The sequence below is a fragment of the Anastrepha ludens genome, chromosome X (assembly GCF_028408465.1).
Source record: "Anastrepha ludens isolate Willacy chromosome X, idAnaLude1.1, whole genome shotgun sequence".
NCBI lineage: Eukaryota > Metazoa > Arthropoda > Insecta > Diptera > Tephritidae > Anastrepha > Anastrepha ludens.
The window spans coordinates 10,535,018-10,679,196 of NC_071503.1; the positions used below are offsets into that span (position 1 = coordinate 10,535,018).

General features: G+C 40.2%; 7 protein-coding genes across 7 annotated transcripts; 1 reads left to right on the forward strand and 6 right to left on the reverse strand.

Annotated features, from left to right (window-relative positions):
- Positions 1-21,980: 21,980 nt before the first annotated feature.
- On the reverse strand, positions 21,981-22,978 carry LOC128869738 (uncharacterized). The gene is made up of 2 exons (XM_054112340.1): positions 22,824-22,978; positions 21,981-22,767 (listed from the first exon to the last, which is right to left on the reverse strand). The coding sequence occupies exons 1-2, from the start codon at positions 22,976-22,978 to the stop codon at positions 21,981-21,983; spliced, it is 942 nt and encodes a 313-aa protein (XP_053968315.1).
- An 8,481-nt stretch (positions 22,979-31,459) lies between these two features.
- Positions 31,460-32,457, reverse strand: LOC128869740 (uncharacterized). Its single transcript, XM_054112341.1, has 2 exons — positions 32,303-32,457; positions 31,460-32,246 (listed from the first exon to the last, which is right to left on the reverse strand). Exons 1-2 carry the CDS (start codon positions 32,455-32,457, stop codon positions 31,460-31,462), a joined length of 942 nt encoding a protein of 313 aa, XP_053968316.1.
- An 8,482-nt stretch (positions 32,458-40,939) lies between these two features.
- On the reverse strand, positions 40,940-59,611 carry LOC128869741 (uncharacterized). The gene is made up of 2 exons (XM_054112342.1): positions 59,376-59,611; positions 40,940-41,726 (listed from the first exon to the last, which is right to left on the reverse strand). Exons 1-2 carry the CDS (start codon positions 59,609-59,611, stop codon positions 40,940-40,942), a joined length of 1,023 nt encoding a protein of 340 aa, XP_053968317.1.
- A 14,146-nt stretch (positions 59,612-73,757) lies between these two features.
- Positions 73,758-76,955, reverse strand: LOC128869683 (uncharacterized). Its single transcript, XM_054112289.1, has one exon. It carries the CDS (start codon positions 76,792-76,794, stop codon positions 75,529-75,531), a length of 1,266 nt encoding a protein of 421 aa, XP_053968264.1. The 5' UTR covers positions 76,795-76,955; the 3' UTR covers positions 73,758-75,528.
- A 19,687-nt stretch (positions 76,956-96,642) lies between these two features.
- On the forward strand, positions 96,643-99,159 carry LOC128869684 (uncharacterized transmembrane protein DDB_G0289901-like). Its single transcript, XM_054112291.1, has 2 exons — positions 96,643-97,611; positions 97,868-99,159. Exons 1-2 carry the CDS (start codon positions 96,696-96,698, stop codon positions 97,891-97,893), a joined length of 942 nt encoding a protein of 313 aa, XP_053968266.1. The 5' UTR covers positions 96,643-96,695; the 3' UTR covers positions 97,894-99,159.
- Positions 99,160-118,149: 18,990 nt separating this feature from the next.
- Positions 118,150-120,450, reverse strand: LOC128869570 (E3 SUMO-protein ligase ZBED1-like). The gene is made up of 2 exons (XM_054112145.1): positions 118,432-120,450; positions 118,150-118,365 (listed from the first exon to the last, which is right to left on the reverse strand). The coding sequence occupies exons 1-2, from the start codon at positions 119,809-119,811 to the stop codon at positions 118,159-118,161; spliced, it is 1,587 nt and encodes a 528-aa protein (XP_053968120.1). The 5' UTR covers positions 119,812-120,450; the 3' UTR covers positions 118,150-118,158.
- A 666-nt stretch (positions 120,451-121,116) lies between these two features.
- LOC128869571 (uncharacterized) lies at positions 121,117-122,872 on the reverse strand. The gene is made up of 2 exons (XM_054112146.1): positions 121,334-122,872; positions 121,117-121,274 (listed from the first exon to the last, which is right to left on the reverse strand). The coding sequence occupies exons 1-2, from the start codon at positions 122,558-122,560 to the stop codon at positions 121,266-121,268; spliced, it is 1,236 nt and encodes a 411-aa protein (XP_053968121.1). The 5' UTR covers positions 122,561-122,872; the 3' UTR covers positions 121,117-121,265.
- Positions 122,873-144,179: the final 21,307 nt, after the last annotated feature.

Genomic DNA, 144,179 nt, shown 5'->3' on the forward strand with positions numbered 1-144,179 from the left:
AATTTCGTCGATAAAAACCAAGTTTCCGACACCAGCTGTTGACATGCAGCCCCAAACCATTACATGGCTCCCACCGTGTTTTACTGTACCACGCAGATTCTTCGGGTCCAGCTCCGCGTTGGGCTTACGCCAAACGAAAGACTTTCCATCGGAACCAAAGAGGTTGAATTTGCTTTCGTCGGCGAAAATAACGTCATTCCAAAATGTTTGGTCTTTATTAACATGGTTTTCGGCAAACTCCACCCTTAATCTTCTGTTATGCTCATTAACAAACGGTTTGTTTCGAGCTGTACGACCATGGAAATCAGCTTTGCGCAGAATTCTTCTTATTGTTTCAGGATTACATGACTTATCAAGTACTTTTTCAACCTCTTTTGTCAAAGCTGGCGCACTAATTCGTGGGTCTTTTTTAATTTTTCTTAATATCCACCTTTCATCAGCTTCTGTAAAAATTTTGTTTGGAGCTTGGCGGCCTTTGTCAACCACTCTTTTTTCACGAGAAAAGCGTTGAATAATATAATGTACTGTGGAAGTACTTAAACTTACAATTTCAGCAATTTTTTTCTGCGACTTTCCATTTTTGTAATGCGTAATCACTAATTCGCGCCTTTCAATCGACGTACGACGACCCATCACGGTATTTTTAAATTAAGCTGGACAACCGACTACTTTCAATGTGTAAACTAAATAAGGATATAATCTAATATACTATGCAAAACAAATTTCTATAATTGCTAACCGGTTTACTGGCACCGATAACGGTAAAAGTGAACACACGAAATAAGCTGTGACGTCAATTTACCTAGTATTCTGTTTTTGTTGTAAATATTCTACTAAAGCAGAAAAAATTTGAATGCATTTATACATGTTTGTAATTAGAAATAATTTATCTTTGATTGTGCATTTAAATTTTTTTTAAAGTAAATCAAATAAAAATAATTTTACAATTCTTTAGTTTAACATACAGCCACACGAAATAAGCTGTGAGCCACTGTAAAGTAACGATGGTTTCCCTACTCGAGAATATTCTACATACAGTTGCCCATGTCCAAAGCATGGATAAGTTAGGTCAATTCCACATAATTGAAGTGTTTGACCTTGAGACTTATTGATTGTAATAGCACAAGCAAAGCAAATGGGAAATTGAAGTCGCTTAAAATCAAAAGGCAAATCTGTTGAAATCATTGGAAAGCGCGGAATCAAACCATCTTCACCTTTCAATTTGCCTTTCAAAATTGTTGCTTCAATTACATTGTTCATTGTCCGTTTCACTGCTAATCTTGTCCCATTGCATAGTTTCGGCGGATTGATATTTCGCAACATAATGATCACTGCGTCGACTTTCAATTGCAAACGTTGTGGTGGCAAGCCAGGCAAATTAAGTGAATTCAAAAATTCAATTGGATAATTCACTACATCGTCGGGATTAGTGATTGAATCAATTGATTTATAGGTGACAACTTCACCTGGAATTTGAGTCAAAATACTGGCATTGATTTCATTGACATCGACATTTTTGGCAGCTAATATAGCTCTCTCGCTTAGCCAATCTTGATTTCGAAAGTTTTGTGCAATATTTGGGAATACATTTTACACTAATTGTACTCTTGATTCTGTTACGGTACAAAAATTAGTTGGAAGTGAGATCATGCCTGTATTCTTATCAATTGGTTTTCGTCCATTTCCAATTTGCAACAAATGTTCGGAAAATTCAGCAGCTGTTGGATCATTCTGTAACTGCACACGAACATTAGTAGTTAATATGAGTTTTTGAACATATCTCCACAGATTAGAAGATTTAAGGCACGCTCTCAATTCATCAGCTGCCGTTGATTTGGGAATAACAGGCAAAGTTTGTCGAAAATCACCGGCCAATAGAATTAGTGCACCACCAAATATGTTTGTGTTATTTCGAAAATCTTTCAGTGTTCTATTTAAGGCTTCCAGTGATTTTTTATGAGCCATCGTACATTCGTCCCATACAATAATTTTACATGTTTGTAAAACCTTTCTCATTCCAGAATTTTTAGAAATGTTGCAAGTTGGTTCTTCATTTACTTGCATATTTAATGGTAACTTTAATGCAGAATGTGCAGTGCGACCGCCGTCCAATAAAGTTGCCGCTATTCCAGATGATGCCAAAGCCAATGCAATACTATTCTGTGATCGATGTGTCATATGTCTGCCTTTGTTCTGTGTTTAATTTTTGTAGGTTTGTTGTTACAAATGTGTTCAGATCATTTCGATCATATTCTTTTTTACGTCTTAATTCTGCATTGTATGCATCATGCATCGGACGATTTGGTGCGATCATACCTAACGCACTCAGAGTTTTATTTGCAATCATCAGGCAAAAGTCTTCGATTTTAATTAATGCCTCATTATATAATTCATCTGTATAATTCAAATTTGGATTTGCAGTAATGCGACGTACTTCATGTAGGATATCTTCTGTCATGTATTCTTGGTAAGTACTCCACAATTCTTTTTGGTTTGCTGTGAATCATGTAGCAAACATGATGGCAAATAGTGTTCTTAGTTGGTGTGGAGAACTTGTTGCACATGCATCCATAAGAGTTGCATCCCACTGATTATCATTTTCAAGCAAATTCAATTCTTTGCATGCTTGCTGATAAGTACAACAAAGATGACCATTAACTCGTTTCAAACTTTCGAATGATCTTGGGCCGGGAATATCAACTAAGAGTAAACGTAAATAAAAACCATTCCACTTTACTTGGATGCACAGTGTAAAGTCGTCCGATTGCATCACCCAAATGAGCACCTCGATAACCATATTTATTTATTTATTTATTTATTTATTTATTGTCTTTAAATGGATACATTCTTACAGACTATATTAAGCTAATGTACAATAGTTTAGTAGTTACTAAGAAAAGAACGATTTAAGATGATTGACTAAGATCCCATACGGCCACGTAAAATCAGCATCGGAAGAATTGAAAAACATATTTAAATCTGCACATGCCCTAGGAATCGGAGCATTCACCCCATAGTTGGTTCTCGAGAAGCCAATTTTAAAGGTTTCGTACTGTCGGAGCCTCATATTGGGTATATTAAATTGAATTTTACTTAAAAGTGAAGGACAATCAATAGATCCAGAAATGATACGAATAATAAATGAGCACGATAGAATAGATCGTCTGCTATCAAGAGGTTTTAAGTCAATCAATAAACATCGAGAGCGGTACGATGGTACAGGTTCAGAAAAGTTTAAAGATCGGAGCGCAAAACGAAGAAATACTTTCTGAACTCTCTCAATCCGATTAGACAGACCTATTTGGTACGGTCTCCAAATAATAGCGGCATACTCTAATCTTGATCTAACAAAAGCACAATACAATGTTTTGAGAGTGTATGGGTTAGTAAATGCAGAACAATTTCGGCGTACGAATGCTAGTATCGCATATGATCGTCTTATGACGTGGTTAACATGGCTGGTGAAATTCAGCTTAGAGTCGAAAATAACGCCTAAGTCTTTAATTTCCTCAACGGATTGCAAAGGTAAACCGGCAATATTATACGAAGTATGCAAAGTATTGTTTGATTTAGCATATTTTACGTGAAAGCATTTGCTAATATTTAGTGGCAAACGGTTTAAATAGCACCAATTCCGAACATTGTGCAAGTCAGCTTGCAACTTTTCAGAGTCACTAAGACTGTTAATCACCGCAAATATTTTTAGATCATCAGCATACAACAAGTGTTCTGCAAACGAAAAGCAAGAACCAATATCGTTAATAAAAAGTATGAAGAGAAGGGGTCCTAGAATACTTCCCTGTGGGACACCAGAGGACGCAGTGCCTGTTGGACAAATATGATTTGATCCACGACAAAAACGTGGAGTGTATACCCAATGATGCAAGCTTCGACAAGAGTATTCGGTGCGATACTTTGTCAAACGCTTTAGAGAAGTCTGTATAAATTGTATCAACTTGGGATCTGTTCTGGAAGGCTGAAATGCAGTAACCATTGAAAATAGATAAATTAGTGACAGTGGAGCGACTTGCAACGAAGCCATGCTGGTTGGTAGATATTAGGCCTTTGACAGCAAAATATAACTTATCATTTACTGTTATCTCAAAAAGTTTTGAGACAGACGAAAGCTTCGAAATCGGTCTGTAATTGCTAACATCGTTTTTATTTCCACTCTTAAATATAGGAGTAACGGAAGTAAATTTCCAATCGTCAACAAAGATACCGGAGGATAACGATTTATTAAATATAATTGTAAGAGGCTCAGCGAGACACAAGCAGTTTTTCAGCAAAATGCCAGAAAGGCCATCCGAATCAGTTTTCGTTGTAGACTTGAGCTTCATAATACCCTTGACGACATCGGTAACAGATAGGCACAAGGTCCCAAAATTGAGAGGTGAAAAACTGTTAGAGGGCAAACTAGAATCGAAGTCTAAATCGGGTTCAAAGTTAGAGCAAAAAAAGTCGGCAAATAAATTGGCAGATTCTATGGCAGAATTTGCATATTTACCATTATAAAAAACATTGTTTGGCACCATTGAGCAAGACTTTTTTGATTTGATGAATTGCCAAAAGGCCTTCGAATCCGAAATAATATTGTTTTCGAAATTCAAGATGTAATTTCTATATAAGAACTTGTTCAAACAGTTAAACTCTTTTAAATGGCATTGAAATTTTGAGTAGTGCATTGGGTCTCCAGACCTTTTATACAGTTTAGAAAATTTGTTTTTCAGATTCTTTAGATGCTTAAGCCGCTTGGTATGCCAAGGTGTCTTATATACTTTCTTATGATAAATAGGAATGTGCTTCAAACACAGCTCAGAAACCTTAGTCTTAAAAAAATGAAAACAGGAGGTAACATCATTGTCGAGGAAGGCATTATCCCAGTCAATACTTAATAAAATTTCGTTAAAAATTGTGAAGTCGCATGAGTTGTAATTAAATTTGGTGTTAGGTTCATCGGATACCTCAGAAAATTCATAAAATTCCAACTCAAGAGAAAGAGGAACATGATGTTTATCAGTTAAAGATATGGGAGCAATGCCTTCCGACAACGTGTAGTTGATGTTATTTGAAATAAACACTAGATCTAGGATTCTATTAAGGCTATTATAAAAACCATTAATTTGTGACAAATCAATGCTTAAAAAGCTATCAATGACATGCATTTCGGCTGAAGAATTTACGTTAGAAGCCATAAAAGCAGCCGAGTTTCTAAGTGGGGACCAACTCAGGCGACATAAATTAAGATCACCGAGGACACAAAGATGACTGTCACCAGCTATGCTTGATGCTAATGACACAACATTGTCAGCATGTGCAAAGTATAAATAATCCGGACTATTCGGCGGAATGTAGGATGCACACACATAAACTGTTCCAGATGAGCCATAAACACGAACACAAAGCTGATCGATGAGTGTGTCAGAATTGGTAAGTGTAACCAATGATGCCCGAAATTTTCTCCGAACAGCAATGAGAACACCACCTCCTCTGGAACATCCAGATTTGACAGGGTCACGGTCTTTACGGAAAACGTCGTACAAATTGAGGTCAAAAATTTCACAGTCAAAGAAATTTTCATTCAGCCAAGATTCAACGAGTACAAAAATATCAAAGTCTAAGATAGAACTTTTCATATACACCGAGGAACATTTAGTTCGAAGTCCAGATATATTTTGAAAATACAATTTTAATAATTTACTACTAGCGATGGAGTTAGCTGCAGAAGTTACGGATTTAGAGGTGGAGTGACGTCTTTTTGAAAAAAAGTAAATGGCCTAATTTTTACGTTCGTAGGCCATATATCCGCATTTAAAAGCTTATCATAGGAAAATTCAGATACGCCTAGCTTAAAATTGATTTTCTTGAAATCCTTTACGAGGGTATCCTTTTTTATAAGCATATAGCAGGAAAGAAATTTGCGGTCACTTTCTGCATGTTTCGCAACATAGTCCACAATATCGGCAGCTGTCACAGTGTTTGAGAAGGACGATATGTGCAGCCACTTCATGATAGGAACTACACTTAATTCACTATTCTGGTTTGAACCGATAACTAAAGGTTGTTTAACCTTTTTTCTGTTAGCTCTAGTTACGGTTTTCCATTCACGTGTACGATTTGATGTAGGTGCCAGAGAAGTCGGCATTGCCGACGCTTTTTTGCAAGCAGCAGCAATTGGCGTCAGCTTCACTTTAGCTGTATTAGTAACAGCAGCGCTGTAAGAGAGCGGCGCATCGCCAGCAGCAGCATGAGAGTGCGAAGCAGAGGAATACGAATTAGTCTCACCAAGCGGAGCAGCAACAATAGACGCGTTTGCAGGCGACGTAGCAGCAGTCACTGGTAGTAGTGGCTCCTGTCTCTTCAATTTGCTTTTCGCATTTTTTGTGTTCCTTGCATGACACTCACATGCAAGAACACAAGCACTAAGGTCCTTCACCTCAGCGGTTAGCTGTACCAGAGCAGAGGAGACATCAACCGTTTGATGTTTTCGTAACTCCTTTACTTCTGCACACAATTCACTTATTTGCGAAATCAGCAACTGCTTATCCTCTTTGAGAGAGCTAATTGCAGCCATCGCACGAGCATTTTCCGATTTCAGAGCAGCAATCTCTCTGATAATTGTTTTCAGACTGATATCAGATTTGTTTACGTCATCAGCTGATGTTGATTTCGGCAGTTGTTGATGTGGTGATAACTGTGCACTTAGATTAGCTGGATTCACAGGTACATTATCAGCAGAGGCAATTTCGTCATCCAGGTTGATGGGAGTTGATGGTGCTCGAAGGGATTGGCGTCGAACAGCGGCACACTTATCACAGATAAATTGCTTACCCGTTTTAAGTAAAAATTCCAAGTCAACAGGTTGTAATATAGGTTGACACAATTTAAATGATAAAAATCATTGCACTTGGCGCACTGCACTTTCTCTTGTGTACGCTCAACCTTGTTGGCACAGAGACACGGCATTGTTAGTTCGGTATAATGAATAAATGTAATAAAATAGAGTCACTGTCTCATAAATGAAAATTACACAATTTTTAATTTAAGATGGCTTAGGTTCATAATTAAAACTTCGATAGCGGAGCAATCAAAAAACACGACCGTTCACGTTGACATGCACATGCATTATATACAGGTATTCCTCGTTGCTTTCGTACCCAGAACCTTGATGATGCATTCCAAGTATAATATTTAGGAACATTTGAATAAAGCAATGTTCTTGCAAATGAATCTGTTTCACATAAGTTGAAAAATGCAGTTAGTGTTGTTGCTGGTGGTCGTTCGGCCATTTGTTGAGCAGCATTTTTAGTGAAATAAACACTTTGTTCATTTTCTAAATGGACTGACAAATGAATAACAGCTGGATGGCGATCATGAATTGGAAATGATAATATTCTCCAAACTGCTTCGTTGCTACTAATGTATCTTCCCATTTGGTAATTAGTAATTTCATCATTTCGATTTACAACTCCAAATACTGCCATGTCTCTTCTTTCCTTTATTGATATATTTGCATATGTATTTGATGGTTTTTACGGAGTTACAATATTCAACATTTATATGTGCGTTAAATGTTTTGGATAATAATTTGGAATACGGAACTATCCAACGGTTATCGATCTCCACATCTTGATTATTTATTTTCACAGTGACTGTTTTTCCATTATCTTCTGGTGATCTTCTACGGTACAATGGATATCCATCATTTCCAGTCATTGTTTCAGCAATTAATTGCCCTGGGTAGTTTTTTGAACATTTACCATCAACCATACATGGAGAATTTTGATTTAACATACCACACGGTCCATGAATCATGTTTTTGGTTACAGTAGTATGTAATTCTGGATCTTCATTTATATCTGGAATTTCAGCACATATAATATGATCAATTTTATCTGTGGTTAGTTTTTGTTTTAACCAAATCAAAATATGCGCATGAGGCAAGCCGCTTTTTTGCCATTCCACAGAATACATGAAACATTGTACATCTCCGTAAACTTTATGTTTTACAATGAAATCCATTAGAGACTGTAGCTTTCGTCTAAACACTCTTGCAGTAATGTCATGCCTATCAGTAGCTGATTGCCCAGTATATAAATGATTCTTAATATCATCCCATTTCGGATTGCATGTGAAAGTTATGAACAAGTCGGGTCGGCCATAATTTCTGACATAACACATTGCATCTTGGGCGTATTCATGCATATGCCTTGGGCTGCCTGTATACGATGAAGGTAAAATTACCATTTTAATTGCATCTCGTAAATGTATGTTTTCGTCACAGCGTAATTTTCTTTGGTTGAATCTAATGTAATTCAATCGTTCTGTTTCTATTTTCGCATACATGTCAACAATATACTGATGAAATATTGTCATTTACGACATTTTAAAATGTGATTCTCTTGATTTTCTCTTATCATGATTCTGTATGCATAATAATTCATTGCGCTTACAGTTTTATTTGTTTCTTGACCATTTGCTGGATTTATTTGTTTTATATCAATCGAATAACCATCTTCACCACGACAGAACATAAGAGGATATTGTAATGCATCATATTTTCGATGCGTTTCATTAACACGTTGCAGTGTGTCATTTCTTCTTTGCAAAACAAATTGAAATTCATCTCCAGATATAACAATTGCAACCTCGTTGCTTGAAGTTGGTTGATTGTATCTTCCACGATGTTCGTCGGTAGGCGTTTTATTTGCATCAATTTTAATTTTATGATTATCAGATGACAATCTTTCGATTGTTGTTTTAAAACTTTGCACCAAAACATTGTGTGTGTGTAATAAATCTTGTAAATCTCTCATAATGACTCTGTTTATATATCTGGAAAATGCACACCGTGCTTCAAGTTCATCATCGTTGTCATTAATGAATTAAATTTGCAAAAATTTTGACTCTTGATCGGGTAATGGTAGTAATGAACCTATTAAGTGATATGCTTGCCCTTGAATCTGAAAAAAGCCATAATTAGTGTCCATAAAATCTAATGATTCATTCGATGTGTCAGCGAATGTTGTTGAACGTTGAAGTTTATGTATTACCTTGAACGTTGGCATGAAGTTATCGGTTATAATTTTTCCAGCACCAAAAGATGTCATTTGAAAACATGATTTATGTGTGGAAATTTTTTCAAGAAAATGTTTGGAATCGAGTGATGTTCCCGATAATAATGTAGCTAATGGTTCGGGCGGATATTGTATGTCTGGTCAACGAACTTTTTCTGCAGCGCAACACATGCCTGGTGTTTCAGTTTTGAATTTCAATGCTTGACAAAATCCGCAAATTTTATTCATACTTCCAATGACAACGTATTTATGAGATGAATAATCAAGTTGTGGATTATATTGAAATGCTGCACCATTCAAATTTACAGAATTGATATTTATTGGCCGATTTTGAGAACGTGACCTAGTACGATCTCTTTGTTGACTTAATCTATCAGCATGATTTTCCTCACTTTCATTTTGTCTGTGATTTTGCACATTTCTATTGTGACGTGTATTACGTCCGATGTTAGCATGTCTTCTACCTCTTGGCATTTCTTTTACCGAATCCAAGTGGTCTTCTTTATGTCACTCTGAGCTCTTGATTGCTACTTTTCTTGTTTTTAAACTGGAATTCAAATTAACATACTGTTAGCGCCATCTTTTAAAAATATAATTGAACTGTGAGCACGCGTTGAAATGAAAATTACACAGAACAGAAATGGGAAATGATCAGCAAAAATAATATATACAATATTTTTGAAATTTTTCTTGAAAATATCTACGGAAAGTGTGAAAACAATCTCTTTTCTTAAATATCTTAAGTAAAAACTTCTAAAATATTAATTATTTTTGCCGATTTCTGTTGTGTGTATTTTTCACACCATTTATTCACTGTTTCACTTGTTATCAATCATTTGCAAAATTAATATATATATTGTAATATAAATTTTTTGTGAAAATATCGTTGGAAAATGTAAAAACAATCTCTTCTCTTAAATATTTCTGACGCACTTTTTTTACAATATATCTTTGGTTGGTGCCTGGAAACTGCTTCACTTGAACACTTTACCAAATAAAACACTTTCTTGTTAGTTTTAACACTTACTTTCACCATGCACTATTACTGATAACCTTTGGTAATCTTGTAAGAAAACGGCCTTGCCTAAGAAAAAGTACTTAATATTTAGCGACGACCTGTTCAGGTTCGTTGAGCTAATGGTTTTGCTTCGGTTATCCCGAAGTGTGGGTGTAAAGAAGAAGTATTTAAGCAAAGTGTTAAGTTAGTCACAGCAGCATTGTGTTACGATCAATTGTTGCAGGCGGTCAGCTACAGCTGTGTCTGCTAATTTGTATGTTTCTAGTCTATGCGAATGCAGGTGTGCAGCCACTGCTGTATGAATATATGTATATGTATGTATGTTTGCATTCCATTGAAATGTAATGGAATGAAAATTTAGGCATAAATACTGCTGCGTTAACTTGTACATATGTGAGTAAAATGTACGCTCCATGCAACCGTTTACAATAACAACCACACGCGTAAAAAGAACGCTGCCTCGTGTATACTATGTGTTGACGAAGAAGTAAAAGAGATTTTAATCAAACATAGTTACAAACCTTCTCCACATGTGTCTCTTCAATGTGCCAAAGTTTGGTTAAAATCGGTTGAGCCATTCCCCGTAAAGTTCATCACAACGCGAAAAACGGCTGAATTTTTATATATGTATATAGATATGAAAGGAGAGTGCTTGCATAGCAGTTTTCTCTTCGGTTGCTAAGTGTAGCGGTGGTAATTTAAAGGTGCTTCCATCGCCGAGGTTGGAGTAGTTCTCTTAGGCACCCCAGCACAGTTCTGATAAGGCTGTAATTTGTCTACCATACCAATGCCCCATCTAGAAGGATAGGCCTTACCATTTGGGTGGAGATCCAGAAGGTCATTTTAGGGCTCAGGCCGCAGGGTTTAGCCTAAAGTTGTGGTGTTTTTTTATTACTGAGTTTAGGTGGGCCTCCGAGGTAGGTAGGTAGGTAGGTAAGATGACAAGAGTACCCCAGGTACGCTACAAGTAGCACTTACGTGCCGTTTTGATACCATAGAGTGGACCACTACCTGTGAAAGGATTAATGGAGGAGATAAGACCGTCTACAGCCATCCAGTGCTGTTGATGTAGCGGAGGAGAGAAAAGGGATCTAGGCTGGAGAATTTCGTCAAGTCATCCCCAAAGGGAACGCTGAGGAATCTCAAGCGCCTAGCCGCCAAAGCCGGACATCTGCAGAGAAAGTGTACCACAGTCTCTTTCTCTGTAGGGTCCCCACAGCTTCTGCAATGGGGGTTGTACGGAATTCCAAGCTTCTCCGCGTGAGTGCCGATCACCCAGTGGCCAGTGATCACCGCGATGAGTTTGGAAATTGAATGGCGGGGGATTCCCATCACCTAAAGCGTTCTGTTTATGTCGTATTGAGGCCATAGTGCTTTTGAAATGGCACACGATGAGACAGACCTCCATCTGTCTTGCGCTTTTCTTAGAAAGAAGTTATGTCTCCCTCCCAACAGCGATCCCGAAGCATTTTGCATGCCTGCAGGATCGCGAAGACCTCTGCTTGAAAGACGCTGCTTGTCTCCGGCAATTTATAGGAGACCGAGATGTTGGCTGATTTGGAGTAGACCCCCGCTCCCACTCCAGACGCCATTTTGGATCCGTCAGTGAAAACAGAGGCCTCTATATCCGCAACAACTCTCCCCTCTTTCCAATCTTGCCTGCTCGGAAAGATAGCCCTAGCACAACCCTCAAAGCACAGTTTGCGGATGGAGAGGTCGGTGCGAATATCTGAGAAGGAAGGGGAGATCTGCTTCAAGATGCTGCTATGCCCAACAGGGAGTTGTCTCCAGAGGCCAAACTCCCTCAGTCTGATAGCACTCTGAGCAGCAATGGATTTAACCTGCAGATCCACAGGAATTAAGTGGAGTATAACGTTGAGCGCAGCGGTGGGACATGTTCTGCAGGCACCAGTGATGCCCACACATGCAGTTCTCTGCACTCTCTCTAATTTAGTGAAGTTGTAGCCCTTCTGAAGAGCTAACCACCAAACTAGGCAACCGTATGTCAAAATTGGCAGGACCACTAAGTTGTACATCCAGAGTACGACACGTGGCTTGAGGCCCCATTTCTCGCCGAACATAGATTTACAGGCATAGAAGGCTATATTAGCCTTCTTAACTCGATTTTCTATGTGCAGCTTCCAGTGGAGCTTGGGGTCAAGTATTACACCAAGATACTTGACTTCCGATGAAAGTGTAAGACACTGGTTATTAAGTCTAGGAAGCTTAAACGGCGGAGGCTTGTATTTTCTGGTGAATAGCATCAACTCCGTTTTGTCAGAGTTGACTCTGAGACCGCTACTGGCGGCCCACCTGCTGAGTGTAGCCAATGCACCTTCCAAAATTTCAGCCATTACTGATGGGAAGGGACCTGAGACCATCAGGACCAAGTCATCGGCATATGCTACCACCACGACTCGTTGTTAATCAGCAGTAATATGGCTGAGCTATGCTGCTGAGGTTCTTCTACTTTGATGACAGACCAGTCATCCATAGGAACCTCAGGGTTCTGAAGCTTGAGACACGGCACAATTTCCGAACTGTCCAGCTCCATTTTCGGCAGCCAGATTCTGGCTCGTGGTCGCCTGGGAATTTCTGAGGCAGGGATGAGCTTTAGCGAAAGCCCCTCCCAGGCGTTGCTAACCGTAGCAAGGCTCTTCTCCAGAAATTCCCTCGAGTACTGATTGGCACATTTTATCACCCTACAGCCCCGAAAGATTTCACCCGAGTCGAAGAGAGGTGCTGGCCCTTTTTTGACCATGAGGTGTCTGACGACCATCCCCGATAGCCGTCCCTCAATGGCATCCCAAAGGGGTAACACCGCTCTTCCACTTTTGGTTTTTGCGTCCACGAGGGCAACTTGGAGATGGTCTCTGGCCACCTCACTATAAGCCGCCCTCGAGGCCGCGCCTGCCGCACTAGTTGAAGGGCCCCCAGCCCCCTGGGTTGAGGAGTGTTTGCTCCTTTTGGCCACACGTTCACTCACATCCTGTGAGCGGTTACGCTTAGCCGAGCTCCGTGCCGGTTTGGGCTGTTGTTGTGGATGTTGTTGTGGCTGGATTAATTTTGCTGCAGACGCGGCCTCGTACTCTCTGATCGCGGCCTCGTACTTCACCCGGTCCTCAGCGTCCCGCTCGTGCGCTTTACCGGCTTGTTCATTCTTGGCAATCTTTGCCAGAATGAATTTCGCCCTTAGGTAGCGCGAGGTAATTTGGAAAGGTTTATTGATAATCCTTCTTTAATACACCATTCCCAGCTTATATTTAATTCGTCTTGCATTAAGTCCTTTATGGTCCTTTCGTGGTTGCCTTTAATTATTACACAAATCTCATCGTTTAGTTCCTCACAGAATTTTTTTCCATGGTTGGATGAAGTACCTTCGTCCTCTTCCACAGCTTCCATTTGGTTCGCTTATGTATCTGCATTGACGGGTGCAGTCTTAACCTTGAGGGTCACTTGACAGAATTGGTGATTTCTGGTCTCTGCTAGAACCATTGTTATATTTGAGACTGTTTCGACTCCTTTTAGTGTACGTCATTTGTCGATGTAGATGCGATTATTCTGCCCCTGCAGAAAGTGCCCACTGCAATCCACAGTGAAGCACCCTTAGGGTGTCGCGACACGAAAAATGCCGGTTTTATGGTCTGGTATTTCTCCGTCAGTCTTTTTGCAAGAATGAGATTCTGGATGTAATCCATATGCTCAGGTGTTAGGGGCCTATTGGAATAGTCCCTTGATAGCACTGCCATTTTGACTCCTGTTGCCACATCCTTGTAGGAGGCAGAAATTTGTTTTACATGTGTGACTGGAAGCCGCTGGAGCTGTCTGTTCCGATGACCTCTGCCGTTTTGGACCTGACTCGACGACATCTGTCTTATTCTTGGGCATAGGGCCTATTTTTAGGGAGGCAATGAAACCTCTTTTTACCTTCTCCATTCAATTTCTTAGGTTTTCCGGCTGTTTCTGGGGCAATGGGTTGCTGTTTAGGCGTTTCAGCTGATGAGGCCTCATCTAAGCTGTGTACCCGTGGCGGATCTGCCTCTGAGGCCCTGTCTTTAGGGTTTTGAGTAGCAGCCTTGTGGCTCGCGCCATTTTGAAGACTGCTCATCGATCGTTGCTTGCGATATTAAGGCCTCTTCTGGTGAGCTATTATGGCTGATCTCACCATTTTAATTTTTGTTTTCAGTATTAATTGTTTATTTATTCCCACGAGTAAAGGAGAAAGGTTGGTCCGTTGCGCCAGTGCCTCGGTAGTGCAGTAAGGCACTTATTTAAATGGAGCCGTGCCTGACCGCTCCAAGTTCGCATACTAGCGACTAGATACCCCCTAGCCTAGCCACTCATCCATTAGCATTTGCTGTTCCACCTTGGATTTGTGTAGAGTTCACTTCCCTCCCCCGACAATCCCAAAGATACACCGAATGATGCAGTACTATTGATGAGTAGCGAACTCCATATTTTGTATAATTAGCTTAGCTAACGTCAAGAAAAGAGTAGTACCTTGTGACGTTTACTACAGCTGACATGTAAAGGAGCGCAAATTCGGTGTTGGATTTGCTGTGGGAGAGAGACTTCGTCGCCAAGTACTGTCGTTCACTCCGGTGGACGAGCGTCTCGCAACAATCCGCATCAAAGCCCCTTTTTTTTAACATCTCGCTAATTTGCGCTCACGCCCCGACGGAAGAGAAGGACGATGCGACCAAATATTCCTTCTATGAGCGTTTGGAACGATCCTATGAGTGCTGCCCCCGCCACGACATAAAAATCGTGCTTGTCGCCAACGCCAGGGTGGGAAATTTTTGGTCCCACTGTCGGAAAATTCAGCCTGCACAACGAAACATCCGGTAACGGACAGAGGCTGATCGACTTCGCGGGGGCCCGAAACATGGTAGTCTGCAGCACCAGATTCCAGCATAAGAAGATTCACCAAGCCACCTGGCTGTCTCCTGATCGAAAAACACGAAACCAGATCGATCATGTTGTGATAGATGGAAGATACGCTTCTAGTGTATGAGATGTACGTACGATCCGAGGACCCAACATCGACTCGTATCACTACCTTGTTGCAGCCAAACTGCGCACACGCCTCTGTGCAGCAAAAAACGTGCATCTGTCTACAAGGAATGTTCGACATCGAAAAGCTGCAATCACAACAGACGGTCAGAAGATTCGCCACCCGTCTCTGGCTCCTGCTCTCAGAGAGTACTGCCCAACAAACCGTCATGCACGAACAATGGAGCAACATTTCTCGTTCTCTACGTACCGCCGCCGAAGAAGAAACGCGAGCCATGTGGGATCGCTACAGAGAGCTGAAAAAGGAATAAAGACGTATTATCCGACAGAAGAAAGGATGTGGCCAATAGGAACAACGCCCGGAAATTTTACCAGAAAGTTCGGCGGCTTACAGAAGGTTTTAAGACCGGGGCGTTTTCCTGTAAGAGCAAATACGCCGATCTGGTGACTGGTAAGGTGCATGCATCATCTCCTATGCAAAATATGGTCGGATGAAAGCATGTCTGCCGGTTGGAATTTAAGTGTGCTCTGCCCAATCCATAAGAAGGGGGATCCTGCAATTTGTGCCAATTACCGCGGGATGAGTCTTCTCAATATCGCCTATAAGGTTCTAGCGAGCGTATTGTGTGAAAGGCTGAAGCCCACCGTCAACCAACTGATTGGACCTTATCAGTGTGGCTTCAGACCTGGAAAGTCTACCATCGACCAAATATTCACAATACGCCAAATCTTGGAAAAGACCCATGAAAGGAGAATCGACACACACCATCTTTTCGTCGACTTCAAAGCTGCATTCGACAGTACGGAAAGGAGTTCCCTGTATGCCGCTATGTCTGAATTTGGTATCCCCGCAAAACTAATACGGCTATGTAAGATGACGTTGCTCAACACCAGCAGCGTCTCTGAGCCGTTTGATACCAAACGAGGTTTCAGACAAGGTGACTCACTGTCGTGTGACTTCTTTAACCTGATGTTGAAGAGCACCGTACGAGCCGCAGAATTGAATCGCTCAGGCACAATATTTTATAAGAGCGTGCAATTGTTGGCGTATGTCGATGATATTGACATTATCGGCCTTAACAACGCGCTGTTAGTTCTGCCTTCTCCAAACTGGATAAAGAGGCAAAGCGAATGGGTCTGGTGGTGAACGAGGACAAAACGAAGCACCTCTTGTCTTCAAACAAGCATTCGGCGCACTCGCGTATCGGCACCCACGTCACTGTAGACAGTTATAATTTTGAGGTTGTAAAAGACTTCGTGTATTTAGGAACCAGCATTAACACCGATAACAATGTCAGCCTTGAAATCCAACGCAGAATCTCTCTTGCCAACAAGTGTTTCTTTGGACTAAGTAGGCAACTGAGCAGTAAAGTCCTCTCTCGACGAACAAAACTAGCACTCTACAAGGCTCTCATCATGCCCGTGCTAACGTATGGCGCGGAAGCTTGGACGATGACAACATACAATGAAGCGACACTTGGAGTGTTTGAGAGAAAGATTCTGTGCAAGATTTTTGAACCTTTGCACGTTGGCAGCGGCGAATATCGCAGGCGATGGAACGATGATCTGTATGAGCTTTACGACGACATAGACATAGCGCAGCGAAGAAAGATCCAGCGGCTACGCTGGGTGATGTTGTCCGAATGGATTCAAACGATCGGCTCTGAAAGCTCTGAAAGTATTCGATGCGGTACCAGCTGGTGGTAGCAGAGAAAGAGGAAGGGCTCCTCTGCGTTGGAAAGATCAGGTGGAGAAGGACTTGGCTTCACTTGGTGTGTCCAACTTTCGCCGGTTAGCACGAGAAAGAAACGACTGACGCGCTTTGTTAAACTCGGCCAAAATCGCGTAAGCGGTTATATCGCCAGTTAAGAAGAAGAAGAAGCTTAGCTAACGACCTCCTTAAAAAAAAGCGAAAAAACTATTTAAAGCAAATAATAAAATGAGCGTGAAAAACGTTCAAACTCTAAGGCGAGAGCCTGAAGCAAAAACAAAAGTGAATCATGCTTATTTCACATATTCACACACTCCAAACCACATTAAAAGAACTCATATCTTTCTCTTCGGCATCTGATAGAGATATAACTACTCTCTCCCTCCCCTTGAGTGCGCAGTGCCCGTTACCATCAACGCCACTTCCACCACCTTCGGTTCAGCTTCAGCCATCAACAGTACCAAGCCATCCGCCGCTCACAACGACATCAGCAACTAATATGTTCCCTGTTGCATCTGATTTGCTCTTCGGCAGCAATTTCAAAAACTTCCACAATATCGACATTTTCGCAAGTACAAAATATCAACATCATTACCTGCAATGAACCAAATAAGCAAGAAAACTTAAAACGGCACCGTGACAGTCAGTCCCTAAACAACTCAAATTAACGGATTAACAGTAATAAAAAACATTAACAAAACTCAAAATACTGTACAAAAACACCCAAAGAGTACTGGCTGGACAAACCAAATTCAAACAACCGTTTTGAGTTGCTGGCGCTGGCCCAAGAAGCTGAAGAGAGTGATCTACATACTGACAGAGGGAGAGAACCGAAAACAAAACCACAAATCCGAACAGAACAATGCAAACTTAAACCACTCATCTACATATGTGCAAAATGTACATGCATTAACAACAGCTCTTAAATCACTAACTGATACAAAATATGAGCTCAAGGCACTTCCAACAAATGAAGCTAAAATCCAACCGCAAGAAAACATTCACTACACAAACATTTTAAAACTATTAAAAGATAAAGAAACAAAATACTACACTTTTAGAGCTAAAGCCTAACGAGCACTTTAGAGCTATAACAGCAAGACAATAAGAAAGAAATTTACAAAATAGTAAGCCTTCTACACTGCACAGTCACGTTTGAGCTACCTCACCTATAGGGGACAATCCCTCAATGCACAAACTGCCAAAAATATGGCCACATGCAGAACTATTGCACAGAAGATCCAGTATATGGAAAATGTGCTGATAAACATAATACACTTAACTGCAAAATTCATCACTCCTCCAACAAAAATCAAATTAAATGTGCCCTATGCGAAGAAATTAGAAAGGCTACATGGTCTACAAAAATTCCCCTCCCTCCGTAAAAAAGATCTACCAACCACGCAAACGCCATCCGCAGACCAGCATCACAACCCTGGTGTAAATAAACTAATAACCCCAGAAATATTGTACACAGAGTCACCTACGACCTACCCGACACAACAACAATACGACTTAAGGGGTTATACGCAGTTATGAAGCAAATAAAAGACGGGTTGTCAAGGATTTATCCTGAAGAAACTTCAGAATATTTTAATTTGAAAATTTTTGGCGGTTATAAAAGCATGCTTCAAGAACGTGACAAAATTTTTTATTTATGAAAATGTTGATTATAGAGCGCGCTGCAGGCGATTTCTGGAACCTCCTTTAAAAAAAGACGATTTACGGTGTGCATCGTAACTCAGGATTGGATTATCTGAAATCAAAAAACCAAACAAATTTTGTTAATATATTAGATTATCTAGTAATTAATCGGGCGGCTAATCAAAATAGTGAATTTTCACAAAATGGCAGCTTTTAAAAGAAATGATTTCGATTTTTACATAAAAATTTGACCGTAAATTGATTATAAAATGGAAAATAAGTATCAGATTTACAAAAGGAACGATTAATTACTAGAAAATGTATCTTTAAAGATTGAGTTAAAACGGTTGACCGATCAAACAAGCCGTTTTCGAGATATCGTGTCCACCGACTTGAAAAATGCCGTTTTGAAAAAAACACGTTTAAAGTTTCAATACCTACCTTAAAACGTGCCGAGGCATCTCTACATATTTAGGTATAACTCCGAAAGTATTGCTTAGATCTACTTCGAATTTCGTGCGTATACTTTTGAATATATGTACATTACAAAAATGCAATAAAAAAAATCGATTTTTTTGAAAGTCATAACTGCGTATAACCCCTTATGTCACCCTGAGCTCTTGATTGCTACTTTTCTTGTTTTTAAACTGGAATTCAAATTAACATACTGTTAGCGCCATCTTTTAAAAATATAATTGAACTGTGAGCACGCGTTGAAATGAAAATTACACAGAACAGAAATGGGAAATGATCAGCAAAAATAATATATACAATATTTTTGAAATTTTTCTTGAAAATATCTACGGAAAGTGTGAAAACAATCTCTTTTCTTAAATATCTTAAGTAAAAACTTCTAAAATATTAATTATTTTTGCCGATTTCTGTTGTGTGTATTTTTCACACCATTTATTCACTGTTTCACTTGTTATCAATCATTTGCAAAATTAATATATATATTGTAAATTTTTTGTGAAAATATCGTTGGAAAATGTAAAAACAATCTCTTCTCTTAAATATTTCTGACGCACTTTTTTTACAATATATCTTTGGTTGGTGCCTGGAAACTGCTTCACTTGAACACTTTACCAAATAAAACACTTTCTTGTTAGTTTTAACACTTACTTTCACCATGCACTATTACTGATAACCTTTGGTAATCTTGTAAGAAAACGGCCTTGCCTAAGAAAAAGTACTTAATATTTAGCGACGACCTGTTCAGGTTCGTTGAGCTAATGGTTTTGCTTCGGTTATCCCGAAGTGTGGGTGTAAAGAAGAAGTATTTAAGCATAGTGTTAAGTTAGTCACAGCAGCATTGTGTTACGATCAATTGTTGCAGGCGGTCAGCTACAGCTGTGCCTGCTAATTTGTATGTTTCTAGTCTATGCGAATGCAGGTGTGCAGCCACTGCTGTATGAATATATGTATATGTATGTATGTTTGCATTCCATTGAAATGTAATGGAATGAAAATTTAGGCATAAATACTGCTGCGTTAACTTGTACATATGTGAGTAAAATGTACGCTCCATGCAACCGTTTACAATAACAACCACACGCGTAAAAAGAACGCTGCCTCGTGTATACTATGTGTTGACGAAGAAGTAAAAGAGATTTTAATCAAACATAGTTACAAACCTTCTCCACATGTGTCTCTTCAATGTGCCAAAGTTTGGTTAAAATCGGTTGAGCCATTCCCCGTAAAGTTCATCACAACGCGAAAAACGGCTGAATTTTTATATATGTATATAGATATGAAAGGAGAGTGCTTGCATAGCAGTTTTCTCTTCGGTTGCTAAGTGTAGCGGTGGTAATTTAAAGGTGCTTCCATCGCCGAGGTTGGAGTAGTTCTCTTAGGCACCCCAGCACAGTTCTGATAAGGCTGTAATTTGTCTACCATACCAATGCCCCATCTAGAAGGATAGGCCTTACCATTTGGGTGGAGATCCAGAAGGTCATTTTAGGGCTCAGGCCGCAGGGTTTAGCCTAAAGTTGTGGTGTTTTTTTATTACTGAGTTTAGGTGGGCCTCCGAGGTAGGTAGGTAGGTAGGTAAGATGACAAGAGTACCCCAGGTACGCTACAAGTAGCACTTACGTGCCGTTTTGATACCATAGAGTGGACCACTACCTGTGAAAGGATTAATGGAGGAGATAAGACCGTCTACAGCCATCCAGTGCTGTTGATGTAGCGGAGGAGAGAAAAGGGATCTAGGCTGGAGAATTTCGTCAAGTCATCCCCAAAGGGAACGCTGAGGAATCTCAAGCGCCTAGCCGCCAAAGCCGGACATCTGCAGAGAAAGTGTACCACAGTCTCTTTCTCTGTAGGATCCCCACAGCTTCTGCAATGGGGGTTGTACGGAATTCCAAGCTTCTCCGCGTGAGTGCCGATCACCCAGTGGCCAGTGATCACCGCGATGAGTTTGGAAATTGAATGGCGGGGGGTTCCCATCACCTAAAGCGTTCTGTTTATGTCGTATTGAGGCCATGGTGCTTTTGAAATGGCACACGATGAGACAGACCTCCATCTGTCTTGCGCTTTTCTTAGAAAGAAGTTATGTCTCCCTCCCAACAGCGATCCCGAAGCATTTTGCATGCCTGCAGGATCGCGAAGACCTCTGCTTGAAAGACGCTGCTTGTCTCCGGCAATTTATAGGAGACCGAGATGTTGGCTGATTTGGAGTAGACCCCCGCTCCCACTCCAGACGCCATTTTGGATCCGTCAGTGAAAACAGAGGCCTCTATATCCGCAACAACTCTCCCCTCTTTCCAATCTTGCCTGCTCGGAAAGATAGCCCTAGCACAACCCTCAAAGCACAGTTTGCGGATGGAGAGGTCGGTGCGAATATCTGAGAAGGAAGGGGAGATCTGCTTCAAGATGCTGCTATGCCCAACAGGGAGTTGTCTCCAGAGGCCAAACTCCCTCAGTCTGATAGCACTCTGAGCAGCAATGGATTTAACCTGCAGATCCACAGGAATTAAGTGGAGTATAACGTTGAGCGCAGCGGTGGGACATGTTCTGCAGGCACCAGTGATGCCCACACATGCAGTTCTCTGCACTCTCTCTAATTTAGTGAAGTTGTAGCCCTTCTGAAGAGCTAACCACCAAACTAGGCAACCGTATGTCAAAATTGGCAGGACCACTAAGTTGTACATCCAGAGTACGACACGTGGCTTGAGGCCCCATTTCTCGCCGAACATAGATTTACAGGCATAGAAGGCTATATTAGCCTTCTTAACTCGATTTTCTATGTGCAGCTTCCAGTGGAGCTTGGGGTCAAGTATTACACCAAGATACTTGACTTCCGATGAAAGTGTAAGACACTGGTTATTAAGTCTAGGAAGCTTAAACGGCGGAGGCTTGTATTTTCTGGTGAATAGCATCAACTCCGTTTTGTCAGAGTTGACTCTGAGACCGCTACTGGCGGCCCACCTGCTGAGTGTAGCCAATGCACCTTCCAAAATTTCAGCCATTACTGATGGGAAGGGACCTGAGACCATCAGGACCAAGTCATCGGCATATGCTACCACCACGACTCGTTGTTAATCAGCAGTAATATGGCTGAGCTATGCTGCTGAGGTTCTTCTACTTTGATGACAGACCAGTCATCCATAGGAACCTCAGGGTTCTGAAGCTTGAGACACGGCACAATTTCCGAACTGTCCAGCTCCATTTTCGGCAGCCAGATTCTGGCTCGTGGTCGCCTGGGAATTTCTGAGGCAGGGATGAGCTTTAGCGAAAGCCCCTCCCAGGCGTTGCTAACCGTAGCAAGGCTCTTCTCCAGAAATTCCCTCGAGTACTGATTGGCACATTTTATCACCCTACAGCCCCGAAAGATTTCACCCGAGTCGAAGAGAGGTGCTGGCCCTTTTTTGTCCATGAGGTGTCTGACGACCATCCCCGATAGCCGTCCCTCAATGGCATCCCAAAGGGGTAACACCGCTCTTCCACTTTTGGTTTTTGCGTCCACGAGGGCAACTTGGAGATGGTCTCTGGCCACCTCACTATAAGCCGCCCTCGAGGCCGCGCCTGCCGCACTAGTTGAAGGGCCCCCAGCCCCCTGGGTTGAGGAGTGTTTGCTCCTTTTGGCCACACGTTCACTCACATCCTGTGAGCGGTTACGCTTAGCCGAGCTCCGTGCCGGTTTGGGCTGTTGTTGTGGATGTTGTTGTGGCTGGATTAATTTTGCTGCAGACGCGGCCTCGTACTCTCTGATCGCGGCCTCGTACTTCACCCGGTCCTCAGCGTCCCGCTCGTGCGCTTTACCGGCTTGTTCATTCTTGGCAATCTTTGCCAGAATGAATTTCGCCCTTAGGTAGCGCGAGGTAATTTGGAAAGGTTTATTGATAATCCTTCTTTAATACACCATTCCCAGCTTATATTTAATTCGTCTTGCATTAAGTCCTTTATGGTCCTTTCGTGGTTGCCTTTAATTATTACACAAATCTCATCGTTTAGTTCCTCACAGAATTTTTTTCCATGGTTGGATGAAGTACCTTCGTCCTCTTCCACAGCTTCCATTTGGTTCGCTTATGTATCTGCATTGACGGGTGCAGTCTTAACCTTGAGGGTCACTTGACAGAATTGGTGATTTCTGGTCTCTGCTAGAACCATTGTTATATTTGAGACTGTTTCGACTCCTTTTAGTGTACGTCATTTGTCGATGTAGATGCGATTATTCTGCCCCTGCAGAAAGTGCCCACTGCAATCCACAGTGAAGCACCCTTAGGGTGTCGCGACACGAAAAATGCCGGTTTTATGGTCTGGTATTTCTCCGTCAGTCTTTTTGCAAGAATGAGATTCTGGATGTAATCCATATGCTCAGGTGTTAGGGGCCTATTGGAATAGTCCCTTGATAGCACTGCCATTTTGACTCCTGTTGCCACATCCTTGTAGGAGGCAGAAATTTGTTTTACATGTGTGACTGGAAGCCGCTGGAGCTGTCTGTTCCGATGACCTCTGCCGTTTTGGACCTGACTCGACGACATCTGTCTTATTCTTGGGCATAGGGCCTATTTTTAGGGAGGCAATGAAACCTCTTTTTACCTTCTCCATTCAATTTCTTAGGTTTTCCGGCTGTTTCTGGGGCAATGGGTTGCTGTTTAGGCGTTTCAGCTGATGAGGCCTCATCTAAGCTGTGTACCCGTGGCGGATCTGCCTCTGAGGCCCTGTCTTTAGGGTTTTGAGTAGCAGCCTTGTGGCTCGCGCCATTTTGAAGACTGCTCATCGATCGTTGCTTGCGATATTAAGGCCTCTTCTGGTGAGCTATTATGGCTGATCTCACCATTTTAATTTTTGTTTTCAGTATTAATTGTTTATTTATTCCCACGAGTAAAGGAGAAAGGTTGGTCCGTTGCGCCAGTGCCTCGGTAGTGCAGTAAGGCACTTATTTAAATGGAGCCGTGCCTGACCGCTCCAAGTTCGCATACTAGCGACTAGATACCCCCTAGCCTAGCCACTCATCCATTAGCATTTGCTGTTCCACCTTGGATTTGTGTAGAGTTCACTTCCCTCCCCCGACAATCCCAAAGATACACCGAATGATGCAGTACTATTGATGAGTAGCGAACTCCATATTTTGTATAATTAGCTTAGCTAACGTCAAGAAAAGAGTAGTACCTTGTGACGTTTACTACAGCTGACATGTAAAGGAGCGCAAATTCGGTGTTGGATTTGTTGTGGGAGAAGACTTCGTCGCCAAGTACTGTCGTTCACTCCGGTGGACGAGCGTCTCGCAACAATCCGCATCAAAGCCCGTTTTTTTTAACATCTCGCTAATTTGCGCCCACGCCCCGACGGAAGAGAAGGACGATGCGACCAAATATTCCTTCTATGAGCGTTTGGAACGATCCTATGAGTGCTGCCCCCGCCACGACATAAAAATCGTGCTTGTCGCCAACGCCAGGGTGGGAAATTTTTGGTCCCACTGTCGGAAAATTCAGCCTGCACAACGAAAGATCCGGTAACGGACAGAGGCTGATCGACTTCGCGGGGGCCCGAAACATGGTAGTCTGCAGCACCAGATTCCAGCATAAGAAGATTCACCAAGCCACCTGGCTGTCTCCTGATCGAAAAACACGAAACCAGATCGATCATGTTGTGATAGATGGAAGATACGCTTCTAGTGTATGAGATGTACGTACGATCCGAGGACCCAACATCGACTCGTATCACTACCTTGTTGCAGCCAAACTGCGCACACGCCTCTGTGCAGCAAAAAACGTGCATCTATCTACAAGGAATGTTCGACATCGAAAAGCTGCAATCACAACAGACGGTCAGAAGATTCGCCACCCGTCTCTGGCTCCTGCTCTCAGAGAGTACTGCCCAACAAACCGTCATGCACGAACAATGGAGCAACATTTCTCGTTCTCTACGTACCGCCGCCGAAGAAGAAACGCGAGCCATGTGGGATCGCTACAGAGAGCTGAAAAAGGAATAAAGACGTATTATCCGACAGAAGAAAGGATGTGGCCAATAGGAACAACGCCCGGAAATTTTACCAGAAAGTTCGGCGGCTTACAGAAGGTTTTAAGACCGGGGCGTTTTCCTGTAAGAGCAAATACGCCGATCTGGTGACTGGTAAGGTGCATGCATCATCTCCTATGCAAAATATGGTCGGATGAAAGCATGTCTGCCGGTTGGAATTTAAGTGTGCTCTGCCCAATCCATAAGAAGGGGGATCCTGCAATTTGTGCCAATTACCGCGGGATGAGTCTTCTCAATATCGCCTATAAGGTTCTAGCGAGCGTATTGTGTGAAAGGCTGAAGCCCACCGTCAACCAACTGATTGGACCTTATCAGTGTGGCTTCAGACCTGGAAAGTCTACCATCGACCAAATATTCACAATACGCCAAATCTTGGAAAAGACCCATGAAAGGAGAATCGACACACACCATCTTTTCGTCGACTTCAAAGCTGCATTCGACAGTACGGAAAGGAGTTCCCTGTATGCCGCTATGTCTGAATTTGGTATCCCCGCAAAACTAATACGGCTATGTAAGATGACGTTGCTCAACACCAGCAGCGTCTCTGAGCCGTTTGATACCAAACGAGGTTTCAGACAAGGTGACTCACTGTCGTGTGACTTCTTTAACCTGATGTTGAAGAGCACCGTACGAGCCGCAGAATTGAATCGCTCAGGCACAATATTTTATAAGAGCGTGCAATTGTTGGCGTATGTCGATGATATTGACATTATCGGCCTTAACAACGCGCTGTTAGTTCTGCCTTCTCCAAACTGGATAAAGAGGCAAAGCGAATGGGTCTGGTGGTGAACGAGGACAAAACGAAGCACCTCTTGTCTTCAAACAAGCATTCGGCGCACTCGCGTATCGGCACCCACGTCACTGTAGACAGTTATAATTTTGAGGTTGTAAAAGACTTCGTGTATTTAGGAACCAGCATTAACACCGATAACAATGTCAGCCTTGAAATCCAACGCAGAATCTCTCTTGCCAACAAGTGTTTCTTTGGACTAAGTAGGCAACTGAGCAGTAAAGTCCTCTCTCGACGAACAAAACTAGCACTCTACAAGGCTCTCATCATGCCCGTGCTAACGTATGGCGCGGAAGCTTGGACGATGACAACATACAATGAAGCGACACTTGGAGTGTTTGAGAGAAAGATTCTGTGCAAGATTTTTGAACCTTTGCACGTTGGCAGCGGCGAATATCGCAGGCGATGGAACGATGATCTGTATGAGCTTTACGACGACATAGACATAGCGCAGCGAAGAAAGATCCAGCGGCTACGCTGGGTGATGTTGTCCGAATGGATTCAAACGATCGGCTCTGAAAGCTCTGAAAGTATTCGATGCGGTACCAGCTGGTGGTAGCAGAGAAAGAGGAAGGGCTCCTCTGCGTTGGAAAGATCAGGTGGAGAAGGACTTGGCTTCACTTGGTGTGTCCAACTTTCGCCGGTTAGCACGAGAAAGAAACGACTGACGCGCTTTGTTAAACTCGGCCAAAATCGCGTAAGCGGTTATATCGCCAGTTAAAAAGAAGAAGAAGCTTAGCTAACGACCTCCTTAAAAAAAAGCGAAAAAACTATTTAAAGCAAATAATAAAATGAGCGTGAAAAACGTTCAAACTCTAAGGCGAGAGCCTGAAGCAAAAACAAAAGTGAATCATGCTTATTTCACATATTCACACACTCCAAACCACATTAAAAGAACTCATATCTTTCTCTTCGGCATCTGATAGAGATATAACTACTCTCTCCCTCCCCTTGAGTGCGCAGTGCCCGTTACCATCAACGCCACTTCCACCACCTTCGGTTCAGCTTCAGCCATCAACAGTACCAAGCCATCCGCCGCTCACAACGACATCAGCAACTAATATGTTCCCTGTTGCATCTGATTTGCTCTTCGGCAGCAATTTCAAAAACTTCCACAATATCGACATTTTCGCAAGTACAAAATATCAACATCATTACCTGCAATGAACCAAATAAGCAAGAAAACTTAAAACGGCACCGTGACAGTCAGTCCCTAAACAACTCAAATTAACGGATTAACAGTAATAAAAAACATTAACAAAACTCAAAATACTGTACAAAAACACCCAAAGAGTACTGGCTGGACAAACCAAATTCAAACAACCGTTTTGAGTTGCTGGCGCTGGCCCAAGAAGCTGAAGAGAGTGATCTACATACTGACAGAGGGAGAGAACCGAAAACAAAACCACAAATCCGAACAGAACAATGCAAACTTAAACCACTCATCTACATATGTGCAAAATGTACATGCATTAACAACAGCTCTTAAATCACTAACTGATACAAAATATGAGCTCAAGGCACTTCCAACAAATGAAGCTAAAATCCAACCGCAAGAAAACATTCACTACACAAACATTTTAAAACTATTAAAAGATAAAGAAACAAAATACTACACTTTTAGAGCTAAAGCCTAACGAGCACTTTAGAGCTATAACAGCAAGACAATAAGAAAGAAATTTACAAAATAGTAAGCCTTCTACACTGCACAGTCACGTTTGAGCTACCTCACCTATAGGGGACAATCCCTCAATGCACAAACTGCCAAAAATATGGCCACATGCAGAACTATTGCACAGAAGATCCAGTATATGGAAAATGTGCTGATAAACATAATACACTTAACTGCAAAATTCATCACTCCTCCAACAAAAATCAAATTAAATGTGCCCTATGCGAAGAAATTAGAAAGGCTACATGGTCTACAAAAATTCCCCTCCCTCCGTAAAAAAGATCTACCAACCACGCAAACGCCATCCGCAGACCAGCATCACAACCCTGGTGTAAATAAACTAATAACCCCAGAAATATCGTACACAGAGTCACCTACGACCTACCCGACACAACAACAATACGACTTAAGGGGTTATACGCAGTTATGAAGCAAATAAAAGACGGGTTGTCAAGGATTTATCCTGAAGAAACTTCAGAATATTTTAATTTGAAAATTTTTGGCGGTTATAAAAGCATGCTTCAAGAACGTGACAAAATTTTTTATTTATGAAAATGTTGATTATAGAGCGCGCTGCAGGCGATTTCTGGAACCTCCTTTAAAAAAAGACGATTTACGGTGTGCATCGTAACTCAGGATTGGATTATCTGAAATCAAAAAACCAAACAAATTTTGTTAATATATTAGATTATCTAGTAATTAATCGGGCGGCTAATCAAAATAGTGAATTTTCACAAAATGGCAGCTTTTAAAAGAAATGATTTCGATTTTTACATAAAAATTTGACCGTAAATTGATTATAAAATGGAAAATAAGTATCAGATTTACAAAAGGAACGATTAATTACTAGAAAATGTATCTTTAAAGATTGAGTTAAAACGGTTGACCGATCAAACAAGCCGTTTTCGAGATATCGTGTCCACCGACTTGAAAAATGCCGTTTTGAAAAAAACACGTTTAAAGTTTCAATACCTACCTTAAAACGTGCCGAGGCATCTCTACATATTTAGGTATAACTCCGAAAGTATTGCTTAGATCTACTTCGAATTTCGTGCGTATACTTTTGAATATATGTACATTACAAAAATGCAATAAAAAAATCGATTTTTTTGAAAGTCATAACTGCGTATAACCCCTTATGTCACCCTGAGCTCTTGATTGCTACTTTTCTTGTTTTTAAACTGGAATTCAAATTAACATACTGTTAGCGCCATCTTTTAAAAATATAATTGAACTGTGAGCACGCGTTGAAATGAAAATTACACAGAACAGAAATGGGAAATGATCAGCAAAAATAATATATACAATATTTTTGAAATTTTTCTTGAAAATATCTACGGAAAGTGTGAAAACAATCTCTTTTCTTAAATATCTTAAGTAAAAACTTCTAAAATATTAATTATTTTTGCCGATTTCTGTTGTGTGTATTTTTCACACCATTTATTCACTGTTTCACTTGTTATCAATCATTTGCAAAATTAATATATATATTGTAAATTTTTTGTGAAAATATCGTTGGAAAATGTAAAAACAATCTCTTCTCTTAAATATTTCTGACGCACTTTTTTTACAATATATCTTTGGTTGGTGCCTGGAAACTGCTTCACTTGAACACTTTACCAAATAAAACACTTTCTTGTTAGTTTTAACACTTACTTTCACCATGCACTATTACTGATAACCTTTGGTAATCTTGTAAGAAAACGGCCTTGCCTAAGAAAAAGTACTTAATATTTAGCGACGACCTGTTCAGGTTCGTTGAGCTAATGGTTTTGCTTCGGTTATCCCGAAGTGTGGGTGTAAAGAAGAAGTATTTAAGCATAGTGTTAAGTTAGTCACAGCAGCATTGTGTTACGATCAATTGTTGCAGGCGGTCAGCTACAGCTGTGCCTGCTAATTTGTATGTTTCTAGTCTATGCGAATGCAGGTGTGCAGCCACTGCTGTATGAATATATGTATATGTATGTATGTTTGCATTCCATTGAAATGTAATGGAATGAAAATTTAGGCATAAATACTGCTGCGTTAACTTGTACATATGTGAGTAAAATGTACGCTCCATGCAACCGTTTACAATAACAACCACACGCGTAAAAAGAACGCTGCCTCGTGTATACTATGTGTTGACGAAGAAGTAAAAGAGATTTTAATCAAACATAGTTACAAACCTTCTCCACATGTGTCTCTTCAATGTGCCAAAGTTTGGTTAAAATCGGTTGAGCCATTCCCCGTAAAGTTCATCACAACGCGAAAAACGGCTGAATTTTTATATATGTATATAGATATGAAAGGAGAGTGCTTGCATAGCAGTTTTCTCTTCGGTTGCTAAGTGTAGCGGTGGTAATTTAAAGGTGCTTCCATCGCCGAGGTTGGAGTAGTTCTCTTAGGCACCCCAGCACAGTTCTGATAAGGCTGTAATTTGTCTACCATACCAATGCCCCATCTAGAAGGATAGGCCTTACCATTTGGGTGGAGATCCAGAAGGTCATTTTAGGGCTCAGGCCGCAGGGTTTAGCCTAAAGTTGTGGTGTTTTTTTATTACTGAGTTTAGGTGGGCCTCCGAGGTAGGTAGGTAGGTAGGTAAGATGACAAGAGTACCCCAGGTACGCTACAAGTAGCACTTACGTGCCGTTTTGATACCATAGAGTGGACCACTACCTGTGAAAGGATTAATGGAGGAGATAAGACCGTCTACAGCCATCCAGTGCTGTTGATGTAGCGGAGGAGAGAAAAGGGATCTAGGCTGGAGAATTTCGTCAAGTCATCCCCAAAGGGAACGCTGAGGAATCTCAAGCGCCTAGCCGCCAAAGCCGGACATCTGCAGAGAAAGTGTACCACAGTCTCTTTCTCTGTAGGATCCCCACAGCTTCTGCAATGGGGGTTGTACGGAATTCCAAGCTTCTCCGCGTGAGTGCCGATCACCCAGTGGCCAGTGATCACCGCGATGAGTTTGGAAATTGAATGGCGGGGGGTTCCCATCACCTAAAGCGTTCTGTTTATGTCGTATTGAGGCCATAGTGCTTTTGAAATGGCACACGATGAGACAGACCTCCATCTGTCTTGCGCTTTTCTTAGAAAGAAGTTATGTCTCCCTCCCAACAGCGATCCCGAAGCATTTTGCATGCCTGCAGGATCGCGAAGACCTCTGCTTGAAAGACGCTGCTTGTCTCCGGCAATTTATAGGAGACCGAGATGTTGGCTGATTTGGAGTAGACCCCCGCTCCCACTCCAGACGCCATTTTGGATCCGTCAGTGAAAACAGAGGCCTCTATATCTGCAACAACTCTCCCCTCTTTCCAATCTTGCCTGCTCGGAAAGATAGCCCTAGCACAACCCTCAAAGCACAGTTTGCGGATGGAGAGGTCGGTGCGAATATCTGAGAAGGAAGGGGAGATCTGCTTCAAGATGCTGCTATGCCCAACAGGGAGTTGTCTCCAGAGGCCAAACTCCCTCAGTCTGATAGCACTCTGAGCAGCAATGGATTTAACCTGCAGATCCACAGGAATTAAGTGGAGTATAACGTTGAGCGCAGCGGTGGGACATGTTCTGCAGGCACCAGTGATGCCCACACATGCAGTTCTCTGCACTCTCTCTAATTTAGTGAAGTTGTAGCCCTTCTGAAGAGCTAACCACCAAACTAGGCAACCGTATGTCAAAATTGGCAGGACCACTAAGTTGTACATCCAGAGTACGACACGTGGCTTGAGGCCCCATTTCTCGCCGAACATAGATTTACAGGCATAGAAGGCTATATTAGCCTTCTTAACTCGATTTTCTATGTGCAGCTTCCAGTGGAGCTTGGGGTCAAGTATTACACCAAGATACTTGACTTCCGATGAAAGTGTAAGACACTGGTTATTAAGTCTAGGAAGCTTAAACGGCGGAGGCTTGTATTTTCTGGTGAATAGCATCAACTCCGTTTTGTCAGAGTTGACTCTGAGACCGCTACTGGCGGCCCACCTGCTGAGTGTAGCCAATGCACCTTCCAAAATTTCAGCCATTACTGATGGGAAGGGACCTGAGACCATCAGGACCAAGTCATCGGCATATGCTACCACCACGACTCGTTGTTAATCAGCAGTAATATGGCTGAGCTATGCTGCTGAGGTTCTTCTACTTTGATGACAGACCAGTCATCCATAGGAACCTCAGGGTTCTGAAGCTTGAGACACGGCACAATTTCCGAACTGTCCAGCTCCATTTTCGGCAGCCAGATTCTGGCTCGTGGTCGCCTGGGAATTTCTGAGGCAGGGATGAGCTTTAGCGAAAGCCCCTCCCAGGCGTTGCTAACCGTAGCAAGGCTCTTCTCCAGAAATTCCCTCGAGTACTGATTGGCACATTTTATCACCCTACAGCCCCGAAAGATTTCACCCGAGTCGAAGAGAGGTGCTGGCCCTTTTTTGTCCATGAGGTGTCTGACGACCATCCCCGATAGCCGTCCCTCAATGGCATCCCAAAGGGGTAACACCGCTCTTCCACTTTTGGTTTTTGCGTCCACGAGGGCAACTTGGAGATGGTCTCTGGCCACCTCACTATAAGCCGCCCTCGAGGCCGCGCCTGCCGCACTAGTTGAAGGGCCCCCAGCCCCCTGGGTTGAGGAGTGTTTGCTCCTTTTGGCCACACGTTCACTCACATCCTGTGAGCGGTTACGCTTAGCCGAGCTCCGTGCCGGTTTGGGCTGTTGTTGTGGATGTTGTTGTGGCTGGATTAATTTTGCAGCAGACGCGGCCTCGTACTCTCTGATCGCGGCCTCGTACTTCACCCGGTCCTCAGCGTCCCGCTCGTGCGCTTTACCGGCTTGTTCATTCTTGGCAATCTTTGCCAGAATGAATTTCGCCCTTAGGTAGCGCGAGGTAATTTGGAAAGGTTTATTGATAATCCTTCTTTAATACACCATTCCCAGCTTATATTTAATTCGTCTTGCATTAAGTCCTTTATGGTCCTTTCGTGGTTGCCTTTAATTATTACACAAATCTCATCGTTTAGTTCCTCACAGAATTTTTTTCCATGGTTGGATGAAGTACCTTCGTCCTCTTCCACAGCTTCCATTTGGTTCGCTTATGTATCTGCATTGACGGGTGCAGTCTTAACCTTGAGGGTCACTTGACAGAATTGGTGATTTCTGGTCTCTGCTAGAACCATTGTTATATTTGAGACTGTTTCGACTCCTTTTAGTGTACGTCATTTGTCGATGTAGATGCGATTATTCTGCCCCTGCAGAAAGTGCCCACTGCAATCCACAGTGAAGCACCCTTAGGGTGTCGCGACACGAAAAATGCCGGTTTTATGGTCTGGTATTTCTCCGTCAGTCTTTTTGCAAGAATGAGATTCTGGATGTAATCCATATGCTCAGGTGTTAGGGGCCTATTGGAATAGTCCCTTGATAGCACTGCCATTTTGACTCCTGTTGCCACATCCTTGTAGGAGGCAGAAATTTGTTTTACATGTGTGACTGGAAGCCGCTGGAGCTGTCTGTTCCGATGACCTCTGCCGTTTTGGACCTGACTCGACGACATCTGTCTTATTATTGGGCATAGGGCCTATTTTTAGGGAGGCAATGAAACCTCTTTTTACCTTCTCCATTCAATTTCTTAGGTTTTCCGGCTGTTTCTGGGGCAATGGGTTGCTGTTTAGGCGTTTCAGCTGATGAGGCCTCATCTAAGCTGTGTACCCGTGGCGGATCTGCCTCTGAGGCCCTGTCTTTAGGGTTTTGAGTAGCAGCCTTGTGGCTCGCGCCATTTTGAAGACTGCTCATCGATCGTTGCTTGCGATATTAAGGCCTCTTCTGGTGAGCTATTATGGCTGATCTCACCATTTTAATTTTTGTTTTCAGTATTAATTGTTTATTTATTCCCACGAGTAAAGGAGAAAGGTTGGTCCGTTGCGCCAGTGCCTCGGTAGTGCAGTAAGGCACTTATTTAAATGGAGCCGTGCCTGACCGCTCCAAGTTCGCATACTAGCGACTAGATACCCCCTAGCCTAGCCACTCATCCATTAGCATTTGCTGTTCCACCTTGGATTTGTGTAGAGTTCACTTCCCTCCCCCGACAATCCCAAAGATACACCGAATGATGCAGTACTATTGATGAGTAGCGAACTCCATATTTTGTATAATTAGCTTAGCTAACGTCAAGAAAAGAGTAGTACCTTGTGACGTTTACTACAGCTGACATGTAAAGGAGCGCAAATTCGGTGTTGGATTTGCTGTGGGAGAGAGACTTCGTCGCCAAGTACTGTCGTTCACTCCGGTGGACGAGCGTCTCGCAACAATCCGCATCAAAGCCCCTTTTTTTTAACATCTCGCTAATTTGCGCTCACGCCCCGACGGAAGAGAAGGACGATGCGACCAAATATTCCTTCTATGAGCGTTTGGAACGATCCTATGAGTGCTGCCCCCGCCACGACATAAAAATCGTGCTTGTCGCCAACGCCAGGGTGGGAAATTTTTGGTCCCACTGTCGGAAAATTCAGCCTGCACAACGAAACATCCGGTAACGGACAGAGGCTGATCGACTTCGCGGGGGCCCGAAACATGGTAGTCTGCAGCACCAGATTCCAGCATAAGAAGATTCACCAAGCCACCTGGCTGTCTCCTGATCGAAAAACACGAAACCAGATCGATCATGTTGTGATAGATGGAAGATACGCTTCTAGTGTATGAGATGTACGTACGATCCGAGGACCCAACATCGACTCGTATCACTACCTTGTTGCAGCCAAACTGCGCACACGCCTCTGTGCAGCAAAAAACGTGCATCTGTCTACAAGGAATGTTCGACATCGAAAAGCTGCAATCACAACAGACGGTCAGAAGATTCGCCACCCGTCTCTGGCTCCTGCTCTCAGAGAGTACTGCCCAACAAACCGTCATGCACGAACAATGGAGCAACATTTCTCGTTCTCTACGTACCGCCGCCGAAGAAGAAACGCGAGCCATGTGGGATCGCTACAGAGAGCTGAAAAAGGAATAAAGACGTATTATCCGACAGAAGAAAGGATGTGGCCAATAGGAACAACGCCCGGAAATTTTACCAGAAAGTTCGGCGGCTTACAGAAGGTTTTAAGACCGGGGCGTTTTCCTGTAAGAGCAAATACGCCGATCTGGTGACTGGTAAGGTGCATGCATCATCTCCTATGCAAAATATGGTCGGATGAAAGCATGTCTGCCGGTTGGAATTTAAGTGTGCTCTGCCCAATCCATAAGAAGGGGGATCCTGCAATTTGTGCCAATTACCGCGGGATGAGTCTTCTCAATATCGCCTATAAGGTTCTAGCGAGCGTATTGTGTGAAAGGCTGAAGCCCACCGTCAACCAACTGATTGGACCTTATCAGTGTGGCTTCAGACCTGGAAAGTCTACCATCGACCAAATATTCACAATACGCCAAATCTTGGAAAAGACCCATGAAAGGAGAATCGACACACACCATCTTTTCGTCGACTTCAAAGCTGCATTCGACAGTACGGAAAGGAGTTCCCTGTATGCCGCTATGTCTGAATTTGGTATCCCCGCAAAACTAATACGGCTATGTAAGATGACGTTGCTCAACACCAGCAGCGTCTCTGAGCCGTTTGATACCAAACGAGGTTTCAGACAAGGTGACTCACTGTCGTGTGACTTCTTTAACCTGATGTTGAAGAGCACCGTACGAGCCGCAGAATTGAATCGCTCAGGCACAATATTTTATAAGAGCGTGCAATTGTTGGCGTATGTCGATGATATTGACATTATCGGCCTTAACAACGCGCTGTTAGTTCTGCCTTCTCCAAACTGGATAAAGAGGCAAAGCGAATGGGTCTGGTGGTGAACGAGGACAAAACGAAGCACCTCTTGTCTTCAAACAAGCATTCGGCGCACTCGCGTATCGGCACCCACGTCACTGTAGACAGTTATAATTTTGAGGTTGTAAAAGACTTCGTGTATTTAGGAACCAGCATTAACACCGATAACAATGTCAGCCTTGAAATCCAACGCAGAATCTCTCTTGCCAACAAGTGTTTCTTTGGACTAAGTAGGCAACTGAGCAGTAAAGTCCTCTCTCGACGAACAAAACTAGCACTCTACAAGGCTCTCATCATGCCCGTGCTAACGTATGGCGCGGAAGCTTGGACGATGACAACATACAATGAAGCGACACTTGGAGTGTTTGAGAGAAAGATTCTGTGCAAGATTTTTGAACCTTTGCACGTTGGCAGCGGCGAATATCGCAGGCGATGGAACGATGATCTGTATGAGCTTTACGACGACATAGACATAGCGCAGCGAAGAAAGATCCAGCGGCTACGCTGGGTGATGTTGTCCGAATGGATTCAAACGATCGGCTCTGAAAGCTCTGAAAGTATTCGATGCGGTACCAGCTGGTGGTAGCAGAGAAAGAGGAAGGGCTCCTCTGCGTTGGAAAGATCAGGTGGAGAAGGACTTGGCTTCACTTGGTGTGTCCAACTTTCGCCGGTTAGCACGAGAAAGAAACGACTGACGCGCTTTGTTAAACTCGGCCAAAATCGCGTAAGCGGTTATATCGCCAGTTAAGAAGAAGAAGAAGCTTAGCTAACGACCTCCTTAAAAAAAAGCGAAAAAACTATTTAAAGCAAATAATAAAATGAGCGTGAAAAACGTTCAAACTCTAAGGCGAGAGCCTGAAGCAAAAACAAAAGTGAATCATGCTTATTTCACATATTCACACACTCCAAACCACATTAAAAGAACTCATATCTTTCTCTTCGGCATCTGATAGAGATATAACTACTCTCTCCCTCCCCTTGAGTGCACAGTGCCCGTTACCATCAACGCCACTTCCACCACCTTCGGTTCAGCTTCAGCCATCAACAGTACCAAGCCATCCGCCGCTCACAACGACATCAGCAACTAATATGTTCCCTGTTGCATCTGATTTGCTCTTCGGCAGCAATTTCAAAAACTTCCACAATATCGACATTTTCGCAAGTACAAAATATCAACATCATTACCTGCAATGAACCAAATAAGTAAGAAAACTTAAAACGGCACCGTGACAGTCAGTCCCTAAACAACTCAAATTAACGGATTAACAGTAATAAAAAACATTAACAAAACTCAAAATACTGTACAAAAACACCCAAAGAGTACTGGCTGGACAAACCAAATTCAAACAACCGTTTTGAGTTGCTGGCGCTGGCCCAAGAAGCTGAAGAGAGTGATCTACATACTGACAGAGGGAGAGAACCGAAAACAAAACCACAAATCCGAACAGAACAATGCAAACTTAAACCACTCATCTACATATGTGCAAAATGTACATGCATTAACAACAGCTCTTAAATCACTAACTGATACAAAATATGAGCTCAAGGCACTTCCAACAAATGAAGCTAAAATCCAACCGCAAGAAAACATTCACTACACAAACATTTTAAAACTATTAAAAGATAAAGAAACAAAATACTACACTTTTAGAGCTAAAGCCTAACGAGCACTTTAGAGCTATAACAGCAAGACAATAAGAAAGAAATTTACAAAATAGTAAGCCTTCTACACTGCACAGTCACGTTTGAGCTACCTCACCTATAGGGGACAATCCCTCAATGCACAAACTGCCAAAAATATGGCCACATGCAGAACTATTGCACAGAAGATCCAGTATATGGAAAATGTGCTGATAAACATAATACACTTAACTGCAAAATTCATCACTCCTCCAACAAAAATCAAATTAAATGTGCCCTATGCGAAGAAATTAGAAAGGCTACATGGTCTACAAAAATTCCCCTCCCTCCGTAAAAAAGATCTACCAACCACGCAAACGCCATCCGCAGACCAGCATCACAACCCTGGTGTAAATAAACTAATAACCCCAGAAATATCGTACACAGAGTCACCTACGACCTACCCGACACAACAACAATACGACTTAAGGGGTTATACGCAGTTATGAAGCAAATAAAAGACGGGTTGTCAAGGATTTATCCTGAAGAAACTTCAGAATATTTTAATTTGAAAATTTTTGGCGGTTATAAAAGCATGCTTCAAGAACGTGACAAAATTTTTTATTTATGAAAATGTTGATTATAGAGCGCGCTGCAGGCGATTTCTGGAACCTCCTTTAAAAAAAGACGATTTACGGTGTGCATCGTAACTCAGGATTGGATTATCTGAAATCAAAAAACCAAACAAATTTTGTTAATATATTAGATTATCTAGTAATTAATCGGGCGGCTAATCAAAATAGTGAATTTTCACAAAATGGCAGCTTTTAAAAGAAATGATTTCGATTTTTACATAAAAATTTGACCGTAAATTGATTATAAAATGGAAAATAAGTATCAGATTTACAAAAGGAACGATTAATTACTAGAAAATGTATCTTTAAAGATTCAGTTAAAACGGTTGACCGATCAAACAAGCCGTTTTCGAGATATCGTGTCCACCGACTTGAAAAATGCCGTTTTGAAAAAAACACGTTTAAAGTTTCAATACCTACCTTAAAACGTGCCGAGGCATCTCTACATATTTAGGTATAACTCCGAAAGTATTGCTTAGATCTACTTCGAATTTCGTGCGTATACTTTTGAATATATGTACATTACAAAAATGCAATAAAAAAAATCGATTTTTTTGAAAGTCATAACTGCGTATAACCCCTTATGTCACCCTGAGCTCTTGATTGCTACTTTTCTTGTTTTTAAACTGGAATTCAAATTAACATACTGTTAGCGCCATCTTTTAAAAATATAATTGAACTGTGAGCACGCGTTGAAATGAAAATTACACAGAACAGAAATGGGAAATGATCAGCAAAAATAATATATACAATATTTTTGAAATTTTTCTTGAAAATATCTACGGAAAGTGTGAAAACAATCTCTTTTCTTAAATATCTTAAGTAAAAACTTCTAAAATATTAATTATTTTTGCCGATTTCTGTTGTGTGTATTTTTCACACCATTTATTCACTGTTTCACTTGTTATCAATCATTTGCAAAATTAATATATATATTGTAAATTTTTTGTGAAAATATCGTTGGAAAATGTAAAAACAATCTCTTCTCTTAAATATTTCTGACGCACTTTTTTACAATATATCTTTGGTTGGTGCCTGGAAACTGCTTCACTTGAACACTTTACCAAATAAAACACTTTCTTGTTAGTTTTAACACTTACTTTCACCATGCACTATTACTGATAACCTTTGGTAATCTTGTAAGAAAACGGCCTTGCCTAAGAAAAAGTACTTAATATTTAGCGACGACCTGTTCAGGTTCGTTGAGCTAATGGTTTTGCTTCGGTTATCCCGAAGTGTGGGTGTAAAGAAGAAGTATTTAAGCATAGTGTTAAGTTAGTCACAGCAGCATTGTGTTACGATCAATTGTTGCAGGCGGTCAGCTACAGCTGTGCCTGCTAATTTGTATGTTTCTAGTCTATGCGAATGCAGGTGTGCAGCCACTGCTGTATGAATATATGTATATGTATGTATGTTTGCATTCCATTGAAATGTAATGGAATGAAAATTTAGGCATAAATACTGCTGCGTTAACTTGTACATATGTGAGTAAAATGTACGCTCCATGCAACCGTTTACAATAACAACCACACGCGTAAAAAGAACGCTGCCTCGTGTATACTATGTGTTGACGAAGAAGTAAAAGAGATTTTAATCAAACATAGTTACAAACCTTCTCCACATGTGTCTCTTCAATGTGCCAAAGTTTGGTTAAAATCGGTTGAGCCATTCCCCGTAAAGTTCATCACAACGCGAAAAACGGCTGAATTTTTATATATGTATATAGATATGAAAGGAGAGTGCTTGCATAGCAGTTTTCTCTTCGGTTGCTAAGTGTAGCGGTGGTAATTTAAAGGTGCTTCCATCGCCGAGGTTGGAGTAGTTCTCTTAGGCACCCCAGCACAGTTCTGATAAGGCTGTAATTTGTCTACCATACCAATGCCCCATCTAGAAGGATAGGCCTTACCATTTGGGTGGAGATCCAGAAGGTCATTTTAGGGCTCAGGCCGCAGGGTTTAGCCTAAAGTTGTGGTGTTTTTTTATTACTGAGTTTAGGTGGGCCTCCGAGGTAGGTAGGTAGGTAGGTAAGATGACAAGAGTACCCCAGGTACGCTACAAGTAGCACTTACGTGCCGTTTTGATACCATAGAGTGGACCACTACCTGTGAAAGGATTAATGGAGGAGATAAGACCGTCTACAGCCATCCAGTGCTGTTGATGTAGCGGAGGAGAGAAAAGGGATCTAGGCTGGAGAATTTCGTCAAGTCATCCCCAAAGGGAACGCTGAGGAATCTCAAGCGCCTAGCCGCCAAAGCCGGACATCTGCAGAGAAAGTGTACCACAGTCTCTTTCTCTGTAGGATCCCCACAGCTTCTGCAATGGGGGTTGTACGGAATTCCAAGCTTCTCCGCGTGAGTGCCGATCACCCAGTGGCCAGTGATCACCGCGATGAGTTTGGAAATTGAATGGCGGGGGGTTCCCATCACCTAAAGCGTTCTGTTTATGTCGTATTGAGGCCATAGTGCTTTTGAAATGGCACACGATGAGACAGACCTCCATCTGTCTTGCGCTTTTCTTAGAAAGAAGTTATGTCTCCCTCCCAACAGCGATCCCGAAGCATTTTGCATGCCTGCAGGATCGCGAAGACCTCTGCTTGAAAGACGCTGCTTGTCTCCGGCAATTTATAGGAGACCGAGATGTTGGCTGATTTGGAGTAGACCCCCGCTCCCACTCCAGACGCCATTTTGGATCCGTCAGTGAAAACAGAGGCCTCTATATCCGCAACAACTCTCCCCTCTTTCCAATCTTGCCTGCTCGGAAAGATAGCCCTAGCACAACCCTCAAAGCACAGTTTGCGGATGGAGAGGTCGGTGCGAATATCTGAGAAGGAAGGGGAGATCTGCTTCAAGATGCTGCTATGCCCAACAGGGAGTTGTCTCCAGAGGCCAAACTCCCTCAGTCTGATAGCACTCTGAGCAGCAATGGATTTAACCTGCAGATCCACAGGAATTAAGTGGAGTATAACGTTGAGCGCAGCGGTGGGACATGTTCTGCAGGCACCAGTGATGCCCACACATGCAGTTCTCTGCACTCTCTCTAATTTAGTGAAGTTGTAGCCCTTCTGAAGAGCTAACCACCAAACTAGGCAACCGTATGTCAAAATTGGCAGGACCACTAAGTTGTACATCCAGAGTACGACACGTGGCTTGAGGCCCCATTTCTCGCCGAACATAGATTTACAGGCATAGAAGGCTATATTAGCCTTCTTAACTCGATTTTCTATGTGCAGCTTCCAGTGGAGCTTGGGGTCAAGTATTACACCAAGATACTTGACTTCCGATGAAAGTGTAAGACACTGGTTATTAAGTCTAGGAAGCTTAAACGGCGGAGGCTTGTATTTTCTGGTGAATAGCATCAACTCCGTTTTGTCAGAGTTGACTCTGAGACCGCTACTGGCGGCCCACCTGCTGAGTGTAGCCAATGCACCTTCCAAAATTTCAGCCATTACTGATGGGAAGGGACCTGAGACCATCAGGACCAAGTCATCGGCATATGCTACCACCACGACTCGTTGTTAATCAGCAGTAATATGGCTGAGCTATGCTGCTGAGGTTCTTCTACTTTGATGACAGACCAGTCATCCATAGGAACCTCAGGGTTCTGAAGCTTGAGACACGGCACAATTTCCGAACTGTCCAGCTCCATTTTCGGCAGCCAGATTCTGGCTCGTGGTCGCCTGGGAATTTCTGAGGCAGGGATGAGCTTTAGCGAAAGCCCCTCCCAGGCGTTGCTAACCGTAGCAAGGCTCTTCTCCAGAAATTCCCTCGAGTACTGATTGGCACATTTTATCACCCTACAGCCCCGAAAGATTTCACCCGAGTCGAAGAGAGGTGCTGGCCCTTTTTTGTCCATGAGGTGTCTGACGACCATCCCCGATAGCCGTCCCTCAATGGCATCCCAAAGGGGTAACACCGCTCTTCCACTTTTGGTTTTTGCGTCCACGAGGGCAACTTGGAGATGGTCTCTGGCCACCTCACTATAAGCCGCCCTCGAGGCCGCGCCTGCCGCACTAGTTGAAGGGCCCCCAGCCCCCTGGGTTGAGGAGTGTTTGCTCCTTTTGGCCACACGTTCACTCACATCCTGTGAGCGGTTACGCTTAGCCGAGCTCCGTGCCGGTTTGGGCTGTTGTTGTGGATGTTGTTGTGGCTGGATTAATTTTGCTGCAGACGCGGCCTCGTACTCTCTGATCGCGGCCTCGTACTTCACCCGGTCCTCAGCGTCCCGCTCGTGCGCTTTACCGGCTTGTTCATTCTTGGCAATCTTTGCCAGAATGAATTTCGCCCTTAGGTAGCGCGAGGTAATTTGGAAAGGTTTATTGATAATCCTTCTTTAATACACCATTCCCAGCTTATATTTAATTCGTCTTGCATTAAGTCCTTTATGGTCCTTTCGTGGTTGCCTTTAATTATTACACAAATCTCATCGTTTAGTTCCTCACAGAATTTTTTTCCATGGTTGGATGAAGTACCTTCGTCCTCTTCCACAGCTTCCATTTGGTTCGCTTATGTATCTGCATTGACGGGTGCAGTCTTAACCTTGAGGGTCACTTGACAGAATTGGTGATTTCTGGTCTCTGCTAGAACCATTGTTATATTTGAGACTGTTTCGACTCCTTTTAGTGTACGTCATTTGTCGATGTAGATGCGATTATTCTGCCCCTGCAGAAAGTGCCCACTGCAATCCACAGTGAAGCACCCTTAGGGTGTCGCGACACGAAAAATGCCGGTTTTATGGTCTGGTATTTCTCCGTCAGTCTTTTTGCAAGAATGAGATTCTGGATGTAATCCATATGCTCAGGTGTTAGGGGCCTATTGGAATAGTCCCTTGATAGCACTGCCATTTTGACTCCTGTTGCCACATCCTTGTAGGAGGCAGAAATTTGTTTTACATGTGTGACTGGAAGCCGCTGGAGCTGTCTGTTCCGATGACCTCTGCCGTTTTGGACCTGACTCGACGACATCTGTCTTATTCTTGGGCATAGGGCCTATTTTTAGGGAGGCAATGAAACCTCTTTTTACCTTCTCCATTCAATTTCTTAGGTTTTCCGGCTGTTTCTGGGGCAATGGGTTGCTGTTTAGGCGTTTCAGCTGATGAGGCCTCATCTAAGCTGTGTACCCGTGGCGGATCTGCCTCTGAGGCCCTGTCTTTAGGGTTTTGAGTAGCAGCCTTGTGGCTCGCGCCATTTTGAAGACTGCTCATCGATCGTTGCTTGCGATATTAAGGCCTCTTCTGGTGAGCTATTATGGCTGATCTCACCATTTTAATTTTTGTTTTCAGTATTAATTGTTTATTTATTCCCACGAGTAAAGGAGAAAGGTTGGTCCGTTGCGCCAGTGCCTCGGTAGTGCAGTAAGGCACTTATTTAAATGGAGCCGTGCCTGACCGCTCCAAGTTCGCATACTAGCGACTAGATACACCCTAGCCTAGCCACTCATCCATTAGCATTTGCTGTTCCACCTTGGATTTGTGTAGAGTTCACTTCCCTCCCCCGACAATCCCAAAGATACACCGAATGATGCAGTACTATTGATGAGTAGCGAACTCCATATTTTGTATAATTAGCTTAGCTAACGTCAAGAAAAGAGTAGTACCTTGTGACGTTTACTACAGCTGACATGTAAAGGAGCGCAAATTCGGTGTTGGATTTGTTGTGGGAGAGAGACTTCGTCGCCAAGTACTGTCGTTCACTCCGGTGGACGAGCGTCTCGCAACAATCCGCATCAAAGCCCGTTTTTTTTAACATCTCGCTAATTTGCGCCCACGCCCCGACGGAAGAGAAGGACGATGCGACCAAATATTCCTTCTATGAGCGTTTGGAACGATCCTATGAGTGCTGCCCCCGCCACGACATAAAAATCGTGCTTGTCGCCAACGCCAGGGTGGGAAATTTTTGGTCCCACTGTCGGAAAATTCAGCCTGCACAACGAAAGATCCGGTAACGGACAGAGGCTGATCGACTTCGCGGGGGCCCGAAACATGGTAGTCTGCAGCACCAGATTCCAGCATAAGAAGATTCACCAAGCCACCTGGCTGTCTCCTGATCGAAAAACACGAAACCAGATCGATCATGTTGTGATAGATGGAAGATACGCTTCTAGTGTATGAGATGTACGTACGATCCGAGGACCCAACATCGACTCGTATCACTACCTTGTTGCAGCCAAACTGCGCACACGCCTCTGTGCAGCAAAAAACGTGCATCTATCTACAAGGAATGTTCGACATCGAAAAGCTGCAATCACAACAGACGGTCAGAAGATTCGCCACCCGTCTCTGGCTCCTGCTCTCAGAGAGTACTGCCCAACAAACCGTCATGCACGAACAATGGAGCAACATTTCTCGTTCTCTACGTACCGCCGCCGAAGAAGAAACGCGAGCCATGTGGGATCGCTACAGAGAGCTGAAAAAGGAATAAAGACGTATTATCCGACAGAAGAAAGGATGTGGCCAATAGGAACAACGCCCGGAAATTTTACCAGAAAGTTCGGCGGCTTACAGAAGGTTTTAAGACCGGGGCGTTTTCCTGTAAGAGCAAATACGCCGATCTGGTGACTGGTAAGGTGCATGCATCATCTCCTATGCAAAATATGGTCGGATGAAAGCATGTCTGCCGGTTGGAATTTAAGTGTGCTCTGCCCAATCCATAAGAAGGGGGATCCTGCAATTTGTGCCAATTACCGCGGGATGAGTCTTCTCAATATCGCCTATAAGGTTCTAGCGAGCGTATTGTGTGAAAGGCTGAAGCCCACCGTCAACCAACTGATTGGACCTTATCAGTGTGGCTTCAGACCTGGAAAGTCTACCATCGACCAAATATTCACAATACGCCAAATCTTGGAAAAGACCCATGAAAGGAGAATCGACACACACCATCTTTTCGTCGACTTCAAAGCTGCATTCGACAGTACGGAAAGGAGTTCCCTGTATGCCGCTATGTCTGAATTTGGTATCCCCGCAAAACTAATACGGCTATGTAAGATGACGTTGCTCAACACCAGCAGCGTCTCTGAGCCGTTTGATACCAAACGAGGTTTCAGACAAGGTGACTCACTGTCGTGTGACTTCTTTAACCTGATGTTGAAGAGCACCGTACGAGCCGCAGAATTGAATCGCTCAGGCACAATATTTTATAAGAGCGTGCAATTGTTGGCGTATGTCGATGATATTGACATTATCGGCCTTAACAACGCGCTGTTAGTTCTGCCTTCTCCAAACTGGATAAAGAGGCAAAGCGAATGGGTCTGGTGGTGAACGAGGACAAAACGAAGCACCTCTTGTCTTCAAACAAGCATTCGGCGCACTCGCGTATCGGCACCCACGTCACTGTAGACAGTTATAATTTTGAGGTTGTAAAAGACTTCGTGTATTTAGGAACCAGCATTAACACCGATAACAATGTCAGCCTTGAAATCCAACGCAGAATCTCTCTTGCCAACAAGTGTTTCTTTGGACTAAGTAGGCAACTGAGCAGTAAAGTCCTCTCTCGACGAACAAAACTAGCACTCTACAAGGCTCTCATCATGCCCGTGCTAACGTATGGCGCGGAAGCTTGGACGATGACAACATACAATGAAGCGACACTTGGAGTGTTTGAGAGAAAGATTCTGTGCAAGATTTTTGAACCTTTGCACGTTGGCAGCGGCGAATATCGCAGGCGATGGAACGATGATCTGTATGAGCTTTACGACGACATAGACATAGCGCAGCGAAGAAAGATCCAGCGGCTACGCTGGGTGATGTTGTCCGAATGGATTCAAACGATCGGCTCTGAAAGCTCTGAAAGTATTCGATGCGGTACCAGCTGGTGGTAGCAGAGAAAGAGGAAGGGCTCCTCTGCGTTGGAAAGATCAGGTGGAGAAGGACTTGGCTTCACTTGGTGTGTCCAACTTTCGCCGGTTAGCACGAGAAAGAAACGACTGACGCGCTTTGTTAAACTCGGCCAAAATCGCGTAAGCGGTTATATCGCCAGTTAAGAAGAAGAAGAAGCTTAGCTAACGACCTCCTTAAAAAAAAGCGAAAAAACTATTTAAAGCAAATAATAAAATGAGCGTGAAAAACGTTCAAACTCTAAGGCGAGAGCCTGAAGCAAAAACAAAAGTGAATCATGCTTATTTCACATATTCACACACTCCAAACCACATTAAAAGAACTCATATCTTTCTCTTCGGCATCTGATAGAGATATAACTACTCTCTCCCTCCCCTTGAGTGCACAGTGCCCGTTACCATCAACGCCACTTCCACCACCTTCGGTTCAGCTTCAGCCATCAACAGTACCAAGCCATCCGCCGCTCACAACGACATCAGCAACTAATATGTTCCCTGTTGCATCTGATTTGCTCTTCGGCAGCAATTTCAAAAACTTCCACAATATCGACATTTTCGCAAGTACAAAATATCAACATCATTACCTGCAATGAACCAAATAAGCAAGAAAACTTAAAACGGCACCGTGACAGTCAGTCCCTAAACAACTCAAATTAACGGATTAACAGTAATAAAAAACATTAACAAAACTCAAAATACTGTACAAAAACACCCAAAGAGTACTGGCTGGACAAACCAAATTCAAACAACCGTTTTGAGTTGCTGGCGCTGGCCCAAGAAGCTGAAGAGAGTGATCTACATACTGACAGAGGGAGAGAACCGAAAACAAAACCACAAATCCGAACAGAACAATGCAAACTTAAACCACTCATCTACATATGTGCAAAATGTACATGCATTAACAACAGCTCTTAAATCACTAACTGATACAAAATATGAGCTCAAGGCACTTCCAACAAATGAAGCTAAAATCCAACCGCAAGAAAACATTCACTACACAAACATTTTAAAACTATTAAAAGATAAAGAAACAAAATACTACACTTTTAGAGCTAAAGCCTAACGAGCACTTTAGAGCTATAACAGCAAGACAATAAGAAAGAAATTTACAAAATAGTAAGCCTTCTACACTGCACAGTCACGTTTGAGCTACCTCACCTATAGGGGACAATCCCTCAATGCACAAACTGCCAAAAATATGGCCACATGCAGAACTATTGCACAGAAGATCCAGTATATGGAAAATGTGCTGATAAACATAATACACTTAACTGCAAAATTCATCACTCCTCCAACAAAAATCAAATTAAATGTGCCCTATGCGAAGAAATTAGAAAGGCTACATGGTCTACAAAAATTCCCCTCCCTCCGTAAAAAAGATCTACCAACCACGCAAACGCCATCCGCAGACCAGCATCACAACCCTGGTGTAAATAAACTAATAACCCCAGAAATATCGTACACAGAGTCACCTACGACCTACCCGACACAACAACAATACGACTTAAGGGGTTATACGCAGTTATGAAGCAAATAAAAGACGGGTTGTCAAGGATTTATCCTGAAGAAACTTCAGAATATTTTAATTTGAAAATTTTTGGCGGTTATAAAAGCATCCTTCAAGAACGTAACAAAATTTTTTATTTATGAAAATGGTGATTATAGAGCGCGCTGCAGGCGATTTCTGGAACCTCCTTTAAAAAAAGACGATTTACGGTGTACATCGTAACTCAGGATTGGATTATCTGAAATCAAAAAACCAAACAAATTTTGTTAATATATTAGATTATCTAGTAATTAATCGTTCGGCTAATCAAAATAGTGAATTTTCACAAAATGGCAGCTTTTAAAAGAAATGATTTCGATTTTTACATAAAAATTTGGCCGTAAATTGATTATAAAATGGAAAATAAGTATCAGATTTACAAAAGGAACAATTAATTACTAGAAAATGTATCTTTAAAGATTGAGTTAAAACGGTTGACCGATCAAACAAGCCGTTTTCGAGATATCGTGTACACCGACTTGAAAAATGCCGTTTTGAAAAAAACACGTTTAAAGTTTCAATACCTACCTTAAAACGTGCCGAGGCATCTCTACATATTTAGGTATAACTCCGAAAGTATTGCTTAGATCTACTTTAAATTTCGTGCGTATACTTTTGAATATACATATGTACATTACAAAAATGCAATACAAAAAATCGATTTTTTTGAAAGTCATAACTGCGTATAACCCCTTAAAAGAGTTAAAACAAATGATGAAACAACTAGTCGCTTAAATAACCAACATGATGAATAACATAACCTTGCTTGTATATTAACAAAACTTATAAACATTAAATGAATAATCGCCATCTGGAATGTTAACGGACTATACCGCCATCTAATTAGCCGAATGGGTTAGTGCGTGACTACCATTCGGAATTCACAGAGAGAACGTTGCGGTCGCCCCTCGACAGGCAATGGCAAACCTCGGAGTGTATTTTTGCCATGAGAAAGCTCCTCATAAAAATATTTGCCGTTCGGAGTCTGCTTGAAACTGAATGGAGGGACCCATTTGTGGAACAACATCAAGACGCACACCACAAATAGGAGGAGGAGCTTGGTCAAACACCCAAAAAGGGTGAACGCGCCAATTATGTATACATATATATATATATGTATCACTACATATTATAAAACAAAATCGCTTATTCTGTCCCTATGTCCCCTTGAATGCTTAAATCTTTAAAACTACGCAACGGGTTTTGATGCGGTTTTTTTTTTTAAAGATAGACTGATTGAAGAGGAAGGTTTATATCAATATAATGTGAAGAAATATATAAAGGGGGCGTGGCAATCGGTCAAAATGTGGCAAAAAAACATAATTTTTTTGTTTTCACGGCCATAAATCATAAACGAATCAACCAATTAAAATGAAACTTTCTTGAAGTTTAACTTTGAAATATTTACTTTCGTTCTGCATCAAAAAAAAAAAAAATGATTTATTTGTTATTTAACCAAAATTGTTTAAACAAAAGCAGCTCTTCTTCCAAAAAAAGCTGTTTGTGTGTTTGTTCGCTGTCAACCGAATGAAGCAACAGGCGTTAAGCGATAATCTCACCATACATACAATTTTACAGCGAAATAAACCGCTATTTTCACGTTCTATATTAGTAAATCGCACATAATTAAAATACAGTTTTTTAATAGTTTTTATTGATTCGGAGCGCGTTAAGTTTGCTATCGATTCCATACAATAACATTTTTTGTCATTTACTTTTTACGACAACTAATAGCTTATTTTCGAAGCGATTTCAACAAATCTATGTATATGGCTCTTTACAGCATATAATTGAAAATAATATTTTTCAAGATATTACATCAGTAATTAGTAATTGCGATCTACCGGAAAAATTGCGTTAGCTGTTGCGTCATCCGGCATTGCCGCTACTCTTTTGGAAGGAGGCCGAACCGCACACTCTACAATCAAGCTCCCGTTGAAAATCGCCACCGATGATGATAACAGCGTCTGTAGTGTTTCTAAACAGAGCAATACAGGAAAACTGATGTGTGACTGCTCATTAATAGCCTGGGACGAAGCTACCATGTCAAACAAGACGTCTGTGGAAGCACTGGATAGGACAATGCGCGATTCGGGCAACAAAAATTCACCTGTGGGTGGATGTACAATTCTGTTCTCTGGAGATTTCCGTCAAATCCTACCAGTTGTGACTCGAGGAACACGTGCTGACGAAATAAATGCTTCGCTAAAAAGATCCCACCTTTGGTCGCATGTCAATAAATTAAAGCTTAAAACTAATATGAGGGTTTCGTCATCTTCACGTGAGAACAGGCTATTTCCAGAGATGCTGCTAAAAGTTGGCAATGGAGAATTAACACAAAGTGAGGGAAGGATTAACCTAGAAAACCTTTGTGTTTTGATAGACAACATCCAAGAGTTGGTCAATAATGTCTATCCTGCCATTGATAACATAAGTTATAAGACAATATCTATTCTGTCACCAACTAACGAACAAGTAGATAAAGTAAATAACTTGATTATTTCAAAGACTGATGCGCCGACGAAAATATACTACTCGGTCGATACTGTTCTCGATTTGGAAGAAACCGTTCATTTTCCTACAGAATTTATATTATAAATTCTTTGAATCCGTCTGGACTCCCTCCTCACAAAATGGAGCTGAAAATAGGTTGTCCTGTTATTTTTTAAAGAAACCTAAATCCACCTAAACTTTTCAATGGCACGCGTTTGCTGGTAAAATCACTGAAAACTTTCATAATAGAGTGCACAATACTCACAGGATGTGGTACCGGAGAAGATGTATCGATTCCCCGAATCCCTCTGATACCATCGGATCTACCATTCCAATTTAAACGCTTACAATTTCCGGTAAAGACACCTTTTGCAATGACCATTGATAAATCTCAGGGTCAAACATTCAACGTTGCAGGCTTAGATTTGAACGTTGACTGTTTTTCACATGGCCAACTGTATGTCGCTCTTTCAAGAGTAACCTCTAGAGAAAACATGTTTGTATTGTCTAATGACAAGAAAGCTATGAACGTTGTATATAAAGACATTCAGTAATATATTAATTGTTGTAAAAATAAAATAAATACATACATATGTAAAAATGCAAAAAGTAAATATGTAAAAGTGTAGGGTGTGAATTTAGATATTCCAAAGATAGCAGGAAATCATCATGCTATAAAGAAAGGGGAATTGTTTTACTCGAAATTTAACGCGTGCGGGCCACGGGCAGTAATGTATAAGCCAAAACTACTGGATCGATTTTAATCATTTTTTCAGTGAGTGACATAGGGTGTATATTTTATACCCGTGCAAAGCCGGGCGGGTTGCTAGTACATATATATATATATATACCGCCACCTAATAGAAGGGAAAATATTTTTAACTGACAATGCAATTGATATCATTTCCGAAGCCCATGCCACTGAGAAGACCCATATAAACATACCAAACTTCGCTATTTATTATACAAATCACCCTGACAAAGCTGACAAAGCTCATGGAAACACAGGACTCATAATAAAAAGAACAATAAAATGCGTCGAAATGGATGGTTATTAAGCAGAACATATAAAGGCGATTACAGCCTGCGTCAACACTTTGACTGGCCCAATAAATATATCATATCATATAGTCTATTGTCCACCCAACTATAATAACACAAAAGATCAATACCTAGATTATCTTAAATCAATTGCAAACCGGTACCTAGTAGGAGGTGACTACAATGCTAAGCACGTAATATAGGGATCTAAGATAACCACCACTAAAGGGAGACACCTATATGACGCCATTAAGGCAAATAACAACAGTATATTAAGCCTAGGAGAGCCGACGTATTGGCCACCTGACACTAAAACATTTGCTGACTTAAAGGACTTCTGAATTATGAAAAACCTGACTCATGAAGTGCAGTGCAATAAAATCACGCTTTGACTTATCGTCATACCACCAAATGTAATAACACTCCAGGATATACCTGTTGAAAAAATCATCACCTCGCTATATAACCATAAGGCGAACTGGAATATATTTCGTGATGTCATAAATGAAAACGTGGAAACTTTAGTGTCTTTTAAATCCACTACTGAAATGGTTTTTCCAATAACAGATGTTATTAGTGAATGGATTGCGCTATTGAGAGATGATTAACCATTTTTTAAGGCCGGAGTCGGATGGTATTGATCTGGACGTTTATTTTCAACAAGACGGCGCTACGTGCCACACAAGCAACGAAACCATTGATCCTTTACGGGAAAAGTTTCCGGACCCTTTTATCTCTCGAAGAGGTGATCACAATTGTCCACCGAGATCTTGTGATTGAACACCTTGAGGCTTTTTTCTTTGGGGCCACGTGAAAGAGAAGGTCTACGTCAACAACCCAGGGTCGATTCAAGACCTAAAGATGTAATTCGTGAGGCTATCGAGGACATAGGGCAGCCACTTTCCACTAAGGTTATGAAAATTTCATGAAAGGATATTGTCCTGTAAGCGTGGTCGTGGTGGTCATTTGCCTAATGTTATTTTCCACTATTAACGGCATACCTTCCTCTTTATAATGAAATAAACATCCGATCATTTATATTAAAAAATAGCATTTTTCCTTGAATATCAAAAAAACACCTCTTTTTGGAAAACCCTTTATTAAACGACAGCATAATAAAAGCAGTAACACAATCGACACCAATGTTAGACCCTTTAACAACAAAGAAAGTCCCTGCTTTTATTCTAGATAAAATCAAACAAAAACGCCAACTTAGAAAAGACTGGCAACGCTCCAAACACTCAGCGTATAAAACCAAACTAAACAAATCATCAAATGAACTCAAAAAGATTCTCCAAGAACATAATGACATCAACTGAAGAAGTACCTTAGCAGCCTCGAAACAACAACAGCTACCAACTATCCCCTATGGAAAGCAACTAAAAAACTCAGTATAAAACAACTATATAGTACACAAGCCTCCAATAAAAATAAATTCCAACACATGGGCAAGAACAAGCAAAGAGAAGGTTGAAACACTAGCTGACCACTTTAAAACAATATTTACAAGAAGAACCTTAAAGACAAAGAGTCACCGGGATATGAAAATACTAAAGGAACGATCCGATATTACAACAAACTACATATGAGACCTCTTCAACGGAATAATTAGGCTCCAATACTTTTCAAAAGTATGGAAAGCTGCACAAGTTTAGCAATTCGGAAGCCAAACAGGAAGGCCACTGTTGCAAGCTCGTACAAACAAATTAGCTTGTTGTCCATCTTCTTCAAATTGTTCGAGAAAATACTACTTGACAGAATTGACCCGATTCTAAAACAAAAGGATGCTATAGTTCGGTTACCGAAAACAACATTTAATTATGCAGCAGATTCACAGAGGAGTAAACAAAATTACTGATAAGAAAAAATATTGCATTGCCATGTATTTTGGCATAGCGAAAGCATTTGACAGAGTATGGCACAAAGGACTTCTATATAAGCTAAAAAATATTTTACCACTTAACACATTTAATATCCTTAAAAGCTACATAACTGGTAGACACTTCTTCATAAACAGCTGGAGTACCTGAAGGAAGGTTTTTTTTCTATTTTTATTTTTTTTTTGTGGTGGTCGAGGAGGGTTTAAAATGCCTTCGCACTTACAGCGACCGTCGTTAACTGCGTCAATCCCTCCTCCTCTTCTGGGGAGACTCCCTTCCCGGAACTACCTTGGATTAGTTCGGGAAGGCCCAGAACGGTGTCCATTAAACTATTCAATACTATTCACCAACGTCTGCATCTATGCATAATGTCTCAGTGCTGTCAAACCAGTAGTATGTGTGGCATGCTCTCAGGTTCCTCTGACATGGGCGTATGTATGTTATACGCTATCGAGGTTTCTTTTGCACTATTCTTTTTGCAAAACTTTTACCTGCGTTCCAACAGTCATGTGATGCACACATGTTATTGATTAAGCTGTCTGGGCTCAGCTGTGCGCCCAAGACTAACTCAAGCGTTCGGCGTTCTTCGTTGAAACGATCGCAGTAGAATAACACGTGCTCCGTGTTTTCTATTGCATTGTTGCAGCTTGGACAGAACGAAGTGTCCTCCATGTGAAAACGATAGAGGTACTCCAAGAAACATCCGTGGCTGCTCAATACGTGGGTTAAATAGTAATCTACGTCACCGTGCCTTCTGGTCACCGATTGGCTAATTTTGGGGATAAGTCTAAAGGTCCAACGTCCGTTAACAGACGAGTCCCACCTGCTTTGCCATTTTTTTAACGAATGCAGACGTTCTGCAGCTTTCGCTTCAGTTGTCGGCTTTACTCCTTGTCTGTCATAAAGTTGTCCCATTCCCTGCACAGGTATATCTATTGGGAGCTTTCCAGCGATGACACAAACCGCGTCGTCTGATATGGTTCTGTATGCGCAGGCGACTCTTAGTGCATTTCGCCGGCGCACTTGAGCAACTGGTTTAACATTCTATAGCTTAGCTCCTGCCCATATAGGAGCAGCATATATGATGACTGAATTCACCACACTTCCCAGGAGGTGCCTTTTGGTTCGTTGCAGTCCGCCTATGTTTGGAAGATTTCTTGTAAGAGCACCGTTGACTGCCGCTGCTTTGGAACCCACAGTTGCTAAATGTTGCTTAAAGCAGAGCCGTGCATCAATCATTACGCCTAAATACTTTATTGCCTCTTGCGACAGTATTTCAGTGTTGCTTTATCCGGCAGTTTTAACCTAAGTACTCCGTCGTACATGGCATTCCACAGTGAGGGTCTAGGGACTGATCCCCGAGGGGCGTCACCAGTGACTATATGTCTTTAGACCGTCGTCCGAATCATACTGCAAGATTCTTTCCATTAAGAAGCTTCGTATTATGCGTATTATATATCCACGGACTTGGAGATATCTTAGAGACAGCAAAATGTTTGACCACCTCGCCGAACTGAACGCTATATATGTCCACCGTTCTAATAGCGTCCACAGTCGATCTAGGCCGCTTGAAGCCAAATTCTTTGTCAGATAGGCCGGTTGGGCATTCCAGATAGCTTTGTAACCGGTCACAAATAATGCGCTCAAGCACTTTACCCACGGTGTCGAGCATACACAGGGGTCTGTATGCCGAGGACTGATTTGGTTGCTTGCCTGCTTTGAATAACAGCACTAGTCGTTGCAATTTCCATCTGCGCGGGAAGGTCCCTTCATTAAGGCATACTTCATTCGCCTTAACGTGCTTAAGACTTCTTCTGTTGTAACTGGTGGAATGTAGTCGATGTCAGTCACCATTTTGTGACGGTCATTAGTTTCCTCCTGTTGGGGAAAGAGCTCCATTACCACTTGGCTGAGCAGGATGTGGCAATTAAGTTGCGGCGCTCGCGGTCCTTGCACTTTTTGCATTACCGTTCTGTAGGTTTGTTTGCTCTGTTTTGCTATGTTTAATAGCTGTTTTTAGCTCAAACTTGAGTTCACGGTATTCGGCGTGCAGCACTGCCCATGTTGGACGATGTCTTTTGCGCTTTTCTTCGCGCTTTATTACAGGGTTTACGTACACTGGCTATCTCCTTTGTCTACCAATAGACGGGTTTTCTTTTGTTGTTGAATCTGGATCTTAGCATGGCTGCATCACACGCCTCTTTCAAGTGTTCGGAAATCTGTTCCACCATATCTTCTGGCGCAGTGCGGGAGACAGTGACATTTCTCCAAATCAATTATAAGCTCTCGGCGTTGTAGGCAAGTTTATTCCATTTTTGTCGCGTCCTTCGTTCTTCTGGCAGTTGTATAGCGCTGTTTATCTCAATTACTATAGCCAAAAGATCGATGTGACTGTACAAATTTTCATCTACCATCCATTTTGCGCGGTTTGCTGTGGTGAAATTTGTAAAAGCGAGGTCGATTATTGATTGCCCACTGGCGCAGTCGAATGTGTTCACTCCTGGGGTGTTGCGCAGAACAAGGTCCATTGCTGCCATAGTTTCTTCTAATAATCGCCCTCTCGGAGGTGTGTACTGACTACCCCATGTCCTCGACCATGCATTGAAGTCTCCTGCTATGACAATCGACCGCTTTCCTCTTGGTTCAAATTCCACTACTGTCATCATGTTTTCAAAATTTTCTAAGCTCATTCTTGCTGGTGCATAGAAGCTCACATAGTATAAACCATCTAGCTTCGCCCATGTGAATCCAGCATTTGCAACAGATATCCTATTCTAGAGTGTCTTACTGCCCAACACCCAGATTGCTGCTAGCTTGTCGAATCGGTCATCCAATTGTGCGAGTTGATGTCTACGAAAATTTCCGAGAGGAGAGCAACATCCTCTTTGTTTTCTACAACCGTTCGATTTACAAGGTCATGTGCTGCCCCTTTTTTAGCGTTTGTACAAGTTGCTGCTTGGTGCCCATCCTTGCCGCATCGCCTGCAAAGCTTTGTGCGATCTGGTCCGTTGCATGTTGTCGCAACATGGTCAAACTCCCAACATTTGAAACACCTTTTTGATGATATAACCTCGGTTACTTGAGACCGTACCCAACCCACCTTGAGAGATCCAAGCGCTAGTACCTTCTTAGCATCTTCAGCCTGGTGCGCAATGTAGACAGACTGAGTGCCTCCAAATGAAGTGCGGACACTTTTGATGGCGGTTTTATCCGGCTTTCTTACTTGCGCCTGCTCTGTGATTGCTTGGAGTAGCTCCTGAGTTGTGTTTTAGTCGGATATGAGACCTTTGCATTGTAACGTTACAGTGTGGGTTTTCAGTTTAACCACTGCAATGCCTTCCAGCGCCTTTTCGAAGGCTTTCTGGTAATGAGTAGAGTCTCCTTCTTCCCTTTTTTAACTCTATTAGAAGCTCACCTTTTTGTGTTGTCCGCATTGTTTTGCCCTCTCACTGAGGTCTTTCAATTCTACGCTGATTTCACTGCGCGTACCATGTACGCGTAAGTTGTACCTTCCACTTTTTTGTAGAGTGTAGTCGCGTCAGATCTAGGTCGGAGCGACCCGTGGGGGTTTTTAGCCTTTGTTGGCTTCTTTCTCCTTTGAACCATCTGCCATTTTTATGCGGTCGCAGACCCTCGGTTTCTGAGGCGATTTTGACCTTATTTTCTTGGGATCAGGCGATGTTGCTCCTTCGTGTGCTATCGATTCTGGACTGGTTTTAGATCTCAGCCTTTTCTCTGACGAAAGAATTCTTTTTTCAGCCACTCTTGCTGTTTTGCGCATCTGCAAAGGGCTGCGAATCACTTTAGGCATCTTTTCCTCTTTCAACTGCATGGAGGTGCCGTGTGTGCAAATTTTATTAACCATTTTCCTTATGTCATTGTGGACATTGCGGTGTGTGTCAGAATAAGCTTTTTTTTTGTAAAGAACAAGCTTTTGGCTCCGATGGCGATGTCAGGTTTTTGTGGTGGCTGTCCATCACTCGCGGGGAGTTCAGCTGTCGATGTTGCTTGGCGTGTGGGGGTACCTGAGATCCACTCAAGGAAGGAGCTTGTGTGCGCTGCCACTCTGTTGGTTCGTCGTTGGCTCGCTGCCAAGGAAGCTGAATTACTTTCGACTGCTTTGTTTGTCGCGGGTGTGTTACTTGTAGCGGCTGCTGGTTGCGGTAGAGTTCTACTGATAACAGAACTGCTCCTAAAGACTGCAGCTCCTCCTTCATTGTTGTTGTTTTCTTCATTGCGTTTTGTTTTTTTATTTTCAATTTTGTCCATGCTTTATGGGCCCAAACTCACAGCCGCTATCTCTGCACGTATATGTAGTTTCCGTAAGTCCTATGGTTATCTATGGAACAGGGAGGCCATACTAGGGTTGACACTGGTCCTTACGGGGACCAGTGTTCAGAGCCAGACTTCAAGCCGGAACTAATGGGGAGTAATCTCAACCCAACCTGCATGCAAGGTTTTAATAGGGCGGAGAAATAATAAACCCTTCTGTAAGTCATTTCAGTTAGATTTCACTCTGCCTACTCAGGTTACAGAGGTTTACTGCTCCAGCCCGATCACAATCTGCTTCCGATACAGTATGCCATAATCAGGATCTTACTGGAATCAATCCTCATGGCCCGCAGGCCGTACTGTCATATTATCACCAGTCGCTCCTAACATGAAGAACAGTCGCTGACCAGGTAGCCGCCCATTATGAGTCAGACGCCCCTGGATTTTTTTTTGTTTTTTTTTTTTATGTTCACCATGGCGTTACATGGCGAAGGGGATACTTATTTGTGAAAGACGGTGCCGAGTCGCCTTTGACACAGAAACCTCATCGGAACAGCTGGCTTTTAAACCGCGCCCTCCGTCTCTGCCGCTCTTTGTCGGGGGTTACTTATATGTGAAAACTTATTCGCAACTAACCTGCTACCACAGACCCTCCGGCTATCCGCAACCTGCCGATACCCACGGGAGCTTAGAGCCCAGCTTAGCCGTCCGATCCCTAGGGAGCGTATTAGACTCCATACGGTACCTAGTGTACACAGCAGATATACCAACGCCAACTACTCCATGATAGCAACATTTGCAGACGACACAGTCTTAATTTCAGCTAACAACAATGAAGAAGGAACAAAAACACTGTAAGGTACTCTATCAGTTACAACCATATGGTCTCAAAACTCACATGGAAACAACACATACTGAAGAAGAGAAATGAGATAAAAAACAAATTCGGAGAACTCTCTTGGCTACTAGGAAAACAATCAACCCTAAGCCTATTTAATAAAAAAATTATATATAAATCAATAGTTAGGTCGACATAGACCTACGGACTAGAAACTTGGGGTCCCGCCAGTATATCAAAATTACAAATTATACAGAGAGGTCAATCCACAAGGTAAAGTCCAAAATAAACAAGACTGGTTTCATAAAACTGTCTTTGATGGCGGCATCTTTTTGATAAGTTTGGTTACGTTGAAGCGGTTGTCCACTGTAGGACAACAGGCTCTTGGTCTATTGTGATGCCGCGAGGGGAACTAGCCCTTATCCTTCCTGAAAACAATGTGTACTTTTCAAAAATTTCGTAAGATCCTTAATTTCGACAGAGCCGAGCTCTTTTAATTCATTAAAGAAATGTCCGCCCAAAATGGCGTGTCTACGTCTGGGTAGAGCAAGACAGTGACACAGAAGGTGCAGGATCGTCTCTTCCTCGTCTAGACAACTTCTGAAGAAGTCATATGTTTGCACACCCATTCTCTGAGCGTGCCTACCGTTTAGGCAGTGCCCCGTAATAACTGAAATCAGTGTGCTAAGACTGTGCTTATCTCTTCTTAGTAGAAGCTCCGTACATTTAGCATTGAGAGTAGGTCACAGCTGTCGGGCGATTTTACAAGTGGCTTCATTACGCCACCTTCAATTTGCTACTCTTACAATTTCCTCGCGGATACTTAGTGTACATGTTTGCAAGGGTATACCTATATGTTAGTCTATGTACTCATCAGTCAATTTGGTACCGATTTTCGCTAGTTCATCGGCTCTGCAGTTCCCCTCAATCACGCAATGGGCAGGAACCCATGTTATCATTAGGTGAAATGACTCAGCCATCTCGTTAAGAGATTGACATTGCACCGGTTATAAGAACAGATGCAAGTCTTTAGACTCTGTCAACTCTTTTAATATTCACGCCCTTCTCCAGGGCATTCCACCATATTGCAATACCGTAGTAGAGAATTGGTCTAATTACTGCTGTGTACAACCATTGTATCATTCTGGGTTTCAAATCCCATAATTTCCCAATGAGCCTTCCGCAGGAGTATAACTCCATCCTAGCTTTGCGTATTCTATGTGCGACTGTGAGCCCCCAATTTAGCTTCCTATCCAGTACAAGTCCTAGATATTTAGCTTAGATATTTAGTTCCGTTATTTCCGGATTAACTTCTACTCCTCGACTTTTACACCATAGTGATAGTCTGTTGAGAGCTCTTTGTTCAAGATCACACAGTGTTGGAAGGTGTTTGCCAGAGGTTGCTTTTACAGTATCATCGGCATATGAATTTATCCTACCACCCATATTTTCCAAATTCTGAAGGCTATTATTGACGGTCAGGTTCAACAGAAGTGGAGAAATTACCCCACCCTTAAGTGTACCCCTGATCGGAAATTTCTTAATGGATGTTTCCCCCAAATCTGCGCTATATTGCTAATATGAAGATTGTTACACCTGATGATTTCAAAGATGTACTCACCGCATTCGTTGGTGTCTGAACTACCCCCGACATGATGGTGAGCATTTGCATCTTCACCCAGTATAAATGGGATACCACGTCTCGCGGCTTCCTTGGCTGCACCTCTTAGGAGTGGTGATGGAGGTGGTTGCACCTCGTCATGTGCTATGTAGGACAAGGCAAATCATATCATATTATCATAATCGCAGGACTCCACTGATATTATTGCGTTATCCGCATCGATAATTGTATCAATAAGAACACATTAATGTGTTTTTTCACTGTATACACGACATGGCTTTACCTTTGTCGGTGACATAGACCAGTTTGAACTCTTTATTACTCAACCCGCAGACCTCATCTTTTACGACCCTCGGTTCTTAGATGAGCGCGATTTCCTCTTCTCTTTGGGCGAGACGGAGGCTGAAGCCTTACTGTGGTGGAGGTTGATCTGTACAACCCCCGCCATCGCTGGTATACGTTGTTGGATGACAGCCAACCACGGTTTGGTGAGCGTTCTCTTCGTCGAAAAAAGTGGGAATATACTCTTCATCGTCCAAAGCATCCGAGAGCCCGGAATATTCCCCCGATTCCTCTAGGGTAACCCTTCGGAAGAGTTCGCCTAGCATGCCGGAATGGGATGCCATGGTCTCCTCCGCAGGTGAGGTCATGTTTTCTGCGGAGTTACTTTTACTGGCTACATCCTGTCTGTAGACATGGAGTGTCAGTGATTGGAAGCCGTAGTTAATCTTCCATTTCGGGCTGGGGTGTGGATCCAGTGATTCCTCATTCAAGATGATCACCGCAAGCCTTCTCTTCTCACCACTTCACCAATTTTTGCTACTTTCCAATCGCTGGGAGATAGCTCATGGTTGCCTAGTTTGAGCAATTCCAACACTTCATCTGGGTCGGTGTGGAAGTTTGGTATACAGGCTCTAAATCTTGGCCGATTGGAGATATCTTCTCGGAGGACCACATCGAGGCGGGCCTCAGTCAAGGCTCCCCTATGCGCTTTATTGCTAGAGTATATAGGTCCACCGATCCCAGTTTGCTTGCGTGATCGCACCGTCATGGGAACATGGAATCACCGCCCTTATGTGGCTTTCTTTCGCTACTTCCGCAAACGATTTTTTCGGGGTGTTAGTTGTTTGAGTGGCGGACACTTTAGTTCTTTTAGTTTCAGCCGATGTCGCCTCACTTGATCTATTGCGCAGAATCCATTTGAACGGCAAACGTCGATCATGGCAGTCCCTCTACCATGACAAGGTCATTCTACCTCCTGAGGTGACCCGGTTTCAGGAAAGCGACGTTAAAATACAGCCGCACGGTAACGATAAGACCCTGGATTACAGGGAAGTTGGGGAAGGATATGATGGGATGCCAGCGTTAGGAACAATGGGGGGGACTATCGTCGGTGCAGTGATCTCCTCATGGGGATTGAATTCCTAATTCTGCCATTCCGCGGATGAAAACCTCATCATGTTAGTCTCCTTGCCGTGGAGATGAGGCTTAAGTGCTAAGTTAACCCCGATATCAGCCGCCGAATGGCAGCGAAATCCGAAATCACCGAAAACTCCATTGTAATTGTTCGTAAATATATCAAAAATGAGCCGAAACCATCGTTCAAATTCATGGAATCGGAGTTGAATATCGCCAAAACATCGATTTATCTCATTTTAACTGATCATTTGGGCTTACGAAAAGTCTGTGCACGTTTCATTCCGAACAAGTTAACTGAGGACCAAAAATTGCTCAGAATTCAACATTCGAAAGACCTCATTAAAGATTCTCAAGATTTCTCTCAAGACGAGAATTTACAACATTGTAATTGGTGATGAAACGTAGGGTTTCCAACATGAATCGTGCCAAATTAAGTCCATGCTCATTTTTTTTTTGCGATTCCAAGGGAATTGTCCACAAGGAGGTCGGGCCAACGGGCCAAACCATCAATGCAATTTTCTATCTTGGCGTTTTGGAGCGATTGTTGCATCGCGTTCGAATTCGCGAATTTGCCCTGAATACCGAAGCAGGAAGCTGGCGCTTATTGCACGGTAATGCACCATCTCATCCACCCACTCCTGTGACTGATAGTGTGACTAGAAATCGCATTTTAACCGTTCGCCTGATAGGGCTCCTTGTGACTTCTAACTATTCGGAAAATTTCATTTGGCCATGAACGGAGAATGTTTTGCGTCCGTAGAGGTCATCCAAAAGGCTTGTACCGACATCCTGAAGGGCATTCCGGTTATTGACACCAAACACTCATTCGAAAATTTTTTAGATCGCTCAAAACAGTGTATCGGTAGAAAATCGCCGAACCCGCAAAACACTGCTAAAACCGTGAACATATTTTCGGGCCAACATAAAAAATAATATTAATCGAAAGTCGAATGCATGTAGCCCACGAAATTTGAAAATTCGCTTGCGTTTTTTAACAAATCTCGTACTTCATTGCTTGTAAGAATACGCGCAAACAAGAGAGCACTGCCGAAAAGACTGTGGTACGTTTCTCAACGTTATACCAATCCGACGGATGTAAGCTTACCGCGGCTAAGAAATTTCCTGAAAATTTATCGTTTTATAATAAAACTAAATTTGTTGTCAATGTCACTAATCAAATGGCACGAAAATATACGGTGAAATCAGATTCCAGAAGTTGTCCACTTTAAGTGCTTTCAATATTTTATATTTAGCGGGAATAAATAGCTGAATATTGTACAAAAACACGACAGGAGAAATATCTTACGGACAGACTTTCTGTTTATATTAGCAGAAGAACTTCCTTCCGAATTTCAGACTTCACGGCAAAAACCACAGGCAAGCTGGCGTACCAACTTCAAGTGGCATAGTTTCTATAAGCAAATGGTGTTAAATAGAATATTGTAATAGCAATAAGTCAACAAATATTCGCAATATATGCAAAAAAGTGTATGCGGAAAGAGTATACAAAGCAGGATCTGCCTATGTAGAAATTGTGACCGACAAACTGAAAATAATAAGTGTTTTGTTTGACAATGTCTGTAAATCCGATATCTATTACTATAGGGTTATTCAGTAGGTGCGATAGGGAGAGCGAACGACGCAATATTTTTTTATTTTTCGCTTGTCATTTGTAAACTTCATTAGTATACATTTCATCATGGAACGCTACACACTTGAGCAACGATTGCAAATCGTGCAAATTTTTTATGAAAATAATCGTTCTGTTGCTGCTACTTTAAGAGCATTACGGACATTTTACGGTCCATTTAACAAGCCGTCACGTTTTTTGGTTATGTGAAGTCATTGGTCTACAGTAACAAGCCGGCGACGATTTGTGAGCTCAGAGCCAATATTGAACGCGAAATTGCTGGAATTTCGGCCGATTTATGCAAAATAGTGGTCGAAAATTGGGTTCAACGATTGGACTTCGTAAAACGTGCACGCGGTGGTCATGCAAAAGAAATCGAATTTCATACTTAAATGTATATGTTCAAACTCGATAATAAAAAAAAAATTAGTTAAAAAAAAAAAACCGTTTGTGTTTTATTCAAAAAAGTTCAAAAGTTGAAGCGCTCTTACTGAAAAACCCATTACACAGGCCTGCGAAATTTAACTTTTTTCAGTTTCTAGAATGGCTGTACTTGTTTCTTGTAGTTTTTTATGCGCTGAAAACGAATCTGACCTTCAAAATGCTCCATCACGTCAGGATTTTTGGTAAATGAAGCCTAAAAGGTCAAAAAATGGCCATTTTAACCATTTTTGATAATTTTTTTTGGGATAGAAAATTTTTTTTTTCAATTTTCGACGAAAAGGTTGCATAGTACAACTCTTTAGCTTTAAAACCCATTTTTTTAAATTATTGTACGATTTTTCAAAAAAAGTTATGACATTTTGAAATTATTGTAACAGTTTCAGTTACGCCAATAGGCGTTATACCCAACTATTGGCGTAACTGAAACTGTTAATTTCAAAATGTCATAACTTTTTTTTAAAAAATCGTACAATAATTTAAAAAAATGGGTTTTAAAGCTAAAGAGTTGTACTATGCAACCTTTTCGTCGAAAATTGAAAAAAAAAATTTTCTATCCCAAAAAAAATTATCAAAAATGGCTAAAATGGCCATTTTTTGACCTTTTAGGCTTCATTTACCAAAAATCCTGACGTGATGGAGCATTTTGAAGGTCAGATTCGTTTTCAGCGCATAAAAAACTACAAGAAACAAGTACAGCCATTCTAGAAACTCACCCTCGCAGGACTGTGTTATTAATATGCTGAAACTTTTTTTGTCATTTTTTAGAGTGAATAAAGACTGGAAGACAGAATCAGTAGTTTTGACTGGTTTTAGTAGAAATAGGTCTACTCAAATTGCTGGTAAATCTAGAGTTAAATAACATTAACGAATTTGCACCTTTACAGGTATGTACTGGCTGGTACTCGTTAAAACACAAAATCAAGCAGCCACCGTAGCCGAATGGGTTGGTGCGTGACTACCATTCGGAATTCGGATTACCAAAAATAAAGAAAAAGTGGTTTCTAATAGCGGTTGCCCCTCGGCAACAGCCCGTCATGAAAAAATATCTGCCGTTCGGAGTCGGCTTAAATGTGTAGGTCACTCCATTTGTGTAACAGCAAAGAGACGTACACCACAAAATGGAGGAGGAGCTCGGCCAAACACCCAAAAATTGTGTAAGGGCCAATTATATATAGGTTAGGTTTTTTTTTCCTTGATCTCTATGAGCTTAATGCGTATGTATTTTAGTGCACATATTTTCATACATATGTGCAGTATGACATTCAGATAGATTACAAATATTTTCGATTACATATTTTATAGTTTAACAAAACCAACTGACATAAAATGCCTGCGATTTGATACAAGCAGTTAATTAGTTATTCTACTATATTACTATTATGATTAAGTCATGAGGTAGGAATGTTTGAAGTATTGAAGTTTTTTAAATTATCAATAATTTTTTTGAGAAAATCATTAAGTGATGTTATCAAACTAGGATACTTTGAAATTAGTTTAATATTAAATGCTGGAATATCATATTGCGCACAGAATGTTTCATGTCTCTGCCGCGCACTGTGAAAGCGTGGACAGTCGTGCTAAAGATTGTGCATACTCTGCACAGTGAGTTGGTCACACGGGCACCAGTCTTCGTCAATGATTTTGAATCGCTTTAAGTATGCCTTATTGAAACCATGGCCAGTAAAGAGCTGTGTCAATTCGAATGATATCCCAAAGAGTTGTCGTATAGTTGAGTATTTTCAAGTATTGGGAAGAAAGTCTTTGTAATGGAGCCAGTGGTATCGTCGGCATATTCCTGTTTCCATGACTCGAATATTTTAAGACGTATTTGCCGTATAGCATAGCTTAAAGGAAATGCAGTATATGTAAATTAAATCGATCCCTTGATTTGCAGCTTCTTTTGCCTGCTCTTCTGCGCGCTTGTTTCCTTCAATACCGATGTGTGAGTTGACCCAGTAAAAGTTAATTCTGTGTCTCTGGCGAAGAAGGTGCATGTGCTGCAGCGATATAGGTTAGGTTAGGTTGACCTGGCTGGCTGAAAGCCATCACATACATAGACCTATTGGTCCTTAGTAGTACCAGATGGAGCTTGACCCATACTTTTTTTGGCTTCTTGTTATAAGGCTGTGTCTTTTGCAAATCTAGCTATGCTCTGAAGCTCTAACCCCGACATTTCATTCGGGTTCCAGCTAATGCAGGGCAAGAACATAGAATGTGTTCAAGATCATCTCTTCTAGTTCATTGCAAAATCTGCAGCTATCATTGTTTGCAATTCCTATCTTGTATGCGTGTGCCTCTAACAAATTTTGGCCTGTAAGTATACCTACGATAGTTCTGCTTTCTTTTCTAGACAGAGCTAATACGAATCTGGCGTATTTATCTGCATTCTGTGTACACATGATTTTCGCAGTTTTGCAAGTGGCTAGATTATTTCGTTTCCTATCTATCCGTGTTTTCATGTCCGCAGCGATGTCATAAAAAAAAAAAAAATAAATAATTGGCGCGTACACTTCTGTTAGGTGTTTGGCCGAGCTCCTCCTCCTATTTGTGGTGTGCGTCTTGATGTTGTTCCACAAATGGAGGGCCCTACAGTTTCAAGCCGACTCCGAACGGCAGATATTTTTATGAGGAGCTTTTTCATGGCAGAAATACACTCGGAGGTTTGCCATTGCCTGCCGAGGGGCGACCGCTATTAGAAAAATGTTTTTTATTAATTTTGCCTTCACCGAGATTCGAACTAACGCAGCGATGTCATAGTATACCGTATTTAAAGGTTTCAGTATGTCGTTTACTTGTTCGAATTGTATGTAAACAGCGCTTTTAGTAATCTGATCTACAAATTCGTTTCCTGCAATGCCCTTATGCCCGGGTAGCCAATAGATGTGTAACCGTCTGTCTCTGACCTGTCTCTCTATGGCTACCCTGGTTCTAAGAACGTTTTTAGATAAAATTTCATATGAGTTGATTGTCTTTATTACCGCTTGCTTGTCAACGTAAATATTTATGTTGGAGTTGCTCGATGTCCTTGTTAGTGCTATTTCTGCAGTCGTCACTGGTAGGTACTCCGTTCGTCATTTTCGAGCCGTCAGTAAATATATTAAACACGTTGGGCCTAGGTTTCATACCTGTTTCATACCTGTTTCCCACCCCTCTTCTTCTACTGTTGTTCGGAATCTTTTCACCCAATTTTATTTCAGAGTCATATAGTCTGTATTGGTCCCATAACTCATACCTGTTGAGCTATGTCCGAATATTTTACAGGTAAATTCACCCGTTGCGTTAAGTCTTGCGGCAAATCTAGCTGCTAGACCTTCTGCCGCAATGTCAATCGGTGGTAAGTTGAGTGTTCTTTCAAGTGCTGCCATAGGAGTAGTTTTAATTGTTCCTGTCGTGCAGAGTAATATGTGCTTTACTACAGCTGAGTAGCACCAAAATTAAGGTTTTCCAAACAGAGGTGTTATTTTGATACTCAAAGAAAAATGCTATTTTTTAATAAATATGATCGGATGTTTATTTCATTATAAAGAGGAAGGTATACCATTAATAGTGGAAAATAACATCAGGCAAATGACCACCACGACCACGCTTACCGGACAATATCCTTTTCATGAAATTTTCCATAGCCGAATTGCAAAGTGGCTGCTCTATGTCCTCGATTGCCTCACGAATTCCATCTATGATGTCTTGAGTCGACCCTGAGCTGTTGGCGTAGACCTTCTCTTTCACGTCGCCCCAAAGAAAAAAGTCAGAAGGTGTTAAATCACAAGATCTCGGTGGACAATTGTGATCACCTCTTCGAGAGTTAATACGGTCCGGAAACTTTTCCGTAAAGGATCAATGGTTTTGTTGCTTGTGTGGCACGTAGCGCCGTCTTGTTGAAAATAAACGTTGTCCAGATCAACACCATCCCATTCCGGCCATAAAAAAATCGTTAATCATATCTCGATAGCGCAATCCATTCACCAATAACACCTGTTATTGGAAAATCCTTTATTAATGAAGAAGATAAACCCTATGCAACTCGCAGCATTCTTTTACATACATATAGTGCGTTACTGGCCTTTTTCTTCTTCTCCAATATATTGTGCTTCCATGATAGTTTGCTATCCAAATTTGCTCCAAGGTATTTTGCGTGGTCTTTAAATGTCAGTTCTAACCGTTTAGTTCCTGGTGGTGCCAATTCGGGATCTTGTATCTTTTAATAAAAAGTATCATATTCTTGTTGGCGAACTCTGGGTTTGATGCAGCACACCCAGCCCTATTTGCAAAGTGAGCACGACCCTTTTCAACTCCCTTTTTAGCCCATGCCAGTCTTTTTAGATCATGGCACTAAATCGGTCGCAGATTTTGACCGCAGCCTTGTAGCGTGCTTTCGCGTTCATCTCCTGCTTAGTTGGCTTAGCTCTATTGCTTTCTAAGGCCTTAGCAATAAGGTATATATTGAAATCTTTTAAGGGTTTGTCGTTTTTATATATATAATATATAGAAAGTATAAGCAGCGAAAAACCACAAAAAATTATTATTACCGGAGACGTCAACTTTCTCATTCTAACAAAAATATTATCGAGCAAATTGTTTCCTAAAAGCAAATAAACTCTCTCACATGTGACATATCCCTGCGTCACTCCATCCAACGCTAAACACAATTAAAGATGTGGTATACTCTCACACCTTTACAAACCTAAGTGAAAAAGAGATATTAGAAGGCCTGGGTAACCAGGAGGTGTCGGAATGCAAAAAAATATTAGGTGCGCAACTAAGTTCTCGCTATTTTTTTTTTTATGAAAATCAACCTATATTTTGAAAAAATGGTTATAAGTGAATCATTGAAAGTTTTTGCATATCGTTGGCTACTATTCTTCCCCATCTTTGTGGTAAAATCTCGTAAACCGTTGCGGTAAAACTGTACATCTCACGGAACAAGCCATTTTTTGATGTCTTCATATGAATGAAACTGCTGGTCAGCTAGACCATGTGCCATCGATCGGAACAGGTGATAATCGGACGGCGCAATATCTGGAGAATATGGCGGGTGGAGTAGGATTTCCCATTTCAGTGTTTCCAGTTAGGTTTTAACGGGTTTGGCAACGTGGTTTGGTCCCACCAAATACATATCATAACCTTCGCACCGTGAAATTGGGCCGATGCGACGACGTAGAAGCATGACCGGGCAGTTCCCATGACTTTCTTTTCTTTCGATTGCTGTAATGATTCTATTTTTCATCATCCGTCACGATACGATGAAGAAACCCCTTCCTTTTTTGCCGCTGGAGCAGTTGTTCACAGGCGACAAATCGACGTTCAACATCCCTTGGTTTTAACTCATAAGGAACCCAAGCCCCCTGTTTCTCTATCATTCCCAAAGATGCTTTCCATTTCAATTCAACCGGGCTATTCGGGTCATGTTCTTCGATTTCGATGTAACTTAAATATGTTGCTCTCTGGTCGAAATAATGAGACACGTATTTTTTTGTTCGCCCGAAAAAAATTTTTTTCAAGAGTTATCGGCAATTTTGTTTTTCGCCTCAAACTCGATTTTTTTTAATTATATAAGAAAAAATTTTTTTTAAATGCCCATAACTTAGTCAAAAATGAACCGATTTTAATAATTCTGGGTTCAAAATGATCGTAATTACTTGCACAAGCGACTTCATGTAGAAACAATTGCAAAAAAGTAGTTGAAAATTTTTTATTTAGCAAAAAAGAAAAAAAATTGAAATTTTTTCAAAATTCAATATTTCAAAAAGTGTATTTTTTTTTTTTTAATATATATATTAACTTTTTCCAAATCAAAAAAACATCTCAAACTTTAATTGAGCTGCATGCCTAGTAGCTAAAATGAGTTGTTTTTGAGTAATGAATTTTTGAGTAAACACCCTGTTTCGCACTTTTTGTTTTTTGCAAAATAAAAAATTTTCAACTACTTTTTTGCAACTATTTCTAAATGAAGTCGCTCGTGTAAGTAATTACGATTATTTTGAACACAGAATCATTCAAATCGGCTTATTTTTGACTAAGTTATGAGCAATTAAAAAAAATTTTCTTATATAGATTCTTTCCATTTCAATTCAAAAGGGCTATTCGGGACATGTTCTTCGATTTCGATGTAACTCAAATATGTTGCTCTCTGGTCAAAATAATGAGACACGTATTTTTTTTTCGCCCGAAAAAAAATTTTTTCAAGAGTTATCGGCAATTTTGTTTTTCGCCTCAAACTCGATTTTTTTTAATTATAAAAGAAAAAAATTTTTTTAAATGCCCATAACTTAGTCAAAAATTAACCGATTTTAATAATTTTGGGTTCAAAATGATCGTCATTACTTACACGAGTGATTTCATGTAGAAATAGTTGCAAAAAAGTAGTTGAAAATTTTTTATTTTGCAAAAAACAAAAAGTGCGAAACAGGGTGTTTACTCAAAAATTCATTACTCAAAAACAACTCATTTTAGCTACTAGGCATGCAGCTCAATTAAAGTTTGAGATGTTTTTTTGATTTGGAAAAAGTTATAAAAAAAAAAAAAATACACTTTTTGAAATATTGAATTTTGAAAAATTTAAATTTTTTTTCTTTTTTGCTAAATAAAAAATTTTCAACTACTTTTTTGCAATTGTTTCTACATGAAGTCGCTTGTGTAAGTAATTACGATCATTTTGAACCCAGAATTATTAAAATCGGTTCATTTTTGACTAAGTTATGGGCATTTAAAAAAAATTTTTTCTTATATAATTAAAAAAAATCGAGTTTGAGGCGAAAAACAAAATTGCCGATAACTCTTGAAAAAAATTTTTTTCGGGCGAACAAAAAAATACGTGTCATTATTTTGACCAGAGAGCAACATATTTAAGTTACATCGAAATCGAAGAACATGACCCGAATAGCCCGGTTGAATTGAAATGGAAAGCATCCAAAGCATGCAATCGCTTGGGAATGGATTGGCGTGTAACTCCTATTACTGAAGCAAGCTCTTTTTGCGTTTGACATGGATCCTCATTGAGCAATGCCTCCAGTTCAGCGTCTTCGAAGGTTTTTGGCCTTCCTTCACACGGATGGTCGTCAAAAGTAAAATCACCGTCTTTGAAGCGACGGAACCAATCTCGGCACGTTATTTCACTTAAAGCAGCATCTCCATAAACTTTTTGTAGCTCTCGATACGCTTCATCCGCCGTTTTTTTTTTCGAAGGAAAGAGGAAAATCAAAACGTCCCGCAAATGACGATTATTCGGCACAAAATCAGACATTTTCACAAAACCAAAAACAGTAATGTGTCGAATCAGTTGGTTTACCATATATAAGTCTAAGCTTGGTTTATGACGTTTAGGTCATGTTAAAATGAATAAAATGAAAAATAAAAATATAGTACGGAAAAATATTAAACACACCGCTGCATTTACCCTCATTCAATCATTATGAGCTACCTAAAGAAATAGAGACCCAGCGGCTACGTTGGCTGGGTCAAGTCGTCCGATTGGATACAAGTATTCGATGCGGTACCAGCTGGTGGTAGCAGTGGAGGAGGAAAACCTCCTTGGCGTTGGAAAGATCAGGTGGAGAAGGACTTGGCTTCACTTCGTGTGTCCAACTGGCGCCGGTTAGCACGAGAAAGAAACGACTGGCGCGCTTTATTAAACTCGGCCAAAATCGCGTAAGCGGTTATTGCGCCAATTAAGAAGAGAAGAAAGAAATAAATATTGCTTGGGACAAAAGCCCTATATCGCGTTACTTATGCAGTGCAAAAAATGTCATCGATTCGGGCATACCTAGAAGCACTGTCTATCGGATAAAATGTGTTATCTGCCCTTTCATTACTCACGAGCCTACCGTTTGCAACAAAGTATTGTAGAATGCATCAATTGCAAACAGCGCAGCGCTCAAACAACGAAAACTGCCCCACATACAAAAACGAAAAGAGATAATAAAACACAAAATAATATTCAAAACTGCATTTCGCGAAGCTAACGAAGCTCTCAACAGATCCTCCAACAGGAAATTCACACAAAATACACCGACAGAAACTTTGAAAGAAGCAACAAAAGTAATTAATATAACTTAAAAACCACATCCCACGGCAGAAACTACAACAAATAACGCAAGCAATAACTCAACACAACAGCTGCCCATTCAAACCAACAACAACTTTGAAAAACTTACTATCATTTTCTCCTTCCATTTCTTTTTCATCACAGATCAGTAGCTCAGCCCACTCCGATTTCAGGCAACAACGACCACAACCAGCAGCAGAAAAATATATTTTACAAACTTCTCTCTCAACAAATGATACTATTAGTTAGGGAACATCGACCACAAACAGTACTATCACCACTATAGAGCCTAGCCAATTTAACACCTAGGTAGGTAGGTATAAGTGGCAGTCGGACTCTTGACATACTCATTTAGACCGTTGCTGATCCATTGTGATACCACAGTAATTCATTTTATTTTAAGTGTAAACCCATTGATCTTGCAGACACTTATGTGCCTAAGGTCATCAATATCATTTAGAAACGAAAGTACCTAAGCCTAGTGGCATGCCACGTCGGACAGTAACAGAGAATGGGTTTAATGGACTCTTCCTTCTCCTCATTGTTGCAGCTGCTGCAATATTTGAAATGAGATACATATGTTCAATCTTTGAGCATGTCGTTCTATGAGATAGTGGCCTGCGAGTAAAGCAACTAATATAGAAATGATTCTCCTTGACCGATTTAGTAGCGCCTTTGAGCTACCAGCGTCACATTTTGGCTAAATTCTTTTTGTAGCATTACATGTCAGACTATCAACCCATCTCGTGTTGGCTGAGGTGACAATGCTACTTGAACCACGCAGATGTTAGGGGCATACCTACAATCTCCATATCAAGAGGGAGGCGAGTGTTAGTGCCCTTTCCCACCAATTTTTTTGCCTTACAATTTTCTGGTAACATTATGGCTGCCTGAACTGCCAGGAAAGTGAGTATGTAATAAGAGATTCGGCCTTTTTACAAAACCTGGAGATATGGGTGTCGAGGACAATACTTTCCTGAGCCTAGAAGTTTCCGTGTACCCATCAACTGGGCAACAAAAATTTCGCCACGAGCTACGCTTTGCGTATTTAGTTTTTGCGACCACCAAGGATTTTTTGTGTCTCTCTGCTCTTGACTAAGTGGCAGGCCGCGCCAAGCGCCTTGTTGTAGCTACTGGTGAGTTTTTCTACTGCTTGATTGAGGCTAGTGCTTGTATCTACACTTTGCGTAGGCACCTCAACAAGTGGTTTCATAAAGGTCTCCCTAATATTTCTACGAAAAATCGGAGGAATTTTTTCATGGCAGAAATACACTCGGAGGTTTGCCATTGTCTGCCGAGGGGCGACCGCTATTAGAAAAAATATTTTCTTAATTTTGGTGTTCCACCGAGATTCGAACCTGCGTTCTCTCTGAGAATTCCGAATGGTAGTCACGCACCAACTCATTAAGCTATGGCGGTTCCTTACCTCTATCAAAAATGAGTAACCTTGTGTCCGGGATAAATTCTGCAAATAATTCATCCCTTTTATTTATATCGGTACTACCTCACCACCACTCCCTGGGCGTTAGCGTCTCATCCCACAATCAGCCCAACTTTAAGCTTATTAGCTTCTTACATCATTTGTTTCAAAATTTGTCGCGGTAATTCAACATGATCGTGAGCGAGATAAGCGGACGCCAACCAGTAATTAGAATTGTTGTATTCAAGGCTAGCTATCACCAGATCGGAATCACTAAGACTCAATAAAATAAATATATCCAGAGTAGCTCTTGCTAAAATACAGACTCTAGGGACACCGCCAGAACTAGATACCAACAGCTTATAGCCTGGCGTACTCAATCCGCAAACCCTATTAGCAGGCACCCAGGGCTCTTGGATCTCCGCACTTTGATAAGCGGATCAGTAAACCAGCTGATGTCGATTTACAATGATGGAGACTAATCTGCAAATATTTAATGCCCATCAGGCTTTGCAGTTTCTATCGCCCCCGTCCTTATCGGAGTCTATCAGCTTCTCCTTAGAGGCATTAGAATCTACAGTGGACGGTTCTTCTGTGACGGCGACCACATTTTTTCGATAAACGCACAGATTGACCTAAGTGAAACCATAATATACTACCCCACCTGCCTTTTCCTTGGCACCAAGGATTTTTTAATTTATTTATTTATTGTCTTTGAATGGATACATTCTTACAGACTATATTAAGCTAATGTACAATAGTTTATTAGTTACTAAGAAAAGAACGATTTAAGATGATTGACTAAGATGCCATACGGCCATGTAAAATCAGCACCAGAAGAATTGAAAAACATATTTAAATCTGAACATGCCCTAGGAATCGGAGCATTCATCCCATAGTTGGTTCTCGAGAAGCCAATTTTAAAGGTTTCGTACTGTCGGAGCCTCATATTGGGTATATTAAATTGAATTTTACTTAAGAGGGAAGGACAATCAATAGCTATCTAGTCTGCTATCAAGTGGTTTTAAGTCAATTAGTAAACATCGAGAGCGGTACGATGGTACAGGTTCAGAAAAGTTTAAAGATCGGAGCGCAAAACGAAGAAAGACTTTCTGCACTCTCTCAATCCGATTAGACAGACCTATTTGGTACGGTCTCCAAATAATAGCGGCATACTCTAATCTTGATCTAACAAAAGCACAATACAATGTTTTGAGAGTGTGTGGGTTGGTAAATGCAGAACAATTTCGGCGAACGAATGCTAGCATCGCATATGATCGTCTTATGACGTGGTTAACATGGCTGGTGAAATTCAGCTTAGAGTCGAAAATAACGCCTAAGTCTTTAATTTCCTCAACGGATTGCAAAGGTAAGCCAGCAATATTATACGAAGTATGCAAAGTGTTGTTTGATTTAGCATATTTTACGTGAAAGCATTTGCTAATATTTAGTGACAGATGGTTTAAATAGCACCAGTTCCGGACATTGTGCAAGTCGGTTTGCAACTTTTCAGAGTCCCTAACACTGTTAATCACCGCAAATATTTTAAGATCATCAGCATACAACAAGTGTTCTGCAAATGAAAAGCAAGAACCAATATCGTTAATAAAGAGTATAAAGAGGAGGGGTCCTAGAATACTTCCCTGTGGGACACCGGAGGATGCAATAAATGCACGGGATGTCGTATTATCGACGGCTACAACGCAGTGTCTGTTGGACAAATATGATTTGATCCAAGACAAAAAAGTGGAGTGTATACCCAATGATGCAAGCTTCGACAAGAGTATTCGGTGCGATACTTTGTCAAACGCTTTAGAGAAGTCTGTATAAATTGCATCAACTTGAGATCTGTTCTGGAAGGCTGAAATGCAGTAATCATTGAAAATAGACAAGTTAGTGACAGTGGAGCGACTTGCAACGAAACCATGTTGGTTGGTAGATATTAGGCCTTTGACAGCAAAATATAACTTATCATTTACTGTTATCTCAAAAAGTTTTGAGACAGACGAAAGCTTCGAAATCGGTCTGTAATTGCTAACATCGTTTTTATTTCCACTCTTAAATATAGGCGTAATGGAAGTAAATTTCCAGTCGTCAACAAAGATACCAGAGGACAACGATTTATTGAATATAATTGTAAGAGGCTCAGCGAGACACAAGCAATTCTTCAGCAAAATGCCCGAAAGGCCATCCGAGTCAGTTTTCGTTGTAGACTTAAGCTTCGTAATACCCTTGACGACATCAGTAACAGATAGGTACAAAGTCCCAAAATTTAGAGGTGAAAAACTATTAGAGGGCAAACTAGAATCGGAGTCTAGGTCGGGTTCAAAATTAGAGCAAAAAAAGTCAGCAAATAAATTGGCAGATTCTATGGCAGAATTTGCATATTTACCATTATAAAAAACATTGTTTGGCACCATTGAGCAAGACTTTTTTGATTTGATGAATTGCCAAAAGGCCTTCGAATCCGAAATAATATTGTTTTCGAAATTCAAGATGTAATTTCTATATAAGAACTTGTTCAAACAGTTAAACTCTTTTAAATGGCATTGAAATTTTGAGAAGTGTATTGGGTCTCCAGACCTTTTATACAGTTTAGAGAATTTGTTTTTTAGATTCTTTAGGTGCCTAAGCCGTTTGGTATGCCAAGGTGACTTATATACTTTCTTATGATAAATAGGAATGTGCTTCAAACAGAGCTCAGAAACCTTAGTCTTAAAAAAATGAAAACAAGAGGTAACATCATTGTCGTGGAAGGCATTACCCCAGTCAATACTTAATAAAATTTCGTTAAAAATTGAGAAGTCGCATAAGTTGTAGTTAAATTTGATGTTAGGCTCATCGGATACCTCAGAAAACTCATAAAATTCCAACTCAAGAGAAAGAGGAACATGATGTTTATCAGTTAAAGATATGGGAGCAATGCCTTCAGACAATGTGTAGTTGATGTTATTTGAAATGAACACTAGATCTAGGATTCTATTAAGGCTATTATAAAAACCATTGATTTGTGATAAATCAATGCTTAAAAAGCTATCAACGACATGCATTTCGGCTGAAGAATTTACATTAGAAGCCATAAAAGCAGCCGAGTTTCTAAGTGGGGACCAATTCAGGCGACATAAATTAAAATCACCGAGGACACAAAGATGACTGTCACCAGCTATGCTTGATGCTAATGACACAACATTGTCAGAATGTGCAAAGTATAAATGATCCGGACTATTCGGCGGAATGTAGGATGCACACACATAAACTGTTCCAGATGAGCCATAAACACGTACACAAAGCTGATCGATGAGTGTGTCAGAGTTGGTAAGTGTAACCAATGATGCCCGAAATTTTCTCCGAACAGCAATGAGAACACCACCTCCTCTGGAACATCCAGATTTGACAGGGTCACGGTCTTTACGGAAAACATCGTACAAATTGAGGTCAAAAATTTCACAGTCGAAGAAATTTTCATTCAGCCAAGATTCAACGAATACAAAAATATCAAAATCTAAGAAAGAACTTTTCATATATACCGTGGAGCATTTAGTCCGAAGTCCAGATATATTTTGAAAATACAATTTTAATAACTTATTACTAGCGATGGAGTTAGCTGCAGAAGTTACGGAATTAGAGGTGGAGTGACGTCTTTTTGAAAAAAAGTGAATGGCCGAATTTTTACGTTCGTAGGCCATATATCCGCATTTAAAAGCTTATCATAGGAAAATTCAGATACGCCTAGCTTAAAGTTGATTTTCTTGAAATCCTTTACGAGGGTATCCTTTTTGATAAGCATATAGCAGGAAAGAAATTTGCGGTCAATTTCTGCATGTTTCGCAACATAATCAACAATATCGGCAGCTGTCACAGTGTTTGAGAAGGACGATATGTGCAGCCACTTCATGTTAGGAACTACACTTAATTCACTATTTTGGTTTGAACCAATAACTAAAGGTTGCTTAAGCTTTTTCCTATTAGCTCTAGTTACGGTTTTCCATTCACGTGTACGATTTGATGTAGGTGCAAGAGAAGTCGGCAATGCCGACGCTTTTCTGCAAGTTGATGTTGATGGGAGAACGGACGTAGTAGCAGCAGCAGCAGCAATTGGCGTCAGCTTCACTTTAGCTGTATTAGTAACAGCAGCGCTATAAGAGAGCGGCGCATCACCAGCAGCAGCATGAGAGTGCGAAGCAGAGGAAAACGAATTAGTCTCACCATGCGGAGCAGCAACAATAGGCACGTTTACAGGCGACGTAGCAGCAGTCACTGATAGTGATTCCTGTCTCTTCGATTTGCTTTTCGCATTTTTTGTGTTCCTTGCATGACACTCACATGCAAGAACACAAGCATTAAGGTCTTTCACCTCAGCGGTTAGCTGTACCAGAGCAGAGGAGACATCAACCGTTTGATGTTTTTGTAACTCCTTCACTTCTGCACACAAATCACTTATTTGCGAAATCAGCAACTGCTTATCCACTTTGAGAGAGCTAATTGCAGCCATCGCACGAGCATTTTCCGATCTCAGTGCAGCAATTTCTCTGATAATTGTATTCAGACTGATATCTAAATTGTTTACGTCATCAGCTGATGTTGATTTCGGCAGTTGTTGATGTGGTGATAATTGTGTACTTAGATTAGCTGGATTCACAGGTACATTATCAGCAGTGGCAATTTCGTCATCCAGGTTAATGGGAGTTGATGGTGCTCGAAGGGATTGTCGTCGAGCAGCGGCACACTTATCACATATGAATTGCTTACCCGATTTAAGCAAGAATTCAAGGTCAACAGGTTGTAGGTTGACACAATTTAAATGAAAAAGGTCATTGCACTTGTCGCACTGCACTTTGTCTTGTGTACGCTCAACTTTGTTGGCACATAGACACGGCATTTTTAGATCAGTATATTATGCAATAGCCAAGAAGAATAATTTTATTAAAATAGAGTCACTGTCTCGCAAATAAAATTACACAATTTCGTATTTATGATGGTTTAGGATCATATTTAAAACTTCGATAGCGGAGCAATCAAAAAACACGACCGTTCACGTTCGCATACACCACTATTTTTTGATTGAGTGCTGATTCTCACCATCACCTGCCTAAAAGTGCCTTCTGGTTCCTCAACTTTTCCTATCTTCCAATTGTTCGTCAGGAGATTCGGGCTACAAATTTTAAACATCCATAAGATGGATGCTTCATCGGCCGGCTTGCTGGGAACCCTGGCACGAGTTCTTAGCTGAAAAGGGTTTGCTTCGAATTCTAAAACCTGGAGTTTTGCAATTGGATATACCTCACCAACTTTGTCCATAGCCACTTTGTGTAGTTTGGCGGATCTTTCGACATCACAGACGACTTATTTGACGCCTTGATATCAGGCCATGCCGCGACAAGACGGACGAGGGCCACGCTGCTCTGCCATTTAGTCGCTGCCCCCCTAATGTTTGCCTGGGACACTCAAGGGGTGCTAGGTGCGTCAAAATCGATGAACTTTGCCCAAGTCAATGAGGCCTTATTCTTCTCGGATAAGAAGTCCTCGTTTACTGTCGCAAATCTGTGTAAAATGCTACCGGCTGACCGCTTCGTTATGTAGGCCAGCTTAGAAGGACGCAAGTGTTTGACAAAACGTCCATCCCCGGTTTCTGCTGCAACGGCAGAACTCGTAGTCAATCTGTTAACCCTTCTTCTTCAGGGTGATGTAATTAATGCTCTAGATTAAAGGAAAAATATTCATTTCTGAATTGGCCCATTGTAAGCAGACTCTTTTTAGGTTCACCTCATTCTTGAGCATTTTTTTTATAAACAATCGAAGAGTTTATAATAGCTAGATCAAATAGATGAAAAAAAATACGCAAATACCACTTTTTATACCTCATTTTTATATGATTTCTGCCCAAAAAGCTATCCATGAGATCTACTCCTCCCATATGTTTATTGTACTCTTTGACAATAAACGGGCAAGAAATATCAATTTTTCCTTTTGGTATCCTGTCAAATCTATTGACTTTACTTACAGGCAATGTTCCAGAATAAGAAGATAACAGGGTTACTATCTTATTATCTTTCAGGCCACACAACTCAAATCTATACCATCATGCACAGACAGTCTTTCCTCAAAACTACGTCTGGGCACAGATTTTTTCATGAAATTTTTCTTCTCTGGAAGTTTATTATTTGGTATCCTGTTTTGTTGCACAGTTCCCACTGTGTGAAGTCCTAATTTAGCTAAAAAAACTACCAATGGCAAAGAGGTATCAAAATTATCAAAGTATGCGATGTGGTTTTGCTTTCTTGGCACTCCTCGAAACAAACGAACCACAACATTTCCTGTTGCAAGATTCCAAGATCTGGTTCATCTGGGAGTTTCTCTGTATTCTCTTGTCCAGAATATACCTCAAACTTGTGGGCATATCCCATCAAATCACAGAGAACATATAATTTGAAGCCCCATTTATGGGTCTTCTTAGGCAAATACTGTTTTAAAAAATGCCCTATTTTGGTAGAACACATCTGTTCATCCACAGAAAGTCTTAGATTCATTGGTACTGTGGCAAACCTCTCATTGAGATGCTTGATAACAGGGCGGATTTTATAAAGCCTGTAATGTTCTGGGAGACCTATAGGTTTGTGAAGATCATTGTTATTAAAATGTAATTAATTGTTATAGATGAACTGGGATTACTCTGTATTATATATAAATTTGTCTCCTTTACTAATGTTTTGATAAAATCTTTAGTGATAAAATGGTTAAAAGATTGATATGGAGTTTCTAGGTGTGACCACCTGAAGCAGTAGAACTCCCCAAGAAAGTAATTTTATCTGTGTCATACACCAGATTCCTTTTTTTCCGAATCAAGCTTCTTTTGTCAAATGGAAAACTGGATAAAGACTGCAAATTGGATGAAGTTAATGGGTGGGAGGGTTCTTGATCTTCTGGTTCAACAAGAGCAGGAACAATGTCATCCACATCATCATTATCATCGTTCTCCTCATGCAACACTCTTATAACTTCGCCAGCATCGCGGTTTTCATCATCGGAATCTTGGTCATCAAGGCCATCTTTTGAGAGCCAACCACCTTCTAACTTACTAAGATAATCTTCTATATCTCTTTCATTCAAGTTTCCCTAAAAAACAATATAAAATAAACATTTACAAAAAAGTGTTTGAAATACATTACAAGTGAAGTTACTGCATAGTGATGTATATTTCCATCTCATAATTTTGAGAAATTTATTCAGTGTTTTGATATAAATTGTAGGTACATAAAATAACAAAAACATGAAAACAAACCTTTTTTCCACTCATTTTCACTTTTATTGTATTTTATATCTCCGTTTATTTCCATAAAACAATCCATAAAACAATTTAAAATCTCGCACCTTTTTTCCAGTCACAACGAACAGCGTAATGACAAGTTCTAGGCGTGGTAATTCACAGTGACGTTTGGTAATTCACAGTGAAAACTGCATTTTGTTGTACGCAATAGTCGCTTAAAAAGTTGCCAGTTTACAGTACACGGGGTTTGAGTACCTTTTTTTGTTGACTAAATATTATAATTGAAATTTCCATCATCGTGCAAATAAGGGTTAAGACTACGATCAGAAATAATCCAGCCTAACGCTTTTGACTGCTGAAAAGTGCCAAGGCCAGGTGCTACCAAAGGTTTAGTAGCGCCACAGCTCAAAGATTGAGCATTGGCAGAAGCTGAATTGAAGGGGTTGCCTCCTTCCGGTTTTTTAAGAGATTCCGACTCTGTTTTGGCTCCACGAGTGTGGAGCAAGGGAAGACCCTCTCGCACAGAGGCTCCTGTGTGCAAGTAAGACTGAATAATACAGAGAGTCAGCCAGTTATTCTGTATACTCCTTTTGCGACTGGTTCGTATGACAGCCCAGAGGAGAAAGAGAGGGGGAAAGAAGAAACTAGGATAGAAAAGGAAGTGGGAATGGGGTGAGTAACTCTTAGCTTCAGGACTCATGTGGAAGGGAACCGACAGTCTTGGCCCTTACTAGGCCCCTGCACAACGCCGACGTGCTGAGGAATTTAACACCTAACTTGGCTATTAAGTTTTTTTATCATATCATAGTTGAAAAGCTTATACTAGCAATATTAAAATTAATCTTATATAGTTTATAAAATCCTTCAGGGGAATTTAAACTTATATCACAATAATTTTGATGAGCTAAAGCTTCAGTGTCAGATAAACACCCAGGAACACAGTAAGATTCAAAACTGATCTTGCAAACTGGAATAAATTTAGAAAACTAGCAGATCAACATATAAGTGGAGTCGAATTACCATCCAACATCAACAGGACTGTAGCGAGGTTTCAAATATATATAAAGGCCAATTTGTTGGTGGACTACCATAATCGATAATAACGAGTTGACCTAACTCAGCAAAATATAAACCCCGTATACACTATACAACATAATTTTCGACTGTACCATCTTACCGCACCAGTGAAAAAACGTCATAGTCATTCCAATTAGCAAACCAAATAAACCGTTACATTCTATAACCAGTTATAGACCTATATCGCTAATTTCCTGCTTAAGTAAAGTTTTAGAATAAACGAGAGCATGTAGACTTGTTTGATTTCTGAAACAACCAAATCAGCTATCACCTAACCATTTTTTTTTTTTTTTTTTTTTTTTTTCGGGTCGCAAAAACCAGCTATCTCCATAGCGCTGTGAAGGCAAATTTGTTAAATTTTGATCGAAATAATAAAGGATCACGACACTTTTTTGTTCGTTTTATTATAGCCAAAAACACTCCAAAAACTAAAAGGGAAAGTGAACTCACAAACAAATTTAACACTACAGCTGTTTCACGTTGCTGAAAAGCAGCTGACATTCGAAAACAGTGTTGTAAAACGTAAATTTACTTAACACACTACATTAAACTTATAAAGGCATGTACGCAGCTCAGTCGCCAATCAAACAAAAGTTTGCACAAACAAGCGATCAAACATGCAGAAAAAAAAATCTTGGAGCTCTCAGTGTGAGTCACCAACAACCAAAGATAAATCGACCTCTCCGAAAGGTATCACAAATAACTTAAAAAACATGAATAAAGGTGCTACGCCTGCAAAGCGTCCACCAGAAAAGAATGGTCAGAACTCTAGTCGAACAGATGGGTACCGTACTCAATCTGCTTACAGCCATGCTTCCGAATGTTCCAAAATGAATAGGCCGCTGCTGCTTGCAATTTGGAATGCCAATGGGCTCATCCAACACCGCTATGAAGTGGAAGTATTTCTAGCAGATAAAAATATTGACATAATGTTAATATCTGAAACACACTTAACAGACAAATGTTACGTAAAAATTCCAAAATATGATTTATACCACAGAAATCATCCTGCTGGTACAGCAAGAGGAGGCACAGCCATCTTAATCAAAAATAATATTGCGCATATGGTTCATGGAAACACTAAAAATTACAATCTACAGTCGACTGCTATAACAGTCACAGATGGAAAGAGCTCTCTTGTGATTGCTTCTGTGTACTGCACTCCAAATCAATCAATAAAAAGCGTTGAATACCAAAGGTATTTCAAATCGTTGGGACCTAGATTTATAGCAGGTGGCGACTACAATGCGAAACATCCGCAATGGGGCTCACGCTTAATAACTCCAAGAGGGCGCGAACTCCTCAAAGCAATGCAGGTCAATAAATTATTCCACGTCTCAACAGGACAACCCACTTACTGGCCTAGTGACCCAAATAAAACACCGGATCTTATAGATTTTTCCATATGCAAAGGTGTATCTAAAAATCAGGTCTCCATAGACACATGTCTAGATCTCTCATCAGACCACTCACCTTTGCTGTTAACAATAAACTCTTGTTTTCAAAAAAAGGAAATGACACCAAAGCTACACAATAAAATGACAAACTGGGAATACTTTAAAGAACTAGTCGAGGATACACTGTGCCTAAATATTCCACTAAAATCGAACTCTGATCTGGACACGGCCGTTGAGATTTTCAACAACTGCATTCAAAGAGCTGCGTGGACCGCTACGCCGGAAATTAAGCACACTCACGCTGAAGCGCACATTAACGATCACGTCAAAATTTGAATATCAGAAAAACGCAAGCTTCGGCGCATATGGCAAAGCACCAGAAACAGGAACGACAAAAAAAAACTAAATAAGCTCACAAAACAATTAAAAAACACTATAAGAGACGCAAAAAACTCAGAACTGCATGAGTACTTATCCAACTTGTCACCTACGGAAGCTACTGACTACTCACTCTGGAAGGCAACGAAAAAGATCTCACAACCAACGCCTCACAGCGCAGCGATAAAAACGTGTGATGGAGATTGGGCAAAAACTGATAAACAAAAAGCAATAGAGTTTGCCAAACATCTATCAAATGTTTTCCAACCATTTCCGAGTCAAAGTGCGGAGGTAGACTCAGAAGTTAACGAATTTCTCTCAGCTCCGTTTCAAATGGATTTTCCGACTGTACGATTTACCTAGAAAGAAATTAGATACGCAGCAACCAAAACTCTCAAAACCAAAAAGGCGCCAGGTTACGATCTAATAACGAGTAAGGTTTTAAAAGAACTGCCCAGATGTGGATACAAATTCCTCACCATTATATTTAACGCGATGATAAAACAAGAATATTTCCCAACTCAATGGAAAGTTGCTGAAATCATCCTTATACAAAAGCCAGGGAAGACCCCGAGCGTGGTATCCAATTACAGGCCAATAAGTCTATTGCCTGTTGCCTCCAAGCTCTTCGAAAAGCTGCTTTTAAAAAGGATAAATCCAATAATTGCGCAAAGAAATCTCATTCCAGCCCACCAATTTGGTTTTCGTAAGTATCAATCCACCATAGAGCAAGTTAATTGTGTGTATGATTTCGCTAGACAAGCACTTGAGAGGCGGCAATTCTGTACAGCGGCATTTTTAGATATAACGCAAGCCTTCGATAAAGTCTGGCATGAAGGATTGCTATACAAGCTTAAGCAGGGCTTACCGCACAACTGTTATATGCTCATAAAATCATATTTGCAAAATAGACATTTTCTTGTTAAAGTAAACAACGAAGCCACTAACCTTCACGCAATCAGAGCAGGTGTACCACAAGGAAGTGTTCTAGGCCCCGTCTTGTACACTTTGTTCACGGCAGATCTTCCACTATCAAAGAACACATATACAGCCACGTATGCAGATGATACTGTCGTCATGGCCAGGAGTACCCTTCCCTCAATTGCTTCTGATTACCTACAAGAAAACCTTAACAGTGTTAGCGGCTGGATGAAGAAATGGCGCATAAAAGCTAACGAAAGCAAATCGACGCAGATAACATTCACTCTTCGAAATGGCTCATGTCCTGCCGTATCTCTTAACAGCGTTCCAATACCACAAACAGATAATGCCAAATATTTAGGTATTCTATTAGACGGGCGTCTTACTTGGCGATCGCATATATTTTTAAAGCGAAAGCAACTTGGACTGAAATTGCGATCACTACACTGGTTAATCGGCTACAATTCAGCACTTACACTAGACAATAAGGTGCTTATCTACAAAGCTATTCTGAAACCGATATGGACGTATGGCGTTCAATTATGGGGCTCAGCAGCAAAATCAAATCTAGAAATCATGCAAAGATTTCAGTCAAAGGTGCTCCGCATGTGTGCCAATGCGCCATGGTTTGTACGAAACGAGATATTGCACCGTGACCTAAAAGTTACGACAGTTTTCGAAGAAATAAACAACCTCAGCCAGAGATACAACAACCGACTTGCCACTCATCCGAATAATCGAGCAAATAACCTTTACAAGATAACCTACTCCTCAAGATTAAAAAAATGTCAGCCTAACGATTTAATGCAAAGATTTAAACCCTAATATACGTAAATGCAAAAGTTGTAAAATTGTATAATATATGTATATGTTATATGTTGTTCATTATTAAGTAACGAATTCCACTGGGAATTCTTACTCTATGCTATTCTTATTTAAATTGTAGGTAAAACTAGTACTTATTGTTATTGTTATGACAGATTGTATGGAATAAATGGAGTTCGACAAAAAAAAAAAAAAAAAAAAAAAAAACCTAACCAAACGGCCCATAAACAAGGACAAGGCACACTATGCAACAGTATGTCATCCAGAAACCATACATTAATTATATCAATCGAAGCCGAAAAAGCATTTGATTGCATTGGAATACATACCGCCATTGATCATTTAATGGAATGGAAGCTAGGTTACAAAATTATAATTTTTTTTTTTTAATTTCTAACGAAACGAAAATTCTAAGGGGAGTAAGTAATAATTTCTCAAACCTATTTTAATTAGAAAACGGCATTCCGCAAGTGTCACCTCTTTCAGTGGTATTATTTTTGTTTGCTTTCAATAAATTAAACATCATAATAAAATAATACAAATTCTTCAAGCTCAACTCATACGCAGATGACCTACATAGATATGTAGTTTTTGCAATGTTAATGATTCAAACGAAGTTAATGGAAAATTAAACCAGCTATATTTGTCAATCCAAACTTGGTGTAGCCACAGTTGAGCCAGGGTGGCCGCCGATAAATGTAATCCTCTCCATATATACCGGAGCAGAGGTGTACAAGCAGCTATATAGCAATTAATTAAAGCAGGTTAGAAAAAGGTACAAAGCCTTAAAATTCTTGGTCTCGTGCTTACTGAGAAATACGCCTGGACAACAAACGTACCATAGATACCTTATGGTACAGACTAAATGTAATCAAATGTCTAAGCAATATAAATTAGGAACCTAAGAACTCTCTGATCGACATTGCAGAACTGGGGAAAAATACGTTTTGGAAAAAAGAAGAATCAAAAAGTTTTGTCTTCTATTTCCCGAATTTCGCTGTTCGGAATAAATCATGATTTCCTTCTCGACTTCAATCATAGATATAAACATGAACTTTCCCCAGTGGCAAAATAAGAACACAAGCCCAACGAATGGGAATATTTGTTTAAGAATGGGTCAAAACCAGACACCACTACAGTGTTAGTGTTGTCCAAGAAAATTGAAGGATTCTAAAAATTGCCAATTTAAATTCGTAATTTATTTCCTGTTTTAAATAAATAATAATAATAATAATCATAATAAGATTTATAATGTTTAACACTTGCGTTTCAATTAAGACAATGATTAAGCGACATTATACAACATTTGGTTGAATTCAGAAATTAGAAAAGCAATAGAGTGGCGGAATAAAATGTATGACCGTTGGAAAAGATACAAAACATACGATTCTCACAATCAGTTTTTGTCTATGAGGAATGAAGTTATTAGAATGGTTAGAAATGCCAAATCCAAGTATGATACCTTGAAAGGGCATTCGGCAGCAAACTAGCTTGGCAAAAAATCAAATCCATTGGTCTTATTAAAAGTAAAGAGAAAAATGGTCAAAGCTTGCTAGATTTTGATTCTATAAATGAAAAATTTGTAAATATTTCGGCAACTCGAGTCACGAACACTGCCATACGCTGTATGCCCAAAATTTCTAAAAAGATTACATGGCATGAGTTAACTGATACGCCGATATCCTCACTTGTCAACATTTGTTTAACTCAGAGTATTCACACCGTATGCCACTGACAAAAATTTGATGCAACTTCTTTGATCCAATTTTTTCGATAGCAGAAAATCGCCGAACACGCAAAACACTTGTCTTATTGATGCCTCTCAGAAACAAACTAAACACTATATTGCTTAAACCGTGAACATATCTTCGAGACGAGTGTACCAACATAAAAAAATTATTATCGAAAGTCGAATGTACATAGCCCGGCAAATATGAAAATTCGCCTTAATTTTTTGAACACACCTCGTATGTAATGTACATGGTTAAATATGGATAAACTAGCGGACCCACACCCGCTTCGCTGGGTGAAAGAAAAATATAAATGAAAAGTATTCTTTGTTTTTTTCTTGTTTCATCATTTAATTCATGCTCGGCCATTATTTTGTCACTTATTCTAATAACAATGTTTTATTTATTTTAGTGACTTACTCTAATGATTTTAAACTAACAACTTATTCTAAAGCCTTCTGATACACAAAATTTTTGGTTTTATTTTCATGCGGTGTATAAATATAAAGTAACGATGGTTTCCCTACTCGAGAACATCCTACATACAGTTGCCCATGTCCAAAGCATGGATAAGTTAGGTCAATTCCACATAATTGAAGTGTTTGACCTTGAAACTTATTGATTGTAATAGCAAAAGCAAGGTGAATGGGAAATTGAAGTCGCTTAAAATCAAAAGGCAAATCTGTTGAAATCGTTGGAATGCGCGGAATCAAAACATCTTCATCTTTAAATTTGCCTTTCAAAATTGTTGCTTCAATTACATTATTCATTGTCCGTTTCACTGCTAATCTTGTCCCATTGCATAGTTTCGGCTGATTGATATTTCGCAACATAATGATCACTGCGCCGACTTTCAATTGCAAACGATGTGGTGGCAAGCCAGGCAAATTAAGTGAATTCAAAAATTCAATTGGATAATTCACTACATCGTCGGGATTAGTGATTGAATCAATTGATTTATAGGTGACAACTTCACCTGGAATTTGAGTCAAAATACTGGCATTGATTTCATTGACATCGACATTTTTGGCAGCTAATATAGCTCTCTCGCTTAGCCAATCTTGATTTCGATAGTTTTGTGCAATATTTGGGAATAGATTTTGCACTAATTGTACTCTTGATTCTGTTACGGTACAAAAATTAGTTGGAAGTGAGATCATGCCTGTATTCTTATCAATTGGCTTTCGTCCATTTCCAATTTGCAACAAATGTTCGGAAAATTCAGCAGCTGTTGGATCATTCTGTAACTGCACACGAACATTAGTAGTTAATATGAGTTTTTGAACATATCTCCACAGATTAGAAGATTTAAGGCACGCTCTCAATTCATCAGCTGCCGTTGATTTGGGAATAACAGGCAAAGTTTGTCGAAAATCACCGGCCAATAGAATTAGTGCACCACCAAATATGTTTGTGTTATTTCGAAAATCTTTCAGTGTTCTATTTAAGGCTTCCAGTGATTTTTTATGAGCCATCGTACATTCGTCCCATACAATAATTTTACATGCTTGTAAAACCTTTCTCATTCCAGAATTTTTAGAAATGTTGCAAGTTGGTTCTTCATTTACTTGCATATTTAATGGTAACTTTAATGCAGAATGTGCAGTGCGACCGCCGTCCAATAAAGTTGCCACTGTTCCAGATGATGCCAAAGCCAATGCAATACTATTCTGTGATCGAATGGTGGCCAAAATTAACGACAACAAAAACGTTTTTCCAGTCCCACCTGGTGCATCTAAGAAGAATATTCCTCCTCTTTCATTTGCAACATTGTCTATAATTGTGTCATATGCCTGCCTTTGTTCTGTGTTTAATTTTGGTAGGTTTGTTGTTACAAATGTGTTCAGATCATTTCGATCATATTCTTTTTCACATCTTAATTCTGCATTGTATGCATCATGTATCGGACGATTTGGTGCGATCATACCTAACTCACTCAGAGTTTTATTTGCAATCATCAGGCAAAAGTCTTCGATTTTAATTAATGCCTCATTATATAACACGGTGTGACAAAAAAAAAAAAATTAAATATACTTTTATGGAGACCTAGCACAACTTGTAGGTATAGTAAAACTAAGAAACATGGTATAGGAGAAATTTCCAATACACCCCCAAAATCTCATTTTATGGCCATAAAACCGTTTTTCAGTAGGTTGATGTGAACAATCACTCCTAACTTCGCCAATTTCCATCGGATTTCGAATTTGTTTTTTTAGTTCGAAAGAACAAAAACAAGCCTTTTTGACAGTGTGTTGACAATTTTTCTGAAATGACAAGTGACGAGACTGTAGGCGGAAGTATTTAGAATTTTTTTATTTTTTCTCTATTTTTTCAACTTTGACATCATTTTTGCGATATTATCCGATATTGAGGATGTTTTTTAGTACACTACTGTTATAGTAAATTTAATTCTGCGTCGAATGAGCTATATTTGACTGTAATTGAATTAAAATTAATAGAGTTGTGTGAGTTTTAAGATTTTATTTTTTTTTTTACTAATTTGGTATGTAGGCATCGAAGAATGAAAATGATAACAAGTGTGATTATAAACACATAATATTATATTTATTGGAGTATTGTGCAGTGCAGCACTGTACGGTACGGTACGGTGCAGTACACAACGGAACTGGTTCCAAACTTAAAAATGCATTGGAAACGGCCCTTTGGAGTTTAGTATGGTACGGTACATTTGTCATTTTCTTCATCAGTTTTGAATACTTCTCTGTAAGAAATTCGATCATCATCATTCATCTGAAGTCGTCATCAAATAAATTCCATTGTTTAAATCGAGAAGCGAGCGTTTCAGATTGTCTTCCCGATAGAAGGAAATCACGAGAAAGATCCTGAAAATCTGAATTTGATACAATGTGTCGTTCTGAAGACTTAGAACCAGACGGAAAGTACTCTTCATCATCAGGTTTATTGTTATCAGTTTGATCATCATCAGCAATGAGTTGAACTTCCTTCAGTTCCTGCAGTTGAGTCAATCATATCGTCCAAGACTACGGGGTTCTTAACAGTTGCAACATCAGCATACTTTATGTGCTTTCGAGTTTTATAATGATGACCGTTTACGTCCGTTTTATAAAAATAACAATCATCTGGTTTATGATAAGGCTGATGATGCCACATCATCGGAGAATATTGAGAAATTCGACTTTTCTGGCAACGTTTTGATTTATATCTCTTGAATTTCAATGAAACAAACAATAAAACTTTGACGTTTTAATAAGGTTAAATTATAATAATAAACTTCTTTTGTTAATCAATGTACAGTGTGAACTTTGGTACACTTGGGAGCTTTTTCATATTTCTATTGGAAAAAAAATGTGCTATAATGTGTCAGATATTTTCGTAAGTTCTAACCAGTTCTGTTGTATGCAGTACAGTGTACGCTTACATATATACTCCAATAAATATTATGTCTCTATAATAACGCATCAAAACACGTCCTTATTCCCATTTAGCGTAAGTTATACCTACATACCAAATTAGAAAAAAAAAAAAATAAAATCTTAAAACTCACACAACTCTATTAATTTTAATTCAATTACAGTCAAATATAGCTCATTCGACGCAGAATTAAATTTACTATAACAGTAGTGTACTAAAAAACATCCTCAATATCGGATAATATCGCAAAAATGATGTCAAAGTTGAAAAAATAGAGAAAAAATAAAAAAATTCTAAATACTTCCGCCTACAGTCTCGTCACTTGTCATTTCAGAAAAATTGTCAACACACTGTCAAAAAGGCTTGTTTTTGTTCTTTCGAACTAAAACAACAAATTCGAAATCCGATGGAAATTGGCGAAGTTAGGAGTGATTGTTCACATCAACCTACTGAAAAACGGTTTTATGGCCATAAAATGAGATTTTGGGGGTGTATTGGAAATTTCTCCTATACCATGTTTCTTAGTTTTACTATACCTACAAGTTGTACTAGGTCTCTATAAAAGTATATTTTCACTGTCGCACAGTGTAATTCATCTGTATAATTCAAATTTGGATTTGCAGTAATGCGACGTACTTGATGTAGGATATTTTCTGTCATGTATTCTTGGTAAGTACTCCACAATTTTTTTGGGTTTGCTGGGAAACATGTAGCAATAATGATGGCAAATAGTGTTCTTATTTGGTGTGGAGAACTTGTTGCACATGCATCCATAAGAGTTGCATTACACTAATTATCATTTTCAAGCAAATTCAATTCTTTGCATGCTTGCTGATAAGTACAACAAAGATGACCATTAACTCGTTTCAAACTTTCGAATGATCTTGGGCCAGGAATATCAACTAAGAGTAAACGTAAATAGAAACATTCCACTTGACTTGGATGCACAGTGTAAAGTCGTCCGATTGCATCACCCAAATGAACACCTGGATATCCATCTACAGGTATTCCTCGTTGCTTTCGTACCCAGAACCTTGATAATGCATTCCAAGTATAATATTTAGTTTTAGTTCCAAGTTTATATTTAGTTAATATTTATTAATAAAGCAATGTTCTTGCAAATGAATCTGTTTCACATAAGTTGAAAAATGCAGTTAGTTTTGTTGCTGGTGGTCGTTCGGGCATTTGTTGGACAGTATTTTCAGTGAAATAAACACTTTGTTCATTTTCTAAATGGACTGACAAATGAATAACAGCTGGATGGCGATCATGAATTGGAAATGATAATATTCTCCAAACTGCTTCGTTGCTACTAATGTATCTTCCCATTTGGTAATTAGTAATTTCATCATTTCGATTTACAACTCCAAATACTGCCATGTCTCTTCTTTCCTTTATTGATATATTTGCATATGTATTTGATGGATTTTACGGAGTTACAATATTCAACATTTATATGTGCGTTAAATGTTTTCGATATTTCGTTTTTAGGCATGTTTTTCCAATATCTTCTGGTGATCTTCTACTGTACAATGGATATCCATCTTTTCCAGTCATTGTTTCAGCAATTAATTGCCTTGGGTAATTTTTTGAACATTTACCATCAACCATACATGGAGAATTTTGATTTAACGTACCACACGGTCCATGAATCATGTTTTTGGTTACAGTAGTAGGTAATTCTGGATATTCATTTATATCTGGAATTTCAGCACATATAATATGATCAGTTTTATCTGTGGTTAGTTTTTGTTTTAACCAAATCAAAATATGTGCATGAGGCAAGCCGCTTTTTTGCCATTCCACAGAATACATGAAACATTGTACATCTCCGTAAACTTTATGTTTTACAATGAAATCCATTAGAGACTGTAGCTTTCGTCTAAAGACTCTTGCAGTAATTTCATGCCTATCAGTAGATGATTCTTAATATCATCCCATTTCGGATTGCATGTGAAAGTTATGAACAAGTCGGGTCGACCATAATTTCTGACATTCCCATGGCAGCCGGTTCTACGTTACCGGAATGACTCGGGTTTTTCCCGACCAAGGGCTGCCGCCCCAGTACACTAGCCCTGTCTAGTGTATCGTATATCACCCCACCCCTTACGTCACAGGAGCAAACTCTCGCAGCAAACCTGCTCCAAATGCTTCTCCTCAGGGCTGGAGTCGAATCCAACCCTGGGCCAGAAGTATTCTATTGCTGCGTCTGCCATCAACGGCTCCACCCGAACTCCACCTCGGTTAGGTGCAACAAGTGCAACGGGTGGAGCCACCTTAAGACCTGCTCAGGCCTTAAGTCGCACAGGGAGTGGTCCACACGGTATGTGGCCACGTGTTGCTCCCGCCAACAGGCGTCTGATGCCTCCACGGCTACCACACCCCCTGATAGGCCGGCACTACCAACCGCCACCACAACCCACACCTCCACGGTGAGGAGCCTATCGGAGCAACACAACTCCCCTTCAACCCCTTCCATCCCTTCCTGCTCCAACCCCAGTGCGGGGACAAACCAGCAGCTCCTGGTCCCCCGTACAGTCTGTTCCGTGTGTCAGACCGTAATACCTCGGAATCTGGTATCAGTCCAATGCAATTCCTGCAGTGGCTGGTGCCATTTTCGGAGATGTTCCGGCCTGCGCACCACCCGTGAGTGGACAACTGCCTACGTTGCCCCCTGCTGCAGAGCTCTGCACCCACTACCTCCCCCGGAGGCGCGGCCGCCCACCACCATCAGGCCGCAACAACCACAGTGGATTGCACAGCAGGTCCAACGTAGACAACCCCACGCGTCCCTCACCCCCCGGATTACACTGACCTCACCGAGAAGCTTCAAGCTTCTCCAGTTTAACTGCAACGGACTTACGAGTAAGGTCGACGAGATAGTCGACTTTATGAGCCGGCACAGTATCAAAATAGCTGCGGTCCAAGAAACAAAGTTGCACGCTAGGTCATCTCTGATCACCAGGGATGGCTATAACGTGCACAGACACGATCGCGAGCGAGACAACGGTGGTGGCCTAGCGTTTATAGTCCACCACACTGTGCAGTATCGTCTTATCGATGAAGGAATCGACCCCAGGGACAGCACCTTAGAATGTCAAGGCATAGCTGTCCGGTCAGGCGATTCTGAGCTCGAAATTTTTAACATATACATACCCTCTGTCACCTGCTGCCCGGCAGGATATCATCCTGATATAGGTGCGCTCATCAGAGGTGAAAACCGATTGGTTGTAGGTGACTTTAATGCGCATCACGATCTTTGGCATTCAAGCCTGCCAAATGATCGTAGGGGACAGCAATTGGCAGAGCAGATAGACGACTCGACATTCAGCACAGTGAACGACGACGCCCCCACCAGGGTAGTGGGCAATTGTAGCAGCTCGCCTGACCTAACAATAGCTAGCGCGGGTCTGATAAATAGCATAACGTGGCGACCTATGCTATCGCTTGCATCAGACCACTTGCCCATTATCGTCTCGATTGAGAGACCTGCCGACTTCGTTTCCGCGAACCACCGGTCCTATTTTAACTTTAAAAAAGCTAATTGGGCCGGCTTCACGGAATTCACCGAGGACACCTTCGCCGCTCTTCCCATCCCCACTGATGTGCGCGTTGGCGAACGCGCATTCCGCAAGGTGCTCACAGCTGCTGCGGCTCGCTTCAGCCCAGCTGGATGCTATAAGGACATCCGTCCTCATTTCCCAGCAGAAGCAGCCAGTTTAGCAAACGAGCGTGACCACCTACGCCAGGCCGATCCCGGGAATCCCCGCATAAGGGATCTCAATTTGGAGATCCGGCAACTGGTAAACCAACACAAGCGGACTAAATGGGTTGAGCACCTGAAGACTTGTAACCTCACCTCCGGAGTGAGTAAGCTCTGGTCCACCGTTAGGTCCCTGTCGAACCCGACGAAACACAACGGCAAGGTGGCTATCACCTTCAACGGTTGTACTTCGTCGGACCCGAAGAGATGCGCGAGCTACTTTAGCCGGCTATTTACACTGCATCCTCCGGGCGACAAAACCAAACGTCGTGTTACCAGAAGGCTGCACAAACTGACGAACGACAGTGCGCCACTTACTTTCTCCGGCGATGAGGTTCAGGGGGCCATCAACAAGTCGAAATCATCGAAAGCCATTGGCCCTGACGGACTGAACGCGCTGATGCTGAAGCATCTGGGACCCCTGGGAGTAGGATACCTCACAAGGGTCTTCAATTTGTCTCTGGCCACTCTCATCATCCCTGACAAGTGGAAAGCAGGGAGAGTGGTCCCACTATTGAAACCTGGGAAACCCGCCAACCAAGGGGAGTCTAATCGGCCGATAACTCTCCTTTCCCCAGTAGTGAAGACACTTGAAGCCCTCCTACTCCCACTCTACACGACACACCTGGCCCCAGCCCCACATCAGCACGGATTCCGACGAGTGCACAGCACCACCACGGCACTCACCGCCATAAACGCCCAGATAAATCGCGGGCTTAACCAAAACCGCCCCTGCGAGAGGACTGTCCTAGTAGCGTTGGACCTAAAGAAGGCTTTCGATACAGTCAGCCATTCCACGCTACTAGATGATATTTATCAGTCGACACTCCCGCCAGGGCTGAAGAGGTGGTCCGCGAACTACCTGAGCGGTCGGCACTCGTCAGTGATTTTTCGAGATCAAATGTCAAAGCAGAGGAAGATTAAGCAAGGCGTGCCGCAGGGTGGTGTCCTTTCACCCTTGCTTTTTAACTTCTACATCTCGAAGCTCCCCCAACCACCAGCGGGAGTTTCCATGATCTCATACGCTGACGATTGCACGATAATGGCGTCGGGCAATGACATCGATGGCCTGTGTTCCAAAGTGAACAACTACCTCACCGACCTTTCTCGCTTTTTCACTGCGAGGAATCTCCAACTTTCCCCCACCAAGTCCACGGCGACCCTTTTCACCACCTGGACAAAGGAGGTCAAGCTGTCCCTTAAGGTAAAAGTCGACGACACACCAATACCGACTGTGAATAACCCCAAAATTTTGGGTGTAACCTTTGACAGCTTGCTCTCCTTCTCTGCGCATACAACCGCAATTGCCACTAAAGTCCAAAATCGCAACAAGGTCCTCAAATCGCTGGCCGGCAGCACTTGGGGCAAAGACAAAGAACTGTTGCTTTCGACATTTAAGGCAATTGGCCGGTCGGTTCTAAACTATGCTGCGCCTGTCTGGTCGCCTGGTACTAGTGATTCGCAGTGGACAAAGCTTCAGACATGTCAGAATACCGCCATTCGGACAGCGACCGGGTGCCTCCTGATGTCACCTATACAACACCTGCACAACGAGGCACAAATGCTCCCAGTCGCGGAGCACAACAAATTGCTCAGCAAGCAGTTCCTGCTGGGGTGTTACCGCAGGTTTCACCCCTGCAGACACCTGCTTGAGCCTGAGCCGCCTCCCAGGCACGTCAGGTCACACCTCCTCGACTACGCTGACGAACTCCAGGACAAAACTGACCGAAACCTACTGGACCGGACAGTATTCAGACAGTCAATAAACGACATTCACCGGGAGACAGTTACCACCTTCATGAACTCCCGTACTGTGAATGCCGTAATCGGAGTCCAACCACCACCTATCGCAGATGAAGAGCTCCAGCTTCCCCGTGAGACTCGTGTAACATTGGCACAATTACGTTCTGGATATTGTAGCAGGTTAAACTCCTACTTATCCAGAATTGACCCCGACATACCAAACACATGTCCGGCATGTGAAGGTACCCCGCACGACACTAACCACCTCTTCACATGCCCCCTAAATCAGACTCATCTAACCCCCCTCTCCCTCTGGACCCAACCCGTCGAAACAGCATGTTTCCTGGGCCTACCCCTAGATGAGCTAGACGAAGACGACCGATGATATACCTACACTGACAGGGCTAACTATGCTGTTAAAACAACAACAACCATAATTTCTGACATAACACATTGCATCTTGGGCGTATTCATGCATATGCCTTGGACTGCCTGTATACGATGAAGGTAATATTACCATTTGACCAATGTTGGTATCGTTGTTAATTGCATCTCGTAAATGTATGTATTCGTCACAGCGTAATTTTCTTTGGTTGAATCTAATGTAATTCAATCGTTCTGTTTCTATTTTCGTATACATGTCAACAATATACTGATGAAATAATTTACGACATTTTAAAAAGTGATTCTCTTGATTTTCTCTTATCATGATTCTGTATGCATAATAATTCATTGCGCTTACAGATTTATTTGTTTCTTGACCATTTGCTGGATTTATTTGTTTTATATCAATCGAATAACCATCTTCACCACGACAGAACATAAGAGGATATTGTAATGCATCATATTTTCGATGCGTTTCATTAACACGTTGCAGTGTGTCATTTCTTCTTTGCAAAACAAATTGAAATTCATCTCCAGATATAACAATTGCAACCTCGTTGCTTGAAGTTGGTTGATTGTATCTTCCACGATGTTCGCCGGTAGGCGTTTTATTTGCATCAATTTTAATTTTATGATTATCAGAAGAAAATCTTTCGATTGTTGTTTTAAAACTTTGCACCAAAACATTGTGTGTGTGTAATAAATCTTGTAACTCTCTCTTTTCTTAAATATTTTAAGTAAAAACTTCTAAAATATTAATTATTTTGCCGATTTCTGTTGTGTGTATTTTTCACACCATTTATTCACTGTTTCACTTGTTATCAATCATTTGCAAAATTAATATATGTTTTGTAAATTTTTCATGAAAATATCGTTGAAAAATGTGAAAACAATCTCTTCTCTTAAATATTTCTGACGCACTTTTTTTATCTCTTTGGAAACTGCTTCACTTGAACACTTTACCAAATAAAACACTTTCTTGTTAGTTTTAACACTTACTTTCACTATGCACTATTACTGATAACCTTTGGTAATCTTCTAAGAAAACGGCCTTGCCTAAGAAAAAGTACTTAATTTTTAGCGACGACCTGTTCAGGTTCGTTGAGCTAATGGTTTTGCTTCGGTTATCCCGAAGTGTGGGTGTAAAGAAGAAGTATTTAAGCAAAGTGTTAAGTTAGTCACACAAGCACTGTGTTACGATTAATTATTGCAGGCGGACAGCTACAGCTGTGCCTGCTAATTTGTATGTTTCTATTCTATGCGAATGCAGGCGTGCAGCCACTGCTGTATGAATATATGTATATGTATGTATGTTTGCATTCCATTGAAATGTATGTAATGAAATGAAAATTTAGGCATAAATACTGCTGCGTTAACTTGTACATATGTGAGTAAAATGTACGCTCCATGCAACCGTTTATAATAACAACCACACGCATAAAAAGAACGCTGCCTCGTGTATACTGTGTGTTGACGAAGAAGTAAAGGAGATTGTAACCAAACATAGTTACAAGCCTTCTCCACATGTGTCTCTTCAATGTGGCAAACTTTGGTTAAAATCGGTTCAGCCATTCTCCGTAAAGTTCATCACAACGCGAAAAACGGCTGAATTTTTATATATAATATATAGATTCGTACAATATATTAAATAAACGACCATTTCTTATAAATTCGAGCATAATTTGTGAGGCTCCGTCTATAAGCGAGTATATGCCATAACCCGACGAAAACACTGCCACAGCCACGGTTATGAGGAGTTTTACTGTATATGCATATATTTGTGATTGGTACTCGATTTGTATTTATTTATTTGTTCAATTATTGTTAATATCTCATTTTGTTTTAGCGACCTCATCAAAAGATGATCTTTATCGACGAATAGGTGGGCGTTGTTCTACAAACAATATGAAAGTTGTTTTCAAAGTGTGTTGTGCGCCCGAGGAGAAGAATAAAACCACAACAGTTGCTAGTAGCAGCATTGGTACATCCTTAAGCGGTAGCAGTAGTGCAAGTGGTTTCGGAATCAATATCAACTCAGCCGATGGCAGTGGAAAGACCACTAGTATTGAAAATTCGGCCAATATAGACATTGTCAATACTCAGGCTAATATAAATCAACATATGAATAGCATAAATACAATCGGCATAAATGGTGTCAACACGGGCTTAATGCCAATCGGTGGTGTGAATATAGGCGTTAGTAGCGGCATTGGCACCAACAATGGTGGTATGCAGATGAAAGCGATGAACGGCGCTAGCGGAACATCAATCAATACAAATATTGATCAATTTAATCGTATACCAATTCAAGACGGCGGCGTTAATGCTATGGGAAATAATATTGGTGGCCTTGGTGGTCATGGCAGCGGTAGCATTATACTAACACCTGGCGGTCATGGGGGCATAAATATGATTTCCAGTGGTGGAAGTATTGGCATTGGACAATATCCTGGCCATCCCGGCCAGACTGGTATACGCATTAATAATGTCGCGTCACAGCAACATCATGCAACGCATAAAAATAATAACTATAATGGTAAGGATGCCAGAACGGGCGGTGTTGGTGTTAGCGCTGGTGGTGGTGCGTTTATGAATATAAATTTCGGTGATGCCAAGTTTCTATCACCATTTGTTAACACAAATCATAGCAATATTGTTCAGAGTACAATTAACTGGCCAGGATGGGGTAGAGGCGGAACCGTACATTCTAAAAATCATAATATAACTACTACTACAAGAAACGATCATAATATTAATGAGCTAAATAATAATTATTATTCACCGTCCCATAAACCGATTACCAATAAAGCAAAAAATAAAAGTAAGTAAAACAACAAAGCGATAAGATACAACAAACCATTCACTGGAAGAAAATGCCTTACCCTATAAATCTAAATTCAAAAATACTGAATGCATATATACATGCTTAAAGCCTAAAAATTCATTTATTATTACATTTTTTTTTATTTTGGCTACATTGCGTTGTTGCTCTAAGTTTATTTTTATATTATTACCAAACCTTTGCTGAAATTGGTAAGCAGATTATATAAATAATATATTTAATATAACATTTGCAGGTATCAAATATTCGCACATGTATTGAAATAGATTGCGATATGCCTAGATCGTTATTCCATCGTTGATATCGAAATCATCATGTAAAATAGTTAATTGTCTCAGTTGTTCTTGTTGTAGCAGCATAAACATTGCCCATACATGGACGGGGAATGCTGCTGGCGTGACAGTCCTTGACCGGATATAAATCCGGGTCGTTCCGGTAATGTAGAACCGACTGTCATGGGAACGATTGTCTCTCGATTAATGTGGTTTCATGCCTGTCGGTATTTAGTTTTTACCTCGCTTAGAGCTTATCGACTACAAGAAACGATCATAATATAAATGAGCTAAATAATAATTATTATTCACCGTCCCATAAACCGATTACCAATAAAGCAAAAAATAAAAGTAAGTAAAACAACAAAGCGATAAGATACAACAAACCATTCACTGGAAGAAAATGCCTTACCCTATAAATCTAAATTCAAAAATACTGAATGCATATATACATGCTTAAAGCCTAAAAATTCATTTATTATTACATTTTTTTTATTTTGGCTACATTGCGTTGTTGCTCTAAGTTTATTTTTATATTATTACCAAACCTTTGCTGAAATTGGTAAGCAGATTATATAAATAATATATTTAATATAACATTTGCAGGTATCAAATATTCGCACATGTATTGAAATAGATTGCGATATGCCTAGATCGTTATTCCATCGTTGACATCGAAATCATCATGTAAAATAGTTAATTGTCTCAGTTGTTCTTGTTGTAGCAGCATAAACATTGCCCATACATGGACGGGGAATGCTGCTGGCGTGACAGTCCTTGACCGGATATAAATCCGGGTCGTTCCGGTAATGTAGAACCGACTGTCATGGGAACGATTGTCTCTCGATTAATGTGGTTTCATGCCTGTCGGTATTTAGTTTTTACCTCGTTTAGAGCTTATCGACCAATCGTAATGACAAATTTCCGCGACTATCGGTTCTATCTACCGGAATGACTCCAGGGTTGCTGCATCTTCTGGTCAGAGCTGGCGTTGAGTCCAACTTCAAATTAGACAAATATTTCTTCTGCGTTTATCAGATAGGTCTCTCTCCGATGCATCTTCTTGGCATCCTAAGATGTGCTCTTGTTTTAAGACAGACGGAGAATGGAGCATCCGTGACCCATTGTTACTCATGTCCAATGCCGCCATCTTAAGTGCATGTATTCTACGTAATACGCAATCTGCGAAAGGGTATTTAAGAACTCCCACAGCAACTTATAAACTCCCATTTATAGTATCATAGGCTTATATCTTATCGCTAATTTGCGCCTACGCCCCGACGGAAGAGAAGAACGATGCGACCAAAGATTCCTTCTATGAGCGCTTGGAACGTTCCTATGAGCGCTGCCCCCGCCACGACATAAAAATCAAGCTTGGCAACTTGAACGGCAGGGTGAGCGAGGGAATTTTTGGTCCCACATTCGGAAAATTCAGCCTGCACAACGAAACATCCGGTAACGGACAAAGGCTGATCGACTTCGCCGGGGCCCGAAACATGGTAGTCTGCAGCACCAGATTCCAGCATAAAAAGATTCACCAAGCCACCTGGCTGTCTCCTGATCGAAAAACACGAAACCAGATCGATCATGTTGTGATAGATGGAAGACACGCTTCTAGTGTATTAGATGTACGTACGATCCGAGGACCCAACATCGACTCGTATCACTACCTTGTTGCAGCCAAACTGCGCACACGCCTCTGTGCAGCAAAAAACGTGCATCTACCTACGCAAAGATTTCTCAACATCGAAAAGCTGCAATCACAACAGACAGCCAGAAGATGCGGCATTCGACTCCCACTCCTGCTCTCAGAGAGCACTGCCCAACAAACCGGCATGTACGAACAATGGAGCAACATTTCTCGTTCCCTACGTAGTACCGCCGAAGAAGAAATTGGATTCCGGCGAGCCCGAAAAAACAATTGTTACGACGAAGAATGTCATGCTGCCGCAGAAAGAAAGGATGCCGCCTATAGAGCTACGCTGCGATCGGGCGCAACGCGAGCCATGTGGGATCGCTACAGAGAGCTGAAAAAGGAAGTGAGACGTATTATCCGGCAGAAGAAACGAGAGGCCGAAATACGTGAGTGCGAGGAGCTTGAGATGGTGGCCAATAGGAACAACGCCCGAAAATTCTGCCAGAAAGTTCGGCGGCTTCCAGAAGGTTTTAAGACCGAAGCGTTTTCCTGTAAGAACAAAGACGGCGATCTGGTGACTGACGTACAGAACAATCTTAAATTATCGAGGGAACACTTCTCGAAGCTATTAAACAGTGATAGCTGCACATGTCACCGAGAATGTGAAGATCCCGATACCCCAATCGTTGACGACGGAATTGTCGTTCCGCTACCCGATCATGACGAGGTGAGAATAGCGATAACGCGGCTAAAGAACAACAAAGTCGCGGGCGCCAACGGACTGCCGGCTGAGCTATTCAAACATGGCGGCGAGGAGCTGATAAGGTGCATGCATCAGCTCCTATGCAAAGTATGGTCGGATGAAAACATGCCTGCCGATTGGAATTTAAGTGTGCTCTGCCCAATCCATAAGAAGAGCGATTCTGTGCCAATTACCGCGGGACTAGTCTTCTAAATATTGCCTATAAGGTTCTAGCGAGCATATTGTGTGAAAGGCTGAAGCCCACCGTCAACCAACTGATTGGACCTTATCAGTGTGGCTTCAGACCTGGAAAGTCTACCATTGACCAAATATTCACAATACGCCAAATCTTGGAAAAGACCCATGAAAGGAGAATCGACACACATTGCTCAGGCACAATATTTTATAAGAGCGTACAATTGTTGGCCTATGCCGATGATATTGACATTATCGGCCTTAACAACGCGCTGTTAGTTCTGCCTTCTCCAAACTGGATAAAGAGGCAAAGCGAATGGGTCTGGTGGTGAACGAGGACAAAACGAAGCACCTCTTGTCTTCAAACAAACATTCGGCGCACTCGCGTATCAGCACCCACGTCACTGTTGGCAGTTATAATTTTATGGTTGTAAAAGACTTCGTGTATTTAGGAACCAGCATTAACACCGATAACAATGTCAGCCTTGAAATCCAACGCAGAATCTCTCTTGCCAACAAGTGCTACTTTGGACTAAGTAGGCAACTGAGCAGTAAAGTCCTCTCTCGATGAACAAAACTAACACTCTACAAGACTCTCATCATGTCCGTCCTAACGTATGACGCAGAAGCTTGGACGATGACAACATACGATGAAGCGACGCTTGGAGTGTTTGAGAGAAAGATTCTGCGTAAGATTTTTGGACCTTTGCACGTTGGCAGCGGCGAATATCGCAGGCGATGGAACGATGGGCTGTATGAGCTTTACGACGACATAGACATACCTCACCAAATAAAGATCCAGTGGCTACGTTGGCTGGGTCATGTTGTCCGAATGGAGACAAACGATCCGGCTCTGAAAGTATTCGATGCGGTACCAGCTGGTGGTAGCAGAGGAAGAGGAAGGGCTCCTCTGCTTTGAGAAGATCAGGTGGAGAAGGACTTGGCTTCACTTGGTGTGTCCAACTGGCGCTGGTTAGTAGGAGAAAGAAACGACTGACGCGCTTTGTTAAACTCGGCCAAAATCGCGTAAGCGGTTATATCGCCAATTAAGAAGAAGAGGAAGGCTTATATCTATGGAAATATTTCAGTTATGAATATTTTTAGTCTGAAAATAAGGTTGCCCTAAGCGTCATAGCAATAGTATAAATTGTGCTTTAGTGTTTTTTTCACCCTTCTACAGTGTCTGGCACACTCGCATCGTTCCTATTCCTTTGTTTTGTTTTCTCTGAACTTTGGGAGAAGGAGTGCAGTAAGGTAAAGATAGTCTGCACATCCTCATTTGCAAAATATGAATAGTTGCAGCTGTTAGGTTCAACAAGTACATAGATTGGTCAAAGAAGGTCCTTTGCAGCACTATGAATATTCTAGCAAATTGAAGTGTCTTTTGTTATCACCACTCTAAAATTAAGATTACCTGCCTGACACTTGTGAACTAGACATTTTAAACTTTTTATGTGTCCAAGAATTATTCGAGAAATAGCTCTATCGTTTGTACAAGCTGGCGCAAAATTAATCACCCTATCGAAAGATTTAAAATTTTTGCAAACTGCGTCGTACGTCACGCATTGAGACTTTTGAACTAGACATTTTAAACTTTTTGTGTGTCCAAGAATTATTCGAGAAACAGCTCTGTCGTTTGTACAAGCTGGCGGAAAATTAGTCACCCTATTGAAAGATTTAAAATTTTTGCAAACGGCATCGTACGTCACTCATTGACACTTGTGAACTAGACAGCTGCAGTATAAAAACAAATAAGCAGTGGAGCGCGTAAAACTCAAAATAAATATTTCCATAATTCAAAATAATTTGTTTTATGTAGCAAAAAAGTTATTCAGGTTGCGCCACCTTGTATATTTAAAAGGAAGTTGTATTTGAGTAGCCATAGATCAGAAACAATTCCCAGCAGAATAACGTAACTTAAGATTTCGCTCCTTATTACCATGTGAATCCAATGAGGACCCAACCACGCCTTCATTACAAAAGTACAGCAGTAGCTTTTAGATCTTCCCTCTCAACAAATTAATGGCGAGGGGTTGATCTTATTTCTCCGGTGACGTTAGCGTTTTTTGTTTGATTCAACCGTGCCCAAAAAAGTACAATTGGAATAAAAATTGTCGTATATTATGTGACCATACGCCTTAACTTTGACACTGTTACTTATAGTTAAAGGCAAAATAAAGCACAACTAAATAAATAGTTCTTGCACATGTATGTATACTAATCGCCGAAGCTGAGTGTTTTTGTGAAAACTTAATTAAATATACGAGACGAACGAGGTTCTCATCAAAACTCATCTAACGTTCGGTGATGACACAAAGCTCCATAATACGCCCAACTCAAATTCAAGAAAAAGTAATGCCAAGGATTAATGCAAATAAAAAAAAAGAGGTTGTCTGTAAAGTCGGTTTACTGACGATAGTTTAACGTGACAACGTCATAAGAAAATATTGATGGAATGGTTGCAATTTTCAAAACAAAATTTTAATTTTATTTGTTTGATAGATATTTTGTATGGATATAGAGGAGGAGGTAAATGGAATTGCAATGGAATAGGTCAAGTTACATTTACACAAACGTGAAAAATGACGAAACATTTATCAAATTCATGAAAGATATCTTCAATTTCGATTATGCATCAGGCGTTAATAAGTCAACAACACTAAGAGGCACCATCATCGATTTGCCTTTTTCAAGACACCTTACACTCGAAACACTCCCTTTCATTTCCTACTTTTTCTATCATCGTCCTATTCTCAACAGAGAAATGGTTCATTACCATGCACACAGGAAGAAGGCATATGCAAATACAAGTATGTGAATTTATATATAAAAGCGCATATACATACATATATATGCTCACTCAAGTAGGACAGAGCCAGATGTCGAACGTTGCCGAACGCGGGGGCCGATTGTGCTCTTTGTCGTTCGTTCCGCGCTCTCGCTTGCAGTTCAAGCATATTAATATAGCTTACATTTGCTTGCGTACGGAATAGATTCGTATATTTGATATGTCCATATGATTTGTATGCATCTTTACATATGGATTTGTTCTTTTTGAAAATTGCGCGAAATTGTATATGTGTATGCATGTTTATATACATATATTAGTATACAACATATCTTATAAGGTATATGGTAAATATTACCATACAATTTTTCCTTCATATATAATAAAAAGATTAATAATAATAACATTAAAACAACAGGTATTATTAACAAACTTGGTTTTATTTTAAATTCTTCAAGTAAATCAAATTAATAATAATCAATAAGAAGGCATATGCAAATACAAATACGTGAATTTATATATGTACATATGCGCATATACATACATATATACGGTCACTTAAGTAGGAGAGAGCAAGATGTCGAACGTTGCCGTTCGTTTGCTTTGTTTGCTTTGTCGTTCGTTCCGCGTTTTCGCTTGGAATCCATTCAAGGTAACGACAATAAGCAAGGTAACGACAAATGAGCAAGGTAACACTAATGAGCAAGGTAACGACAAATGTGCAAGGTAACGACAAATGAGCAAGGTAACATTAATGAGCAAGGTAACACTAATGAGCAAGGTCACGACACATTTTTTCGTGCGTGCAGCCGGCTAAATCGAATTATAAGACGTTATCACGTCAAAATGTAAATACGAGGCTGTAAGCTGTTATCTATACTCATGGTGTAATAATAAGGTGATGTCAGTAGCTTGACTTAATTTTTTTGGCAGCATTATGCAGTTATGTATTTGCCACCACGTATTATATAGTTGTGTTAGTACTCACACAAAAGTTTCTTAAAAGCTATGCTCTGTGAATATATTAGTAAATATGTTTTATTTATTTACTAGCTACTAATGCCCGGCGTCGCCCGTGCAAATTAAACATTGAATAAATGATAAACTGTCATTCACATCTCTGAAACTCTTTCTCATCATTAGAGTTTAATACTATCATATATATTATCATAATATATCATGAGCATGCAACTTTTTTTTTGTCTCAAAGATATTTGGTAATGTACCCCGCTCTAGGGCTCACCCACAGGATATCTGTTCCTTCACCCTTATGTACCACCCTAATGTTAGTAAATTAAAGCCCGTTGGAGATCATTAAGCTTTTGCTAAGGAAATTTGACGGCAATTTATATATTTTTTGGCCGAACATAGGGGCCGCCTTTTAACAGATTTTCGTCATATCATCGTCATTTACAAACGTTTCTTACAGTATGATATATCGATCCTTGTGTCTCAAAGAGATCCCTTGATACACACCCTTAATATCTCAGTTTTAATTACCCTAACGTCGGTAGGTATAAAATACTCAAGTTGAGATCATGAATGATGTCTGGAACAATACCACTTCTACTATTTTACTTTGTTTTACTATTCCTATTCGCTTTTCCCATCAAATAATAGTCTGACAATTCACGGAAGTCGTAATGTTTTCAAACATATATCATGGATTCTTCAGTTTCCGTCAAGCGGATGTATTCGTCAAATTTTCGGTCCACAAGTGGCTTATTTCATGAACTTCGAGTTCATATATTCATTAATTACCAATAAATCCACAAAATTAATCTACCCGTTCACATATGGCAGATTACCTGCAAAATTGACAGTCAGCTGTCAATACTGTTGTGAAAGGTTTTTCGGTGTTTTTGGTTTGTTTAATTATTACTAACGGTATGAAGAAAATTCAAGGAAAAGGAATGGCTAATTTACCATAATTGCGCAATTGGCTGCTAATAATAAACAGTTTTAGGAAATCCGTAATGGACGTTTACTTAGGTAGCAAAAAATTATGGCAGCAATTATATTAATTTATAATAATCAGTAACAGGACAAAACGTCGATTGGCACATGCTTTTTTTTGTAAAATGAATGCATAATTAATAATATCTCACAAAAATTTTATTAGTTATGTTTATCTACAAACCTCTTATCTTTGCCGGCGTCCATTTCATTTAGTTTTGACGTGATAACGTCTTATAATTCGATTTAACAGGCTGCACGCACGAAAAAATGTGTCGTTACCTTGCTCATTAGTGTTACCTTGCTCATTAGTGTTACCTTGCTCATTTGTCGTTACCTTGCTTATTTATCGTTACCTTGCTTATTGTCGTTACCTTGCTCATTGCCGTTACCTTGCTCATTTGTCGTTACCTTGCTTATTGTCGTTACCTTGAACGAACTGAAAGCGAAAGCGCGGAACGAACAAAGCAAACGAACGGCAACGTTCGACATCTTGCTCTCTCCTATTTAAGTGAGCGTATGTATGTATGTATATGCGCATATGTACATATATAAATTCACCTATTTGTATTTGCATATGCCTTCTTATTGATTATCATTAATTTGATTTACTTGAAGAATTTAAAATAAAACCAAGTTTGTTAATAATACCTGCTGTTTTAATGTTATTATTATTAATCTTTTTATTATATATGAAGGAAAAATTGTATGGTAATATTTACCACATACCTTATAAGATATGTTGTATACTAATATATGTATGTATATAAACATGCATATACATATACAATTTCGCGTAATTTTCAAAAAGAATAAATCCATATGTAAAGATGCATACAAATCATATGGACATATCAAATATACGAATCTATTCCGTACGCAAGCAAATGTAAGCTATATTAATATGCTTGAACTGCAAGCGAGAGCGCGGAACGAACGACAAAGAGCACAATCGGCCCCCGCGTTCGGCAACGTTCGACATCTGGCTCTGTCCTACTTGAGTGAGCATATATATGTATGTATATGCGCTTTTATATATAAATTCACATACTTGTATTTGCATATGCCTTCTTCCTGTGTGCATGGTAATGAACCATTTCTCTGTTGAGAATAGGACGATGATAGAAAAAGTAGGAAATGAAAGGGAGTGTTTCGAGTGTAAGGTGTCTTGAAAAAGGCAAATCGATGATGGTGCCTCTTAGTGTTGTTGACTTATTAACGCCTGATGTATAATCGAAATTGAAGATATCTTTCATGAATTTGATAAATGTTTCGTCATTTTTCACGTTTGTGTAAATGTAACTTGACCTATTCCATTGCAATTCCATTTACCTCCTCCTCTATATCCATACAAAATATCTATCAAACAAATAAAATTAAAATTTTGTTTTGAAAATTGCAACCATTCCATCAATATTTTCTTATGACGTTGTCACGTTAAACTATCGTCAGTAAACCGACTTTACAGACAACCTCTTTTTTATTTTGATGTTTCTCCTAACATTCGTAATACTAATTATCGAGAACACAGGGTTGTATGTCCAAAAATATGGTATTATCTAGGATTATTTTATAATCTCAGATTTTGGGAGACAAATTTTGTATGGCAAATCTCACTTTTTAACTACGAATTGATAGTTGACACGAAAAATTAGATAATCTACTTATATGTGAACGTATTATAAGACTCATACTCGAACAATTGGGCCAAATTCTAAATGACAAGAACAGCTGGAAGCTTTACAATATTCAAAAGAAAGAATAGAATTTTAAAGTTGACATGAAAGAAAAATCTTCATATGATAGTTTTCTTTACTAAAGATAGTTCTTGTCACAAATTATCCATGTCTTTCTCAAGGTACGGAATGTGTTGTCTATGTATTTGTCGACTGTACTTTAATTTTTTTTTTTAAATAAGTACTTGAACCGGGCGCTTGAGGTCCATGTTCTTTTAAACAAGGTGTTCTCTGTTAATTCCGCGTAGCCGTCCCCATTAGGTTTGCTAAAGTTAACATATGACCGGTAATTCGCTAAAACGAAGTTGGCAGGTCTCTCAATCGATATGATAATGGGCACAGCTATTAAGATTCCACAAAGTCGATTATCACGTCAATATTACTTGTGAGTCCGTTACAGTTCAGTGGGAGGAGCTTAAAGCACCTCGAGATGAGAGTCGCGATTCGGGGTGTGAGGAACGCTGTTGCAGCGGCCTGATGGTGGTAATCGACCGCGCCACATTGGGCGGTTGCACGTGCTGAGCTCTAGAGTTACATGTCCAATCTCGGATGGTGCGCAGACCAAAGCATCTCCCAAAATTTGACCTGGCATAGCAAGGTTTGCATTGGACTGATGACAGATTCCGAAGCACTCTTATCTGACACACGGAACATATTCTGCGGGACCAAGAGTTGCTGGTTGACCCTCGCACAGAGTTTGGAACGGATAGTTTAACGAGGTTTGGGCGCAGAGGCGGGTGGAGTAAGTCGGGTGAGCTCCGCAAATCCGTGTAGGTTCTGTTTATGGTGGGGCCACATATGCGGGAGCAATACGTGGCCACATGCCGTGGGGACCAGTTCCTGTGTCTTAAAGATTGTGTATAGATGTAGCTGCACATAGCGTCGCCATCTATGTCCCGCGAACCAAACAACTTCTCTGCGCTCGCCGCTGTCGTGCAGTTCTTCAAGTAGCAAAACTGCGTTGGTTTCATGCCCAATGTGATCATTCCCAATTCTTTTTCGTCGACTGCATTCCAGGTCGCCGCCTTGCTACGGGCCGCTGTCCGTCATCATCTTCCCGTTCTCTGCATGCATGAATGCCTTTATCCAACCTTTGATTTTGGTACATGGTACATGGTCACTGTGCACAATGCACTCAAGTTGCAGATTCACCAACGATCTTTAATTAACTATTAAACCGATTTCTGAAACCGCGAGAACCTCTTGGCTGGGCCCATAACCGGTTCAAATCTTTTAATAACTGATCTATAAATTTGAACGTAAAGAAATTACATGTCAAACTTAAAACAATATTCATGTGTCTACATATATGTTAGTGTGTATGCTTGCCAACAATTTGTATTCGCTCTTTACTACAGAGTCGTATTAGAATCAGATTTATTTTCAACATTTATAATATTATTCCTAAGTTTTTGTACTTTCATGCTTAAAATCTTTACAAATAACTAAGAAAAAAACTTACATATTTTGTAATGAAAAATTATTTTAATTAAAAAAGTAATTTTGTGCTGTTAGTTCAAAAGTGCAACATTTTTTTGTATTAATTGACTCAAAGCATCCCGATCGTATAGCTGTTTTCGTTCAAAATCCCGGTTAAATGGATCATTTGTCGATTCGGAGTTGACGCAGTAGACGATAAAATAGCAACAGCAGGTGTGATCCAAATAAGTATCAGCCTGGAGTAAATAAAGGGTCGTATGATGCGCCTAGATGTTGTTTTGAAATAAAGCATGTAAAAATCCAGATTCATTCAGGTTTCACTATTTTTATTAAAAATACGGTTCTAAACAATTATATGTGAAAAATGGCATTATTTAAATGTCCACCATGAGCGCGTCTACAAGTAAAACCCGCCAGAGATTCGATTTATGATTGCCTAATTGTTGAGAACGTCGATATATCCTTTACGCTACAGTTGTGATATTATTAGCAGAACTTCCAGTTTTTGTTCTGCAAGTCTTTTTTCTATCATCGACAGAACCAGTTTTTTCAAATATGTTCACCAACCTATGAAATTTCGACTCATTCGGACGAATTTTTCCACCAAAAACATCACTAAGTTTGCGATATGTTGTTCTTAAGCACTATCAATTTTGGACTATGTAAATGCGTTCCAAATTCATCAGTTGAAAACACATTCACGCATCCAGTAAGGTTGTCCGTATGTCCAACGTTGAAATTTGTTCCAAATGAAAAATTTCTTGAAACCAATTAATTTCTACAGACCCATCTGATATTTTTAAACTTCATAAAATTAAAGTAATTAGTAATTATAATAAGACCGGAGAGATTTCTGTTCTTCTATCGAATCTACCAGAGATTCTGTGAGACTTAGCCGTATTTTGTCCAAAGATCATTCAATGGCGTCTTGGGTCAAGAGACCAGATGGAACTTGGACTTCCACGACAGTAGAATCTCTAGAACTACTTTTAAATACCCACTTTCCGGGATGTAGCACCCATGACAGTGATGTTGGGAGAATGCCGCAGAGCAGATATGACCCACAGCATCTTGTCGATGTAATAGAAAGAGAAGGTTGCATCAACAATCAAATCAATCTAACCTTTCAAATCTCCAGGCCCTGATGGGAACTTTCCTAAGACGTTACAGGAAACTCTTGATAGTATTTCACCATGGCTAATGGAAATTTTCAAAGCGTGTCTAAACCTACATAGTTTATTTTCCACTTTCAAATCTCCAGGCCCTGATGGGATCTTTCCTAAGATGTTACAGGAAACTCTTGATAGTATTCTACCATGGCTAATGGAAATTTTCAAAGCGTGTCTAAACCTACATAGTTTATTTTCCAAACAGCTGGAAACTTGTTAGAGTCGTCTTCATACCACAGGCAGGTAGAAGAGACCATGAATCAGTGAAGGATTTTAGGCCAATCAGTCTGTCGTCCTTCCGTTTAAAAACTTTTAAACGGCTTTTAGATTAGATATGCACATTAGAAGTTCGCTGGAGAGTTCTAGTATATCAACTGCACAACATGCTTACCTCAAAGGCAAGGCTTTTCTAGACATAGAAGGCGCATTTAATAACGTTAGCACTGATGCTATCCAAAGGTCATTAATGGACTTAGGGGTGGAAAATTGTATCAGCAATTGGATCATCTCTATGCTAGAAACCAGGATCATCAAAGCTAACATGGGTAATATCAACATAACTAAGAGAGTCCATAGCGGTACTCCACAGGGGGGAGAATTATCTCCACTTCTTTGGTTATGTGTGATTAGCAAAGTTTTAATAAAACGCGTCAGGAATGTGTCCTAATACGATCAGTGGGATCATTCAAAGGGCATTAGGCGAGCTTAATTATTGGGCAATAGGCTGTGGCCTAAGTTTAAACCCGCGTAAAACAGAACTCACTCTCACTTTCACCCAATGCAAAGTACTTAAGGGTAATTTTGGACTCCTAATTTAGCTGGAAATTAAACGTTGAAGAACAGGTAAGGAAAGTTGAAATTGCTTTATATGTCTGTAAACGTATGCTTGAAAGAAGATGGGGTCTTCAACCTAAGCATACATTGTGGTTGTATCAGGCGGTTATGTGACCAATTTTATCGTATGGTTCAGTAGTTTGGTGGAAAGCGCTAGGAAGAGATTACAATACCAAATTACTCGGCAGAATACAAAGATCAGCCTGGGCAATAACGGTCGGTGCAATATGATCATGGCTTAGGGAGGCTCTCAACGCACTAACACATGTTATTCCAATAGACCCACACATTAGGAAGACGGCAACCATGAGTGCATTTAGGTTAAGCGAAGCGGGTTGCTGGAAAGAAAAAACTTATGGTCATGCCAGTCTACTATTGCGACAAACTCAGTTAACCTCGGTGAGGGCCGACTACATCGTCCCAACGGTAACATTCAATAGGAATTTCGCCACTCTCTTTCCATCTAAGGAGGAATAAGGGATTCTCACCAAACAACTTCGACACTACAGTCTATACAGATGGTTCTAAAATGGATTGTGGTGTTGCAGCAGGTATATACTCTCATAGACTTGGAATTGAAAAATCTGTGCGTCTCCCCAATGCCCGCAGTGCCTTCAAACTTTATGGTGGTGGAACAAAGTAGGAATAGCCTTACCACCTTGAGTGTAAACTATAAAGTTACCTTAATCTGGGTACCGGGACATCGAAATATTGAAGGTAACGAAAACGCAGATGAACTGACAAGAGGGGGATCTGCCATGAATAACGCTCTTTCAGAATCGGTATTCACAACATTAGGTGCAGTCAAAGGTACAATTTCCCTAAAATACCTTCGAATCGCATATTGCAGATGGAGAGACCAAACGAAATGCAAAAGCAGCAGAAAGTTGTGGCCCACCTACAACCTCAAACAATCGTCAATATTGTTAAACATGAAACGACGGGACGCCTGGAGGCTAACGGCAGTCATAACTGTCTTTTGGTCTGTCGGAGAACAAGCAGCCAAAATGGGCATCCCTCACAACACATACTGTCTCAGTTGTAAACAACCGGAGAAAAAGGAAACTATCTTCCACTTTCTCTGTGAATGCCCTGCCCTATGGAAGGACAGAATGTTAACCCTGGACAGGCCGCTGTTTGAGAGTCTCGAACAACTGTCCGGCTTAGATGTCAGCAAGGACTAAACTACATTGAAAACGATATGCTAACGAATGGCTATTGGGTACATTTCATTACATTTTAATATTATTGGAATTGCTTATTTGAGGTAGTTAAATGGTATTTTTAATTGCTGATTATATAAATGGTTCCGTGTGTAGAAGTCCGAACATCCGATTCAGAGCTAGCTAATGTGAGAAGGCTTTAAATCCCGGGATATCTGGTTGTGCGCTGCGTTTGGGACCCGCCTCCCTTCAAAAACTACACAAAACCTCGGATAAGAACTGCGATAGACTGGGCAAGGCAAGAAGAGCATTGGACCTTGCGATCTCTTTTACAACTCCTATGTAAATGAGCGCGAAGTCGGTGTTAGATTTTCAGTACAGAAACTTCCGTTAACGGACAGGGTCTGATTGACTTTTCCTGGGCTCGAAACATGGCTGTCTCCTGATCGAGACACGGGCAACCAGATCATGTTGCGATAGATGGAAGACACGCCTCTGGTGCTCCGTCATCAACTCGGTTCATTATCTTGTTGCAGCCAAAATGCGCACATACCTCTGTGCAGCAATAAACGTACATCTAACTACGCAAAGAATGTACGACATCAGAAAGCTGCAATCGCAGCAGACAACCAAAAGATTCGCCATTGGCTCTCTGAGAGTACTGCCCACCAATCCGGCATGCAGGAGTAATAAGCACCATTTGCCGTTCTTTACGTTCCGCCGCCGGAGAAGAAATTGGATGTCGGCAAGCCTCAAAAACAATTGGTACGACGAAGAATGTCATGCTGCCGCGCCACGAAAGGATTCTGCCTATAGGGCCACACTGCGGTCGGTAGCTGAAAAAGAAAGAGAGATGTATTATCCACATGAAATACGTGAGTGCAAAGAGCTTAAGATGCTGAGATTGCTTGAGATTCTACCAGAAAGTTCGGTGGCTTTCAGAAGGTTTTAAGACCGGGGCGATTTCCTGTAAGAACAAAGACGGCGATCTGGTGACTCACATCCAGAGCGTGCTTCAATTATGGAGGGAACGCTTCTCAAACCTGCGAAATAGTGACAACTGCGCATTTCACAGAGAATGTGGAGATCCCGATACCCCAATGGTTGACGACGGTACTGTCACTCCGCTACCCGACAATGTCGAGATGAGATGAATAGCGATAATGCGGCTAAAAAAACAACTAAGCTGAGACGGTTGTGCTATTCAAACATGGCGGCGAGGAGCTGGTAAGATGCATGCATCAGCTTTTGTGCAAAATATGGTCGGATGAAAGTATGCCCACCGATTGGAATTTAAGTGTGATCTGCCCAATCCATAAGAGAGTTGATTTTGCAATCTGGTCCAATTGCCGCGGGATTAATCTTCTAAATAACGCCGAAGAACTTCATCGCTCAAGCATAATTTTTTATTAGAGCTTATAATTATTGGCGTATGCCGATGACATGGCATCATCGACCTTAACAACCGAGGCAAAGTGAATGGGTCTGGTGTTGCAGGAGGGCAAAACAAAGTAGCTTCTGTCATCAAACAAACAGTCGGCGTACTCGCGTATCGGCACCCACGTCTGTGTTGGCAGTTATGATTTCGAGATTGTAAAATACTTCGTTTATCTAGGAACCTGTATTAACACCGATAATTATGTTAGCTTTAAAATCCAACTTAGAATATTTCTTCCCAACAAGTACTACTTTGGACTAAGTAGTTAATTGAGTAGCAAAGTCCTCTCTCAACGAACAAAACTAACACTTTATAAGGCTCTCATCATGCCCGTCCTATCGTACGGCGCAGAATCTTGGACGATGACAACATTCGTTGAGACATCCCTTGGAGTGTTTAAAAGAAAGATTCTGCGGAAGAGTTTTAGACCTTTGCACGTTAGCAACGGCTGGTATCGCAGGCGATGGACCGATGAGCTGTATGGTGTTTAGAACGACATAGATATAGTGCAGTGAATAATGATCCAGCGACTAAAAACGTTTCTGCTCTAAAAGTATTCGATGCGGTACCAGCAGGTGGTAGCACAGGAAGAGGAATGCCTCCTCTGCGTTGGAAAGATCAGGTGGAGAAGGACTTGATTTCGCTCTGTGTTTCCAACTGGCGCCGGTTAGTACGAGAAAGAAAGGACTGGTGCTTTGTTAAACTCGGCCAAAATCGTTTAGGGGTTGGAGCGCCAATCAAGAAGAAGAGATTATAAAACTTCTCAACCCTGCAAATTTCTGAACTACAACAACAATTAATTAATTACAATACAAGTTTTTGTTAACTATTTACGAAAGTACTGGGCTGCATAAAGTTCTATTTCACGTTTCATACGAGAGGTTTGGAGGCTTGGTATATCTCCTATTGTTGCGGTTTGATTAAGTAACTGCTTGTTCATGTGAAACTGTTGAGTTTTGATAAGTTAAATGTATTGGCCGCGATGTGAGAGTGGGCCTTTCGCCATCATATGATGGAAGGAGCGAAATTTTCTCGTTCGAAACTAAAGGGTTTTGAACTCCTGGAGTTCAAGTTACTTTACTTGGTTGTGATTGTGACGTATCTGTATTGGTACTTTGTCTAATTTGCGCGTCGCGTTTACGCTTTTAGCTTCGGGCTGTCCGACGTTTGACTTAATACCGAACGAACCTGTCTAAGTTTGAAAGGCGAGTTATCAGTCCGTGAAGAACGTTCAGCAAGGTCGTTTGATGCACGATAGAACAGCGCAGGTGTAAGATGCTTTATACCTTTATCGGATGTTATCAAAATCCCTTCAATAGAAATATAGAGGATAAAACCAATATTCTGCTAGCTGAAGTTGTTGTGAAAACACATAGACACATGTAAGCCATTTATAGTTATAAAACGGGCCGGCAAAGTCGATTTAAATGGCTTGGCGCAGGCCATTTCACATATAAACTAGTTGAAGGGGAGGGCGACGCGCGTGCACACAGTTTGCAGGCAGAATAAATTTTTAGCAAGGGTAAATAGATGCATCCTATTCAAAAATGATTGAAGCGCAGCGTCTGGCGAAATTAGTTTTTCCTGCATTTTTGACAAAATAGCGAACTCGACGCAGGTATGGATCTTTGTTAACATACGTTGTTAATGCGTTTATTCCTGTCACCTTACTTTCATTGGTTCTGTTTTGATCATAACTTTTAATGTGCTTTGACATACACACGATACTAGGGATTATTTGATCGCGAGTCATCTCATCTAGGAAGTTATAGACACAATTTTCTGCCGGACTAGCCCTCGGAGATCAGCGACATAATCCCGATACGTTTGCTTTGGCTACATTTCGTGTTAAAAGAATTCATAGGCTTCTTCTATTCGCCACTTCTCTGCTCGCTATCTCTCTGCTCGGCTTACTTGACGAAAAATTTCCATGTCAAAGCAATATAAAAGCTATCGAGCAAGATTCGCCGCTAGCGAATAAAACCTCTTAAAACTGGAATATTTCCCTATTTCATAAACAAATGCCATTTTAGGCAGCTCTATTCCAGCGCTACCAAGATATGTTCCAGTTGTTTCATCTATTCGCCACTTGCTTAACGCTTTGGACGCTTTGCTTCGAAATGTTCCCCTAGCTTTTCCGTTAATTGTTTTAATGTTTGCTCATGTAACTCAACGCACTTCCAAAGCACTGAGATTTTTCGTTTTCTGCACAATTTACACTGCAAGCACTGAAATGTGGTTGCAGATGTTCTAAATAAGACTCTCAAATGTGCTGATTTTTCGAAAAGTTGTGAAATAATTGCATAATGTTTTGACCACTACCACTGTTCGCACAACCAACATGCATAATGAGGATGGATGGCACCGAATGGTTTTCCTGTTAAAGCAAATTTTTCGTGAACTTTTGTTGTTTTTAATTATTTCACTTTTATTCAACATCCTTGTTTAAATACATTAAAGCGCCACCCGGATTGAAATAAATTTGTTTTTTTCTTTTTCCCCTCGTCGCAGGATAAAAATAAAACCAAAACATTGGTGTTAAGCCAACCACTTTTTTTCAAATTCATGAGTTGACATTGTGTACATGTTATGTTAGATTATATGCAGGATTGCATAACTAATAGGAGTAAATTACATTCAAAACGATATGTTAACGATTGGTTATTGGGTACATTGCTTTGTCGCTATTTCGTACAGCTCTGGATTTGTTTCGGAATCAGGGATTCCTACACTCTTGATGGCATCAATTTCACCCGGTCTTATTTTCTCAAGCATCCATCTTATCACCAGTAGTATTAATTATTTAATTATCCCTTTGAATTCAACTCACAAAGTTGAACGCGGTAAATCTTATTATTACCATAAAATATCATACATTATATCTGTGAATTCAATTCACAAACTTTTTTGATATTTAGTGCTAAACTTATTATTGCTTTGAAGAAACGTTACAGAATGTTGAAAATTGTTTCGGTAATGATACTCTAAAGAAATAAACCGTTTGTGAGTGACATAATCGCTTCAAAAACGATCGTGAGTCCATCGACCGCCAAGACGTGGGTTTATGAGTAAGACACGCAATCCAGACATCAAGTGAGTGAGTGGAGAGCTCCGAATGAACCAAGACCAAAAAACCACGTAATTTTCAGTCAAAAAAGAAAGCGATGCTCACTATTTTTATAGACTTTAACAGTATTATATACCACGAATATTTGGCACAAGGTCAGATGTAGTATTATTAATAGAGGTGGGAAACTATCGATAGTCGGCACCATCGATAGCGGCGATAGTTTTTTACCAAACCATCGATAGTGCCTCGATAGTGCCATCGATAGTGCCTCGATAGTGACCTACATAAAACAACTAAAATTAATTTTTCAAAAACATAGTTTAATGTTTTTAATTATTTATATGTACATACTAGCATCACCCAGTGGGCTTCGCACCACCATACATAAAATGTTTTTTTTATATCGCAAGAAATTTTTCATATTAAGTTTTCTTTATAGAACTCGTAAAATCTTTAAACAGTTGAATTAGTTGATTTTTTTCATTCTTTCTAAAGATGTCACAATAGCCTTTTCTGTACTTTTTTAAAATTTGATTGTGGTGGTCACCTATATACAGGTAAGGTGAAAGAGCCGATAAAAACTTGTAATTAAACTTTGATTCTTTAATTTCCATTTCAATTTTTTACGCTAAATAAATTATGCTAAAATAAATAAAGTTAAAAATGTTTTTCCAGTTCCTTGAATGCTCCAGTTTTTATTATATTTTCGCCCAAAATTAATATTAACATAATACACTTACAACCACAACAGTACAACAGAAACGCTCATAAGCGGCTGTGTATTTGTTATTGTTTTTCCCATACAGGCATTTCGTATGAGAGGAAACCATTACTCACATAAAATATCATAACTCAGGAACGGCTGCACCGATTTCAATCAAACTTCACACAAACCACCTCCTCAAAGATAGAAAAGAACTCTAAAATTTTTGTGTCAATCGGTTTGGCGGTTCTTGAGTTATAAGATTACCAAGGAAATGTAGTATATAACGACAACTTGAAATAACTCAGGATCAGAAGTGTGGTTAGGAATTTCAGCTGATATATGGCTATCGATTTGATCCGGAGTTATTTTATGTACCAGCCAAATTAGTATATGTGCGTGCGGCAATCCCCTTTTCTGCCATTCGATGGAGTACATATGGCAACGCACCTCCCCAAATACATATAATTTCACAATTAAATCCATAAGTGCTTTACATTTTTGCCGAAATGGATACTCATGTGGTTCAAACACATCCTAGGGTTATCCAGGTCCACGTTTTGGTCTATATCTCGAGACCCTAGTTACGGAGGGGCATTAAAAATACTCTATACTATAGAATCATCAGCAGCTTCCATTTGCTACCCATATTGTACAAACAAATCCTAGGGTTACACGGGTCCACGTTTTGGCCTATATCCCAAGAACCTAGTCACGGAACGGTATGAAAAATACTCTATACTATAGAAATCATCAGCAGCTTCCATTTGATACCCATATTGTACAAACACATCCTAGGGTTACCCGGGTCCACGTTTTGGATTATATCTCGAGACCCTAGTCACGGAACGGTATGAAAAATACTCTATACTATAGAAATCATCAACAGCTTCCATTTGCTACCCATATTGTACAAACACATCCTAGGGTTACCCGGGTCCACGTTTTGGATTATATCTCGAGACCCTAGTCACGGAACGGTATGAAAAATACTCTATACTATAGAAATCATCAACAGCTCCCATTTGCTACCCATATTGTACGAACACATCCTTAAGTTATCGGGGTCCACATTTTGGGCGATATCTCGAGACTCTAGTCACGGAGTGGCATCAAAAATACTCTATACTATAGAATCATCAACAGCTTCCATTTGCTACCCATATTGTACAAACACATCCTAGGGTTACCCGGGTTCACGTTTTGGCCTATTTCTCGAGACCCTGGTATCCGATTCTTAAAATTTTAAAACACAAACCATCTACTGAATAGTCCAAACAAAGCCTAAAAATTTGGTTTGGATAGGAGAGCCCGTTCTTGAGTTATAAGATTACCAAGGAAATGTAACTTCTTTTTATATATATAGATATATGTTTTACGTCGCTTATTCGGTGGTTTCCGAGGAAGTAAGCGAAAGATTTTGGTTTAAAAATAACAAAATGTTCACATTCTCCTCCTTTAGACGTGTTCTGCGGTCTGATACTATTTGCCCTGCCTTGCTGAATACCCGCTCTGACTGGACAGAAGTGGCCGGAATGCAAAAGTATTTTAACATCAACGTTTTTATTGCAGGAAAGTCCGTCTGGTTAACCTAAGAAAAATATTAATGAGAACAAATTAGTTTTTGGATATTGATATTTAAAATTTTATAATTTACTTTCATCCATAATAAGGGATCAACATCTTGTTGGCTTAAGGGCCTTTCCAAATACTGCCTCTTCGCAATGATAGCATCCGATCGCGTGTTTCTAGCCATGGAACGGGCTTTGTTCCCAATGTAGTCGAAAAGCGGGTCCTTATTTGTTGAGATGGGTTCCACATTTGTGTCATTTGAACTATCTTTGTTCATTAAAGCCGTCAACTCGTTTTCGAAACAATGTGCAGCTTGTTCGGCATTTGACATATGTTGAAACCCAATCTTTTTAAATCGGGGATCTAAAATTGTCGCCATTCTCGTCGCAGTTTTTTTTTCATATGGCGATAAACGTTTTACGATTGAATCTAATAAAACAGTGACCATTTTTTGTCCAACTTCAGTGTGCACATCCGAAGAAATAATATGCGTTTTACGAATAAGTACATCTGTCAAGGGAATTATAAGCGAAATCGTAGCATATTTCCCACCAGATATTCTTTTGCTAACTTCTTCAAATACTGTAAGAATTTTTTCCATGTCCTTCAAAACATCAATTTCCTCCGCTTGAAATGGGAGTGGTGCATTGGATGTAGACAATAGTACTACTGCAATTTCATCATGGGTCGCCAGTATTCGTTGAATCATATAAAAGAAACTATTCCATCTAGTTGGAGTTTCTTGTAAAAGTGAATACCCAAACTTTTCTTGCGCCATCTTAAACTTTTCATTAGCAATAGTGCTTTTTTTGAAAAATTTTACAATTGCTTTACATTTTGAAATTATTGCCATTGTTTTTTCGTCATCGTCGAAATTTAGACCGTCTTGAACAACCAAATTTAACGTGTGAGCAAAGCAGGGAATGTTACGAATCTTTAACAGCTCGCAAGCTTTGATCATGGAGCTGGCATTGTCCGTGACAATACACTCAGTTTTGTCAAACAAACCCCAAGAATTTAAAACTTCTTGCAAAGTATTCGCAATATTTTGAGCTGAATGGTTCGTGGCATCCAATAGCTTTCTTGTTGCCAATGAAGCTGTTTTAAGAGTGAACTCATGAATAAAGTGGCTAGTCACTGTTAAAAAACTTATGTTGGCACGTGACGACCATATGTCACACGTAACAGCAACACTAGAAACTTCTTCTAGAATGGTTGAAAGCTTTGCCGAAGTTTTTTTAAATAAATCCATCATCAGCACACTTTGTAAATGACGGCGACTTGGCAGCTTGTACCTGGCATCCATAATTTTGCTGTACTTGATGAATCCACGATCCTCTACTATGCTATACGGTTGTACGTCCAAGGCAACCATCTCCGCTAAAGTTTTATCAATAATTTTTTTTCGCGATGAGTTGGAATCGTACAGGACAGAGTTTTTAATGTATGAATCTAAAGATCTCATACTTGATCGGCAGCTGCTGCTGGTGGATAATATGCTGTCGCCCTGATCTCCATAATTAGCGGAGTTCCTTTCATCGTCCCTTAAACTAGGATGAAACCGTTTCAGGTGATCCCGCAAGTTGGACGTATTTCCGCTTGTCTTGTACTCCTTTTCACAATTTAAGCACTTCGCAAATTTTTTATCATCTGATCTTTTAAAGTAATTCCACACATCAGATATTTTTGTTTTCTTTTTCAATTTATGGCTAGATGTTGTAGCCGCAGAGCTCTTTTCCGATTCCGATGAGCTGCAATCGCATGTTTCTTTCGAATTGCGGCGTTTGCCTATTATAAAACACACATATTAATAGTTGCTTTGAAATTGCTTCAACTACTCTTATTTTTATTACCCATTTGGAGAAAGCGATCCATTTCTTTAAAATTATGTTTTTGTTTTGTAATTGAAAGCAAGAAAATTTTTCACCAGCCAAGCGACGCCACTTTTTCAAAACGCGGAATTTATTTCACAACTATTGGTGACACTATCGAGGCACTATCGATACACTATCGGTACTGCATGACCATCGATAGTGAGTCGACTCGATAGTGCTCAACCATCGATAGTGTCGATAGTGCCATCGATAGTTTCCCACCTCTAATTATTAAGGGTTATTATTTGGGTGTTGTGCGACATTTACGTGAATCAATTTGTCACAAAAAAGAACGGATTTGTGGGAAAACCACCATGGTAATGCACCGTCGCGCAGTGCCATTATTATCATCCCTGCGATTCTTTTTCTGTTTGATAGAGTCTAAAAATCACTACGCGGAACGCGTTTAAATAAGCAGAAGTAAGCAATGGACAATAGGGTGGTTCGAATTCCAACAAATTTTTCAAATCAAATTCTAATAGTGCGGAAAAGTTGCTATGGAGTAACACAAGTATTTTGGTAAAAAAAAAATTGAAATCGGTTAATATCTTCTGTTCGCGCAACTCACTTAAAGTTTTGAAAATTTTGTCGAAAAATGCATATTTCCTAATTTTTTTAGAATTATGTTTTAAATGTCGTTTTCCAAAGTTTTACTTATTATTATGTTTAAATTTAATTATTTATAAGGATTAGTTTGTATTTAAGCAGTTTATTCATGCATTCTATAAGGCTTTTCACGCTTAGCTTTCCCCAGGATCAACGACGAGGACGTGGGGAAAAATCTGATCCCACTTTTTTTTTTGTTTTTTTTTATATTTTATAATTTTTTTTTGTTTTTTTTTAATATTTTATGTTTTTTTTTGTTTTTTTTTATATTTTATAATTTTTTTTTGTTTTTTTTAATATTTTATGTTTTTTTAAATATTTTTTTTTTGTTTTTTAAATTTTTTGTTTGCTACTATCATTAAAAAAATTTACGATCGTGAAGATTTGTACAGTGAACTCTCTTTATGCGTTAATTACAAACTGGGATTTGTGATCAAATTTAGGCAAACTAGAACGAGAAAATAAAGTTGACCGTATGTGACCATCCCTATTTTGATAACCACATACCTTGTTCGACGCTTCAGTGACAAGCTTAACAGTTCGCTCTACCGCTTGAGTGTGGCATGGAAAGCTTGACAAGTTCCATTGAGAGATAGATGGTTGGTTATCAATGGAAGATAACAGATCTGCATTTAAGACATTTCTTAGTACTGGAGGAGGTGATAGTATTGTAGAAGACCAGTCGATCATTTCATAGTAATTAGTGGCATTAAAGTTCAGTTTTGGCAAAATGAATGAGCGCACCGAATTCTTCGCAGTAGAAGTTGTCTCTCTGGCTTTTAAAATCCTTTGTACCCCAATCTTACGTACATTCCGATTTTCATCTGTGACCATAGATAAAAGCAAATTTTCAGGATGCGCGAAATAAGCATTGTGTTGTATCACAGGATCAACTATTCTCAGAAGATGTTCTGGTAAGTACCGAGAATTTTTAATCATAGTGAAGACATGTCTCGCACCATCTGCAATTGAATCGTTCAGTTTTATTTGAAACCACATAGGTAAATACACTTTCATTATAAACGTAACTATGTGAACTAAGTTTCCAGAAGGGTCTTCACTTGATATGTATAATCTCAACGTTCTGTTTCCTAGAGTGAGCCAACGCGCGTGGGAGAGTTTTCCTGGATCTCGCAGAGACAGATCAGATGAACAATTACCTAAATGAATAGCTTGCCCAATGTCGTAAAGATATTTTTGATCTTTACTCAAATTGTCTCTGCATGTGACTTGTACTAAATCACACTCAATTTTATTGAAATTAACAACAGGCAAGTGTTCAACGCCCTGAAGTTGTTTTCCGATTGTACCTGAAAATGAACTCGGTCCACTTGTTTTTCCATCAAAATGTTGAAATACGTGTCGCAAAGGTAATTCATTTGCATGAAGCAAGCATATATTCCACTGAATTGGTCTGTTCAAGTATAATTCAATACGCCTAATAATACCACCTCTCCAGCCTGTATTAGTTGCTGTGCCATCACAACCAACTAGGAGAAGTTCACTAAAATCAAATTCCATTTCATTTAAGTGAGATATCATACTTTCAGTGATACCTTTGCTTGTACCAGAAATAGGCGTTACATGAGTTATATATTGAGAACCAGGTTCCATTATAATAGAGACATGTTCTTCCTTGCGTGTTTTGCGATAACGCTTGGAGCCTACTTCCTCCTGGTATAAGGTCTCATCTTTTCTCCCATCAAAATAAAGGGATGTAAGGGCTTCGGACATAGTTTAAGGTTCCTGTTGCAAGGCTTTTTTGATTTTAGATTTCTCCCTTCTGATTTTATTTTTATCTATAACAAAAGTCAAGTCTGTATCAGTAACGATTTGTAGGTCTTTCAGAACTGACGTCGCAATTGCAGCGGTTGCTCTTTCCGAAACACCAAATCGGTCACTAATTACTGCAGTTTCAGGAAGATTAATGCGCATTTGTGAGGTAGAAGGCTTTTGAAGGTATGATGTTGATGGGCTGAGAGCGAATGTTGGATCTTTGACATGTTCTTGTACTTCAGGCGAACGATTCTCAACGAACTCTTCAATGTTGTCATCCAAATCATCTGAAAAACGTTTGGCATTGTCAACAGAAGAAGTGTAAGTACTAGAGGATGTCATTTTATGTTTCGTTTTTTCATTTCTTTCAGCTCGACGAGTAAGTTTTGCAGTTTCAAGTACATCTATAGAGCCAATCTTTCCGACTCTGGCAGTTCTTTGATCGAAAAGAAATTTACGTTCTATGACAGGAATTTTACGATCTTTTTCACATCCACAGTCAATAGAAATAGGGTTTGGACAAATACATAATGACAAAGGTTTACCGCAGTTACAGTCATTTGACATTTGACATTTGCATGAAGAAATGTCAAAAATTTTCTCTGCTTCGGTCTTGAATATTTCATGAGCTTTCTGAAGCTTAGGATTTTCTTTATCTCTTTTGTAAGACTTTCTTTTTTTCCAATATTTTGCATGATATGCAGTGATCATTTGTTCAACCCTGGTTTGAGAAACTGTAGGGATAGATGCTGTCATATAAAGCATCTTAATTTTCTGAGCTACCACATTCGCTATTTCTGAAAAAGCAATTTTCTGTGAAGGTAATTCTGTTGATGATGACATTACGTATCTTTGTTCAAAACAACAAAGAATAACGTCAGCATAAGAGGGCAGATTTGTTAAAGAAAAATCCTTAGGAGCGCCAAATATTGGACAAACATGATCTTTCCGAGAAATATGAAACCGGGGTTTTTTTGTTTTTTCACTCATTTTAAGCAAAAGTAAATATACTACAACTACTGAATAACAATTAAAGAAAGTGATATAGCTTGGTAATAATTCGTAAAAAGTGCCAGTAAAAGTCAATATTATTTGACTTTTGAATATCGCGTACAAGAGTCACAGTCTCACTCTTTCACCTCCACTGGATCTTAAAAAATAATTGTCTCAAACAACATAAAGTTAATTATTATGAAAAAACTAACAATCTGACAGCATAAGTAACAAAATATTAATAAAAAATAACAATTAAATCTTACTTTCAAAAAGTTCAGAAAATGCACTATTTTCGAAAAAATTTTCAAAACTTTAAGTGAGTTGCGCGAACAGAAGATATTAACCGATTTCAATTTTTTTTTTACCAAAATACTTGTGTTACTCCATAGCAACTTTTCCGCACTATTAGAATTTGATTTGAAAAATTTGTTGGAATTCGAACCACCCTAATGGACAAATCGAAGACGTCTTTTTGTTGGCTATACCGAAAATAGAGTTCCAGAAATGGTTAGAGAACTGATCAAACGCCGCCATAAGTGCATTACAGTTGTTGGGCAGTACTTTGAAGGCGATAATATGATTTGTGATGAATAAACATGTATTTTAAATCTTTTAAATATATTCCCGGAACTTTTGGATCAAGGGTATTTTGAATATGAATTCAATCGGACCATTAATACGGTTTTTAGTGATAACTCGACTCTAGTGGGAAATTTCTTGCATACAGACCTTGTCCTTATAACCATAAAATCAATGAGGTAAAATATTTATCTATTCTAAATTTACAGTCATACATACCTATATGTATGAGCTAAATAATTTTTATTTATAAGATGTGGAGTGAAGATTGCGAATAACTAACTAAATAATATGTCTCGTAAATTTTCCTTCATGTTCTAGCAATAGCTTATTAATGTTTCCAGTGCTTGTCTCTCTCAGAAGATTGAGATTGCGCCAAAGACTTCGTGTTGGAGTGTGTCGATGTTTTGACATTCTACCAATATGTGTATTATCGATGCAACCTCATCACAAAATAGGTATTTGCTAGGAGGGACACGTAGAAAAATATGCCCATGTGTTAAAATGATGTGTCCGAAGCGTAGACGAATGAAAGGCTTTGGAATCTTGGAAATCTTTGGAAAAGGAATGTCAGCGGGAAGATTGAGGTTTGTTCTGGGACTGTTCTTTTACATCTGTTTGGTTTGGTTTGTGGAATGGTGTATTGAGCTGCAGATCGTATAACTCTCACAACTTTTGGTGACTCTTGGCTTATGTTAGAGGCAACTAGAGAGGCCGCATTGATTTTGTCGCAGATGTGATCAAATTTCATCCCGAGGAAAAGGTGTGATGAGTCGAAAAGTGAGTGGGCGAACCATCATTTAGGCATATGAAGTTAGATAAGATTAATGCATCTTCGATTTTTTGTCCCCTAGCATTCGGGTAATCACAGAACCCCAAATAGTGCTTCACGCATTGAGGTCGCCTCCAATGATGCATTTAGTGCTGAATTGGTTAAGAAGTTGTGAAAAATCCGGTGTCGAGAAGATTTCTTTAGGATGAATATATGAACATGCAAACTACTGCTAGCTTGGTCGCAGCATTTATTTCAATTGCTATTGCTGAGAAATTCGTTTGAATAGGTGAAGGCTTGTGTGGGTTATTTCTTTTTACTATATTAATATTGCAATTCCTTGCTTTTTGCTAGTGATCTGAGGTAGGTTATAGACATTACCTATGTAAATTTTTGGAGTATAAACAGTTTGATATTAAGGTATATAAGTTTCAGTTAAAAAAATTATAGAAGGGGAATAATGTTTAATGAGTATTTCAAGTTGGTAATAGTTATTGAGATAACCATTCATGTTCCATTGCAAGATTATTTATTTACTTATTTAAAAAAAATGACTGAAAGAGTAAATCTTATAAGCTAATTGTAACATAAAGCGATAGCGTCGAGGCCTTACGCTTAGACTGTGTGTATGGAGTATTGTGTCTTAAATTCTATGGTATAGGTTGGTTATTTTAAGGAATTTGGTTATTAAAAATATTGAATCGGAGGTTGGAGAAGATAGATGCGTTATTGCATTTGAGTTGCTGAAGATTTGCCTTCTGCGGGCGGTCTTACGTCTTAGTTGCGCGTGCATGTAGATGGGTTGGTGTTGGCCATGAAATGTCCATGTGTAGTCTTTGTATGCCCTAGACGAAGACGCCCGAACTTTATGACGGCTAGTCGGGTCACCCTATTTTTATTATATCTTATAAAGTCCGTTATGTGGGTTTTTGTATGGTTTACCTGTTGCTACCAGTCATTTGTTAAGTTCCATGTATGGTGATGTTTGTTATCGAAATGTTTTTCTATATGTTTTTTAATGTCGGTTAAGTTGAAGTTATCTGTCATTAGTGTTGGTGTTTGATGTGCTTGTTTGGCGATGTAGTCAGCGAATTCATTTTCGGTTATGTTGGCGTGTCCCGGCACCCAAATTAGTTTGATTTTTGGGTATTTCGCTATCATAATGTTTCTAATGGTGGTTGGATAGTGATCTTAGTTATATAAGTTTGCTGTTGAGTTGATGCCGAGAGGGGATCAGAACATATTGCGAAGTTTTTGGTTTTGCTCTTTATTGTGTTTATAGCTTCACATATGGCTATAATTTCTGCAAGATTGATAACATGTTAAACAGCACGAAATATAGAATGTGGAAGATAGTGTAAGAATGAATACATACACACGTACTCGTATGTGACTACTTTTGTTATTCTGCAAGCAGAGCGCAGGTAGTCTCATACAGAGAGAAATGTATGTAACCATTACATTTCGAAGTCACTATGGTGATCACAAGGTGGATTTAATAAGGTGACAGCATTCACCCAGCTGAATTTTTCGCCGTAGGTATGGCTTATGTCAAAATGATATGCTTTGTTTGTATGTATTGGTATGTCTACATTCGTATGTTTACATTTGCTTGCTGATTTTGACATGATGCTTGCACCAAACGCAACAACAAATACATGTAGGGTTTTACTTATATGTGTTTGCTGCCACCTGTAATAAATTCGCCTTGGGTGATCAGCAATGTCCTCTGGCTCAGCCTGTACTGTTGTATTGGTTGTTGTTGTGGTCGAGGTAGAAGCGCGTAAACAAGCGATAGATTTGTTGGAGTTTGCAAGATAGTGAGAGGTGAGGTGGAAATATTTGATAATTTTTTAGGTTGATTTCTTGTTTTGTCATTTTCAGAAGGTTTTTTTTATTGGGGAGGCTAATGTGGAACTGTTTTTAGTGGGTGTGTGAGCATATAGAGAAATGATTTTTGAAAATGATGTGAAAGAAGTGTTGGTGGAGTTTTGAGTTATGTATTTATTCGTTGCTTCACGCATGCTGCATTTTTCTATTGCTTTTATTCTTAGAATACAACCATGGTCATATAAATAGCACATTTAGACTTTAAAAGCAAAGAGTTGAATAATTATTTTTTATTGGGAAAAAAGCATCATAAAAAATAAAATACTTATTTACTTCCATTTTAAAACAAACAAAAAATGGTCAAAAAGAATTTCAGTTCTGATTTAATTTACGAGGACGTTGATCACTCACATAAATAGCACATCCTAAAAAATTCCAAATAAAAACAAAAATAGTGAAGAAATCAGATAGTCAAATAATATTGTTTTACCAGATTCGTATTTTGTACTGTATCCACCGTTTGTGATTACTTCTTCAAGGCGTCGCTCCAAGCTTTCTGTTTGATATGTCGTTTTGAGAGGAGTGGTTTTTTTCTGCTTATGCGGCCAAACAGCTGGGCTTCTTGTAGACCAGATTCTTGGTTTATTTCAAGCATTATTTGCCGTGCCGACTTAAAAGGGTCTGCTTTGCTCTTGCGTATTATAGCTCTATCCACAATAACATCAGTTTTTCGCAGCTTTAGTTTTATTTCCGTTTGTTTTCTTAGATAGGATGAATCTTTCTTAACTAAATTAAGAGCATTATAAACCATTTTCCGATAGCACATCATCATTTCAGCTATTTCTATATTACGGTATATTAGATGTTTTCCACGTCCTATTTTTAGTAATTACTTTAAAAGTTTATTTAAAAAACAAAAAGTTATACTAAAAATCGCTGACACAATATTAAAGTCTTACTCTCCGCTGCACAAGTTAAAATGTGCTATTTTTGTGTCCACTTCAAAACAGCAATAAGCATAAATAAAAAAGAACGCAAAAAATTCCATCGAAAAGCGGTAAATTCCTCGCATAAATGCAAGCTTAATAACGATAATAAATGTAAACAAAGAAATTCATTTGATCAAAGCAGAGTTCGTACTATAAACTTAACTTTACTTATAAGGCTGTATCTTTAGTTTGTATAAATTTGGAGCAGGTGAAAGAATGGCAAGAGAGTTCGCCTGAGCAATTCGCGCACATGGCTCTTGAGCATTCGCTGTCGACGTGAGGGGGGAGACTGCAATTAACGCATGTATGCCCGAGCTTTTGACTGCGCATCGGATTGGGGTAATTGGGACGGGCTGACATTTTTCGCTAGACTACATCAATTTTCTCAGGTAACTTATATGTTTCAAAGGTGAGAAGCATTGCGCCTGTTGGGTTTAAGACTGATTCAACTCATTTTTGGAATTTATACACTGCGCGTACTCCATAATTTTCTAGGCCTTCAATAATTTGTTTTTAAACAAATGTATAAGAAACTAGCCTTAACCCGCGGCTCCGCTCGCGTGAAAGAAGATGGTTGTAGAGCAACATATTTTGTAGGAATCAAGAAATGTCGAATGATGGAATTTGCACTTTTTATTAACATTTTAAATATTTGAAATTATAAATGTAAAATATGAAAGTATTAAAGTTTTGACGTCATTTCACAGCATGCAAATAATACTCTTAGTATTTTTTTAACGCAAAAATGGCTACCTTCTATCTTATTTCAATGCATTCTGGTAAACAACGTTGTTTGTTGTATTATTCGGTGCATAAAGATACAGATTTCGAGGGTTCCCGACTCTCGAGCAGGCAACATATAATTGACCGTGTGAGAAGCATGAGGGATCCAAGTGGATTCCTGCGACGGTTAAAGATTGCCCCTGCGCCTTATTTATCGTCATCGCAAAAGCAAGACGAACTGGAAACTGTAGTCGTTTGAACTCGAAAGGCATATCCGATGGAATTAATGGGATGCGAGGAATAAAAACATCTTCTCCTGCCGATTGCCCAGAGAGAATCGTCGCCTCAATAATGTTTGGGTGTAAATTTTTAACGATAAGTCTAGTTCCATTGCATAACTTAGGTGGTCTCAAATTTCTGAGCATCATTATTGGCGATCCTATTTTTAAATATAATAGATGAGACGGCATTCCCGATGGTTCTAACGAATTCAGAAATTCCACCGGGTAATTTACAGCTTGGTCTTGATCAACGACGGTATCAATAGACTTGTAGGTTGTCACAGCTCCTGGTAAATTGTTTTGAATCGTTATATTGAGGTTAGTTACTTGATCATTTCGTGGCGCTAAGATCGCTCTTTCTCGAAGCCACTGATGAGATTTGTAATTCACTTCAATGTCGTGGAAGACGCTATTAACGACATCGGCTGCCGATTCGGCCAAATTGCAAAAATTGTCCGGAAATGTCACTGAGTAATTGCCTGGTGTATTCATAAATCTCCCTTCTCCAATTTGCAAAAGCTGGTCCGAAAATTCACGTGAAGCTTCATCGCCTTGCAGTCTAACGCGCATGTTAGTTGACAGTGTTAGTTTTGTGACTCGCCTCCACAAATATGAAGATTTCAAACACGCATTCAGTTCGTCCGCTGCCGTTCCTCTTTGAATTACAGGAAGAGTTTGACGAAAATCCCCGGCTAGCAACAAAAGAGCTCCTCCCATTGTCGTCTCTTTTCCTCTCAGATCTTGTAGAGTCCTATCTAGAGCTTCCAAAGCTTTTTTGTGTGCCATTGTGCATTCATCCCATATTATAATTTTGCACGTTTTTAAAACTTTCGCTTGTCCAGAATTTTTTCGGATGTTGCAAATTGGTGTATCGCTCGCAGAAAGATTAAGTGGTAATTTCAAAGCAGAGTGAGCCGTTCTTCCTCCTGCCAAGAGAGTAGCTGCAATTCCTGATGATGCGACTGCGAGCGCAATGTGACCTGTTTTCCTCACTTCGGCAAGTATGAGGTTAATAAGGAAGGTTTTGCCAGTTCCTCCTGGTGAGTCAAGGAAAAAAATACCTCCTTCTCCATCAGACATCTTTTGAATTATTTTGTTGAATGCTGTTCGTTGGTCATCGACTAAAAGTGGTTCATTCGTCTCAACGAATTGGAGTAATTCGTTCTGATCGTAATTTGTTTCACGTACAATATCAGTATCTGCAATATCTACGTCATCTCGTGGGGGCGATGTGAGTCCTAATTGTTTGAGCGGTTTGTTGATAATTGATAAACACGTATCTTCAATGTCTATGAGAGCTTTGTTGTAAATAATATCAGATGGCTGTAAATCTGGATTGTTAGCTGATCTGCGCATTTGAAGTAGATAATCATCACTAAGAGAATCACGATGCTTATCCCACAAAGCCGTGGGATCTGATGGGGCACACGTTGTCAAAATGATTGCAAATAGTAGACGCATTTGGTTGGGCATGGATATGATGGACGCTTCTGACAGTGCTGTATCCCAGTGATGATCGTCTTCCAGAAGACCGAGTTTTTGGCATGCTTGTCGATATGTAGGGCAAACTTCACCTTCGACTGTACGTAAGTTTTCAAACGACGTTGGTCCTTTAACAACATGCAGAAGCATCCTCAAGTAGAAACATTCAGCATTGTTGGGGTGTACTGTGTACACTCGGCCTAAAGAATCACTCTTCCGAGCCGTTGTTCCTTGGACTGCAACACCTTGTTTTCTTTGAAAAAATAGTTTTCTCGACGCATTCCACGTGTAGTATTGCGGAACTTCGGGATACAATAATGTTTTAGCAAACGGATCATCTGAGCATAATTTAAAGAAAGCTGTGAGGGTAGTATTCGGTGGATCAGCTGCTAGCTGTGCCGCATTTTGAGCTGTGAATGTAACTCGCTGGCCGTTTTCCAGGTGCACAGCGAGGTGGACAACAGTTGGATGACGATCGTGGATAGAAAAGCCTAAAATCCTCCAAACCGCTTCGTTGCTGGAAATATATCGGCCCATTTGAAATTGTGTGATTTCATCATTTTCATTAATGACACTGAAAATTGCCATATCGCTGCCTTTGTTTACGTACTTGCAAATGTATTTGATTGACTTAACGGAGTTACAATATTCAACGTTTATGTGTGCTTGAAACATTTTTGAAAGCAAAGGAGTATATGGTACGACCCATCTATTGTCTATTTCTATTTCTGTTTGTTTAACCTTCACGACTGCAACATGGCCCCCGTCTTCTGGTCTTTTTCTTCGATACGTTGGGTAGCCATCTTGTCCAGTTTGGGTTTCGAGCAAAAAAGCATGTGGATATCTCTTTGTGCATTTTCCATCTTTCATACACGGTGACGTAGGGTTATATATTCCGCATGGACCGTGAATCATACTTTTGGTGATTATTTGAAACAAAAGAGGGTCTTCTTCCTTATCTGGTATTTCTGCTGAAATGATCTTGTCTATTTGTTGTGGATGGATTTTTTCTTTTAGCCATATGAGTATATGTGCATGAGGCAAACCTCTTTTTTGCCACTCTATTGAATACATAAAGCAACGAACTTCACCGTAAATATTATATTTGACTATCGCATCCATCAACTTTGAAAGCTTCTGTTTAAATATTCTAGCAGTCAAATCGTGTCTGTCTGAAGCAGTTTGTCCTGGGAGCAATAGGGATTCAATCTCAGTCCATTTCGGATTACAAGTGAAGGTGCTAAATAAATCGGGGCGTCCATAATTCCGAACATATGTCATAGCATCTTGGGTATATTCGTGCATATGTCTGGGGCTGCCGGTAAAAGAAGAAGGTAATATTACCATCTGACCAATATCTTCTGCATTTCTATCTCTCGATATCGCATCCCGAAGGTGGACGTACTCCTCTGCTCGTAGTTTTTTCTGATTCAATCTGAGAAATAAAAGCCGCTCGCTTTCAATCTTGGCATACATATCGACCAAAAACTGTTGAAACAGTCGTCCACAACGTAACAAATGATTATGCCCCTCTCGTATCATTATACGGTACGCGTAAAAATTCATTGCTGAGACTTTCTTATTTGTTGGCGCATGTGTCACGGAGTCGATTTGATGTACATTGAAATTATATCCGTCTTCCCCTTCCCAAAACAGGAATGGGTATTGAAGAGCGTCATATGATCGGTGTGTTTCTGATATTCGCTGCAATACTTTGCTTCTTTTGTGGAGAACAATATCTCTTTTGTCAAACTCATTACCGACGATAATTATTGCAACTTCGTTTGATGTTGGAGCATTAAAGCGTCTTTCATGCTCTCCTGCTGGCGTTTTATCAGCTCTAATAACGATTTTATATTCATCGCTCGGCATAATTTCTAGGGCGTTTTTGAACATTCGTACTAAATTGTTTTTATCGTGTAGCATCGCTTGTAATGCTCCAACAATTTCTCGATCAACACCTGGAATATTAACACTTCGTTGATCAGTCTGAACGTCGTTGTTGCCTGTAAAATATATTTGCAAAAATTTAGGATCTTGATCAGGATCAGGTAACAATGACCCTGCTTGATGATAAACTTGTCCCTGAATTTTGAATGTTGGCATGAACCCTGCTTCTGTCACTACATTGGTGGCCCCGAAAGATGTCATTTGAAAGCAACTGTTGTACTTGCGAATGTTCTGCAGAAACAATTTAGACTTGTCAGTCGTTCCGGACGTCAAACTCAAAAGTGGTTCCGGTGGTTTTTCGAGTGATGGCAGAGACACTTTTCCACTGCAGCAACACATACCTGCTGTTTCGTTTTTAAATTTCCGAGCATGACAATGAGAACAAATCACGTCCATATAACCAGTGTTAATTTTTGGATGTAAACTGTAGTCCACAGTATGATCGTAAGTAAATGCTTTATTGTGCAAGTCAAAATTCAAACCTCTACGCGATGCAAGTTGTGCTGCACGGTCATTTTCCATTCGAATATTGCGATGCTGTTCAGTTTCATTATTTCTAAATTCTCTTCTTCGCTCTCGATCCTGATAAAGTCTATCTTCATGCTCTTCTTCTGTTTCATTTCTTGTCAAATCCATCCACATGTCTCGCATGTCTGAAAGTCGATTTTCGCGATGTTCTTCAGTCTCAGCGTCTCTTAAACGCTCCATTCGTTTTGCTGCAGGAGTTTTTCTTGATAATGAAGGTTTTCTTTTTCGAGGCATTCTACAAAAAATTACGTAATTATTTACCTTTCAAACTATCGAACACGAATTTCCGTGACGTTTTATTTGACAGCAAACGATTTATAAAACAAAAACACATCAATGATATCATTATATATATGTATGTATTTTTTTTCGAATTCATAAATATAATTAATGATGTGTGTAAGTTTGGTTTAATTCGGTGCAAAGACACGGCGGGTCCACGTTTTGGCATATATTTAGAGACCTTAGTGATCAATAGGTATGAAAATGACCCCGTATTAAAGTACTTATCAACAGCTTTCATTTGATACCCATATTGTACATACACAACCAAAGGTTACCCGGGTCCACGTTTTGAGCTATATCTCGAGACCCCAGTCACGGAGCGACATGAAAAATACTCTGTACTAAAGCATTCACCAACAGCTTCCATTTGATATCCATATTGTACAAACATATCCTAGGGTTACCCGGGTCCACGTTTTGGCCTATATCTCGAGACCCTAGTCACGGAACGGTATGCAAAATAGTCTATACTATAGAAATCATCAACAGCTTCCATTTGCTACCCATATTGTACATATACGTCCGAAGGTTACCCGGGTCCACGTTTTGACCTATATCTCGAGACCCTATCTACCAATAGATATTCAAACTATACGGAAACCATCTTCAATACCTACTTAACAATGTGTGTAAGTTTGGTTTAATTCGTTTTAAAGACACGGCGGGTCCACGTTTTGGCATATATTTCGAGACCCTAGTCATCAATAGGTATGAAAATTAACCCGTATTAAAGCACTTAACCACAGCTTTCATTTGATATCCATATTGTACAAACATATTCTAGGGTCCACGTTTTGGTCTCTATCTCGAGACCCTAGTCACGGAGCGGATGGAAATACTCTGAACTAAAGCATTCACCAACAGCTTCCATTTGATACCCATATTGTACATACACATCGCCAGGTTACCCGGGTCCACGTTTTGACCTATATCTCGAGACCGTATCTACCAATAGGTATCTAAACTATACGGAAACCATCTTCAATACCTCCTTAACAATGTTTGTAAGTTTGGTTTAATTCGGTGCAAAGACACGGCGGGTCCACGTTTTGGCATATATTTCCAGACCTTAGTGATCAATAGGTATGAAAATGACCCCGTATTAAAGTACTTATCAACAGCTTTCATTTGATACCCATATTGTACATACACAACCAAAGGTTACCCGGGTCCACGTTTTGACCATTTTGCCGGCAATTATTCGAATTTTTCTCACCTTTTAAACCTTCCCTAGACCTCCACGAATAATTCAAGACCAAGACAAGATAAATCCGTTCAGCCATTCTCGAGTTATAAGCGAACATAGGGACAGATTTTCACATTTATATATATTTTATTTATTTTTTTATATATATAGACTAGCCTTAACCCGCGGCTCCGCTCGCGTGAAAGAAGATGGTTGTAGAGCAACATATTTTGTAGGAATCAAGAAATGTCGAATGATGGAATTTGCACTTTTTATTAACATTTTAAATATTTGAAATTATAAATGTAAAATATGAAAGTATTAAAGTTTTGACGTCATTTCACAGCATGCAAATAATACTCTTAGTATTTTTTTAACGCAAAAATGGCTACCTTCTATCTTATTTCAATGCATTCTGGTAAACAACGTTGTTTGTTGTATTATTCGGTGCATAAAGATACAGATTTCGAGGGTTCCCGACTCTCGAGCAGGCAACATATAATTGACCGTGTGAGAAGCATGAGGGATCCAAGTGGATTCCTGCGACGGTTAAAGATTGCCCCTGCGCCTTATTTATCGTCATCGCAAAAGCAAGACGAACTGGAAACTGTAGTCGTTTGAACTCGAAAGGCATATCCGATGGAATTAATGGGATGCGAGGAATAAAAACATCTTCTCCTGCCGATTGCCCAGAGAGAATCGTCGCCTCAATAATGTTTGGGTGTAAATTTTTAACGATAAGTCTAGTTCCATTGCATAACTTAGGTGGTCTCAAATTTCTGAGCATCATTATTGGCGATCCTATTTTTAAATATAATAGATGAGACGGCATTCCCGATGGTTCTAACGAATTCAGAAATTCCACCGGGTAATTTACAGCTTGGTCTTGATCAACGACGGTATCAATAGACTTGTAGGTTGTCACAGCTCCTGGTAAATTGTTTTGAATCGTTATATTGAGGTTAGTTACTTGATCATTTCGTGGCGCTAAGATCGCTCTTTCTCGAAGCCACTGATGAGATTTGTAATTCACTTCAATGTCGTGGAAGACGCTATTAACGACATCGGCTGCCGATTCGGCCAAATTGCAAAAATTGTCCGGAAATGTCACTGAGTAATTGCCTGGTGTATTCATAAATCTCCCTTCTCCAATTTGCAAAAGCTGGTCCGAAAATTCACGTGAAGCTTCATCGCCTTGCAGTCTAACGCGCATGTTAGTTGACAGTGTTAGTTTTGTGACTCGCCTCCACAAATATGAAGATTTCAAACACGCATTCAGTTCGTCCGCTGCCGTTCCTTTTTGAATTACAGGAAGAGTTTGACGAAAATCCCCGGCTAGCAACAAAAGAGCTCCTCCCATTGTCGTCTCTTTTCCTCTCAGATCTTGTAGAGTCCTATCTAGAGCTTCCAAAGCTTTTTTGTGTGCCATTGTGCATTCATCCCATATTATAATTTTGCACGTTTTTAAAACTTTCGCTTGTCCAGAATTTTTTCGGATGTTGCAAATTGGTGTATCGCTCGCAGAAAGATTAAGTGGTAATTTCAAAGCAGAGTGAGCCGTTCTTCCTCCTGCCAAGAGAGTAGCTGCAATTCCTGATGATGCGACTGCGAGCGCAATGTGACCTGTTTTCTTCACTTCGGCAAGTATGAGGTTAATAAGGAAGGTTTTGCCAGTTCCTCCTGATGAGTCAAGGAAAAAAATACCTCCTTCTCCATCAGACATCTTTTGAATTATTTTGTTGAATGCTGTTCGTTGGTCATCGACTAAAAGTGGTTCATTCGTCTCAACGAATTGGAGTAATTCGTTCTGATCGTAATTTGTTTCACGTACAATATCAGTATCTGCAATATCTACGTCATCTCGTGGGGGCGATGTGAGTCCTAATTGTTTGAGCGGTTTGTTGATAATTGATAAACACGTATCTTCAATGTCTATGAGAGCTTTGTTGTAAATAATATCAGATGGCTGTAAATCTGGATTGTTAGCTGATCTGCGCATTTGAAGTAGATAATCATCACTAAGAGAATCACGATGCTTATCCCACAAAGCCGTGGGATCTGATGGGGCACACGTTGTCAAAATGATTGCAAATAGTAGACGCATTTGGTTGGGCATGGATATGATGGACGCTTCTGACAGTGCTGTATCCCAGTGATGATCGTCTTCCAGAAGACCGAGTTTTTGGCATGCTTGTCGATATGTAGGGCAAACTTCACCTTCGACTGTACGTAAGTTTTCAAACGACGTTGGTCCTTTAACAACATGCAGAAGCATCCTCAAGTAGAAACATTCAGCATTGTTGGGGTGTACTGTGTACACTCGGCCTAAAGAATCACTCTTCCGAGCCGTTGTTCCTTGGACTGCAACACCTTGTTTTCTTTGAAAAAATAGTTTTCTCGACGCATTCCACGTGTAGTATTGCGGAACTTCGGGATACAATAATGTTTTAGCAAACGGATCATCTGAGCATAATTTAAAGAAAGCTGTGAGGGTAGTATTCGGTGGATCAGCTGCTAGCTGTGCCGCATTTTGAGCTGTGAATGTAACTCGCTGGCCGTTTTCCAGGTGCACAGCGAGGTGGACAACAGTTGGATGACGATCGTGGATAGAAAAGCCTAAAATCCTCCAAACCGCTTCGTTGCTGGAAATATATCGGCCCATTTGAAATTGTGTGATTTCATCATTTTCATTAATGACACTGAAAATTGCCATATCGCTGCCTTTGTTTACGTACTTGCAAATGTATTTGATTGACTTAACGGAGTTACAATATTCAACGTTTATGTGTGCTTGAAACATTTTTGAAAGCAAAGGAGTATATGGTACGACCCATCTATTGTCTATTTCTATTTCTGTTTGTTTAACCTTCACGACTGCAACATGGCCCCCGTCTTCTGGTCTTTTTCTTCGATACGTTGGGTAGCCATCTTGTCCAGTTTGGGTTTCGAGCAAAAAAGCATGTGGATATCTCTTTGTGCATTTTCCATCTTTCATACACGGTGACGTAGGGTTATATATTCCGCATGGACCGTGAATCATACTTTTGGTGATTATTTGAAACAAAAGAGGGTCTTCTTCCTTATCTGGTATTTCTGCTGAAATGATCTTGTCTATTTGTTGTGGATGGATTTTTTCTTTTAGCCATATGAGTATATGTGCATGAGGCAAACCTCTTTTTTGCCACTCTATTGAATACATAAAGCAACGAACTTCACCGTAAATATTATATTTGACTATCGCATCCATCAACTTTGAAAGCTTCTGTTTAAATATTCTAGCAGTCAAATCGTGTCTGTCTGAAGCAGTTTGTCCTGGGAGCAATAGGGATTCAATCTCAGTCCATTTCGGATTACAAGTGAAGGTGCTAAATAAATCGGGGCGTCCATAATTCCGAACATATGTCATAGCATCTTGGGTATATTCGTGCATATGTCTGGGGCTGCCGGTAAAAGAAGAAGGTAATATTACCATCTGACCAATATCTTCTGCATTTCTATCTCTCGATATCGCATCCCGAAGGTGGACGTACTCCTCTGCTCGTAGTTTTTTCTGATTCAATCTGAGAAATAAAAGCCGCTCGCTTTCAATCTTGGCATACATATCGACCAAAAACTGTTGAAACAGTCGTCCACAACGTAACAAATGATTATGCCCCTCTCGTATCATTATACGGTACGCGTAAAAATTCATTGCTGAGACTTTCTTATTTGTTGGCGCATGTGTCACGGAGTCGATTTGATGTACATTGAAATTATATCCGTCTTCCCCTTCCCAAAACAGGAATGGGTATTGAAGAGCGTCATATGATCGGTGTGTTTCTGATATTCGCTGCAATACTTTGCTTCTTTTGTGGAGAACAATATCTCTTTTGTCAAACTCATTACCGACGATAATTATTGCAACTTCGTTTGATGTTGGAGCATTAAAGCGTCTTTCATGCTCTCCTGCTGGCGTTTTATCAGCTCTAATAACGATTTTATATTCATCGCTCGGCATAATTTCTAGGGCGTTTTTGAACATTCGTACTAAATTGTTTTTATCGTGTAGCATCGCTTGTAATGCTCCAACAATTTCTCGATCAACACCTGGAATATTAACACTTCGTTGATCAGTCTGAACGTCGTTGTTGCCTGTAAAATATATTTGCAAAAATTTAGGATCTTGATCAGGATCAGGTAACAATGACCCTGCTTGATGATAAACTTGTCCCTGAATTTTGAATGTTGGCATGAACCCTGCTTCTGTCACTACATTGGTGGCCCCGAAAGATGTCATTTGAAAGCAACTGTTGTACTTGCGAATGTTCTGCAGAAACAATTTAGACTTGTCAGTCGTTCCGGACGTCAAACTCAAAAGTGGTTCCGGTGGTTTTTCGAGTGATGGCAGAGACACTTTTCCACTGCAGCAACACATACCTGCTGTTTCGTTTTTAAATTTCCGAGCATGACAATGAGAACAAATCACGTCCATATAACCAGTGTTAATTTTTGGATGTAAACTGTAGTCCACAGTATGATCGTAAGTAAATGCTTTATTGTGCAAGTCAAAATTCAAACCTCTACGCGATGCAAGTTGTGCTGCACGGTCATTTTCCATTCGAATATTGCGATGCTGTTCAGTTTCATTATTTCTAAATTCTCTTCTTCGCTCTCGATCCTGATAAAGTCTATCTTCATGCTCTTCTTCTGTTTCATTTCTTGTCAAATCCATCCACATGTCTCGCATGTCTGAAAGTCGATTTTCGCGATGTTCTTCAGTCTCAGCGTCTCTTAAACGCTCCATTCGTTTTGCTGCAGGAGTTTTTCTTGATAATGAAGGTTTTCTTTTTCGAGGCATTCTACAAAAAATTACGTAATTATTTACCTTTCAAACTATCGAACACGAATTTCCGTGACGTTTTATTTGACAGCAAACGATTTATAAAACAAAAACACATCAATGATATCATTATATATATGTATGTATTTTTTTTCGAATTCATAAATATAATTAATGATGTGTGTAAGTTTGGTTTAATTCGGTGCAAAGACACGGCGGGTCCACGTTTTGGCATATATTTAGAGACCTTAGTGATCAATAGGTATGAAAATGACCCCGTATTAAAGTACTTATCAACAGCTTTCATTTGATACCCATATTGTACATACACAACCAAAGGTTACCCGGGTCCACGTTTTGAGCTATATCTCGAGACCCCAGTCACGGAGCGACATGAAAAATACTCTGTACTAAAGCATTCACCAACAGCTTCCATTTGATATCCATATTGTACAAACATATCCTAGGGTTACCCGGGTCCACGTTTTGGCCTATATCTCGAGACCCTAGTCACGGAACGGTATGCAAAATAGTCTATACTATAGAAATCATCAACAGCTTCCATTTGCTACCCATATTGTACATATACGTCCGAAGGTTACCCGGGTCCACGTTTTGACCTATATCTCGAGACCCTATCTACCAATAGATATTCAAACTATACGGAAACCATCTTCAATACCTACTTAACAATGTGTGTAAGTTTGGTTTAATTCGGTTTAAAGACACGGCGGGTCCACGTTTTGGCATATATTTCGAGACCCTAGTCATCAATAGGTATGAAAATTAACCCGTATTAAAGCACTTAACCACAGCTTTCATTTGATATCCATATTGTACAAACATATTCTAGGGTCCACGTTTTGGTCTCTATCTCGAGACCCTAGTCACGGAGCGGATGGAAATACTCTGAACTAAAGCATTCACCAACAGCTTCCATTTGATACCCATATTGTACATACACATCGCCAGGTTACCCGGGTCCACGTTTTGACCTATATCTCGAGACCGTATCTACCAATAGGTATCTAAACTATACGGAAACCATCTTCAATACCTCCTTAACAATGTTTGTAAGTTTGGTTTAATTCGGTGCAAAGACACGGCGGGTCCACGTTTTGGCATATATTTCCAGACCTTAGTGATCAATAGGTATGAAAATGACCCCGTATTAAAGTACTTATCAACAGCTTTCATTTGATACCCATATTGTACATACACAACCAAAGGTTACCCGGGTCCACGTTTTGACCATTTTGCCGGCAATTATTCGAATTTTTCTCACCTTTTAAACCTTCCCTAGACCTCCACGAATAATTCAAGACCAAGACAAGATAAATCCGTTCAGCCATTCTCGAGTTATAAGCGAACATAGGGACAGATTTTCACATTTATATATATTTTATTTATTTTTTTATATATATAGACTAGCCTTAACCCGCGGCTCCGCTCGCGTGAAAGAAGATGGTTGTAGAGCAACATATTTTGTAGGAATCAAGAAATGTCGAATGATGGAATTTGCACTTTTTATTAACATTTTAAATATTTGAAATTATAAATGTAAAATATGAAAGTATTAAAGTTTTGACGTCATTTCACAGCATGCAAATAATACTCTTAGTATTTTTTTAACACAAAAATGGCTACTTTCTATCTTATTTCAATGCATTCTGGTAAACAACGTTGTTTGTTGTATTATTCGGTGCATAAAGATACAGATTTCGAGGGTTCCCGACTCTCGAGCAGGCAACATATAATTGACCGTGTGAGAAGCATGAGGGATCCAAGTGGATTCCTGCGACGGTTAAAGATTGCCCCTGCGCCTTATTTATCGTCATCGCAAAAGCAAGACGAACTGGAAACTGTAGTCGTTTGAACTCGAAAGGCATATCCGATGGAATTAATGGGATGCGAGGAATAAAAACATCTTCTCCTGCCGATTGCCCAGAGAGAATCGTCGCCTCAATAATGTTTGGGTGTAAATTTTTAACGATAAGTCTAGTTCCATTGCATAACTTAGGTGGTCTCAAATTTCTGAGCATCATTATTGGCGATCCTATTTTTAAATATAATAGATGAGACGGCATTCCCGATGGTTCTAACGAATTCAGAAACTCCACCGGGTAATTTACAGCTTGGTCTTGATCAACGACGGTATCAATAGACTTGTAGGTTGTCACAGCTCCTGGTAAATTGTTTTGAATCGTTATATTGAGGTTAGTTACTTGATCATTTCGTGGCGCTAAGATCGCTCTTTCTCGAAGCCACTGATGAGATTTGTAATTCACTTCAATGTCGTGGAAGACGCTATTAACGACATCGGCTGCCGATTCAGCCAAATTGCAAAAATTGTCCGGAAATGTCACTGAGTAATTGCCTGGTGTATTCATAAATCTCCCTTCTCCAATTTGCAAAAGCTGGTCCGAAAATTCACGTGAAGCTTCATCGCCTTGCAGTCTAACGCGCATGTTAGTTGACAGTGTTAGTTTTGTGACTCGCCTCCACAAATATGAAGATTTCAAACACGCATTCAGTTCGTCCGCTGCCGTTCCTTTTTGAATTACAGGAAGAGTTTGACGAAAATCCCCGGCTAGCAACAAAAGAGCTCCTCCCATTGTCGTCTCTTTTCCTCTCAGATCTTGTAGAGTCCTATCTAGAGCTTCCAAAGCTTTTTTGTGTGCCATTGTGCATTCATCCCATATTATAATTTTGCACGTTTTTAAAACTTTCGCTTGTCCAGAATTTTTTCGGATGTTGCAAATTGGTGTATCGCTCGCAGAAAGATTAAGTGGTAATTTCAAAGCAGAGTGAGCCGTTCTTCCTCCTGCCAAGAGAGTAGCTGCAATTCCTGATGATGCGACTGCGAGCGCAATGTGACCTGTTTTCTTCACTTCGGCAAGTATGAGGTTAATAAGGAAGGTTTTGCCAGTTCCTCCTGATGAGTCAAGGAAAAAAATACCTCCTTCTCCATCAGACATCTTTTGAATTATTTTGTTGAATGCTGTTCGTTGGTCATCGACTAAAAGTGGTTCATTCGTCTCAACGAATTGGAGTAATTCGTTCTGATCGTAATTTGTTTCACGTACAATATCAGTATCTGCAATATCTACGTCATCTCGTGGGGGCGATGTGAGTCCTAATTGTTTGAGCGGTTTGTTGATAATTGATAAACACGTATCTTCAATGTCTATGAGAGCTTTGTTGTAAATAATATCAGATGGCTGTAAATCTGGATTGTTAGCTGATCTGCGCATTTGAAGTAGATAATCATCACTAAGAGAATCACGATGCTTATCCCACAAAGCCGTGGGATCTGATGGGGCACACGTTGTCAAAATGATTGCAAATAGTAGACGCATTTGGTTGGGCATGGATATGATGGACGCTTCTGACAGTGCTGTATCCCAGTGATGATCGTCTTCCAGAAGACCGAGTTTTTGGCATGCTTGTCGATATGTAGGGCAAACTTCACCTTCGACTGTACGTAAGTTTTCAAACGACGTTGGTCCTTTAACAACATGCAGAAGCATCCTCAAGTAGAAACATTCAGCATTGTTGGGGTGTACTGTGTACACTCGGCCTAAAGAATCACTCTTCCGAGCCGTTGTTCCTTGGACTGCAACACCTTGTTTTCTTTGAAAAAATAGTTTTCTCGACGCATTCCACGTGTAGTATTGCGGAACTTCGGGATACAATAATGTTTTAGCAAACGGATCATCTGAGCATAATTTAAAGAAAGCTGTGAGGGTAGTATTCGGTGGATCAGCTGCTAGCTGTGCCGCATTTTGAGCTGTGAATGTAACTCGCTGGCCGTTTTCCAGGTGCACAGCGAGGTGGACAACAGTTGGATGACGATCGTGGATAGAAAAGCCTAAAATCCTCCAAACCGCTTCGTTGCTGGAAATATATCGGCCCATTTGAAATTGTGTGATTTCATCATTTTCATTAATGACACTGAAAATTGCCATATCGCTGCCTTTGTTTACGTACTTGCAAATGTATTTGATTGACTTAACGGAGTTACAATATTCAACGTTTATGTGTGCTTGAAACATTTTTGAAAGCAAAGGAGTATATGGTACGACCCATCTATTGTCTATTTCTATTTCTGTTTGTTTAACCTTCACGACTGCAACATGGCCCCCGTCTTCTGGTCTTTTTCTTCGATACGTTGGGTAGCCATCTTGTCCAGTTTGGGTTTCGAGCAAAAAAGCATGTGGATATCTCTTTCTGCATTTTCCATCTTTCATACACGGTGACGTAGGGTTATATATTCCGCATGGACCGTGAATCATACTTTTGGTGATTATTTGAAACAAAAGAGGGTCTTCTTCCTTATCTGGTATTTCTGCTGAAATGATCTTGTCTATTTGTTGTGGATGGATTTTTTCTTTTAGCCATATGAGTATATGTGCATGAGGCAAACCTCTTTTTTGCCACTCTATTGAATACATAAAGCAACGAACTTCACCGTAAATATTATATTTGACTATCGCATCCATCAACTTTGAAAGCTTCTGTTTAAATATTCTAGCAGTCAAATCGTGTCTGTCTGAAGCAGTTTGTCCTGGGAGCAATAGGGATTCAATCTCAGTCCATTTCGGATTACAAGTGAAGGTGCTAAATAAATCGGGGCGTCCATAATTCCGAACATATGTCATAGCATCTTGGGTATATTCGTGCATATGTCTGGGGCTGCCGGTAAAAGAAGAAGGTAATATTACCATCTGACCAATATCTTCTGCATTTCTATCTCTCGATATCGCATCCCGAAGGTGGACGTACTCCTCTGCTCGTAGTTTTTTCTGATTCAATCTGAGAAATAAAAGCCGCTCGCTTTCAATCTTGGCATACATATCGACCAAAAACTGTTGAAACAGTCGTCCACAACGTAACAAATGATTATGCCCCTCTCGTATCATTATACGGTACGCGTAAAAATTCATTGCTGAGACTTTCTTATTTGTTGGCGCATGTGTCACGGAGTCGATTTGATGTACATTGAAATTATATCCGTCTTCCCCTTCCCAAAACAGGAATGGGTATTGAAGAGCGTCATATGATCGGTGTGTTTCTGATATTCGCTGCAATACTTTGCTTCTTTTGTGGAGAACAATATCTCTTTTGTCAAACTCATTACCGACGATAATTATTGCA

Coding starts and splice junctions, on each gene's coding strand:
- LOC128869738 (XM_054112340.1), bottom strand. CDS start 22,978: ATGGAAGCTGTGGAAGAGGACGAAGGTACTTCATCCAACCATGGAAAA. Junction 22,768..22,823: donor TTAAATATAAGCTGGGAATG/GTGTATTAAAGA, acceptor GCGCTACCTAAG/GGCGAAATTCATTCTGGCAA.
- LOC128869740 (XM_054112341.1), bottom strand. CDS start 32,457: ATGGAAGCTGTGGAAGAGGACGAAGGTACTTCATCCAACCATGGAAAA. Junction 32,247..32,302: donor TTAAATATAAGCTGGGAATG/GTGTATTAAAGA, acceptor GCGCTACCTAAG/GGCGAAATTCATTCTGGCAA.
- LOC128869741 (XM_054112342.1), bottom strand. CDS start 59,611: ATGACCTCACCTGCGGAGGAGACCATGGCATCCCATTCCGGCATGCTA. Junction 41,727..59,375: donor ACAGATCAACCTCCACCACA/GTAAGGCTTCAG, acceptor GCGCTACCTAAG/GGCGAAATTCATTCTGGCAA.
- LOC128869683 (XM_054112289.1), bottom strand. CDS start 76,794: ATGCCGTGTCTATGTGCCAACAAAGTTGAGCGTACACAAGACAAAGTG.
- LOC128869684 (XM_054112291.1), top strand. CDS start 96,696: ATGAAAGTTGTTTTCAAAGTGTGTTGTGCGCCCGAGGAGAAGAATAAA. Junction 97,612..97,867: donor CAATAAAGCAAAAAATAAAA/GTAAGTAAAACA, acceptor TAACATTTGCAG/GTATCAAATATTCGCACATG.
- LOC128869570 (XM_054112145.1), bottom strand. CDS start 119,811: ATGAGATCTTTAGATTCATACATTAAAAACTCTGTCCTGTACGATTCC. Junction 118,366..118,431: donor ATCCCTTATTATGGATGAAA/GTAAATTATAAA, acceptor TATTTTTCTTAG/GTTAACCAGACGGACTTTCC.
- LOC128869571 (XM_054112146.1), bottom strand. CDS start 122,560: ATGTCCGAAGCCCTTACATCCCTTTATTTTGATGGGAGAAAAGATGAG.